Source organism: Phyllostomus hastatus, unplaced genomic scaffold, assembly GCF_019186645.2.
Source record: "Phyllostomus hastatus isolate PE091 unplaced genomic scaffold, TTU_PhHast_1.1 phas_scaffold_21, whole genome shotgun sequence".
NCBI lineage: Eukaryota > Metazoa > Chordata > Mammalia > Chiroptera > Phyllostomidae > Phyllostomus > Phyllostomus hastatus.
Window position 1 is genome coordinate 45607949 of NW_025334017.1, and position 140245 is coordinate 45748193.

At 55.7% G+C, this 140245-nt stretch overlaps 1 protein-coding gene across 5 annotated transcripts; it reads left to right on the forward strand.

Annotated features, from left to right (window-relative positions):
* The first annotated feature begins 14223 nt into the window (after positions 1–14223).
* Positions 14224–100145, forward strand: KHDRBS3 (KH RNA binding domain containing, signal transduction associated 3). 5 transcript variants are annotated; one of them, XR_006788178.1, is made up of 11 exons: positions 14224–14689; positions 44144–44262; positions 55644–55760; positions 61362–61508; positions 63045–63184; positions 73516–73711; positions 87405–87487; positions 93475–93536; positions 95324–95469; positions 96918–96975; positions 99992–100145. XR_006788178.1 is itself a non-coding variant. In XM_045861294.1 (9 exons), the coding sequence occupies exons 1-9, from the start codon at positions 14602–14604 to the stop codon at positions 95413–95415; spliced, it is 1044 nt and encodes a 347-aa protein (XP_045717250.1). In that variant the 5' UTR covers positions 14224–14601; the 3' UTR covers positions 95416–95871. The 5 variants fall into 5 exon arrangements, 2 of the variants coding, with proteins under 2 accessions (XP_045717250.1, XP_045717251.1); XR_006788180.1 differs by lacking the exon at positions 14224–14689 and adding an exon at positions 19838–19956; XR_006788179.1 differs by lacking the exon at positions 93475–93536.
* The last annotated feature ends 40100 nt before the right edge of the window (positions 100146–140245 follow it).

Sequence of the window (140245 nt, forward strand, 5' to 3'; positions counted from 1 at the left end):
ATTAATTGCAGATTGCAGAGAACGTATTCTGGGACAAGACTTTGTTCTATCGACGCTGCCATCTAATGAAATATAGATTATTGTAGACTTCAGAAAACGTCTTCTGCATACAGATTCTGGTCACGCCGCCATCGGAACACGCACGGAGGTATCTGGCCAGATCTCTCCTTCCCCCAGGTCTCACCCCCCCCACGGCTCTTCAATCAATTGGTTTGTGTCTGTACATGTCAACCCGTAGCTCCGTTTCAGAGTTAAATTATGTTATGTAAGAAGAGCGCATTGTTCAGGCGTCATGAGGAAACATTTTTTAAAAAGGCAAGTGGGGATGGAAATAATTCCCCCGATGGGATGGTTATAATTGGTTTTCATCAATGATTCATCCCGGAATCCGAAACAGAGAAATATTCAAAGGGTGTCTGTTAGACGGTGTCATTAGATACGGTCGCGGACTGTTAGAGGTAGAAAGACCTTAGACAGAACCTGGCTTCGTCTGTGTTTGTGAAGGTGAACTGACTGAGCAAGAGAGACCCTGGCCGGTCACAGGCTGCGCTCGTGGGGGAAGCGTGGGCTTCGGGAAGAGGAGGCCTGAGCCCTCCTGGTCTCTGTCCCAGCCTTCCACCAGGGTCTTAACCCCTGGGACCCAACCTCCCGGCTGTGACGTGTGACTCAGGACAAAGTGACCCACCTCCCCCCAGCCCGTCACTCTCCTGAGCACCGGCCTTGGGCGGGTCACTCTCCCTTCTTGCTTCAGAGCACACTTTGCCACCTGTGATCTCTCTGTTGGTGCGGGAGTGTGTTTGGTTAACACACGTCCTCCCCGGGAGGAGCAGCGTGCAGCTCCATGAGGACACAGCCGCCTCCCCCGCGGCTCCCCAGGGTCCGGCATGCGGCACTCAGTGACAGGTTGTGTGGAGAGGTGGACGCGCCACAGAACATGTTCTGGTCACACTCGGAGCTGGAGGTAGGGACCAGAGTCCGGGTTTCTGGAACGCAGGAATAAACGAACATTCAGGAATAAAAATAAAATAGCACGCAGAAGATTTTTGGGCTCACATAGATTTTATTTTATTGGAATGGATATGGACTTTTTTTTTTTACAAATTGGCTTTTCCGACTTGATATGTAAGGAGCTATTAAGTACGTTAACACTCTTTTTCACACCCTCAGCTGCTAAAACCTGGAGCCCTGACGCTTCTCCTGAGCGGAGGGGAAGAGCGTCCCGTGTGGGCAGCCCTCCCTCCCGCCACCTGCAGACACTTCTCTGGGTCATCACGGCAGGCATGGCTTTCTACGTGCTGAAACTGGTTCTCCAGCCAGTTCCCTTTTCTCCTTTTTATTTTTATTTTTTGTATGGGAAAGCACCACATCTCGGACACGTCAGCCCAGTGGAGACGTGCTGGGTGTGCCCTGTATGCAGCTGGCTTCCGTAGCATGCAGTAAGATATATATATATATTTTTATTAAAGATTTTATTTATTTGTTTTTAGAGAGGGAAGGGAGGGAGAAAGGAAGAGAGAGAGAAACATCAATGTGCAGTTGCTGGGGGCCATGGCCTGCAACCCAGGCATGTGCCCTGGCTGGGAATCGAACCTGCGATGCTTTGGTTTACAGCCTGCACTCAATCCACTGAGCTAGGCCAGCCAGGGCTGTAAGATATATTTTTAACCGATCACACGGTAAGACTTCCCACAAACTCACGGCAACATCGGCAGCCAGTCACTTGTTTATCTGTCCAGCTAACATTCCCTGAGCACCCCTGACCTCTGGCCGCCCAGAGCACCCAGCGCCTCGGGGAGCTGGGTGCGTGAGGAGCCGGCTCCGAGCCCTGGGGAGGCCCCGTGCCTGCGGCCGGGCGGAAGCACCTTACTCAGGAAGGGCCCGCCCCCTGAACGGAGCCTCTGGGGCGCATGTGAGGGGCCCAGGAGGGAGGAGGGGAGGGGGGCAGGACCCCAGATTCTGGAGCGCAAACGTGAAACAGACCAGTGGTCCCACCGTCCTCGGGGCACCAGGGACAAGTGCTTAGAGGGTTTCAGTGTAGTAAGATGAACGCCTTGACAGGGGAGGTTCAGAGAGCGGCGTGGGCTCTGAGATGTCATGGCCACGGGCAGACCGGAGCACAGGTGGTCAGTCACGTGGCCCACGGGAGGCTGACACGGGGCCGGGCGAGGCCCGGCAGCAGCCCGAGTGGGGGGCACCCTCCGGTGCACCAGCAGGCCGACGCCTCCAGTGGCTCAGGAATCGGATGGCCTCTGGCCTCGGGTTCCTTATCTGCGAAATTGGGATGATGCTAACTTGTCGGTTGACCCTGCACAAAAACCTAATTTCAACGGCCCCCCTGCAACCCAGGCCCACGAGGCTGGCCAACACGCTGGCCTCTTCCAACCTCCTCCGCTTTCTTCCCGGAAGCGGGCCCTGGTTCCTAGTTCGGAAGGAGCGCTCTTGGACCCGGAGAGGACTCGGCCGGGCCGCCCAGCTGGGACGGCAGCGCGGCCCACCTGTGCCCATCCCGGGGCCGAGTCTCTCTCCTCGGTGCCCCTCGCTCCCGTCCAGAGACGTCGGGACTGGGGTCTTGCGAGTCCGCAGACCTGTGGCAGGCGGAAGAGGGGCTGACCGAAGGAAGAACGGACGAGGAGGAACGGAAAGACAGAGAGAAGGAAACAGGGAAGACAGGAGGGGAGGGGGGGAGGCGCAGAGTCAGCCCCTGAAAGGTGGCTCAGTCACAGGCGAGCGCGATCTAGGTCTCAGTGTGGCCGAGGTCCTGGTTCTTCCAGATCGGTTTGGATCCCTGTGGCCTGGAGCAATCCAGGACCTTCCTGAAAGAGGTGAACGCAAATCCAGAGCAGGGTGTGGCAGACAAACAGTGGGGGGCGGGGGGCGGTTCCCGAGGACACAGGAATCCCCCGCCCCCGCCCCGAGGAAGTCCGAGGGGCCAGGGCCTGCAGATCAGGCCTGAGGCGCCTGGGTCACCCACTCCGGATGCAGCTGGACCGGCTGCCTCTCCCTGCAAAACAAGGGCAAAGGAGAGACTCCTCTTTGCTGATACATTGTGAAGACGGGAGAGAAAACTCACACAAAAGGCCTGGGGTAGAAGGGGCGTTCCACCCACGGTAGCTACCCACTGCGATGATTCTGGACTCGTCCGAGCGGCGCAGTGGGAAGGAGCAGGGGTTGGGGTTCGGCTAGTGCGGCTTCGGAGCCTGACTTCCTGATGGGTCCCCTGGAGGCAGGCGTGGGTTGTGGAGGATGCCCAGCACCGGGGAGCAGAGGCCACCCAGCCAGCATTTGCTACATGCCTACTCTGTGCGAGTCTCTCTGCGCGCGGCCTTCCGTGAGTTCTGGTGCTTAAAATCTACCACCCCATAAATACAGTATCTTCGTGACTCTTAGCTTCGTTCTCTTCATGACTGACCCTGTGATTTTCGCGTTGCAGATGAGGAGACCGAGCAGCCACTCGGGAGGTGACACAGCCTGTCCGAGGGCACCCTGAGTGGCAGAGGAGGCACCAGGCACCCCCACCCCCACCCCCACCCCCACCCCCACCCCCACCCCCACCCCCACCCCCACCCCCACCCCGCGCTGGTCCTGCTACGTCCCAGACCCGCCTCTCGGCCTGCAGCGCCCCGCCCCTCGGCCTGCAGTGCTCCGCCCCTGAGCCTGCAGTGCTCCGCCCCTGGGCCTGCAGTGCCCTGCCCCTCGGCCTGCAGCGCCCCGCCCCTCGGCCTGCAGCGCCCCGCCCCTGGGCCTGCAGCGCTCCGCCCCTGGGCCTGCAGTCTCCCGCCCCTCGGCCTGCAGCGCCCCGCCCCTGGGCCTGCAGCGCTCTGCCCCTGGGCCTGCAGCGCCCCGCCTCTCAGTCTGCAGCTCTCCGGAGAGGCCTTCCCTGATCTCGCCAGCAGGGACGTCCCCTGGGCCCTTGGTCATCGCTGCACCAGCCCTCCTCCCTTCAGATAACCGGCCACAGCCTCCAGCCCCACATTGCTCTGTTTGCGTGAAAATGACACAAAGCCCTCACTCAACTGAAGACATTTTATCCGGCACTATTCTGAGCACTTTTCTGGCGTTATCGCATCATATCTCTCGTCGGTCTTACAAAGTCAGCACTTAGCAATTGAAACACGCTGCTTTGTTTCATTAACAATGCTGCTGTGAGGGTGACATTGCTGCTTTCATTTTACAGATAATGGAGCTGGGACGCAGGAAGGTCAAGTTGCTTAGTCAAGACCGTAGAGCTGGTCCGTGGCCCGTCTGTCTCCGCCTCTGGGCTGCAGGCTCCGTGTGGGCAGGGACCCCGATCCTAGGCCCCAAACAGCAACTGACACGGTTCTGTGCTCACTAAACACCGAGGGAGACGGGCACCGAGTCGTGGGCTGGGAGGGGCTGGGAGGAGGCGTTTCCCTGGTGCTCAGAGCGGCGGCCAGGTGTGCGTCCACGCGGAGCAACCGGTGAATACCCCAGGCACTGCTTCCGGGCTCCAGTCTGAGGAGCAGTGAGTGTGCATGTGTGTACGTGTGTGTGTGAGTGTGCGTGTGAGTGTGAGAGCATGTATGTATGTGTGTGTGAACATGCACGTATGTGTGTGAGTGGGTGTGTGAATGTGCAGGGCAGGGGGCTTCATCCTCCTTCACCACCTTGAAGTTCCGGTGGAAGGGCCAGAACTTGAACGTAAACCACCTCTTCTGCCCCCGAGGAGAGGAGAGGAGCCGGCCATGGCGGAGCTGCGGGGCTCTGAGCACACAGAGGAGGCCGGAGGCGCGAGCAAATGCGTTAGTGGTGACAGTCATGTCACACTCTGATGCCCCGAGCCAAGGGGCCAGGGTCGGTTACGGAGCGCCCGCCCGATGAACTCGAGGCGCATTGCCCCAGACCCAGAGGTCAGCGTGCCTGCAGTGAGGAGAGGCCGGCAGTCCCTGCTGGCTGAATGAAGCATCGTTGACCTTCCCTGGAACCGATGACAATGGGAACCACGGACAAGTTTCCAGCGAGGAGGAAGTTGGCAGACGTGCGTGATTGGAGGTCAGCCTGGGTGCAGGGCAGGTCATGGACGAGAGGGAGGCCCAAGGCCCAGAGGCCAGCGAGAGGACAGTGGGGAAGACAGGGCGGAAGGGAGTCGGGGACTTGACATCGTCAGGAGGGTGACCCCCAGGCACCCTGTGGGGCTGAAGGAGAGGCAGTGGCACCCCGGGCTGTGGGTGACGGAGAGGCATCTGCTTGGACTCAGAGGAAATTGTCCCTGTGTCATTACTACATAGCTTCTTCAGCGGGGGTGACAGTACTTCTTCGGAGCCTGATATCCTATTCCTCCCTACATGCCAGGAAATCTCCAAAACAAGCCATCAACAAAAGAAGCAATTTCTGTGGATTTATTTTTCTTTATCCACTTCGCACAGTTTGTTTGGTTTAATGGAAGCTTAATTTTATTTCAAGGGGGGCATGAACTTACTACAACAATCACTACTTACTAGGCCCTACAGGGCAGATATAAAATATTAGTTCGTGCATCTTAGTATTTCTGAAAGATGGGCATTTACAGTTGAGCAAACCGAGGCTTAGAAAAATTAAGTCAGTGGTCTTGACTCTTCGGAAGTGGAAAGACCTTTTAATGCCAAACAGATAAGAAGAGTTAAGTCACCAGCCAGAGGCTATCGCATGTCGTGGAGTTGGAAACCTGGGTTCCGGTGTCTTCCCACTGTCGGACGCGAGCCCTTCTTCCACCCAAAGTGCAACAACAGAGTCTTCCTGTGGTCAGCACGGGCGAGAAGCATCGCTGTGTGTTACCTAGGAAAAGACAAAACAAAACCCACACCCTGCTATACCCTTGGTTCTAATTCACTCACATTTCATTAACTAATGTTGTCCATGATATTCCGTCTCCCAAACTAGTTATCTCCCAGACTTCCTCATTGTTTGTAGACTTTCAAAGACAAAAGCAAGAAAGAAACCACTTTCGTTTACCACATAACTGCTCTGTGCCTGAAGGAATATATTTGACACACAAATTGCTGTGCCCATTTCACAGGTGAGAAAATGGAAGTCGGAGAAAGGTGCAAGGACGTGACCAAATCGTGCAAACCAGTGACGGAAGGAGTCAGGGTTTCATTTCCAGCCTGCTGGTTAATTCTCTTCTTGGCGATCAGGAAGGATTGGTGGGGTTTTGTTTCATCCAGAAGGTAAAAAAAAAAAAAAAAGAAAGAAATCATTCCCAGGCTAGAGGATGGGAAGCAGGGGCTCAGTGACTTGGGTCCATGAATGAACCTCTTGCTTTGCTGACATAAGCATTTTTCTTTTTCGTGGACAAACACAGTTTTGATTTGCTCTCAGCTCCTGGCGGGAGAACAGTGTCTCCGAATCAACTGGGCAACACTTGTTTACGGGACTGAGATTCCTCTCTTTAGGCACGAAGCCTATTCAAAGCACCCCGTTCTCAACACTTTCAAATATTAACTCATTGCATCCTCACAGCAACTCAGGGATGTAGGTGCTACTATAATCCCACTTTACAAACGAGGAAACAGAGGCACAGAGCTGCTAAGTGATTAGCTCAAGGTCACACGGCTAGAGAAGCTGGCCCCGTAGGTGATGACCTTAACCCCTACACTAGGCAGCCCGATGCTTGGTCTAAGCCCAGGGATTTCTTGGGCAAAAGCATGGGTGGCTTTCTCGCTGATTTTCCTTTTCCCGAGGACAGAGAGCCACCACTCATGAGTCCTGTCCTAGATTTTGTTTGAAACACTGGCTTCTGTTGTCACTACCCTAACCAGTGGAAGAGAGATTTCCCTGCAGCCGCATTGGAGGGAGCTGTCCATCCCGCTGGTGCTGGCCTCCCCTTGGGCTCCCTGGGCTGGAGGGGTGAGAGGCGGGATCTCGGGCTGTGCGTGCTGGTGTTGCGCACACACTGTGCATCTGGGTGCTCTTACTGGGGTGTCGCTAAGTGTCCCACGTGACTCTACTCACGTTCTATGTGACAGCTCACTTAATTCTCACAACTAGCCTATGGAGCAGGGACAACTTTCCTTCGTTGTGTGGATGAGACACCTGAGACACGAAAAGGTCCAGTGCCCTGTCCGAGGACACAGCTCTGCTGGGATCTCTCCAGCACACCCTATCTCCAGAACCTCGACCACTGTGGCTGCAGCCCCCCAGAGGAGCACAGGCCTGGGGGACTCGTGGCATTTCACCTGGTGACAACGCAGGTCACAGCTAGGCCCAGCCACTGGGCTAGCATGGGTGAGGAGCCATTTTTAATATTTTTTAAAACTTTTTTAAAAAATTTGATTCAGAATTACTGATTTAGGTCTCTCTCTCTCTTTTAAAGATTTATTTATTTATTTTTAGAGAGGGAAGGGAGGGAGAAAGAGAGAGAGAGAAACATTAATGTGTGGTTGCTGGGGGCTATAGCCTGACTGGGAATCGAACCTGCAATGCTTTGGTTTGCAGCCTGTGCTCAATCCACTGAGCTACGCCAGCCAGGGCTTTAAAACTTTTAACTAATGATTTAAATGTAGAAATGAAAGTGGTGTAAGACATTTTCCCATCAAACACAACTGTGTAGTTTTAAAGTTTCGGCAGGACCCCGTCTGACTTTAACCATTGGCGTGTGCTTCAGGTGCAAAACACACATTGGGTTTCAAAGACTCAGTGTGACAAGAACAGGAATGTCAACTAGCTCGTTAATATTTTAAATTATCGGTCACATGTCGAAACACTATTCTGGGTATATAGGGCTAAACGAACCATCTGGTTAAAGGGGACGTCACCTGTCTCTTTTAAAACCACACTTGCGGCTCAGGCTGCGCCCTTCCGCGCCCACAGAGCGCCGGGCCCGCACTGAGCACGGCACCCCCGTTTGTCTCACGGGGCCGTCCCGGGCCTGCCCGTGGGGCTGCCTTCGTTCCCCGGGAGCGGGGAGAGGAGCCGGAAGAGGCGGCTTTGCCCAGACCAGCCCGCAGACGAGAGGCAGCCCCACGGCTGTGCCTGGCTCCTCGGCGGGCGCCCACAGGCTCACGGTAACATCACGCAGAACCGCGCACCGCCCGCTGGGGTTCGTGCACCTCAGTGGCTTCAGCGCTGCCAACCCGCCACCAGCGCGTGTGACTCCGGAGACCTGGGAGAACGCATGCGCAGGGTGCGTGCGATCTGGCAGAGGAAGCTGGGACTCCCCGAGGGCCAGCTGCCGTGGGGGCTGGGTCCAGCCAAGCAAGGTCACCTGGGCAGACCTGGCGCCCTAGCCCCGCCCCCGGCAACAGCAGGCACGGAATTATGAGGTGTTAGGTGTCGTGCTGGTACAAATCCAGAGGGGTCGTGCTGAGGGTCAGAGTGTGGGCAGACTGGTGTCGCGTTATACAGAACCGGAAGAATGTAGAACAGAGGCTCTTAGCGAGACCACAGAGTGGTCACCCACAAAAGCCCACTTGTGTCTGGAGAAGACATGTCTCATCATGAGACTCAAGGCACACGGGTGTGCACACAAGTTCAGTGTTACGTCCGATCTTCCCCCACAGCCGCTTTTGCTAGGGTCACCTCTTCCTTGTCTGGCTCCGTGAAACACAAGCTGTCATTCTTACGGGTGACCTGGGTGTGTTTACTCTGGCAGCGGACTCTGAAAATGTCATCGCCCCCCCCGGGCAGCTGTTTGGATGCCAAGGGGAACTTGACACTTGCAGAAATGTTTTGTTTGTGACCATTATGCCAAACCCAGCCCTGGGCGGTTTCATTGTCAAGTACGCCCTGAAGTGGACGGAATGGTGTCCGTGGGTCCACGCAGACACACAGGAGTGGTGGGGGAGGCGGTGAGGAGACGGACGCAGATCTCCACACAACTGTGGCCGTGACACGCTGTATCCCAGCAGCGCCGTTCAAACCTCAGCCTCCTGCGAAGCACCTGGGGTTGCGACAACCTGACGCACAGTTGGAGCACAGCCTGTGCTTTGATGGCCCGGCTCTGCAGAGGACCGGGGGCGGTGGGGGGCGGGGCTGCCCCTGCACACAGAGGAACAATAACACCCGTCTCCAGGGTGGTTGGTTACACCCAGGAACTCAGAGCACTTCTCAGGGTTTTCTCGGCAAATCGTTATTGTTCTCATCAGCCCTCGATCAAAGAGGGAGGGAGCGACTGCTGTTAGCTACCCTTTGACAGGCTCGGAAATAGAGACAGAGAAAGACTGAGGTTTTGAAAGGATTACCACGTCAGGCGGTGATGGGCCCAGCTGCGAGGTTGGGGGGGTTGAGGAGGGGGCACCCCGGCCCCTCTCCTCCCTGGATCGGCCCTGAGCGTGTCTGTTCTCATTTCCCATCGCTACTTTCTTGAGTGTTTGTTTTTGGAACAGGAAAAGGCGGAGCACAGAGAAACATTCCTCCTTTACGCTTTCTGTATTCTCTCGTGCGCTCTTCCTGTCCTGTGCCTCCTTCCTTTCTCTTTTCCTCCCTCCATCCCGTTTTTCCTTCCCTGTTCCCTTTTCCCTCACTTTCTGCCTTCTTCACTTTCTTTTTCCTGAGGTCAGACTTCACAATCCTCTTTCCTGGAATGAGTTAAAGTCCTATTTGAGATTCCCTTCTGGGGGAGACCAGGTCCCACCCAAGGGTTTAGCAACCTGGCTCAACAAGAGATTTTGGGGGCCTGCGCTTCCACACTTGGCCACGAGGGGGTGCGTGCGCAATATCTGTGGTTTCAGTAGCTGCTAGCACCAGGAGGGCTCCCTCCCTTCCAGGTGAAGGCAGCTAGAGGGCCTGGAGTTCCCATCCCAGGCCTGGCGAGAGGAGGGAACAGACCTGGAGGGAGCATGGGTACAGAGGCCCGCCAGGCGTCTCCGGTTGTGTGAGTGCCTGGGCTGAGAGGTCTGCTCTCATCCACGCTCAGACATGGGCGGAGAGACAGTGTGTGTGCTTGTGTGTGCCATTGCCCGGCTGTTACCTCCGGGTTACTTGAATGTCCCCTCTCAAAACCAGTGACTTCTGAGCTAGCTGAGCTCTGTGGTCCCTGCCGGCTGTGGGTCGCTGCAGGCAGGGGGCCTGGGGAGGTGGGCGCCGTAAAACAGAACAGAGCAGCTAATACACCCGTGGGTCCTCGGCGAGGTCCCAGCTTTGGGGACTTGCTGCGTGTCCTCCTCCCTGTGTTAAGTCTTTTCCATCACACTCGAAGCTTGACAGCACATGTCCTGCACTGACAGACATGGGGGCGGGGCCGGGATCGGCGTGAACACCCTTGGGGCCCGCCTCCCTGACACGGGATGACTGATTCCCAGGTGAGGCAGGCCCACCTTTGGGTGCTTGTCTTCCACGGCAAACGCATTTGTCTCTGGGAGCCGGGAAGCAGCGCTGTTCGCTGACTGCCTTTCGGGAGAAGCGGACTTGAATGCGGGCTGCCCAGTGCTTGTTGGGAGCCGCCCGCCTGACCAGCACGGGGGCTGTGGGGGTGAGCGGGCTCCGAGGCCATCGTGGGGACAGAGGGGTCCACGGATGCCCAGAACCCGATGGGTTAATGTGGAAAAAAATGCACAAACAGTGGGAGAGGCGGCGGCGCGGTAGACACTTTAAATGCAGCCCCTTAGTGCCCAGGATGGGCTCAGCGCTTCAGCTGAACCTGGGCCCCGGGAGGGAGCAAGAGTTGTCCGCTCCCCATTCTCAGAGACCTCGGGGAGCTGCCGGAGATCACACAGCCAGTCTGCAGGACGGCAGGGCCAATAGGGAGCTCCCTGGCCTCCAAGCACTTGCATTTGGACTTCGCCCCCTGGGGCACTGCAGTCTGGGGTCACTGGGACGGGCTCACCTTTCTTTTGTGGGGGATGGGACTCACTTTCTAAACAAAAGGAAGAGGAAGGTGGTGGTGGAAGCAGCAACCTGGTACAAATGTGACCACTGCCTCAGGGCCCCCTGCCCCACTCGTGTGTGTCCCCGGATGGATGACACTGGGTCTGACACACTGCGGTCAGTGTTCCCAAGTCCTGCTGCGCCCAAGGGTGGTGGTTCTGACAGTGTCGTGGCTGCACTCCGCTGGGCCCGGAGGGACTGGCTGCGGGGATGCTGCGGCCCCCGAGAGGGCCGGTGGCCTGGGCGGGGCTGGCTTGGGGAGCACTCTCTGTCCCAGGGCTGAGCGTTGAACCCCTGGGCTGTGGGCCTGAGCAGCAAAGGCAGCCCGCTTCTTCCTGCAGCTTGGGGCCTCCAGGGCAGGCGCCAACCACGCAGAGGGAGTCGGCGACCACAGTGACCCTGGGTTGAGGTGGCTTCAAGTCTGCTTTGTTGCCCTAGGACGCCCTGCCCCTGGTTGGTCTGTGCTCGGGGGGTACTGGTAGGGCCCAGAGAGCACTGGAAGTCAGGAGCCTGGAGTGGGCCGCCTACTTGCGGCTGCTCGCAGGAACACGCCAGCCTTTCCCCAACCCGATTTTCTCATTTTCCAAGGGCCCCGGGGGGTTAGGGACCTCAGGGTGGCCGCCTGGTGATGCCAGCCAGCCGAGTCTGCAGTGAGGCTGTGCAGGAGCCCCCCTGCCCAGGGGCCCTGGGTCAGCCAGGTGGGTGGGTGGGGACGATTTCCTGAGCGTCTCACAGAGAAGTCCACCTCCGTCCTCCCAGAGGGCCCCACACAGGCACTCTCGGTGCCCAGCACCTGCCCTCCTGGAATGCTCTGAGAGAAGGAGGGTCAAAGCGGAAGATTCAGTGCCCTTGATGTTGGCGTCCTGGTGGAGAGCCCTCCCCCGCAGCTGCTGGCAGGGCGTCTCTGCCAACTGCTCAGATGTGGGAGGAGGGAGGGAGCCAGGCAGGAGTGTCACAGACTGCTACCTGGGGGCGGGGGCAGGGCGGGGGAGGAGGGACCAGGGGCCGTGGGTCCCTAGGCGTGGGCCCCCCCGAGCTGACAGCTGTGGGACTGCGGCAGAGCATCAGACTGCTCCGAGCCTCGGTCTCCTCTTTGGTAAGTGGTGACAAATAGTGTCTTCCCCGCAGGGTATGGAGGGGACTTGAACACCGAATGCAGAGCAGCTGGCATTGGGCCTGGTACTTAGTAAATACTTAATAAAAAACAGCGATTTCTCAAGGTTCAGGCTGCCTCTGGGACAGAAGGTCCGAGTGGAAAGGAGAGTAAAAGACCAGGTGGTGAGGGGGCAGCTGGCCCTCCGGTCCCTGTGCTCCCCTCCCGGGGCTCGTCCTTGTCCCAGACATTGTCCTTCTCCCTTCTTCCCTTTGCAAGTGGCTGTCGGGACTCCAGCCTTAGAATGCAAGTCCCATGATCGAGGAATGTAAGCCAGAGGCACGTGCATGCCATTCTGAGATTACAGGAGGAAACGCTTCCCCAGGGGTCCTTGCGACTGTCCTGCAGGACTGCTGGCATGCCCAGGGTTTGCCGGTGTGTCTTGGAAGCTGAGACAGGTTAGTTAGCTGTGGTCACATGCGGGCCAGGGAGGAGCTGGGACTCTAGCCCTCCATGTGGCTGTCCTGCAGCCCCACTGGTCTGCGCCCCGGGTCAAGAACAGAGCTGTCTTGTTCTCGGCCCTTCACTCAGTCTGCTGGGCAGTGCAGACTGCCCAGGAGTGAGGGTGCCTCGGGGTGGGAGCTACAGCTGAGGGCAAGGAGAGGGTTCTGGGGACCTGGGGAAGAAAAACAACAAAGACCATGAAGCATGTCCTCCGTGCTGGAGGCTGACTGGGGGGGTCTCATTGTGAGTTGACATGTTTGGTCTCCACGGCTCTCTGATGAGACAGGTTCTGTGATCATCTCCCCTCTGCAGCTGAGGGAGGGGAGGTGCGGGAGGCCACGCCCCCGAGACACACAGCTGGTGGAGCCCTGGAGCCATCCCTCCCCATCCAGGCCGCCCGGTCCTGGGGGCCACACGTTCAACTTGCCCGTTGAACTGCCTCCTGCCAGTTTAGACTAAAGGGAGCCATGGAGAAAGCTCTTACTAAGGGGACTCTGCAATGACACCTTCGGGTGGGAGCCAGGCAGCCTAGGGGTGGCGCGGGGGATGGGGTGTTTAAGAGTGGGGACAGTTGGGCAATGGGGGCCGGGACTCAGAACAGCTTAGACCTCCTTGATGTGCACTCTCAGCCTCTGTAGTCTCTATTCGCATGCTGAGCACAGGGCGTGGTTGCCTGGGGGACTGGGAGGAAGATTCAGCCCAAGCAGCTACCCCCCAGAACAAAACAGAGCCCAGCGCACGAGATGTCTACGGTCTGATGAAAACGGAATCACAGCCCTCTGTGAGGGTTGACCAGCCCTGAGGGAAACATGGAACAGTGACAAGCTTTGCAGGGGGGAGGCGAGGCGCGGCGGTCTCGGAAGGCACGCAGAGAAGGTGGTATGGAGGCCGGGACAAGAGTTGGTCCTCGGGTTTGGCAGGGTGAGGCAGGACAGGCTGAAGTCCTTGGCGCTCTGGACTCCTTGTTACTCCACAAGCCTGAGAAATAAGAAAACGGCCCGAAGGAGGATTTGCTGGGGAGGGGGCGGAGCGGGACAAAGGTCATCAGCACTGCTGTGCATCCAGGGGACTCTACCCGCCCAGGGTACATGGCTCCCTCCTCCACATCCAGGCACCCGCTGGCTTATGGACAAAGAGAATGACAACCCGGTCGGAGGCAACTGGGGATGACAAAGACGCCCTGAAGGGCACAGGCTTTTATGTAATCGACTTCCTCGGCACCTAGGGTCTGGGGGCTGGCGCTCAGAGGGCGGGGCCGAGGAAGGACGGCGCGCCCACGTTATTTCTGCAAATAGGGGACAGCAAAGCAAAATAAGGTAGACGAGTCCTGGGAGCCTTAAGGAGTAGGGAGACTTGCCCGGTGGCCTTCCCCCAGTGCGCGCTGGGGAGACCCCAAACCCTGTTCCCTGTCCTCACTCCCAGCCCGCCCCTCACGGGGGAGTCCGGGTGAACGCGCTCCCTTCGGGATTGCTCGCTGGGTGACCTTGGACTGGCCGCTTGCCCTCTCTGGGCCTCCGCTGACCGGTGTCTGAGTGTGGCAGTGCTGTAATAGCAGCGCGGGGCGCCCCCAGGGCTGGAGGAGAGCGCCGGGGCAGGAGGAAGGCGCCCAAGACGCCCCCTTCCTGCCGATCGGCAGCGCAGCCGAACCGGCCCCACCCGGCGGCGGCGGCAGCGAAGCGGTGGGGCGCGGAGCCCGGGGCGCGGGGCGGGGGCGCAGCGCGCAGGCGCGGCGTGCGGAGCCGGCGGGGCGGGGCGGGGCCGGCGGGGGGCGGGACGGGGCGCTCCGCGCGGCGGCTCAGAGAGCGCGGGCGGCGCGCGGCGTGCGGGTCGCGGCTGAGTGGGGCGCTGGCGGTGGCGGCTGGCGGGGCTCGCCCAAGACTGCCTGGAGCTCGCAGGGCGCGCCGCCCGCCCCAGGGCCCGCTGATCTCGCCGGCCCGCGCCCGCTCCACCTGTGCCTGGTGCGGGAGCGCGGAGCCGCGTGCAGGAGGAGCGGCCGTCAGCGCGGGGCACTAGGCGGGCGGACACCCCCGGGGACTGGGGGCTGCGCGACCGGTACCCGCCCCGAGCCGCCGCCGCCTGGCTGACTCCCCGGCTTGGCTCGGCCGCGGCGTCCGGCCCGGGTTCCGCGGCGCGGTCGGGGTTTGCGGGGCCGTTGCTGCCCGCCCGCCTCGAGTCTGCGTCCCGGGCCCGGGCGGCCGGCGAGCATGGAGGAGAAGTACCTGCCTGAGCTCATGGCGGAGAAGGACTCCCTGGACCCCTCCTTCACCCACGCTCTGCGGCTGGTGAACCAAGGTGAGGGCGCGCGCCGCCGGCCCTTTGATGTCGACCGCGGCCCTTGGGGGCAGAGGAGTGGCGTCCCGGGGGGACTTGGGGACAAGGGAGGGTCGGGACCGAGTAGGGGGGCTGGAGGGGTTGGCTGGAAACGGACCTCTCAATGACTGGGGGTGCCCAGGTAGCAGTCTGGGGGCATTTGGGTGGGGATCTGGGAGAATAGGGGACACCTGAGGAAAGCCCGGGATGTGAATTTGGGAGACTTAGGAAGGAAGGAAGGAAAAGGCTGGGCGTTCGGGTGAGACTTGAAGGCAGTTCTTGGGGACTCGGAGGATACCCAAGGGAAACTTCTGGGCGGGGGACAGAGGACATCTGGGGGCTTTGCTGGGGCGGTGGTTGCATTATGTCTTTGGAAGACGAGAGGGAAGGGGCTCGGGGAACTCTCGCTGTTTGGCTTGGGCGAGGACCTGGGGAACCAGCTGGAGGGAAATGGAAGGGTTTGAGGGGACCAGATGCAGAAGAGGTGGAGGGAACAGGTGCTCCGATTGTTGGCGAAGTTTGACGACCGGGGAGGAGGTTTGGGGGCAGACCCCGAGCATTTCAGAGAAGGACCCACTGGTCCGAGCGGCAGAGCCCCGTTTCCTCTCCCATCCTTTCGTTCCTCCCGGGTCTAGGCTGTGGCAGCCCTGGGGTGGGGGGTGCGGGTCGTCTGCCCTCCCTGGGGGTGAGCGAGTCATGACAAGCCCAGCTTGAGGCTGGCTCCGGGAGGGGGCAGGAGGGGGGAAGAGGCCGGCACAAGAGCCCCTCTCTCCGCTCTCCTGTCCTCATTTTGGGAAGAGCTGGGTAGGGGACCCTCCTTGGTGGCTGGCTCGAAACACTGGCCAAGGAGTCTTAGCTGCCGGTGCCATCTTAGCACCGCTCTAGCTCACTCAGGGTGCCAGCAGCCCCGGGAAGTACAGGACCCAGGTGCAGGGGCTGCACAGAGGCGAGCCCACCCAGGACAGCAGTCCCTGGCTCATTCCGCCAGCAGCCGGAGGTCTCTTCTGGGATGGAAGGTGAATGAAGTCTTCCTTCCCGGGAGCAGTTCTGCGCTCCTCGTGTGTCTGGAGTAGGCGTTTCAGATGAGAGGGGTTTGGCGGGGGGGTGGGTGGGTGGGGGGCACTGCTCTGCTTTTCCTCCCGGGGAGGGCGGGCGCCTGGTCCGGTCCGATCTGTCACCCTTAGCGTGGCTCACTCTGCAGTGACAGTCTGTAGTTCGGGAGGTGAACCTGGTTGGCCGGTCCCAGCGCTGGCTCTGGCTCTTTCCATGTGGGCAGTGAAAGATGAGCGGACGTGTCCAGTTCGTTCGTAGGCATCTGCGTTTTGAAACAGTGACCTCCGGCGTTTGCCTCCTGCAGCCGGCTCTTCCGCGGGGAGTGCGTGCTGACTGCCGGTGGCGGTGGGGAGAGACCGCCTGTCTCCGAGAACACAAGCACATTTGAACTGGGGAGCAGGAGTCGGTTTACAGAGCCCTCCCTTGTCACTGTGCTCGTGGGCTTATTTCGAATTCTTTAATCAGGTGGGCTTGTGAGAAAGCAGTGGGCATGCCTTCCTAAACGAGGGGCAAGAGTCTGAGTTCGAAGCCCGTGCCCTGCGCAGCAGCTCCCCAGTGCGGTCAGCACGCCTGGCTCTTTGTGGTCTCCGTGCCGTTTGTTGCCTGCCGGGCTGTCATTTCTGTGAAAGAAATTTCTTTGCACGGCGTGGGAGGTCAGTGGCGTCAGAAGTGTTCCGGACCGTGGGATCAAGTGAGGTTTTCCGGCTACAGAGGCTGGAGCGAAGGGACGTCGTACTCAGTTAAGGAGGCAGTTTCACTGAGAGTTTAATGAGTTATTTTAGAAGTCAGGATTATTTTTCTGTGCCCTGCTGCCATAGGACTTTGCCATAGGACTGCCGATACCTTCAAAGTTCTTTGGGTTTCTTTGTTTTTACTGGGGCTCACGGCTTCCGGTTCCTTGAAACAGGCACCGGACAATGTTGACATTTAGTGAGGTTTTTAAAGGCACGTTAAACCTGATCGCCTTAATTTTCCATTAAAAATGTAATTCTTGTCAGAAGTACAGTCTCACACTGAACAGTTACGTGAAGGAAGCAAAGAGCTACTCATATGCTCTTATTACCGTTAATTTAGATTACTTCAGACTAAAAGGTTTTTCCCTTAAATCATAGGCTGATATCCAGAATGCAAAACCCTGTCATTTAAAATATTAATTATGCTGTTATGTGACTGCAGAATTACAAGTGCATTTCTAAAGATGTCTTAAGTCTGAATTGGAATGGTTATTAGCAAGCTTTGATTTCGAATCTGATCATCATCTTGTTATTGGCTACAGGGGAGCATTTGTATTCTTTTGTAGCTGTATTTTTGACTGGTTTCCTCTAAAGGGAACTGTTTTTTTCAGAGGTCATTCTGGATCTCGGTCCTGGAATCGGTATTCCGGCACTGGCGTGTACCGTGATGAGGGGTCGGTCGGCAATGCAAATCTTTTACCTGGGTGCCGAGTGGCATCCGTAGACATATTTCACGGCCAGCGTCTCCGAAGGCTAATGCCCCCTCAGGTTTGCGCCTCAAGTTTCCGGGGCGGTGTGAGGCCCCTGCTGTCTGGTTCAGTTCCCACACCTGCCCCCCCCGGGGGCGGGGGCGGGGGTGGGGGTGGGGGCTGACATCGATATCTCCGTTTTCCAGGGGAGGGAGCGGAGGGCTCCGCTCCAGGCGCTTGCAGGCAGCTGAGGTGGCTCTACGCGGAGCCCAGACCTTCTCTCTCTACGGTCATCGTTTTGCCACCTCTGTCTCCCCCGAAAGACGGAACCGAGTCCTTGCACCTGCTCATTTAAACTCCCGCAGACGCTGATATAATGAACACGCTTGCTTCCATTTGACCTCTGTGGATTTTCCAAAAAGTCCTCCTTTCTGTACTCGGTCGGGTGGCTCTTCTCGGAAGGAGCAGGCAGGCGCTCGCGGCAGACTGGTCCTGCAGGTCCCGGGGCCTGGCCGAGAGGCACCGTGGAATCCAGCCCTGCCGTGGCCAGCAGTCAGCACTGTGGGACAACGGAACAGTTTCTAAATGAGGTGTTGTCACTTTTGAAAAATTAAGGCTGTGTTGACATCGATCAACTTTTCTAGCGGAATTACTTCTTTCTTAACAATCTTTAAGTAAACACTTGAGCAGCTGGGAGGACTCGGAGATACAGGCCCCTGAGAACAAGAGGTCGGCTTCTACACTTTTTCCAGCTTTCTGTTTTCTGATAGGCCTTGGGGACGGACTTTTATTTTTATTTTCTCAGGATAACTGGCTCTCCATCCCTCTACCCTCCCCCCCCAAATAGTGAATACTTTTTTTTTTAAACCAGAAGTAATGGGTAATGCTTACTCGATGTGAAATCAAATCAAAGAAAATAGGCTTCGCTCTTCTCTCTGCGCCCCTCCCCCCACCCCTCCCCCCACACACAGGTGCCCCTGCGTTGAATCGACATTGCAGCTTCTTGCCAAGGAGGTTAATTGGAGATGAAAGCCCTACTCCGTATTTTATATTATATTTGCTGGTAGGGGATGTGCTGACTCCAACTAAAAACCTTCTTCAGAAACGTCTTACGCATTACAATTTAATCCAGCTCTTGGTCTGGCTTTGGACGGTTTTCAATACAAGCCAAGTAACCATTAAATAAGATTACATAACCCTGTATTTTTAATTACCGGGTATCATGTATGGATTGGTGGCTGGGCCATGGCCAAGTTCGCTTTAGTGGGCCGTGACAAGGGGACGTGCACAAAGGAGCCGGGATGGGGCGGCCTCCCTGTGTCCAGATCGACAGAGTTCTCTTTGTCAGTGTTTTACAGTAAACGTTCCGATGGCATCGATTTCTCTAATATTAGGACTCGGCGTCACTCAGGATACATGTGAGGGGCAGCCTTGCATAAGGGGGGGGGCATCCCTCTCCCCCGCGTGCATCTCTGTGTCACAAAGCCCCGGGGCTCAAGTTTAATTTTCGCGAACCCCTTTCTTTAGGAGACACGTGTGATTTGCCCGACTGCCGGGACGTGTGTGGAGCCGGGCTGAGGATGGAAGCGGCAGAGTGCCGTTCCTGCAGGTGGGGCGCCGTCAGCCCGCGGAGGAGGACGTGGTTCTTCCGTGTTGGGAAGGCTCCCCATGTGTAGAGAAGCCATTTCTGAATGTTCCTTAGGGTGTCCCAGTTCGCAGTGACCCGGGGGTGGTGAGTGGCCGTGCCTCAGTGCCTGGACTTCCATACCCAGTGTCGTGGGACCCCGCCCCGCTGGGTCGCGGAGGCGGCGGGGGGAGAGATGCTGTGCGGCTCTGCAGACACTCGTGCGCCCACCCGGGGGCGTTAGCTCCAGAGCAGGTTTTACGTTCGTTCGTAGGCGCCCTAGACTGTCCCGAGGAATGTCTTACTAGTCACTCAGCTATCTTCTTGTGTTACATGTAGCGACTGGAGGGCTTGGATCTCACCGAGTCTGCCGAGGGACATTTCCGAGCCAGGTCTCGGAGTGTGTGCGTTCCTACGGTAACTGCCCGGATGTGTCGAGGTTATTCACCCGGTTTTTCCAGGTGTGGACGCGGAGATGCCAAAAGCGAAAGTGACTTCCCTGAGGTGCCGTTCTTAGAAGAGGATGCACGAGGCATCCGCGGTCTGGGTGAAGGGTCCAGCCTTGTCCTCCAGCACGTTGCTCTTTCCTTGCACCACGCTGACCTTGGAGGCTCAAGGGCACACTGCGTGGGGCAGTTAGTTCACGACAGACGGAGAGGAAAACCCGGGCCTCTCACGAGCTGCGTGCTTTTTGCTCTGTTGCCTGTGCCGGAATGGAAAGATAAGTCATATAGCACCGTTTTCATACTCGGCTGTGCAAATCCCACCCTCAAGTCCTCGGATGGGTTGCATTGCTCATTTTCTGGTCCCCCTAGTGGTCCTACTCCTCACTGTGCTCCTGGGGTCTCTGGACTTCCCCTGGAGGGCATGGGCTCCTCCTGGCCTTACGTCACTGCCTCTTCAGCCCCTCCCATCAGTCCTGCTCCAGGCCCCGCCCCCTTCAGGCAGTTGTTCACGCCCACCTTTCTTTCCGCACCGGGTTTCAATGATCTTAAACGAAGGAGAATTAGCATAGTTGGCGGTCAGCAGTCACGAAAGAGCGTTGCTCAGTGGCAAGTTGGAGCACCTGAGCTGGGCGGAGGGAGAACGTCTCTGATGCGTCCCGAACACACAGGAAAGCAGGTCTTCTGTGGATGCAGCGCTCTCCAGGTGGGGAACCGCCCACACCTGAGAAGGGCGGCCTGGAAGTTAGGGCTCCTTCCTGGGAGGCAGTGAGAGGAGGTGGGCGGGGCTGCTTTGAATCCCATGATTGTTTACTTTAAGTCTCTCTCCAGGCACTTGTTTTGCTGGTGCACTGTAATGCAATTAGCTCTCCTTCCTCAAAGCCATAGCTATAATGGCATTTCTCACCACAGACCAAAACCAGAAATTGGGAGGCCCTTGTCACGGGCCAAATGAGCCTTCTTGCCTGCAGGAGCAGCTCCATCTGGGGTGCCATGCAGACCCCCCGACTCGGGAGCAGCTGAGAGAGCGGATCTGATGCCGGCACAGCTTGGGTGTCACAGGCACAGTTTGGGTGTCACATGGCCCCTGGGCCTGTTGCTGCCTTCCTCCCGAGGGACGAGGGGCGCTGGTAGGGTTTACATTTTTTTACCAGGGGAACAGAAGCTGAGCATTCCTAAGCATCATCAGGGACAATGATTGTAACAGAAGCTGCCAAATCCAGGGCCCCTTCTGGGCCAGGTGCTTCCTGTGCCTTATCTCCCGTCCCCACGTGACCTGCAAGGGGGGGGCGGGGGGGGCGGGGGGTGTGAGTTTCATCCCTGTTTTTTCCAGCGCCGCGTCTGGGGCTCAGGAACTTCAAGGGACTCGCCTAGTCAAGGTGCACAGCTTAATCAGGCTGCAATTTTAGCCCGAGTCTGCCGTGTTTCGGTAAGGTAGGCTAAGAAGAGACAGAACTTGACATTGCTGTCTGTTTTTGAGTATACGTTTCACTATAGTGGAAGCCAGTTAGGAATTTCCACTGGGGAGGATGAATGTTTAAAAGAGGTCTCTGAAAACGTGTTTTACCGGAAGGCAGGCTTGCTGTTTCCCGTGCTCTCCAGCAGTACATGTCAGTCTCCAGGAAGCATTCGAGGGAGGGGGTTTTAGTTACGTGTACGTCCATGGTCAAGGAGGAAGTGGGAATTCCTGCTGTACAGACAGTTAGTGAGCGCTAACAGTCTGTCCCTCTTGAAGGAACCTCTTGGGGGCGCGGGGCTCCTGGCATTTTGATGCTCTGCTCGTCACAGAAACGACGGGGAATATGATGGTATCAGGGATTTAAAGTCCGTTTGTGGCATGCTTAGAAAGTCTCCGTCTTCTAAAAATAAGCTCAGGAAAAAAAAGTGTGTCAAGAACTTACAGGAACACGCTCCCACAGACAGTGCTGCTGGCTTTCCGAGGGGGGCTGTTGGAATGTGCTGACCTTGCAGTCACTGGCATTAGCCAGTTGGACATTCGTTCGTCAGAAGCTTCTTCTGGGTTAGATGCTTTGTGTACATGATTCCATTCAATTCCTGGGCAGTTTTAAAAGAGTAAATCCCTTCGCCTTGTCTTGCAGATGAGAAAACTGAGGGCAGGGAGGTCAAATAATTTATCCGAGGTCTGGCAGCTGCTAAGCTGTGACCCAAGGTTCAGATTCGCGTCGGCCCACCTCCAGGGCTCACCCGGGAGGCGTGGGTGGAGGCAGAACGCTCGCCGAGGCTGGATTCTCACGCCTGAATGCTCTGTCGCGGTCTCGGTTGGGTGACCTGTGAGCAGGGCGGACTGATGCCACTCAGAGGGGTACAGACGGTGGCGTGTCAAAGCGGGGCAGGGACTTGGTGACCAGTGGCAGCACCGGAGGCCTGGTGGTTGGCGTTTTCATGGGAAGCAGCCTCCTCAGCCAGGGGAGAGCTGGTGCAGGAGGGGCTGTGGGAGTATGGGCAGTGACAGCTGGTACTCTGGGCAGGTAACCCTGCCCCATTGGTAACCCTGGGCAGGTTCGTTTGTGGGCATCTCGGTTTCCCTGTCTGTATCCGGGGACCTCACGCCTCCCTTGTAGGGTTGTTTCCGACATGTACAGAGTTTCACACCCGACGGGTGCTTAAGAAACAGTTAACAGCACGATTCACGGATCGGCCTGAGTCCCTTTGCAGACACAACGTCTGCAATAATAATTTAATATGTAAAGCATCTGGTTTCATCCCTTATGGTAATTGTGTGTTAGTAGGATGACTTTGGTTTTCCAGTCCTGGAACTGTGGACGGAGAAGCCCATTCTTTGGGAAGCTTCTCTCGTTAGTAACCTGCACAGAGTCAGCGGCAGCTCCGATGGGTTTTTATGAAGCCGTTCCGGTGCGCAGCCCCTGGTGCTTAAATTAGCAAGCGGAGCTTCCGAACCCGGGTTCCTGGCTGCATATCTCATACATGCCTGGACACTCAGCAGCGTCTCTCCGCAAGCTCAGGGTGCCTTCCTCTGCATCCTCTGCATCTTCTGCATCCTCTGCATCCTCTGCATCTTCTGCATCCTCTGCATTGGTGAGCTGCACATTTCCATAGTTTCTCACCAGTCAGCCCCTTGCTCTTTACAGGACTTAGAAAGGTGTTCTGGCATGTTATGGTTGCTCTTCCTTGGCGTGATAAAGAGCACGAGCATGCAGGAGCACCCTTTTTGATCTCTCTTGTTGCTAAAATTGTACGTTTGGGGTCACTGCTGGTTCAGGCTCCCATGGAGAAATTAGAATGGAGAGGAGCGGGAGCAGTTTTCATCTGCGTCATTTTTCCTTATTCATGTGTTTGTTTACGCCACTTGCATGCTGCTCTTCATCCACTAGATGGCGCTCCGCATAGCCAGGTGCCCTCTCGGTCCGCCCTGGTCGCTGCTCCATCAATCCGCAAGTTTGCTTGGCTTTTGATGTTCACATTTTGATATTAATCTTTCCTACTTGTGATATAGTAAGAGGCCTGCTGTGTAAGGAGCACTTGCGGAGAATCAGGACTTGCCTTCCTTCCTTCGAGCCTGCGAGGGTGTCTTGCTGTTCTCCTCCTGCAGAGGGGCAGCTGGAGGTTGGAGGGAGGGGTCACCGTGCAGCCACGCCTCAGCCCGCGGTGCCCTGAGGAAGAAGTACTCCGGGGGCACTGGACTGAAAAACCTTTCCCACGGGGAGCGTCGGGATGGCGCGACTCCCGTGTGCTGCTGTTGTGCTCTGTGTATCTCCTTGGGGAAGATCACAGCGCCTCCCGACAGTTACTTGCCTGGGAGTAGGAAAGTCAGATGCCCTGCTTTGTGCAAGGGGGCAGATTAAAATGCCAGCAGCTGGCGTGGAAATGCCTGCCTCCTCCTGCTGTTTCCTGACTCCTCGTGTGGGCTCAGGGACGTGGTTGGCCCCAGGCACGAAGCCTGGGAGAAGTTTCGGACAAAGCCACGGTTCTGTTTGTAGTTTCAGAGCCCACAGCACTCCAGAACTTTTGCCGAGGTTTCTTCCATTTCACCTGGTCAGTGTCCGTGGAGCATCTACACTGCCCAGCTGCGCAGCGCACGGGGTCTGGTGGCCCCGCCCCTGGGCGGGGCAGGGAGCCTGCCTCCTGGGCTGTGGCTGGGCTGCCTGATGACGGTGATTTATGCTTGTATCGTCATACTCTGCATTTTTAATGTCTGCACGATTTACAGTTGCTTACTTCTGTACATTGTTAACATACAGAATACACTCGTGTGTAACAGGAGATTTTATTGCACGTTTACATTTGTCTTCCCACGTGTTATCTTTAGGTCTGAATTTCCTACGTCAGTGCAGGGGGTCGCTGCTGGTAACACTTTTCAGGGCTGCCTCCGCCTCTTGTTTACAGCGTGGGTGTCCTCAGCAAATGTAAGCAGGAGAAAAATGCTCAGGAAAAACCCCTCTCACCTTTTGTGTACCTACTACGTGCATGCCCCAGTAACCTAAAAATGATGCTGAGGTACGATTGACCGCTCCTTGAGCAGGGGTGCTAAGGACACAGTTGTAAGTCAGTCAGACTTGCGTTCCCATCTCAGCTCGGCTCCTTGGGTGCGGGGACCCCTCTCAGCCTCGGTTTCTGTGTCTGCACAGTGGCCCGTTGGTGGCCATGCTAAGTTTGATCACTTCGCTAGCGGGGACGCCTGCCTCCACTATGAAGTGACTCATCGCTAGTGCGTCCGTGGGGAGATACCGTGAGACCGTGTACACGCTCTGCTCCTCACTCCGCTCTCCCGTGCCACTTTTAGCTCCTGTTAATGATTCTTGCCAAAGTTAATTATTACTGCCATGGCTGTAAAATAGGGGTTTTCTGAGGCAGCCATTCCGTCGACACTTGTGGGTCGACATTCTGCCCCGAGGGAACATTTTCGTTTTTTCTTTCCTGTCTCTGTGTGAGTTCGGGGACGCGTCTGTAATGCAGCTGCTTGTGACCCTTTCCACGGTCACTGCGTGAGTTGACGCTGAGCTGGTGCCAGGTGTGGCCGTCGGGAGCCCTTTACCCGGCCACCCCGGGCCCAGGTGTTGGGGGTGCAGACCCACGGGAAGGCCCCCCGCTGGGGAAGAACGTGGGGGCCTGGGCACACACAGGCAGCAGTCTGCACCCCTCGCTTGCAGTGTGTTAAGACGGACGTGACACTCCCTGTCCCCCAGACTCGCGGGAAGAGGCGGGAGCCTGCATGTGACCGGACTCCGGGATGCTGAGACCGGGGCCTTCACTCCCCGCTGGCTGCTCTGTGCCCAGAACGGTGCCCGGCACACAGTCAGCACTCAGCGCTTGTTGAATGAATAAGCGAAAGCACCTCTGTCCGTCTGTCTGAACGTAAGGTGAGAGCAGGGCTCGAGGGGAAGGCTGGGGCTGGACAGGCAGAGCCTGCAGGCGGCCGAGGTGTGTGGATGGACATTGAGGTGCTGGGGCACCGCCGGGGGGCTCAGGGCGGGTGCGTGGCCCGGCCGGCTGTGTGTTTTAGGAAGATCTTTGGGGTGCCGAATGCGGCAGGGAGAAGAGTCTCTGAATTGTGCAGTTCAGAGGTGCGTGTGGCATTCATTACCAGATGTCTGCTCTCGCTGAAAGTGCGTTGCCTTGTGCGGGAAGCCGTGGTCAGGCACGAGACTGCCCCGGGGAGAGTGGGCAGAACTGGGAGGGGAAGGAGCCCTGGCGGCCACACCAGCCCAGGAGGCCTGGAGAGAGCACAGGGACCCTGGCTGTGTCCTTTTCTTAACTCAGGCCACTGACTTCCTTGGGGGTCTGGGTTTCCTCCGCTGTGAATTACACTTCAGATGTTTACTTTAAAAGCTTTTTAGAAAAGGATGTGTTTCTCTTCAATGGAAATCTTCAAATTTGCCACTGCCCGTGATGATGAAGCAACGCGGGGTCTCCGGGGACTCCGGGAGCCTGAGCTGCCGGCCTTGGAGGTGAGCCCTTGTGGGGCAAGAGCGCGGGAAGGTGGCGCGAGCACTGATCACCGCCGGGCTGTCTGCAGAGCAATTGCTCCTGATGGCAGCTCTTCTTCATCGGCGACCGCACGTCGTCCAAATTGACTTTGAGTGGGTTCGTACTCTCCCAGTGGGCTTTAAATTTAAGTGATGTGCTTTGTGGTTTCGGTCCTCACCGTCAAGCAGAAGCTGAAATTGCTGCTTTCTTCGAGAATGCTTCTGGTTAGCACCGCACCACCGGCAGGCCGTGGTCGGTCCAGACGCCGTCCGGGACGTGAATCTTGCTGCCTGACAGGGGCCTTCCCACACCCCAGGGGGTCCTGAGGGTACGGGTGGGTACGGAGACGGCATTCCAGGCAGGGGTGCCTTCTGATTATGGAAGAGCTGTGGCCACAGACCTTCAACCCGTGAGCTGCGACGGAGTACTTTTCCCACCTCCTCCCATTTGGGGGCTGGGGAGGAGCACCCCATGGGAGACGCTGGGAAAGGGGTGCTCCCCGGATCCTCGATAAGAAACGCTGCCTTCGGTGCCCGTTGTAGACTTCTGACCTCCAGGATGACTGAGTTACACAGTCCTGTCGTCGTTTTGTTGAGGCCATTAGGACTGCGGTGAGTAGTTCCAGTGGCGACAGAAAATGAATGCAGTGTCCTCAAATAATGATGGGCTGCTTGCCAGTGATAGTTGGCGAGGACAGGACCCTTTTAAAGGAAGGATACAGCAACTAGGGAGAAGCTCAGGAAGGGACTAGAAGACCTGAACCACAGGATGAGCCGGAGACACGTAGCAGACATCTGTAGAACCCATTTTTAAACAAGATTTTATTTATTTTCAGAGAGAAGGGAAGGGAGCGAGAGAGAGGGAGAGAAAATCCATGTGGGAGAGATACATCAATGGGTTGCTTCTTGCATGCCCCCAATAGGGTATCTGGCCTGCGACCCAGGCCTGTGCCCGGACCGGGAATCAAGCTGGCAGCCTTTCGGCTCACAGGCCGGCACTTAGTCCCCCGAGCCACACCAGCCAGGGCATCTACTGGACACATTTTCCTAGCAGCAGCAGGTGTGCTTTCCTCAAGTGTGCAGGGAACGCTGTCCGTGGAAGATCACGTGCTACTCCGGGTAACAGTCTCAGTAAACTTGAACGTGTTGGAGTCATGCCGAGGGTGCTCTCTGACCGCAGTGAGATTAGCATTCAGTAAAAAAAAAGAAATTTGGGGAATTCACAAATGTGTGAAAATTGACAGACTTCTAAATAACCAATGAGCCAAACGAGAAGAAATCACAAGGGGAAGTAGAAAATATTTTGAGAAGAATGAAGATGAAGACACACTAAAACTTATGGGATACAGCTAATGTAGTACTCAGAGGCAGAATTATAGCTATAAACGCCTGTCTTAAAAATGAACATAAATCTCAAACCAGTTACCTAATCTTCAATCGTAAGACACTGGGTGAAAAAGAACAAATCTAAAACAAGCAGGACGAAGCAAATTATGCAGATTAGAATGCAAATTAATGAAAAAAATTTAAAAACCCCAGAAAATCAAGCTAAAGTTGGTTCTTGGAAAAGATCAACAAAGTTGATACAACTTTTGCTCCATTGACCCCAGGAAGAGCGAGAAGGCTCACGTGACTGTAAGGTCAGGAGCGGAAGAGCAGACACCCCTGCTGACTTGAGGAAAACGAGGAGCAGTGTGAGGAGGGACTCCGGACTGCCGTGTGCCCGCAAGCCAGACGGCTGGGCGGAAACGGGCGGATTCCTAGAAGGACGCTCGCCGCCAAAACCGACCCTGGCGGAGATAGGAGACCCGGGTGCCGTGGTGAAGGGGTTGAATCGGTACGTGAAAACCTGCTCATGGAGGAAAACCCAGGCAGGTCCCGGTGGCTTCACTGGTGAATCCACCAAACATTAAAAAAATTGTTACTACTACCTCTTGACAAACTTCCAAAACATTGAAGAGGAGGGAGTAGGTCCCACCTCATTCCTTGAGGCCTGTATTATTACCCGGATTCTCAAATCGGACAGAGACATTGTGAGAAAATTATAGACCGGTCTCTGTTACGGATATAAACACAAAAATTCTCAGCACACACTAGCAAACCGTATCCAGCCATGTGTACAAAGGATTATCCACCAGGATCACATGGGATTCATCCCGGGAATGAAGAAAGTTGGTTTGGCATGCAAAAGTCAATTAATTTCATGCACCATATCAATAGAATGCAAAAAAAAAAAAAGCCACAGTCATCTTAATAGATACAAGCAAAAACATTCAACACGTTCTGACAGCCTTTCGTGATAAAAATACTCAACCCACTAGGGACAGGAGGGAACTCCCCAAACCCGATACAATGTAGTCTGTGTGAAAACCCACAGGTAACATCGCACTTGGGAGAATCAGGGACAAACGAGAATGTCTGTGTCCAGCCCTTCTCGTCAACGTCGACCCGGAGGTTCTAGCCGGGGCAGTGGGGCAAGGAAGGGAAACAAAGGCATCCAGACTGGACAGGAGAAGGCACTTAACCGTGAACTCCACTGGGAGATGACGTGATCCTGTGTACAGAAGGGCGTAAGGAGTCCGCTGAAAATCTGCCGCAACGAATGAACAAGTTCAAGTTCAGGACGTGCCGCTCTCCCTTCGCTTTTGCATTTCCATTTAAAGTAGGCTCTTCTGGTGATGCTGGCGTGTGCCCTTCCCCGGCCTGCGCGATCACGGAGCTGGCCCACGTCTGTTTCGTAGGGCGGTGTGAGTGGCACCTGCCCCCGTGCCTGGTACACAGACGGCATGCCGTGTATACTTGATAAATGAGAGAAGGTCGTGGAAAAAAGAGCCCGTATAAATAAAACACGGGCACTCATGCCTCATAGAGCAACAAGTTGGAGGTCGTCACGGTGACTGGTTTGGGCGGTTTCCTTCGCCATTTAAAATGCGGTGTTTCGGTTTTTCGTTGGCTAGGCTGGTACCATTTCCTGAGGTCGTTGGGGAGCTGGGGACACTGGTTTGCACGCTGTGTAGCCCTCCCTCTTATGTACGTCATCACGTCCGTAGCTGATTCATCACCAGTGGGCGCTTCCCGCGTTGGGAATGAACTGTCCTGGTTTGTCCCACCGGGGTCCTTACTTGCTGTCCATTTCCGCCCATCGGCCAGAATTTGCTCCCTGACCCCTAGCTAGTGTTCTCGGCCGGGGTCTGTGTTTTAAGGGGAAGCAGCGCAAAGGGCACATCTTTCTAAAGAGGGAAATCCAGTCGAGTCATGGCTTTGCTTGCAGTTTTTCTGGGGTGCGTTGTGGCCTCAGGGTAAGGTCTGCATTGCTCAGGATGGTGCTTCCCCACTGCCTCGCTTACCTGTCTCATCACGTCTCTGCCCCTCCCTCTGCGGTGCCCGGGGCCTGCCGTCCGATCCGTGGGGGCCACATGCTCTTTCACTGCTGTGTTTTCTTCTGTTGTTTTTCAATTTTTTAAACAAGATTTCATTTTTTTTTTATTTTTAGAGAGAGAGAAAGGGCAGGAGAAAGAGAGGGAGAGAAATATCAATGTGTGTTTGCCTCTCTTGTGCCTCCTCCTGGGGAGCTAGCCTTTAATCCAGGCATGTGCCCTGACTGGGAATCGAACCAGGACCCTTCAGTTCGCAGGCCTGTGCTCAATCCGCTGAGCCACACCAGCCAGGGCTGTTTTTCGACACACACACACACACACACACACACACACACCCCACACACACCCCCGCAGCCCCCCCCCTTATGTGCTCAGCTCATTTACCACCACCTAGAGGAAACCGGTCTGCTGCCCCCTGTGAACCCTGGACTGGGGACCCCCTCTGTCCTTCCCTGCTCTCTCCCAGCACGCGGCCCACCTCTGCCATGGAGGACTCTGCCACCCTGGGTTGCAGTCTCCGTACGTGAGTCTCCCTTTCCTTCGCAGGGTGAGCTCCTGAAGGTAGGGACCCTGAGTGCCCTGAGCTGGGGTGGGGGCGGGGGGGGCGTTCAGGACATGTGCACTCCACGAGGGCTGCTGCGGGGGCCTCTGGGACTCGCCCCTGCGGTGGCCATTCGGCGGACGGCTCCAGGTCAGTCCATGGCTCCAGGTCAGTCCCCGGAGGTCGGATCCTAGGTCAGAGTTCGCCAGCGTCATAAGGGTTCTCTCTGCCAGTCTGTGTGTGTGAACGCAGGTGCGCACATGGGACACGCCGAGATCCTGCCTGCGAGGGTAATTTGTTTGGGGAGCTGCCAAGTAGAAAGCACTTCCCCGGTGGCCTCTCCGCCTGTCACCTCTCAGGAGTCCTCGGTAATGGGACATAATGCGCTCAAGCTAGAATACTGGAGATGCGGGTTCCGGCTCCCGTTCTGCTCCGCGGGTGCCTTTCAGAGGTAATTGGTTTTCCCTGATGGTGCGTGGGGCCGGCGGAGAGCTTTCTTTGACACTCGCATAATGATCAAAACAGCAGCAGGCAGGGCCTGAATGCATGCTTTTCCCGAACTTGGAGAAGCTCTCAGAAAAGCACTCTCGTCTGGTCTCTTTATGGTGTTGCAGAGTTAAAAAAAAAAGTGTTACACGGCCGTCGAGCATTGATGATATTAATACGTAAGTTCAGAGTGGCCGGTTGGGCCGATGGGCTGGCGGTGGCCGACGCTGTCCACAGGATGGGGAGGGGAGCGGCGAGCGGCGGGGTGTGTGCCGTGACTGGGTCTGAGCCTGTGGCCTGCCATGGGGTCGCAGGGGATGGCTCCACTGCTGCCCAGTAGCAGAGGCGGCGGGAAGGCAGACGGGCGCCTGGTGACCAGCCGGTCCTGGAAGTTCATCCTCAGAGACCACGCCCAGCCGTCTGCACCTTTCTTGGGTCCCACACACGTCTTTGTTCTCTCGTTTGTTCTCCATCTATTTCCTCTTCCTGTTTTTTTTTTTCCTGCGTGTGTGGGGACGGGGGGGCCTGGGAGATGAGGGCTGCTTGAGCTTTTGGTTTCGTGTTTGGACACGTGGCCTGACCGTGGACAGCTAAGGGCCCTGGTGAGCTGTGAGCTGCGGGACACGGGCGGGTTAGCTGACCTTCGCAGCCCTGCCCTCGTCTGCGAAGTGGGTGAGCCCTGTCCTGTGAATGGGGTTACCAGGCAGCGCGTGGGAGGGGTGGTGCGTGGGAGGGGCGGTGTGTGGGAGGGGTGGCCCGGGAAAGACACACTCAGGAGGAGTCGCACTTGGTCGGTACCCGGCGCGGGTGTCTTCCACTCTTTCTCACGGGGCGCCCTTCCCGGTACAGCACGCGGGAGGGAATGCTGAGCGAGGGTGTTGCTCCGCTGGGCCCCATTCCTGGGGGTGACACGTGCATTTTCCTCTCCCGTAGCTCTCCTAGGCACCCAGCCCCTTCCCTCCCTCCCTCTCTCGCTCTCCCTCCGCCTGGAACCCCCCTCCCATTCATTAAAAGGAAAGGTCAAAACGGATGCGTTTCCTCTATTGAAATGCTGTATTTACTAATTAAACCCTCTTTGCACCGGAGCCACGTTTGAAAGTTGCTGATGGAATTTATGTGATGGGCTCTTTTCCCGCGTGAAACCCGTGGCGCTGTGGCCAGACCCGGGTGGAAACCTCTTTTTCTCAAAGCGGCGATTACTCCCAGTGCGTTCTCGCAGGGCCGCGGCCCCAGAGCGGAGGGATCTCGGGCGTAAACCCTTCCGCCTGCCGTTCGCGCATTCGCTGTGGTTTGCAGCCGCCCGTGCTGGCCCCTGGTTGCTGTCAGACCTCGGCTCAGGGCCATGTGGGCACGGGGGCCAGGGTTTGGGGGCCTGGGGGTGTTGCTGTGGAGGGGGGCATTTCCTGTACTCCAGGGTTTGGAACTGAAGAGCATAAAAGTGCCATGTGTGACTCTCATTCATACTCTGAATTCACGTGACTTTGGGCTTCTCTTTTCTTTCTCCTTTTTTAAGGATTTTATATGTATTTTAGAGAGGGGAAGGGAGGGAGGAAGAGAGGGAGAGAAACATCAGTGTGTGATTGCCTTTCATGTGCCCCTTTGTTGGGGACCTGGCCTGCAACCCATGTCCTGACTGGGAATCGAACCGGTGACCCTTTGGTTCACAGGCTGGTGCTCAATACACTGAGCCACACCAGCCAGGGCCGACCTCTCTTTTCTCAGGGCTCCTTGCTCTGAAGGCAGCCTGTTCAGCGCCCGGTCCTACCACCCCAGGGTCCCACCTCTGCCGCTCACCTCTGTCTCCTGCTGAGCTGAGCTCCCTTCGCCCCCCGACCCTGGAGCCGCGCAGTCCAGCCAGGACCCGCTCGTCCTGGCTCCCCGTGCAGGCTGCAAGGGCCCTGCTTCTCGGCCAGTGCGGGACATTCCTGCACACGCGTAGGGCACAAGCGCACATTTGCCGTTCGTTCTGGTGCAAGGTGACTTCGAGTGTGCAGTGTTTGGAAGACAGTGTCGGATAGTGATTTAAGACGGAGGTCTCTGGGGTTGGATGGCTGAGCCTCAGCTCCATCTGGTCACCCCTGCTTGCTGGCCGTGTGCCCTGGGCAGCTCACTTAACCCCTCGCCACCTGCATTTCCTCCGTTGGGGCAAAACGTTGAATTCAGGAAAGACGCTACCTCAGAGGGTCATTGTGAAGACGAAATATGCTGCCCCATGTAATGCGCTCATTAGCTGGTGGAGAGTTGCACTCAGTTAACGGTAGCTGCCATTGTTAGTTGTGTCAGCATCATCGTTTCACCGTTTGGGTGCGTCAGGTGCTGTGCTGGCTCCTTCGCCTGCTGGCACGGAGTCCGTCTGTCACCGGACTCGGTGTCTCCTGCTGGAGCACGGACTGCGTGTAAGCAGCGTGCCGTGTCCCAGCACCCGCAGCAGGGACTGGCAGGTGGGAGGCTCTCGGGGAAAGGTGCTGGACGAACGAGTGCAGAAAGCACCCTGGGAGCCCTGAGGTGCCTTGACAGCGAGTCAGCCCGCGTGGGACGAAAACTGCAGGGATGGGATTCCCACGTCGGGCCTTGAGGGATGAGTAAGAGTTCGCCAGCTGTCTGCTGGGCTGGGCCGGGCATTTCAGCCACATGGAAGTGTGGGCGTGTGAGACCGAGGGGAACGGGTCACACCTTCTGTCACATGGGTAATCCGACGGCTCGTTTGCATGAAGATGAAAGGAGTTGCTTTCTGTTTGGTTATTTACTTTGTTGTCAATACCGTGGTCTCATCTAAGCTCTTGCTTTCCTTAAGAAATTAATTAATTTAGGTTTTCACATGGGAGTTCATCTTTTGGGGTGAAATTAGTTTCTGGATATCAGCTATCCCTCAATAATAAAGTCAAGCACAAATTCAACTAAATGTTCATGGTGAACATGGTGGTGGTGATGGCGATGATGGTTAAGATATTGATGGTGATGGTGGTGATGGTGATGGTGGTGATGGTGATGGTGGTAATGATGGTGATGGTGGTGGTGGTGGTGGTGATGATGATGATGGTGATGGTGATGGTGATGATAATGACGGTGATGATGATGAAGATGGCGTTTGCAAATCACTTTCGGTGATTTTACCAAAGCTTTTCACATTCCTTCACTCGAGACTCCTACTAGCACTATGAGGTCTGCAGGTTTGATTGGCATTCCTGGTTTCTTTTTTTCCTCATTCCTCAGACCCTCAGAATAAGTGGATTACAAAGACACACCAGGCAAGGATCCTTTTGCTACTACCAGTGGCCTTGGCCCTGAGTCCTGCCGGGTGTCTTTGTCGCTGACCTGTGCCGAGCAGTCAGGCTGCCCTGGACCCCGGGCCCGGAGGGGCGAGAGTGACCCCTGGACAGTCTGTCCCGTGCACCTCACTCTGGTCCCCACGCAGCTTTCCGAGGTGTTGGGCTCCATCCAGAGGCACCCCCGGGCCCGTCGCCAGCGTGTGGACCACACAGTTTGAGGAGCAGACAAAAGGAGAGGTCAGTGCGACAGTGGTCGGCGAGCCCAGGTCCTCGCCCGGCCCGTGAGTTACACAGGCCTTTATTGTCCTCTCTGCGGGCGCCATCCCTCCGCGGAGCGGAAGCTCAGCGAGGGCGGACTCTTTCCTGTTCCTCGCTGCCGGTACCGAACAGTCACCGCGGGCTTGGCGTGCAGAAAACGCTCGGTGGACTTTCCGGATGAGTGGGCGTTAAATGGGCGGTGGCCTTGTTTTGTCTACAGGAAGTCCCTTTGGCCCTCCATCCTCAGCTGAGCTCCGGTGTCGGGGTGACGGGGAGGGTGGGGAAGTTTAGGTTCCCCCCAAAAGGAGAGCTTTGCGGTGGGCAGGGTGGATGTTTGCTAAAGGAGGTGAAATACTTGCCTGGGGTGATGGGGTGTTGGGAGCACGTTCAAACCCTGGTCTCTGCAGTGCCCTCAAATGACTTGCTCAGTTCCATGGGAAAGTAATAGTTGTTTACGTGTAACCTCTACTTATTTAGATTTGTTTCGTGTTTTGTCTCCCGCACGTTTTCAATATGTGAACACAATTTGAATAATACCAAGCACATTGACCTGTGTAGCCAAACCCGTTCTTATGTGGGGTGTACTCATTATATGAGTAAGTGAGTGTGCTTGGTTGTGACAGAAGCTGATTTGCAGAAACGCCGCTGCCCGATCTCATCGGACGTGTAGCCCCGCACACACGTCTGGTTTTCAGAAGCATCTCTGGTGAAGGAGAGCGACTGGGGTCCTCTCGGTTTTCCCGGGAGAGGACGGTTCCAGCTGATCCGCGTGGATAGCAGGGTTTTTCTCTGCCGTCTGGAGTTTTCACCTTCAACCGTTAGAGCTGTGTGATATTTTTCCTTCTATGTTCTGTTCTTTATGTGTCTCTTTAATTTTTCTCAACGTTTTCAATCGCTTAACTGTTTATGTGCAATGGTTCTGTATATCGATCCCTTTACATCGTCTGTCGGTGGGGGTGAGTACGTTTAACACGGACACTTCAGGTTCGAGGGGGCATATGCTGTGTCTGCTACACATTGCTGAGCCCCCAGCACACGGTGGGCGTCCGATGTCTGTGGCATAAGAGAGTTTATTTAAATGCCTGTTGCATTAGGTCCTGTGCCAGAGCTGGACAGTGGGGGGAGGGGATAAAGATGACACTCTGCTGTCCAGGTGCACACGGGCGTGAAGAAGACAGAAGGATAGTGCTGCCCATCGAGACCCAACCGGGTGTGGCCCAGGTGCCGAGAAGTTCATTTGTGGTGCAGTGGGGGCGCCTGGGCGCACTCGAGGTCGGATTTAGAGCTTCCGTGGGGTCGGAGGGGACCAGGAAGGAAGACAGCAGTGCACGTGACATCGTGGAACCCCAGTGAGCGTGGTGGTGGGTTCTGGAGCGGGGAGGGGCTCTGGGTGCGTGGCTCCTGTCGGGGGGGGGAGAGAGAGAGAGAGAGAGAGAGAGGAGAGAGAGGAGAGAGAGGAGAGAATCGGCGTGAGTGTCTGTGCTGGTCGTACGTACAGTGGGACCCGGACAAAACCCTCAACGTCGTCAGGAGGGTCTTCCTAACGCTTTAACGTGGGGCTTGAAGGCTTGTTCCGGCATCGCTGGACCTTGTCCCCCAGAAAGATACATGCGTGTGTTTATGTGTGACCTGTAGATACATTTCTGTGAAAATACAGTTTCCCGTAAAGTCGTGCATTTATGTAACTTGCTAATACTGATTATGATGTTGCTAAGGGGGGATGATTACCGTGTTGATCTGAAAAACTGAACGAAGCGGGAAGTGAAGTTTTTGGATCTTTTCACTGTTATGCCACATTGTGCCAGCTCATCAGCTTTATTAGCTGCACAGGAGGGCTTGTGGGCGGGGCCACGTGCCTCTCAGTGATTGAGCTGGGACGGTACCCTCCTGACGGTGACTCACTCTGCAGCCGGTGGAGGTGGGCGTGGGGAGACCGACTCCAGGTTCGCCCGATAGCGAAACTCTCAGAAGAAAACGGTTGCGTCGTGCCTCGTCTGTACAACTTACTGTTAGGGTCCGGCATCTCGGGCACAGGCGGCACACACAAGGCCCTCGGCCGCATCCGGCCCTCCGCCTTGTCTTATCCTGCCCGCACCTTGTTTCTGCCCGGTGCCCCTAGTTAAGGAGTAGCATAGTTTTCGGACTATAAGGCGCACTTTTGCCCCCCACCCCGGCACATTTGGGAGGACTAATGGTGGTTCATGCTGCTGTTGAGTTCTGTTTACATTTACATTGGTCAAATGTTATGTTATTTATGTGATTAAATATTTTACCATGTTTTTTGCTTCCAAACTTTTTTTTGCTATTTTCCTCTAAAACCTACGTGCGTCTTATGGTCTGAAAAATAAGGTAGTTTACCTTTCTACAGTCCTAAAATTACATTCGGCCCTTTGAAGGCAACCAACCTCGAGGCTGATGTGGGCCCCCGTGACGATGAGTCTGCCGCCCCTGATCCCAGAGATTAGGAGAACGAAGGGCAGCAGGTGTCAGGTCCCCCCCACCAGGCCTCCTTGTCCAAACTCGTGCCGAGGTCGGCCGTAGAGGAGGCTGATGGGGGAGCGAGACAAGGATGTGGGCCCCCCCCCCGCTGGGCACAACGACCTCCTAGCTGGGCGGGAGGCAGGCTGCCCCCCCGGGCCCCACGGAGGCCCTGAGTGCCATGGGCTGAGTCCCACAGGTCAGGGTCACACACGTGGCAAGAGGAGGGGGCGAGGTCGTTGCTGTAGACTCGGTCCCCTTCACAGCCGATGCTTAAACAAACGTTTTCCAAGTGGATATCGTGGAGTGGTTTGGCCCAGCGAGTCTTCGGTTCAAACCCCCACAATGCTGATTCTCAGCCGTGCCCGAGATGCGTTACTTAGCGACCGTGCGTGTGCTCCGTTGTTCTGACGACTGAGGACCGCGTGGGAAGCCCAGCGGGGGGCCCGTGGATGGCGGCGGCCGGGCCAGGGAATGGACGCAGCTGTTGCGATGATAATTAACGGTCTAAAGTCATTATCGCATCGTAGCTAGTAACATACTTAGAAGGCTTCTCTCTCCCTTTGGTAATTCTGTCCACCCTTTCCTCCAGTCCTTGGCAGTCTGTCTCCGTTGCTAGACTGTGAGCCCCAAGAAGCCAGGGCCTGTGGGGTGTTCCCCACTGTACCCCTGTGGTGCCGGACCGGCAGCAGCATCGGCCTGTGCGGGACTGGGGGGCGCTCTGAACATGTGCCGGGACCACCCTGTTCCTCGGCCTGTTCCGTCTTCGCCTTTCTGAGCTCTGGGCCGCCCTCCGCCCTGTCTCCCAGGCTTCGTGCTGCCTGTCCCGGAGGCTGCGGCCGGAGCCCTCCGCATCGCTGCCCCCAGTAACAGCGCTTACCTCTGGGGTGTTCCAGCCTCTGGGGTGTCCAACCTCTGGGGTCACGGTGCTCCTGTGGCCCCTGTGTGTTCAGGCCAGGCCTTTCCTGACTGTGCAGCTTCCTGGTTGCGTGACCTTGGGCAAAGTGAGGTTGGCAGAAGTTTGCTGTTAGGATTAAGTCTTCTTGACCACTCCAGACATTAGTGTCACGGATGCAGAAGCGTTTCGGTGTCTCGTAGGCAAAAGCGCTCCTTGCCTCTTCAGGCGGCACCGTGCACTTTTCCCCTCGGTTGCCCGTGTTCCTGGCAGAACTGACCAGGGGCCTGTCGTCCACAGAGCTTCGTTCCTGCTGTTACACACGTGTGCGTGCGCGTGCGCACACACACACACACGGGGCCCTTCTGATAGCCACACCCCTTCCTTCCGCCTCAGCTCAGGTGCACGTACCTGAAGTTCCCCTTGAGCCTCGGACCTGGGAGTCTTTACTGCCTCCTTTAAAGGCCACAGTCCTCCGTCTGTGCTTTGCTTAAGGAGCTTGAAGCTTATGCTTTGCAGTGTGTGCAGCCGTGGTGGTCTCGCCTGAGGTGTGTGTCCTGGATCACCCAGCGGTAGACCCACCTCTGAGCCAGCGCAGGCCGCCTGGCCCCAGCCCACGGGTGCTCCTCTGCCCCGTCTGGCCCCTGCTCAGGCGGGCTGCGCCGGGATGCCGCAGGCCCTCGGCCAGTGGCCTCTGCATGAGAAGATAAATGTTTAGTTGTGTTGGCACCTCTGCCTGCTGGTCACCTGCCTCTTCCCTTTCCGTTTTTGGCTACGTTCTCGGTCTGTGCTGGTGTAGCATCTAGCCACCGGAAGGTTTCCAGTTTAATTAATTAAAACGAAATAAAACTAAAAATTCAATTCTCCAGTCACACACAGAAGCCGTGTTCCGAGTGCTGGGCAGCCACGTGGGGTGGGGGGAGACTGTCTGGGCCCCACTGGTGTCCGAGTCCGTCATCACAGAGAGTCCCGCGGGCCGGGCCCGGTGGCCGGGTTTGATGGCGGTGCGGGCAACCCTGTGCACACGGCATAGCCATGGGGCGTTCTCCCAGGGCAGGAGTGACAAGGGGACCGTGTCACGGGGACATGCGTTCATACTCTCACAAGACGACGCTCCCCCACTTGCATGGTGCTTCCCCCTCCCGTCGCCCCGGCAGCAGCGTGGTCTGCGGACACCCAGCACGTGCCCGGGTCTGCGAGCTGTGCAGGAAGCCTGCCCGCCCCGGGCGGACCACCGTCGCTGCCCTCTGGGGAGGGCCGACGTGTGTCCTCTGCAGCGCTGCGCCCGGGTCGCTGGCTGGGCCCCCCAGGGCAGAGGGCAGGCCTGGCCTGGCAGCCCCCGCACCGCTGCACTGGGGGAGGTTCCCGCAGTGACCAAGGGTCCTGCCGCTGCCTGGGCTGTGTAGGCGGCAGCTGCCGACGGGACCTGCCTCGGGGCCCTTACCGCAGCCCCCCTGGTGTTGAAGGTGCTCCTTCCGGTTGGGAATGGTGTTGACTACAAGGCCTTAGGTGGTTCCACCTTACCTAAGGGAGGTAATAGGTGATCCCATCTTACAGGTAACAAAATGGAGTCTCAGGGAGGATAAGCAGAAAGCCATCAGCAAGGAGTGACTTAGGGCACCCTGGTGTGCAGGGCTCTCCCGGCCTCACCCACCGGCTCCTTCCCGCAGTGGCACCGCCACAGCCAGTGGTCGCACAGGAGCATCAGGCAGTTACGGCGGCTCTGCCGTGACCTTGGTCTTTACTTCTCATTATGCTAATGCTGAAAGTGTTCTCTCAGCTTTTAGGAACCGTCCCTTTTGCATGGGCTTCTGCCCTCATGCACATGCGGGCAGCGGAGGGTGCCGCAGGTTGGGACGCGTTCTGTGGGGTGTCCCAGGGGGCACTGAAGCGTGTCATTACTGCTCAGGTGTCCGTGTGCCTCACTGACCCTCAGGGGACCGAGCGCCCTCTGCCTTGCTTTTCCCCCCGTGTTGTATGATAAGTAAGCGCTGATCTGCAACTTGAACCCACGTTCTAACTAGCTTCTTTTCCTTCCGATCTCATTAAATGAAGTTCTTTCCGTAGCATCCTTAATGGATGCTCTCTTACCGCAGGTGTGGGAACGGCAGGCAGCAGCGCCTCCTGCAGGCGGTGGGTGAATTTGCGGGCCCGGGAGTGCCATGAGCAAAAACGGGGGCCAAATAACCGAGTCCGCATTCACTTAAGGCTCTTTCTGAATTCTCCCCTCAGCAGTTTCATTGTCCCTTCCCTTTGTGCTCCCTGGGTTGCCTTCGCTTGTCCCCGAGCTCGAGATCCGGGGGCCTTAAAGGACGCGCCCGGTCGTCGCCTCCGCACGTGGTGCCTGTAACCCCCCTCTCCTCGGCGGAGGCGTCATTAACAACGTGATGTGCGCCTCCGCCGCTGTCTGGTGCGCGCGCAGCGGAGTTTGTAAACTTAATTAGTTCTCGGAGTAGCGACGGTTTGGGAGGTGATAAACGCTTTCCCTCCGAACAATGTGCGTGCAGCGGTTCTATGTTTACTCCGTGCCGCTCAAGTTAGCATGCTCAGAGGCGCGCTCCTCCAGGCAAAGTTCACCTGCCCCCCCGCCCGTTCCCGGACTGGGTTGTCTCCCCGGACGGACGTCAGGACGGCAGCGCCGGCAGCGCGGCAGCCGCCTGCAGAGGCATCGTGGCCCCGCTGCACGGAGAGCGTCTCTGCTGATGCTGTCACAGAGGTGCGCTTCCTCCAGACCCTGAGGGCGGTCGGTTGGCCGGGCACCCAGGGTGCCGTGGGCCGTCCACAAGCATCCCGGCCCCTCAGGGCCTCCGTGCAGCCCCACCCCCCACCCCCCAGCTCTCCAGGACGCGGTGGGTCTCGGCAGGGCAGACCACACTCTCCGCAGGTGAAGGTGTGATGGGAAGTGGGGCGCCTCCCCGAGAGAGCTTGTCCGGCATCTTCTTGAGGGCCCTGTCACCATTACTGAGTGAGTCACTGCGCTAACCAAGTGTAATTGCTTGGGTTTCCAAGCAACACTGAACTAGAAGCGAATTAGAAGTGGCTTGGTCCCGGCTGGCGTGGCTCAGGGGGTTGGGCGTCATCCCGCAAACCAAGAGGTTGCCAGTTCAGTTCCCGGTCAGGGCCCGCGTGTGGGGTGTGGGGTGTGTTCCCAGCTGGGGCGTGTGTGCAAGGCTGCCGATCGATGTTTCTCTTCCTCTCTTTCTCCTCCCTTCCCCTCTCTCTGAAATTAAAAAAAAGAGAGAGAGACAAGTGGCTTGAAGCCATTAGACCAGTGACTCCCAGCCCCAAGAGTCAGGGATGGGTTACACCTGTGTCCTCCCGCCCTGTTCCTGGTCGGGACTGTCGAAGGCCTTCCTGAGGCCCAGCATGGCACCTGGCACAGTGTCCTTAAGACGTGTGACCTGGGGGCTCCCAGGTCCTCGGCGCTACCTCTGAGAGTTTGTCAAGGTTGGGCATCCCTCAGGTGCTGGCCCGGTAAACAGAAATCGCCCAGGTATTTTAACAGAGGGTTTAATGTGGAAGACTTTGTTGAACAGGTGCTGGATGACTGAAAAAGATTTGGGGGAATGCTGAAATAGTCACAGAAATAGTGATGTGCACCCCCACAAGCTGGCACCCTCAGAGCTGGAGGAACAAAGACAGGGTCTGGGGGGAGGAGCTCCAGGGAGCTGGGACCCAGGCCTGGACAGTGAGGTCACCCCAGGCACTCTGGCCTCTGGGGACAGGGTCCTGGCCTGCGGAGGAGGGGCGTACATGTGGTTTTAGGAGCGTGGAGGGATCTTAGTCACTGCCAGAATTTGGGGACTCGGTGTCGGCACACTGCCGGCGCTGGGAGCGAAACAGGAGGGACAGGTCCCTCATTCTCCCGCGCTGCCAGAGGGGGGGCCTGCTGGGGAACCTCTGGCCAGGGGGAAGCCACTGGCAGAGTCCCCGCTGGGGCACCTGCAGGGGCACCTGCAGAGCCCAGAGCTGGGGCGTGGCTGCTGGCACCAGGGTCTGTTAGGGAGCGGAGAGAGAGGAGACTCCCCTCTCGGGTGGTGCAAAGGTCGGGTGTTCTTGCTGACCAGAGGGGCTCCCTGTGCTTTTCCACGAGGGACACCCCCCCCTCGCTCAGTGGGTTGCTTCTGAACATGCGTCGTGTCCGTGGTGCAGCATGGGGTCTCCGGCCCACGATGCCAAGGGACACAGCTTCACGCGCACACGGGCTCCCTGTGATGTTTCTGCATGGAGGTCCGGCCCGTGCTGGACTCGGCTCCCAGATGGACGCAGGCAGCTGTCCTTACGGGAGCCGGTCCCCCCGTCCCCCCATCGTCGCTGCGGTGTGCGCGGCGGCCCCTTTCCCCACAGCCCCCACCTCGTAGTTCTTGCCGGCCAGGGCGGAGCTCTCTCTGATGCGACACACGACAGCGTCTGTGCAGGAGTTTCCTTTTCTCCGGAACTATCTATCCTTTAGCATCAGCACGTGCAGCTGTTCCAGTGGGGCTTCTTGGTGCTTTTCAGCCCCACCCCCCCGTCATTGCCTCCCTCCCGGCACCTTTCCAGACAGCGTTCCCCAGCCGTCCGCCCATGCCGTCTCATGGAATAGCCGTCTTCCGGGCGTGCGCTGTCTCTGTTTGTGCTGTGGCTCTTCGCGGGGCCGGCAACCGCTGTTGCCGTGACAATGGGCAGGTGTCTGAAGCTGGTCCACGGGAGCGCGTCTGGATTCTGGGCCACGGAGCGAGCCTCTGTGTCCTCACCTTCGCTGGCTCCTCCTCCCTAGAACCGATCAACACCTTCCTCCACTTCCCGGGGTGGAGGGGAGAACCGAAGACAGCCAGACACCAGCCGGTGCCATCTGAGGGTTTATCCTCTCCTTTTGTCTCGCTTGCCTGGGTGGTGCGGCTCTGCAAGGTAACGGGGATCTGGGTACTCGGCCTGAACACAGATCCGTCCGCTGTCGGTAGGTGCGACAGGTGGGACCCACGAGGGTGCACGATGGCTGACCGTGGTCGAAGACTCTGTGGTGGAAGGACAGAGAGTGAGCCAGTGCTGCCCACCGGCCTCAGTGCGGCTCCTTTCCTGGGAGCTCCCTGGGGGACTCCGGTCTGGGCCCGGAGGGCGCATGCCTGAGCTGACCAGTCCCTCGGAGCAGAGCCCCCGAGGGTGGGCCGCTGCGCTGGGAAGAGAGGTGTGCAGGCCGCCTGGGGCTGGCGCTGGCCGGCCCGGAGTGGACGCGGGAAGCCGTCCTCACTTTCGGGAGTGGCTTGCCTCTGCCGGGGGGTGTTTCCTGTCCCCGGAAGCTGCGGCCCCCAAAGCGTAGGTGAGTCGTTTCCCATCAGCGTCTTCGCTTCCTGCAGGGACTAGATCTCAGTGACGCAACGCGGGTCTGGTCGGGACCATGTGTGTTCTCAAACAGTGTTTTGTGCCCGTTGGGCAGTTTTCGGGCAGGGTCGACCGCCAAGGGAGGGGGAACTGGGGTGTTGTCAGGCGTCTTGCTCGTTCCCTGAGATTGTTGAGCAGCGCTGGCTTGGCTGAGCCCCTCTCCCTGCGCGTCCCGTGGGGTCGTGTCGGCGGGCCCAGTACACGGCGTCAGAGGAGCGGTGTTCTTCGGGGTCGTCTCTGCAGCCCCGGGTCACGCTACGTATTGTCTGAATTCCTTTTTATAACGGCGACCCTGTGGGTCATTGTCAGATGACAAATACAATTCCACGTCTAAAGGATCATTCCCCTCCAGTCACTCTGACTCTTCGCTACAGAAAGTGGGGATGACTATGGTAATGGAACTGACCTAAACATGAAACGTGGCCATAGTGTAACCGGAAAAGACACCGGCGTTCGGGCTGCCTGTCACTACCAAATCCAATAAGCAGTGACAGCGATTGAATCTTTTATGGGTGCTTTATACAGATGGCTGGTGATCCGAGAAGATGGCGGGTTCGTACCCTAACAAACCATCTTCCCCTTTCTTTCCTGGCCAGATCTTTTATAAGGGGGTTGGGGGAGGGCAAACGGGTGGGCGAAAGCCTTGAGATTCCAAGGGGGAGGGGTAGTCGCCTGGTACCGATGTCTTCAGGCGGTAATCTCCAGCCAGCACCCCAGAAGGTCAGCTGCTTCTTCTCAGGCGCCAGATGGGCTTTATCTGTAGTTTCTGACACAAAGAGCTTAACATACACATTACTTGCTAGATTTATGGCTATTTACCTTAAGCTAAAATTTTCCAAGTTGTGAGTCCCCTATCAAGAGCACGAGCGTGTCCTGCTTTGAGTCCACGCCGAGTGGTCTGCCGCAGCCACCGCCGCCGGGTCTGTGCCCCCGCACCTCTGACCAGTGAGTGGGGCGTCTGCACCGGCGGCCCCTCGGGAGCAGGGCGCTCGTGCGCCGTGGCGGTTACTGAGCATCATGAGCGCGGTCACATTTCTCTCAGGGAGCGTGATCGCGCCGGCGGGATAAATGAGAGAGACGTCGGATCTTCACACAGAGGAAATGGGTTTTATAATGAGTGCGGTCCGGACAGAACTAATCTCTCTCTTGGATCATTACTCCACCTAATCGCAAAACTTTTTTTAATTCAGATCCTTGCAGGGTTCTAATTGGTAACCTCCGGAGCCTGATAATTGTGTAAGATAGCTGGTCTTGCGCTGTGTGCTTAACGACGTTTGCAATTAGAAGTGAGAAATGGGGTTTAACCCTTCGGCAGATTTAACTAAAAATTACATTTTTCTTCAAACTTTAATAGTTACTCTCGTCCCTACTCCCAGTAGTTACCGATGAAAAGTCCTTCTTACCTCGAATTAACCTGATGCACCGTTTTCTTCGGTCTGTGGGTGTGCCGGAGCCTCATCAGACAGACGTGTTGAGTGGCATTAAGCGTAACCCTGAGTCCTTCCCAGTCTCCCAGGGACTGGTCTGCTTGGGAGCGCCCAACCTCCCAGCCTGTCCCTTTTTCTCTGACCCCGGGGTCCGCCTCCCTGCCTGTCCCTTTTGGGTGACGGCGGCAGAAGCTGACACAGGCTGTGCAAGCCGTGTCAGTGAGCATTTCAGAGCCTTCCTTACGGCCGGAGAATTCCCCAGTATTCCCGTGGGGACTGGCGAACCTGTGGGGGCCCGGGTCCCCGTCGTCTGCTGTCCCCACTGCCGTGCAGGTCAGCTGGCCGGGACTCGGTCTGCGTCGCGGTGCACTGGTGAGCAAAGACCTGCTCCCGCAGTGGGCCTTGTCACTTGCGAGGAGGGAAGGTTTGGTGGGGGAGGGCGAGAAAGAATCAACTCTTGGTGGGGTGAGCCCTGGGGAGCCCTGCGGGATGACGAGTAGGGGTGCCGGCACTCTGTGGCCCTGGAGCTCGAATGCTCTCCGGCTCTTCCCTGCTGCTTTTCTCGAGGATTCCAGAAGGCCCCCGGGAGCTCACTCTGGTGTTTGGTTTTGTGTGTTAGCTCCCATTAGCACGGGCAGTGGAGGTCGGGCTTGGGAGAGCCCTGGTGTCTGCACGTTTCCCACTGTACCCGTGAAGGACTGTGGACAGAGCGGGAAGTGTGTCCTTACGGCAAACAACCGTAGCGAGCGGACCGTCCACACCTCTGAGGCCGTGCCACCGTAGAGCTCACGAGAGCCCCAGCCTCCGGAGTTCCCACTCATACGTCCACTTCATGGTTATCTTTTTTCCTCCACAGAAATAGAAAAGTTTCAAAAAGGAGAAGGCAAGGACGAAGAAAAGTACATTGATGTGGTGATTAATAAGAACATGAAGCTGGGACAGAAAGTGTTAATTCCTGTAAAACAGTTCCCCAAGGTAAGCCAGTGAGGCCCGCCGCGCCGCACTGCGCGGAGGCCCAGGGAGCAGCTGTTGCGTTCGGTACTTTCTCGAGGTGTTGTCCCTTCGCGCAGCTCGCCGCCCCAGCATGCACCAACCTTTAAAGTTAGTTCAAAACGTATTTTCGTGATTCTGTCTTTACTGTTCATCCCCAGTGTGAGGTCTGGGGCCCCAAAATCAGGCTTATGAAGCATACTGGCATTGTGACTTTGGACAATTTATTTAACTTCTTTCTACGTTTGTGTCTCTCTTTGTAAGATGAGGTTGGATTAGGAATTCAATGAGATTGTTTATGTTAAATGCTCAGCACAGGGCTCAGCACAGAAATGTTCCAAATTTTATTGTAATTGTTCTAAAAGAAGTTCTGTTTTTCACGTATTGCAAGTGTGATTTCATGCTGTTGAGCACAATTACAATACATGCTTTAAAGTATCTTAATTCTAAAATCTTGGCTGTTTTAGATTTGGCCTGAATTGATAGTCTTTTCGCCTTGTTTTTCCTTTTTCTTTCTTTTGAGAGTCCGTGCATGCGATTCACACACACAGTTGTACTGCTAAGGAGTTCATTTTTTCAGATTGCTGACTAACAATCCATTACCTGAATATACCACCGTTTAGCCATTTGTCTGGACAGTTTCGGGGTGGGATTATTATAAACTACATTGCTGTGGACATTTTCATTACGGATCATTTTGTGACCACATGTTTTCATTACTTTTGAGTAAGTAATAGGAATTTAAATGCCGTGCATGTAGTTTCACAAGAAATTGTCAGACTCTTCCCCCGTAGGGGTCGATACCTTGTGACATTTCCGGGGACAGTGCATGCGAGTTGTGGTTGCTCCATGTCTTTCTTCATCAACGTTTGTTGTTACCGTTATCAATTTCTAATTTTAGACATTCTGCTAATGTATAGTGGTATTTCTTTGTGTTAATTTGCATTTTCCTGATGATTAATGATTTTGTGGGTTTTTTTAAAGAATTTATTTATTTTTAGAGGGGAAGGGAAGGAGAAAGAGAGGAAGAGAAACATTAGTATGTGGTTGCCTCTCCAGCACCCCCTACTGGGGACCTGGCCTGCAGCCCAGGCATGTGCCCTGACTGGGAATCGAACCAGTGACCCTTTGGTTCACAGGCCCGCACTCAGTCCACTGAGCCACACCAGCCAGCAGGGCTGTGGGGTTTTTTTTCTTTTTTTAACTGTATCTATTGGCTGTTCATTTATCTACTATTATGAAGTGTCTTTTGAGATTTTTTTTTTTCTGTTTCTACATGGGATGTTATGTCTTTCCATCATTCAATTGTAAGAGCTTTTCTATATGTCCTGGGCCCATTTTGTTAGATATATGTTTTGTGCCTGTTTGGATCACTCCGTGGCTGGCCTACTATTTTCTTAATGGAGTCTCGTGATAAGCAGAAGTTTTTAACTTTGAGGATGCCTGATGTATCCAATTTTTCACTTAAGATTATTACCTTTTACCAGTTGAGAAATCTTTGCCGAACTCCAGGGGATTTCCAAGTTCTTTATTAAATGTAGAGTCTCCAGTGTTTCCTCTGAAAGCTTTATCACCGTAGCTCCTACTTTTAGGTCTGCGATGCACCTGAAATTATTTTTTGTGTGTGGGGTGAGACAGAGGGTCAGAGTGCATTCTTCCTTCGTCCTGATGTTCAGTTTCCCAGGGCCGCTTGTTGAAAGACGTGCCCTCCCCCTGACCGTGCGCCTTTGATGAGAGCTAGGCGACTGCCGAAGGGAGGGACCGTGCCTGTGCTTCTTCTCTGGTTTCTGCGATCTGACTGCGGTGCCTGCCCGCGCTGCTGCCCTGCCGTCTTCAGTAGTGTGTTATGGGGAGGCATCGGGCTAGGCATGTGGTCCCTCCCACCGCGCCCTTCCTTCTCCGGATTTCGTGGATTGCAGTCCTTTGCCATTCCATGTAGATGAAATAATTATTTCATTAATTTTGCCAAAACACTTTGCAGGGATGGTGATCGCAGTTGACTGTATCTGTTACTCAAGTCGGGGAAATTTGACTTCTTAACAATACCGAGTCTTTTCTTCCTTGACTATGGTATGTCTTCCCATATGTATTCCATATCGTGTGTATTTAGATTTTTAGTTCCTATCAGCAGCATTTTATACTTTTCAGGATAAAGGTCTTGTCTTTTGTTAAACTTATTCCTAAATATTTTATGTGTTTGGCATTTGTAAGATGAATATTTGAAATTCTTGCCCAGTATTTTGCTACTGATATAAACGTTCATATATTGACCTTGTATTCTGTTACCTTGCTAATAAATTCACTTGTTAGTTCTAGTAAACTGTTTTACAGTTCTTTAGGACATGCTATGTACATAATTAGATCGTCTGTATAAACAGTTTACTTCTTTCCCAATGTGTGTGTTTTATAGTTATTTAGCTTGCTTTATTGAATTGGTTGGTGTCTCTAGAATAATGTTTGAATACAGGTGGGAAAGATGAGTCATCCTTCCCTCGTTTCCAACTGACGTGGGGGCATTCAATGTTTACCATTGAGAACGTAACATCTGTACAGCTGTAGGTGTGTTTGTTTTGTTTTGTTTTGTTGGTAGATGCCCTTTTTTAGGTAGAGGAAGGTCTCTTCTGTCTCAGTTTTGCTCAGCGGTTTGACCCTGACTGGGTAGTGAGTTTCACTGGATGCCCTTCTGCATCTGTTGAAATGAACGCAGGATGCTGCTCCTTTACGCTGTTAACATAGTGAGTTTTTTTGATTTGTCTAAATGAAACGGATGTTTCACTCCTGGGTGAAACCTTACCAGGTAATGACATTGCCCTTTTCTATGTTGTTGGATTCAGACACGCCTGTGTTCACAGGTGCTGCTGGCCTGTCATTTTTTTCTGTATGGGGTCTTCATCAGGTTTGGGCATTAGTGTTATATGTGGTTTCAGAAAGTAAGGGGAGAGAGTATTTACCTTTTTCTCAGAGAATGCGTGTCAGTTTGGTGCCGTGTCTTCCTCAGTGTTTGGTAGAAGTCGCCAGTGAAACTCCCTGGGCCTGGGGTCCGATGACGAGCCCAGTGTCTTCGATCGACGTGTCACTAGTCGGATTTTCTTGTTCATCTTTGGGAATTTGTTGGTGTATTTTTCAAGGGATTTGTCCATGTCATTATAAAACTTTAACGATTTTCCTTCAAATGCTTCTTTTGAGCCTTTTCTCTCCACCTTTGAGACTTCAGTTATTCGTACAGGGTCTGTCCAGAAGGTATCCAGCCATGGAGTATGAAAAATGGGGACATTCACTGAAGAAGGTACAAGATACAAGAAACACCGTACACAGGACAATGACGCCTCAGTCCCCTTCCTATTAGGCACTGTGGGACCTCACACAGTTCTCCCGGTCTCCATCAGCTGCCCCATCATATTTTCTTGACACTTATCAGCAGTCTGAAAGCTCTTTCTTTCAAAGGTGATTTTAGTTTTGGGAAAAGCCAGAAGTTGCAGGGCACCAAATCTGGGCTGTAGGGGGCCTAAGTCACTTGGGTGATCTGATGTTTCACAAAAAAAACTCCACATAAGACATGATGTGTGAGCAGGTGCATTGTTGTGATGAAGCTGCCAATCACCAGCTGCCCACAGCTGCGGCCTTCTGAATCATCCGAATAGTTTCTGGGGAGGAATGTTCAAGCATAACACAGAATCTGATGCAGATTCATTGCTCTACTCACTCAGTCGTTTTGAATGCGATGGCCACACAGTGCACGTGCTCACTCAGCAGCATCGACCGCCCCGCTGACGAGTACAGTGAAGTCGTCATTGTTCACACATGTGCGTTCCAGGCCACTGTCCTGGGCTGCCAGGCTACATCCATGTCATGCAAACCATTCTCATCGTCTCCTTAGATTAACAATGGCTGGACTTGTTGTGGACAGACCTTGTATGCTTGACCTTTTGATATTCTCAAAACGGTTTTGGTGGCTACAGTCACTTCTGTGACTGGTTTTCTCTTCCCCTTTGTTCTTCAGACTGGGTGATTGGTGCTGCTGTGTCTCCAGGTCATTGTTCTTTCTTACCGTTATTTTCTCTTCAGCCCATCCTACAACATTTTTATGTCAAGTATTTTAACAGTCTGTTTCAGAATATTTGATTCATGTATAAGTATGTCTATTTTAAAAAATACTTTTTCTTTGCTAGGATTTTTCTGATTTTTTAATTCACGGCGGGTGTTATTTTATGCCACTGAGCACAGCTAAAATAGATGCTTGCAGTCTCGGTCTAATTCTGAAGTCTTCCTCACCTTAGATTTGACCTGAATGGATACTCTTTTGTCCCGATAGTGAGTCACCCGGCGGCCCAGCCCTTCCTGCGGTGGGCACTTCATCCGGGCTGGGTTCCGGACCCTGGGGCGTCACGTTGTGGGCACTCCAGACTGCGCCGTCCTCCTGTGAGGAGCGTTGGTACTCTGGGGATCAGACCCCGGGTTGGTCTCTTGGGTAGAAGCGGTCCCAGTTCAGTTCTTTTCTTAGTGTGGCTTTCGCGTTTACTTTTGGCTGCACAGTTTGGGGTCAGCCGGAGCCTGCGGCAGATCCGATTTTACCCACAAACCTTGGTCTCCCCAGCTCCGACTCCGTCTCTTCCAGCACTCCGCTCCCAGGGGTCTGCACCGGGGTTTGTCTTCAGCTCCGCCGCTCAGGCTGGAAACCCCAAGGTCAGCGGGTTTGCGGAGTCCAGTCCCTCCTTCCAGGGCCTCCCTGTTTCTGATGGTTCGGGCTCAGATCGTGTGTTTGCACATTTGGTTCAGCGTCGGAGAGTTCCTTATCTGCGGGCGGCCAGCCTGCGGGAGCTTAGCCGCACTTACGGAGCGGAGGGTGTGCGTTTTCAGGGAACCGGGAACGATGTGGGGAACCTTCCAGGGAGCCGTCAGTACACGTGGCCTGGCTCGTGGAGACCTGTGAAAGGGCAGCTCCCGGTGTGCCCACTGTCCTCTGCAGGCTCGGCGGGCAGTGGACGGACAGGCGGACGGGCACTGCCCGCCTTCACACCGTGTGCGAGCTCGCAGGTGATTAGTCCGCAGTTAGTACTCTGTTGTGTGTGAGCATGTGAAATAAAGCGTATGGACTAAAACGTCAAATACCGTTTTGCAGCGTCAGCTTTGACGAGAGTGGGGGGAGACAAATGATAATGCCCGGGTCTCACAGAGCAGCGTCCTTGCAAGTGTTCAGGCAGTCCGGAGCAGGCCGCGTAGGTGCCCGTTGCTCTCAGAATGCCGGAAGGGGGTATTTCTGCCCCGAGTAGTTGAGCACGCAGGTTCCGAGCCAGCCCGCGTAAAAGGCCGGTGCGGCACTTCCGCGGGCTCTGCGGAAAAGCTCACAGGCCGGTGCCAGGTAAAGGACCCAGGGACGGAGCTGGGAGGGGGCGCAGCGGCTGGCCTGCGGGGGGGCGGCCCTGGCGGAGTCCTGCTGGGCGCGGAGTTGGTGCTGACTGCGCGCTCTCGGCTCCTGGGGCCGCAGAGCAGTGCCCTGTGGGGAACCCCATCCAGGCAGGTGGCTTCCAGTTAGCGGGAGGATTTCTCTCCTCGAGGGAGACCCTTCCCGACACTGTGTCTGCCGCACCCCGTGGCACGCGAGTCCCCCGGGGTTCCAACCTAACGCCCGTTCTTGAGCTGCGTGCCCGAGCCTGGGACGTGGGAGACTCGGAGTCAGCCCTGTTGCGTGAGGCTTGTGTGTTCAGACGTTAAACTGGAGACGCGACCCTCCCCAGTCTTCCCGTGGACAAGCCCGGCCCCCGGGGCCGAGCAGTGGCCAGGTGCCGCGGAGTTAACATCCACGTCCCCAGGGGCTGGAGCAGGTGCCTGCGGCATCGTGGACGCCTGCGGTTCAGGCGCACTCACCTCTCCCTGCCCCGGCCCCTCCCCCGTGGCTGCGCCCCGGCCCCTCTGCCCACGCACTGCCCACTGTTGAGGGTTTTCCAGGAGTCCGGCCTCATGTAGCAGAGTGACGGCGATCCAGGCACGTTTTCTCACGAGGACGTCCAGTTGTGCGGGGCCGGCAGACGCCAGTGGACGCTTACTGTGCGAGAAGTGCCACTCCGGGGGCTCCGGGAAGACAGGCAGGGGCCACGGGGCTCTGCCAGAGGCCCCCTGCAGGGCTGTCTGGAAGGGGCAGGCTGGCCGGGGCGGGGCCGCACCCCAGACAGGGCACGATGGTCACAGTCTGTGTAGGGCAGAGGCCCCCTGAGAAATTCCAAGCCATTTCCTTTGGCCAAACAGGTTCATTTTAGTACGACGTACAGCTTGTTACAGGATTTGTATGTAAAGCACTAGGGGTGCAGAGTGCGGGGCGGGGGGGTGTTGGCCGGTGGTGGGGCTGTGCGGGGTGTCAGGGGGAGTGTCACATGCGCTGTGGTAGAGGATGGGGCAGGTGGCTTCTCCGGGTGCTTCACGTCAGGGTGTGGTTTCAGGAGAGGGGAGGCCAAGGGCGGACGCACGCCGGGGGCAGCAGCGCTGGTGCGCCGCCCCAGCCTGAGCTGGGGTGCGAAGGGAAGTGAGTTAGAGCTCTGTGTCGTCGTTACACACGCACGCTCTGGCTGCACACACGCACTGTGGGAACAACACGTGTGTCCTGCCGTGTTAAATCAGAACATCCACGGCGTAGACAGACAGTTCAGAAAAACGGGAGTGACAGCAGCTACTTTCTGCGGGGCGGGGTTCTGTGAGTTGTCCCACATCACAAGCTCCTGTGCTTTAACGTTTTAACCGGAACGTGGTACCACGTGTCTCATTTGGAGGAAAAGATTTCCCTTTGGGGGGACATAGGCCCTGCAGACAGTTCATGTAGGAGGCACTTTTGTGCCGTGGTTGTGTTTTTTAAGAGTTGCTTGTACCGAGTTAAAGCCTATAGGTTTAAGTTAGATTGATTACGTTTCTTAATTTGGCCGTTGTTTCCATCCCTAAGCATTCTAACTCGTGCGTACTGTTTATTCACTTCATGGTGATGGACGTGGGTTGTTACTTGGAGTGTTCTGTGGGCTTTTTCAATTTCACGTATTTGCCGGCTCACACAAGCTCTCGGGTTGAGGGTCTTTGAGAGAGGAGCGCTCGGAAAAGGTGTCCCTGCCTGGAATTTGAATCAGAGCGCAGGGAGACGTTCCCCTCCAAAGCCGGCCGGCTTCTCCCCTCGCAGCGCGTTGCAGCCTGAAAGCCCGCGGACTTCCTGCTGGGTCACAGCCTGTTCCGTAGAAGTCGCCGTGGGTTTAAACATTTCCTCGAGTGGTAACTATGTGACGGTCCTGTCAGCATGTAACTTTGCCGTGATTCCTAATTGACCTCCAGAGGCTTGTCCTGTTTTCCGCAGAGGAGTTATGTGCAGATAATTTGTGTTTTTGGTGTTCGATTGGTGGTTGATGTATTTAGTAGATTACAGTATGCTGGTGTCCTGTGTGTTTTTTTTAATATATATATAGCAAGGGCATTTCTTTTTTTTTTAATTTTTTTATTTTTAAAGATTTTATTTTATTTATTTTTAGAGAGGGAAAGGGAAGGGAGGGAGAAAGAGAGAGAGAGAGAGAGAGAAACATCAATGTGCGGTTGCTGGGGGTTATGGCCCTGCAACCCAGGCATGTGCCCTGACTGGGAATCGAACCTGGGACACTTTGGTTCGCAGCCCATGCTCAATCCACTGAGCTACACCGGCCAGGGCTCTGTGTTAGTTTTTTATGTAAGTGCCATTACTGAAGTTAGTATGACCAGCCAGTAAGGATGTTGATATGAAAAACAATCACTTAAAGCTACCTGGGTTTCTAATTAAAGTCACTGTGGGTGCCCCTCCTGGTACCCGTGAACTCGGGGACCCCGTGACGAAGTAGGAGGGCCACTCAGGGTGACAGGACCTTAGGAGACCGTTATGGCCCCAGGCCACGGTTCCCAGCAGGGACCCCCCTGTGCCCCTCCTCTCCTGTCACTTAGGATGGGACCTGGAGGGCAGTGAGGTGACAGGTGGGGAGGACAGGAACACACCTTTGGAAGCCTCCTTTGTTCTGTCCTCAGAGGCCTCCTCTGGGCTCTCGGGGTCCTGGGGCCCCATCCCGGGGCTGTGACAGGCACTGAAGTCGGCGTGTGCAAATGTGACCGCGTGCGAAAGTGCCGTGGGGTGTTTCACATCTTCTGCAGTGCCTTTCCCTTCTTTCTCACATGCACGGTGTTGGCCCACCAGGTAGCACTTGTTGAACTCAGATTTATTAAGTAGGCTCCAAAAGCAGACAGACCAGTGCGGAGGGGTTCCTGAAAGAATTGACTCCTGTTGTCTTGGGCGGTTGTTATTATTATTACTGCTTCTGTTTTATTTATATGTCCTGTGGCCGCAAAGCAGTAAATTTGGAAACACGGTGTGCGATGAATATTGTTACATATGTATCTTGGATGACTTCGCTGCTTCCTGTCTGAGGGGTCATGGAAGATGGATCTCTTAACTGTGTCGCTAAGCCCAGAGGTAGAGACGTTTTTAGTGCCTTGTCACATATTACCGGCTTAGCTCCCTTGCAGTGTCACCGGGCTGATGGTTTCGGCTTCTCTGGGCCCCGTGAGGACCACCAAGGTGGATCCACAGAAGGCTGTCCTGATGTCAGGCAGGGAAGTGTGGACGACACTTAACGCCCCTCTCCTGGGACTCCCAGCCCGCTGGCCTGACGCCCACGGACCCCCCTGTGAGCTTCTGTCCAAACAAGTAATTGACACGTAATCAACATAAAACAAGGGTCTCATCGGCCCTGAGAAGCATCGTGACCGAGGGGGGAGGGACCCCCTACCTGAGACCTGCCTGGCCCTGCCTGCTGGAGGACGCCACTTGGAAGGCCCTGGACAGCTGGGTTTTGACGTGTCCCCGGTGGATTCGTGCCTCTTTGCCGTGGCAGCCCCCTCCCGTGCCTTTATTTGCATGAGTGGCAGACAGCACGTGCGGCCCAGTGCCCGCGCTGGAAACCAGTGCGTCAACGTTGTTTACTAGCTGCTCCTCCGTGTGCCCCCTCCCCTCCATCCTTCGGACACTGGGACTTACACATTTTGTTATTTCTGTGCCCACATTATCATCTGTCTCCCTCTCTCTGCACTCCATGGCCTCCCTCCCCCAGTCTGCCGGAGTAGCCTCATTGGGGGCTGTCTCCCGCCTCCTGTTCCGGGTCCTCCCTTCTGTCCCCCACCCCGCAGCTGGGCGGCTGCAGTCCGGGCTTTTCTGGGTTAACCGTTTCAAACTCACTTATACAGGGGCTGCATTGCTTGTCTTTTCTTTTCTTTTTTTCCTTCCCTTTCCTTCCCTTTCCTTCCCTCCCTCCCTCCCTTCTCTCTCTCTCTCTCTCTTTTTTTTTGCCATCCACCCCTCCCCACCCCGCAAGAGGATAACCCAGCCTTGGGCAGACAGAGATCGCACGTACGGGAGGTGGATTATTTCACATTGCTGACCGAGTGTGCCTCTGTGTGTATTTCTTTCCCCCGTCTCACCCGCTGGAGAAGTTATGCTACACCTCACTGCCCTTTGGAGTTGTGACTTTCTCCGTAAATTGGGCTGCTCACCATTTAAACGGAGACACTGTGTTACATTCCAGTCGATGGAGCAATACCAAGTAATCCCCTACCGCTACCAGGAATACTTAGAGCTTTGTGATTGGAAACTTAATAAATTTAAATAATAGATTTTTAAAAAAATCTATAGTCTAATATGTTGCAATAATTTCTGCAGCAGAGAAAATCAATAAAAACGGGGTTGACGAGTGCCGTTTGGTTTGGGGTAAAATGCACTCTCATTCCACGAGTGCTTATGGAGAAGCCCTTACGCAGGAGAAGTGATGACTCGGAACCGGGGCCCTGATCACTCCCCCGGGGTTCGCGCTCCGGCTGGAGGGGCGGCCAACTTCACCGAGCCATGCCGGGCAGGAATGGGACTAGCACGAGAGGGGCGGAGGGGCTCCGTGCCCAGGTAAGGGTGTGAGCGGGAGTCTTTGCTGGAGAAGGAATCGCAGGTGGAATTACATTTAGTCCTTGCCAGCCAGCCCAGGCTGTGAGTAAGCAGAGATAGGGCGGGGGCGGGGGAGTAGTCACTGGGCTAGAATGACTTAATTAGGGGGAAGGGGAGCCCGTGGCGTTCAAGAGCGAGTTAAAGCTTGGGGCTGCGCAGTCCCCGGAGTTCTAACCCCGGGTCGGGTCGGGTGGGGCCGTGCGGACGGGATGCAGCCTTTGTGCCTGTGGGCTGCGGGCCGAGGCTTTAGAGTGCGGGGCGGGGCGGGGGGTGGGGCCATGAGAGCAAGAAGGGCCCGCAGTGGACGTGGGGGAGTGATTTTCAGCAGGTGTGAGATTGGTCCCAGGGTTGGATTTTGTCTATGAAATCGTAAACTGCATTTCAAGAAAAAGAAAGAACATAAAAGGAACATGAAGCCGTGTGTGTGTGACAATCAGGGAAGACGCTGTGAGAACACTTGTGGGCGTGTGCACCGCAGTGAGCAGGAGGGACCGTGCCAGGGAAGGGACTGGATGTGTGTTTGTGTGATTCAGGGAATGCATGTGCACACACTTGCGCACACACACACAACACAAATTCAGTCCACTCGTAAGGAATCAGTGGGCACTGAGTCCACCATTATAGGGGTCTATATACTACAGAATGCCCTCCTATTACAACATAACTAGATCTTACATAAATCTCAACAAACATACTTTAAAGTAATTTTTTTAAGATTTTATTTATTTATTTTTAGAGAGGGAAGAGAGGGAGAAAGAGAGAGAGAGAGAGAAACATCAATGTGCAGTTGCTGGGGGCCGTGGCCTGCAACCCAGGCATGTACCCTGACTGGGAATCGAACCTGCGATGCTGTGGTTTGCAGCCCACACTCAATCCACTGAGCTACGCCAGCCAGGGCTGGTAAAGCGTTTGTGAGCCACTGGGTGTGGAAGAGCGTCGAGAGCAGTGCACCCACTGGGTGACCAGCCATGGCCAAGTGCTGGCCGGGAAGAAGGGCCAGACACTCTCCAGGGACCGTCGGGGACCTTGCATGGCACCTGGCAGCCGCTTTCCTCCCCTGTACGCCAGCCCTGGCGCTTGCTGTTCACGCAGATACTGGACGCATGCGGACGTGGTCGAGGGAGGAAACTGCATTTTCCATGTGCGAACTGCAGCCAGCGTGGGAGCGATGGGCGTAGGGACGTGTGTCTTTCCTGTTTTAGACGTTGCACAGCCGTGAGCCCTGTTGCATGTGGTCTGCGGGAACTGTGCGGTTCGGGGAGCAGGGAGCGGACGGTTAGTCACTGACCCATGATGCGTTGCGTTCTCCCGTGGTTCCTGGTGTTCAAGAGTAGGACATGTGTTTCCACTGCGAATGTTACAGGTTTGACTGGTTTGTCTTTCCTAGTTCAACTTCGTGGGCAAACTGTTGGGTCCCCGTGGCAACTCCCTGAAGCGTCTTCAAGAGGAAACCTTGACAAAAATGTCCATCCTTGGAAAAGGCTCCATGAGAGACAAGGCAAAGGTAATATTCATCGGAGACGGCGGCTACCGTCTTAGCCATCGTATAATGTGCTTTGAGATCACCCATTTTGTTAATGCATGTTGCATAGAAGCCAGCTAGCGTCTCAAAGGAAGGTACAGGAAAATGTTATATAAGGTGATATACTTATTTATAATACTGGGTAGCAAACTGAGTCACACTGGCCAATTCAGAACATGTCATATCTTAAACTTGCACATAACTTTTATATTCTTTTGTGAAATAGTACTGTAGTACCTACGATTTTGATTCTAGAAGCCTTGCGTTACCTTGCAGAAAGTGCAGTGCTACAGACATCACAACGAGGAGAAGCAAGAGTTATCTGTAGCCTCAGCATCTCTGGGTTTTAGAGTAGCTCTTCAGGTCTTTTCTACAAAGTGTACACTTTTATTTGCTCTTTTCCCCTTCGTTTGGTATCCTGTGTGTTTTACCAAGTTTGAATTGATTTTAAAAGTTTTAATAATTGCTTACATGTAGTTATTTTACTTGGATGTATTCACATTCACTGCCTCTTTGTTTAAAGAATTCCAAGGTTAATTTACTTTTAATTGAATTTATTGGGGTGGCGTTGGTTAATACAATTATGTGGGTTTCGGGGTACGGTCCCATAACGCATCATCTGTGTGTTGTGTTGTGTGTTCACGACCCGAGTCAGGTCTCCTTCCGTCACTGTTTATCCCGCTCTGCCCTCTCCTGCCTCCCCAGCCCCCTTCCCCTCTGGTAACCAGCACACTGTTTCTGTGCTAATGAGGTTTTTCTGTTTTGCTTAATCCCTTCACCTTTTCACCCAACCTCCCAACCCCCTCCCCTCTGACAACTGTCGGTCTGTTCTCTGTGTCTATGAGTCTGTTTCTGTTCTGTGTGTTAGTTTATTTTATTCATTGGATTCCACATACAAGTGAAATCATAGGGTATTTGTCTTTCCCTGACTGGCTTATTTCACTTAGCGTAATATTCTCCAGGTTAATCCATGCTGTCACGAAAGGTAAGATTTCCTTCCTTTTTTAATGGCTGAGCAGTATTCCATCGTGTAAATGTACCGCAGCTGTTTTCCCCCCTCGGCTGCTGGTGGGCACTTGGGCTGCTTCCAGATCTTGGTGATCGTAAGTGATGCTGCAGTGAACACAGGGGTGCGTGTATCCTTTGCAATCTGTGTTCCGGGTCCCTCCAGATGAATTCCCGGAAGTGGAATCGCTGGGTGCTAAGGCACTTCCGTTTTTACATTTTTGAGGGAACTCGACACTGTTTGCACAGCGGCTGCCCCAGGCTGCACTCCCACCAGCAGTGCAAGAGAGTCCCCCTAAGGTCTCCACGTCCTTGCTGGCACTTGTTCGCTGATTTATTGGTGACGGCCATGCTGACAGGTGTGCGGTGACATCTCGTTGTGATGGGCCCCCCTTCTTAATACGCTAAAATGACTATTGTTTTCATTGCTCAGTTTCTCAAAGGTACCGATGTTGAAAGAAATGTTCACATCTCATAATGTGTCGTCACTCCCGTTGTTCTCTGTTGTCACTTGGCTGATCTGTCATCGTTTCAGGGTTTATTTTACCGAGAACCAGATCTGTGTTTAGTGGTGACTTACGGTGACATGCTGAGGAAGGGCGTGTCAGACCAGCAGGTTATTTAAGCAGCAAAACCCTGCCTCCTCACGGGAAAGTCCATCTAAAATAGCGGCTTTCACGTGAAGACCGCCACCAGTGGTTTATTGAACAGCCACCGTGACTCAGGCCACATGTGACACTTCACATGTGTTCCATGTTATCCCTGGGGAAATCGTGGGCGATGAACATGATTTTGTTTTTAAATTTTACATGTATGAGGACGGAAAGCCGGGGAGTCTGAGGATATCATCTGGTTAATCAGGGAGGTCCATTCTGTCATTTGATCAAAACCTGGTTATGCACGTGACTCACAGGGGCTGCCATTTAACAATAGAGATCCCCAGGCCCCCAGCCCATTTAGGGTGGGGCCCTAACGTGAATTTTCAGTAGGTGTTTGAAATAATTCCAACCCACAGCCAGGCCAGTTTAACTGCCTAGCAAGCATTGCTGTCTAGAGTGATGTGACTGGTTCCCTGACCCATCTGACCTGGTTGGAGGAGAAAATGAAACTTATGTCGGCCAGTGGGTCGGAAATTACCTGTGTCTTGGAGGAAAGCACCCCACCCTTGCTGATATGTTAATGAGGTCTGTTAATAAGGCCGCCTGGTAATGAGGTGCCTGATAAGGCCAGCAGAGCCCATCGACACTGTGCTGCTGAGTTTGCCGGTATTGGAGTTTCTTGGTGACAGAGTGACATTTGGTGGCATTCCGTGGAGTGATCTGGGCGCAGGGCGCTCCTCCCAGAGGGTATTCCAGCTAGAAGGGGCCGGGAGACGCGTCTTTCCCTGGACTGTGTGCCCACGTGATAGCCGGTGCCCGGCGTCCGTGTAGTGAGCGGGAACGTCATCGGCCTGCCCACGGTCGGGGCTTTGGGTGGTCCCTCCACAGCCTGTCGTCACTTCGGGGGCTGGTGGCAGTCCCCTGCTGTTGGCCTACCGGGCACTCAGCAGTGGCCGTGGCCAGCCCTCCTTTGGAGTGCAGCCTGTCGTGTGTCAATGCGTGACCTCTCCCACTGTCCCCAGGAGCACTTTCCTGAGGAGCCCCTGGAGTCGCCCAGCGGTGGCTGGGGCATGAGGTGCTTCGGCGTCTGCTAGAGCTGGCCCCCCCAACCTCCTGCTCACTGAGTGCCAGCTCGCACTGCACGGGCCTCTCTGCTCTCCCACCCTCAGGCTCTCCCCCAGCCCACGTCTCACCCCCTCGTTAACGCCTCCGTGTCCGTGCCCTTGACGGCGTCACTCAGCGAGTCCGTGTGGACGTCCTGCAGGCGGCGGGGCATCTGCCTCCCCTCCAGACCGCCGGAAGCTGAGGACAGAGCGTGCGTTGTGGGTTGGCAGTCTGCTGCCCCCACAAGCCCCGCTCCAGGCGGTGGCCGTCAGTGGGCACTTCTGGTGCCCGGCCCGCAGTGCCCTCTGCCATCGGAGCCTCACCGCCAGAGCCCGGACACGGGTTTCCCGTGACCCTTTTCACCAGCTCGCTTTCGGTCTGCAGGCGTCCTCGGTTGACGCTGTGTCTGTCTCAAAAGAGATCCCTTTCCCTCCTGTTGAAATCTTCCTCTTTCAGATTTCCAGGAGAAGATGAACCTCGTGCATCTCCTCTGTTTGCGACGCTGATGGAGGTGCGGGAGTCGTCACCCACATGCACGGGTGGTTCCGAGGGGAATCGCCGCGGTGACGCCGTGGGGCCTCCCTCCGTGCGGAGCCTCACACCCGGTGTCGTGCCCGCATCATCGGCATCGTAGAATAATAGAATAATTAATACTGTAGCTGCGTAATAGGAATTATCATTATTATAAGGATAATTATTCCTGGATTTACTGTTTATTCCGTGTCAGACCAAAATCTAAAGACTTTCTGTCTTCAGACACAAAACCCCTCTATCACTCCCGTTCCTGTGCTACTGCGCGCTCCCAATCACTGATGTGACGACTCCTCTATTGCCACAGCCGCCCCGTGGGCGGCAGTGGGTGCTGTGCTGTCCCCGCCACCTGAAGCCAGCCCTCGTAGATGGGATAAAGTGACCCCCCTGCCCACAGTTAAGCGGTGTGTGTCGGATGTGGGATTCAAATGTGGGGTTTGAATGCAGATCTTTGGCGTCTGGTCCTTCCCCAAACGCTGCGTGGTCTCCCCTCATGAGCCCCGACCGAGTCCGGGAATGACGGCCCGCTCTGTGGACCTGGGAGACCCTGGGGAGACGGCGAGAAGCTCCCCCATTCCAGCCCGAGTCTGCGATGGAGAGGAACGTGCTGGACTGTGGACCGACACGCGTCATCGCGTTAGGGTGGCTACTTTGGCACGCATTCGAGGGTCAGAAGGGCTCGTTCCGGTGGTGGTTCGTGCTCTCTAAGACGACGCGGTGCATGGTCTCCAGGCTTTGAGGCTTCAGCTGTAAAAGGCCGAGGGCCAGACCAAACGATTAAAAAGGTCCCGATTAGAACAACGGACAGTCTGTGGTTGGCGGGAAAGAGTAGTGCCCTTTGTACTCGAGACAAGCGGCGAGGAAACAGCACAGGGCATTAATGGTAGCTTACATTTGCTCTCTCTTACTTCAGATGTTTTCCTTGTGTTCTGTGGGTTTCTGCCCCTCTTCCCCTGACTGTGCCGGCAGCCAGCCCAGGCTGGGTGCCTGCCGCGTGTCCGGTGAGGTGCTGGGCCGCACAGCCCTGTCCCCTTTGTGGGGCAGTCACTGGAAGCCGACCCCTTGGCCTTCTCGTGGCCCTCCAGTGATACACATGTGTTAGCACCAAGCTGCTTTCGCACATTAAGTGCTGGATTACATGTAAACGGTCTAGCTCACACACCTAGTGACCAGCGTCCCTGCCATTCGGGGGTATCTGACTCTGAGTCCCAGGCCCTACTCCTGTTGGCCCTTCTCCTTTGCAAGAATCCAGACCAGTCCCGTAATGAAAGGTGGGGTCCGGAGTGTGTGTGCTTGCGAGGCCTGGGGACTGGCGGCGGGACTGCGGGCGGTGGTGTCAGGGACCGGGGGTTCTCCCTCTGCCGGGACAGGCTTTTTGGGGAGGTTGGGAGGGCTTCAGATGTAGGTTCCCAGCAGTGTTTCTGTGTGTCTGATTTTCATGTTGGAGACAGACGTCTGGAAAACTCAGATTCTGCAGTTGCCACTCGAATGAAGGCTAGTTAGCAGAAGATAATGGAGCGAAATGACTAGTCCCTTAATTATCTGTGTTTTTCCTCTCCGAGTTTCCCCCTGAATTTCATTGTGAACCACAAACAAATTAGAAAAGGTTTGATCATAATTACGTACAATCATGTAATAAAGCCTGTCATGTACCTTATTCCGTCTTCTACCCCCAGACAGAGCCTAGTGCCCGGCATGTGGAAGTGCTCTGTGAACCATGTGTACAGAAGCCAGTGGACGTAGGTGTGAATGAGTAATCGGCCATTCACTCATAAAAACTTGCTGAGCGTCTGCTTTATGCCAAGCACTTTCCTCGATAGGGGGAGTGTAGTACTAAGCGAGACCCTAACCCCAACCTTCACCCCAAGCCCAGCTGTACCCCGAAACCTTTGGCGGGAGAAATTAGGAAACAGGCAAGTCACCAGCGAGGCCCCTTTGACGCCTCAGATACTGGTGAATGCTTGGTAACGGCGCACGGCACAGCACACAGGGTCCCCAGGCAGAAGTGAGCTGCGTTGCTGGGCCGTTGGAGAACCACACAGGGAGTCCGGCCGCCCCTGGAGGGGGACTCGAGGGTGCGAGGGAGCCGAGCACGGGGCAGAGAGAGGGCAGGTGGCTGGAGACAGCAGTGGAGCCTGCAGCAGGCGGCCTCCGAGTTTCCAGAAAGGCCTGTGAGTGGCAGGGCCAGATGTGTATTCTAGACTTTCTTCCTTAGGTGGCGCTTGCTCTTGAGTGGCTCCTTGCGACAGCCCCGTGCCGAACACGCTCTGGGCGGTTTTCCTTGTTTCCCTCCTTCCTCCTCCTGACGACGACCCCCCGTTCTGCACGCCCTGTCTCCCTTCAGGAAGAAGAGCTGAGGAAGAGTGGGGAGGCCAAGTACTTCCACCTCCACGACGACCTGCACGTGCTCATCGAGGTCTTCGCCCCGCCGGCCGAGGCCTACGCCCGCATGGGGCACGCGCTGGAAGAGATCAAGAAGTTCCTCATTCCCGTGAGTGGCCTGCACGCCCTGCTTCTACTTGAACCCTTGGGGACCCTGATCGGTCCCCGGTGTTGGCAGAGCACTTGACCTCGGAAGAGCCCCTCGCTGGTCACGGCCACGGCAGGCAGCCCTCACGCCGTCCCGTGAATCACTTGGTGGTGTTCCTTCTTTACAGATGAGACCACAGACTTCTGAGGTTAATTCATATCACTAAGGTCACGTGACCGAGAGGGTGGAAGAGCGGTCACTTGTCCGTGTTGTGGGAGCCCGAGTCTTACCCCTTTCTGGGACGCCAGAATGACCCCCCCGATGCCCTTGGCTGTGAGGCAGACTCGGAGTTCTGCGCCCCCCCCCCCCCGCCCCCACGACTGTTTGCGTGGGGCCTCGGCGGACTTCCCCCCTGTGGGGCTGACTTGACCCCCATACAACTTCATGTCACCCGCCCCCCCGACCCCTCACACTTTCAACAGGGCGGAGAGTTAGCATTGAGGTAGCACGTTTTATGCAGAATGTGCTTTACAGACACCTCATTCATCCTTACGCATGTGCAGTGAGACGGTAGGAACACTGATACGTTTGCTGTAGAGAGGTGGAAACACCAGTGGATTCCAGTGACTCTTCTGAGGTCAGGACACTCCAAATAAGTTAGGGGAAGAGTCTGTATTTACAGTAAAACCGAGACCCCGAATCCCCGCCCATCCCGCCGATCGGGGCGACGGGGCCCCCTGGGCCGTGTTATCCCGCCCGGCCTCCCTGTGGGTGTTTCTGGCTGCTGTCTCCACCTCGCGTTCCATCCAGGTTCGTGGTTGGTTTTTCTTTTCTTTTTTTTTTTTTCCCCATACTCCACAACAGCTTCTACTACCCACTTCACGTCAGTGTCACCTTCTGCTTTTGAAAAGTAACGAAGAGACCGGGTGTTTTTAAAATACATCCATGAAACAGGTTTCGTGGTTTCCATTCTGAGCGGTCCAGGGAACCGTCTCTTCTGAGTCTTCTGTTCAAACGCAGGCTGCGTGCACTTCCCCTGTCGTCACATCAGCACCCCTGCTCCCCCCAGCTCCACATGCGGAAGAGCACGTTTGCAGGTGTACGGCGATGCGGTCAATTCTGGGGATGCTGACTTTTGCCACTGGTGCACTAGGCACGTGGAAACGCACCGGAAATGTGCCGGGACGTGGCTCGCCCCCGTCTGTTTTCTGGTGCTCGTGCCCCACGGACACTCCGTGAGGGCTGGGTGGGTGGTAAACAGCAACGCCGATACGTGTCACGTGGCATTTTAATTTCGTTACAGTGCCTGGGGGAAAGAGTTACGGCTCATTGTAGAACATTTTAGTTTGGGGGGAAAGACCATGTTTTTTTTGTGTTTTCCTTTTTACAATGTATTGATATGTTTTCATTTTGACGAACTCACATCTTGCTTTACGAATTCACCTGTTTTCCTACCCGCCCCCCCCCCGCCCATTCTCTATTACAAAATTGCTTTCTGTTCCAAATGCTTCGGCGTTTCTCACGGGGCGGACGCGCCTGCTTCTGTCTCCCGCGCAGGACTACAACGACGAAATCCGGCAAGCCCAGCTCCAGGAACTGACGTATCTGAACGGGGGCTCGGAGAACGCCGACGCCCCGGCCGCCCGGGGGAAGTCCGCCCTGCGCACCAGGGGGGTGCCGACCCCCACGATGAGCAGGTGGGCACCATGCGGCGACCAGCCTTGGCTGTGGCTAGAACAAGGTGGCGTGCCGACAGTGTTAACCTGTCCTTTGCTGGGAGGCCGCTCCACCAGGGGGCCAGGGCTTCCTTGCATCCCATCTTCGTCCTTCCTGACCCTAATCCGCCCCCCTCTCTCCCAGTGCCCATCCCGGCTGAAGGGCCTTCTTCAGTTAGGTCAGGTGTGCTCTCTCCCGGCCAACGACCTTCCGTGGCTCCCCTCGCCGCTGCAAGAGAGCCCGCACTCCCTGGCGCGCCCTCCCGTCGCCTGGCACTGCCCTCCCCGTCTGTCTTTGCCCCTCACCCCGTCTGCACTCGGGACACTCTGGGCCAGAGCCTCTCTGTTCCTCGAGTGGCCAAGTTGTTTCCTTCCTCGTCCTCTGCACCCAGTCCCTTCTTGGAACACCGGCTCTCCGGGTGTCCGGCTGCTCCTCCTGGCACTGCACTCCCCACACACAGGCGCTCCACCGACCCAACGGCTGTCGCCTGGGCCAGAACCGGTCACGGCACCCCGCCAGCCCCCGCTGCTCATGGCCTTTATCGCGTGGAATTTGCCTTTCTCATTTCCTCACTTCTCATTGGTGATCCCTCGGCAAAAACCCGTGAGCACAGCACAACAGCAAATCCTCGAGGCTCTTTCTGATCAAGCGTTGCCCATTTGCGGTGTTTTGAGTTAACGTACTTCTCGCCCGTCACGTGGCTGAATTAGCTTGGCGGGAATGGCCACCGGGGTGTCCCCACTCTGGAATCTCACGGCGGAACCGGGTATTCCTGGGTCGTCATGCACGCCCCCCCCCCCACAGCCGTCACTGCGGGGTGGCTTTGTGGTGAAAGACGTGAACTGTCTACACTTACACCCTGCAGGGGCAGTGACAGGTGTTTCAGCGAGACCTTTTATTTCGGTTTGGAATGCAAGAACCAGACGGGGACTTGCTCCACTGAGGAGACGGGGAGGTTTCTCGGCTTCGCACGGTCTGTCCCGCACCTCCAGGCCGCACCGCCGTGACGCCACCCCTCTGGCCCCCTGCGGCAGAGCCCTGCAGAGAGGGGACCAGGGGCGCAGCAGGGACGTGGGCTGCGGACCTCCCCACGGGGCGCACGTCTGCTGGGTTTCACGCTTTCCTCGGCGGGTCCTTTCCCCCGAGATCGGCCTGCCGCTCTCTGGTCTGGGCTGGACAGTCTGGGGTCTTCCGGGAGGATGCCCCCTCCGCCCCTCACGTCAAACGGCCGGCTCGCTCCGTGTCCCTCGTCCCCTGGCCTTGGCTCAGGGCCCTCTGGCCCCTCCTCCCGAGCAGCCGGCAGTCTCGTCTCCACGAGTTTGGTGGCAGGACGGGGGCGGGGGGAGTGGGGGAGAGCGAGCGAAGCCGACGGGGTCCCCCCCTCTGAGCAGTGGATGCGAGCCCACCGGGGCCGGGGGCCAAGTGTGGGGTCCGTTTTCACTCAGGCGGCGGGCTGAGCGGTGCGCCACCCAGGCCCCTTTACCAGCTTTCATAAACTGGGGGGGGGGGGCGTGTTCGGTTCCTGTTCTTTAAAATATTTTCTCTGCCCCTTTCCCTCTTCTCTTTCTTGGCTGTCAGGCCCACACGTTAGAAGTGACTGTGCACCCCACACGGGGTGCCAGGGAACGGGGGAAGGGGCACGCTCATGGGGCTGCCGTGGGACGGTGTGAAACTTCACGGGGCCGTGACAATAGTCGGCGTCTCTGAGACACTGCGAGAGCTGTCACGACGTGTGTGGGGGGGTCGTGCGCAATGTCAGCGTGGGGTTGTTCCCTACTGATGACAATGACGTCACCTCTGTGGGCGCTGCCCCTCCGAGTCTGCGGCGGGGACATAACCAGCTGCAGGTGCTTTGCCTGTCGGTTGCGTCTGCAACTCTGGGTCTCGTGAGAGACTGTCACCCTCGCTGCCTCATCCACGTGGATTGGCACGTGGTCCCGATTCGCTTGGAGACCGGTTGGGAAGGGTGGCGGAGATGCAGAGATCATTCCAGTGACCGGAAACGATGGGTTTCCCCTTGCTGTGAACCGAGTACGAGAAACGGTGTCGTAAATGCCCCACACAGCTGTGTTTGCAGGTCCTTGTTTTGTTAACAAAAGGGCGACACATGGCTGATGCTAATGTATTTCTTCTGCGAGACAGAATGTCACGTCAGCGCTTTGCTGGGGTGTGACTTAAATTGTTTGGCTCGCGCCTGGACCGACTTCTCAGGACCACCCACCACCTGACGCATTGGAACAGCCCCCCCTGCCCCCCCCTTCCTGCCGATTCTGCGTGGATGGCATGTGCCTGTCACACACCCGGGGGTGGGCCTGTGGCACATGTGCCCCGAGTCCCAGGCAGGGTCCCCGAGGGCTTTCCTGCAGACACGGTTCCCTGCTTTCCCAGCCAGCAGGCGCCCCGAATTTCTCCGGCTGAACGTCCCCTTCCGTTCTCAGAGCCCAGTTACTCTGTGCCCAGGGGCTCGGCTGGGTGGTAGGGAACACGTTCAGCGTTGAGAAGGAGACAAAAGGTCTCCTTGAGACAAAAGGAGAAAAACAGGTTGTTTCTTTTAAAATCACCTTAATAGGCTTTAGGGGGACAGTGACTGAGGCCAATAACATCGCACGTGGTGTGAGCGCTTCTGGCAAGAACTGGTCACTTAAATGCCGGCCAGGCAGGACAGAGGAGCGGCTAGACGCCGCTGGTCTCTGCTCGGCCAGGCGCATGCACATCAAGTGCAGCACGAGGCTGGACAGCCGCCTGAGCCCCCCACCGTGGGCATCCGTGCCGATGCCAGTGTGCCTGCTGCCATTTTCCTAGGTCGCGTGCGACAGGACCCGCTGGCGCTGCGGGTGGAAGGAAGCACCGAGCTTACTCCTGCCCAGAGGGAACCTCCCCACCATGCCCCAGCTTCTTAGAAGCTTTGGTGTGTCCGTTTCCTCTTTGGAAACCCACCAGGCGGTGTTTCTGGAGCTCTGTCTGTAGTGGGGACCGCGTTTACAGAGATGCAGAAGCCCTTGTCCTGACGTCAGGGCGTCTGACGAGAAGGTCGGAGAGGCAGGTGATTACGAGCAGACGGTAGAAACGGGGAGGAGGGGCACGGAAACCGGTGACGCGGCCGCGGGAGCCAGGGTGCGGATAACCCGGAGCGGGGAGGGTGGGTGTGCGCGCACTCGGGGCACAGGTGAGGAGGGAGGACAGGACGGTGCCCGAGGGCAGTCGTCGGAGGCAGGGGGGCAGAGGCTTCAAAGCAGGAACGGTGGGGACCGTCCGTGACTTGAGATTGGGGGGTGACGCTGTGGGAGGACCAGAGGTTTGGGAGTCACCCTGGCTCATATGCGCTCTGTGGCCTCGGGGGTCTCCCCGCTCCAAGCCGGAGAACCTCTTCTAGTAAATGGAAATAGAAAATCGGGTACACGCTAGTCCAAGTCCTACTTAGTTTTTATTTACTGATTTTAGGGACAGACAGACAGGCAGACATCAGTGTGTCGTTCCACTTATTCAATGTATTCGCTGGTTGCTTCGTCAAGAGCCCCCACCGAGGGTCGAACCTGCGAACCTTGGTGTGTCAGGATGTCGCTCTAACCAGCTGAGCTGCCTGGCCAGGATCTCCTAATGCTTTAGATGTCCTGTTCAAGTTCAAACTGGCCTGATCGCTTTTCGGATTACTCAGAATGGCCCCACACCCAAAGGTGAACTTTTAGCACTGATCCAGGGACCACGGCTCACTGTAGGGCCAATGACACGTGTCTCTGAAACTCCTTGGTTGCCAGTTTCGTTGTCACGGGGGACGAAGACTGGTGCTGTGGAGTCCCAGAGGCAGGCAGTGAGAAATGATGCAGATACTGCTTGCTACTTGTGTGTCTGCATAAAGAAGGAAAGGAAAAACGTGAAACAACTAGAACCGGAAGACAATGACGGGCTTCAAAGGAACAGACGAGCTCTTGACTTTTGGGGACACAGCCCTGGACGGAGAGGGGAGAGCGGTCCGTTTCTCGAGCTTTCTAAGAGGTTGCACTTTCTCCCACGCCGCCTTGCGTTGTCCTGCGTGACTGCTCAGCGTTGCGGGCCTCGTCGGAGGACAGGCAGACTGCCTTGCGTCTCTTCTATACCCTGCACAGTAGGGACAGTTGCTCAGGCGTTTCCTTAAAGAACTTACATGGAAGATTGGACGGCTCACGGAATGAAGAAATGAGATAACCAGCAGGTTTCGTGACGGCTCTAGGACCTCTGCCTGTAAACCGCCAGCAGGGCCCTGGACAGCTTGCTGAGGAGAGAACCTCCGTCTCCCCCAAAGACCCCCAGCACCCCCGACCTACGCAGCGGGACCGTGCCCAGAGACGAGGTCCCAGGTGAGGAGGGCACACACGAACGTGTGGGCAGCCCGCCCGAGAGCCCCCCTGAACTCCCAGGGTGCTGGGGCGGGAGGTGCCGGAGCCCCCGTCCAGAGGTCTCCGTCTTCACCAGCTCTGACAGTTCCTCCTGCGCCTTTGAGGGATGACCGTAACTCCAGGCTGCGCCCGCCTTCTCCCTCCGTCTAGGCCTCTTTCGCCGGGCAGCGTCTGGCAGGAAGGAAGTCTCGGAATGATTAAGCTTGAACTCGCAGAAAAACACTGGCCGAGAGGAAGAAAAGCTGTCGAGGGCGTGAGGGATTCTGTCAGGAAAATGAACGACCCCTCAGGTGGTTACTGCGTGGGGCGTGGGCCTCAGGTTGGTCCCCGGAAGGTCTTTCTCACTGTGACACCGGTGACGTCAGGCTAAGAGGCTGATACTGCGTCCTGCAGGTCCCCCTCGGTCAGCGGTCAGCGGTGGGCCTCCCCTTCCTGGGGCCTGGGGTCAGCTTCAGTCCCACGGTCTCCGGTTGGTAACGCCGGTGCTACCTGGGGCATCCTGGGCTGCTGCCCCCCCATTAGGGCTGCTGCCCCCCCCATTAGGGCTGCCTGTGCAGCTTCTTGTGCATCTCCCAGCATTTAGGGACAGAGGCCAAACAAGGCAGTCAGTGTCTGCTGTCTCTCTACCAGACTGTGTCACGGTCGCTAAACGCATAAGACGTGTACGAGTGTGCGGTCGCTGCACGTCGGGAGTGGGGGCCTGAGGGAGCCTCCCCATCGCTCCCCCCTCCTCCAGCAAGCGGGAGAAGGGAGGTGTCGGTCTGAGCCCACCTGGACATCCACCTGAGGATTCCTGGTTGCCGGCGCCTGTTCTGGGTGAGGTGTGTCACACACACACTGTGCGGGAACCTCACAGCCGTGCCGCGGGAGCTGGCTGTTACGAGCCCCACTCACAGACGGGGAGACTGAGGCTAAGTGGCAGGTGACAGAATTAGGTTTGAGTGTGTGGCAACCCAAAGCATGTGCGTTTGTTTTCATCACATCTTAAACCTGGTATTAGCTTACAGACTAAATAATGAGCTTCTGGTTCATCATCACATACTGTGTTCAGTCATTCACAGTCCTGTTTGCTCAAAAATAGCTGTTCACTTCAAAAGTCTTTTGGGGCCTTTTCTTGTAAAGATTTTATCTGTCTATTTTTAGAGGGGGGCAAAGGGGGACGAAAGGAAGACAAACATCCACGTGCAAGAGGAACGTTGATCAGCTGCCTCTCGCACGCCCTCACCGGGACCGGGCCCACAACCCGGGCGTGTGCCCCGACTGGGGATCGACTGGGCAACCTTCTGGTTCACAGGCCGGCGCTCAGTCCATGGAGCCACACCATCCCGGGCTCCAGGCCGTTTTTATATTCGAGCCCCAAAGCCCGAAACCACCGGCACTCCGCTGAAAAACAGAAACAGAAGGAACCGTCAGGATCCCATCCATTTCTCTGCTTATGAAACTCTCGGCTGGGTTGCGTGGTCTGTGTGCTCTCCCATGTCCTACTTCGGAGCTGCCCTGTGCCTGCGTCTCTCAGTTCGAGGAAACCCTTCCAGTGAAAAACGGTTCCCATCGATACCGTCGTAAACCCCATCTCGTGGGCGCTGCTGCGTCTGTTCTCAGTCCATTCTCAGCCCCGCTGTCCAGCCTGACCCTGAACCTCGCGCTCTGACGGGTCTTCACATCCGCACGCCACTCTGCACTGTGCCCTCCGCTGGCCGAAGTGTGCTCTGAGGCCGTGCCGACCGGGTCGCTGGACCCTTCCCCGCAGGTGTACACGTACAACGAAGCTTCCACGTCTGTCTTCCATAGAAGAGGACCTGGAGCTGTGTGCATCAGATGGCCCGTCCGTAGCTCCGCAGCAGACGCCTCCCTGTGACTCCATACCCCCAGGGCCCGTGGTCTGACCGTGTCAGTGACGATGGGGACAGACTGGGGACGTCTTAGACATATACGTTTATGTCTTTCAGTCTGATGAAAGACATGAATTCGTACGTTCAAAGGCGTGTGGAATGTTTTGTGGCCCACACGGCACCGTGGATGGCAAAGATAGGGTGTCGGATAAGGAAGCGGGAGCCTCCGTCCGAATATACACAGATCAGCAGAAGTGTCTCTGGTGGGCTAGATGCCCGGTAGGTGGAAACTACTTACTTCCTCTCACCAGAGATACGACGATGAATAAAACACTCCAGAAATTACGGTGTCTTTCAGTACATACAGTTCAGAGCGATGCTGTTTGCATGCATTGTTGATGTGCGTCGGGGAGAAAAGGTGTCAAACGCTTTGCAGGTCCCATGTCCTTTCTGCTTCGCAATAACTGTGACGTGGGTCCACACCCCATGGCATTGCATGCCCGAGGAAATTGGCCTGGAGAGGTCGGACTCTCGGCTGGTCTGAGTGTTAGGTGGAAGGCGGAAGTTCGCCGGTGGGAGCAGCCAGGAATCGAACTCAGATCTGAATCCAGTGGCCTTGGTCCCACCACTGCCGTCTCCTGTGCTCAAGTTCACGGCCAGGAATGAAAAGAAAGGCTTTAACTTACAATACTCGTGAAGGGGATACAGCAAGTTATCTGAAGGTGAAAGTCTTACTAGATTTCACATCTTTCTGATCTTGGCAGTTTGAGAAGCACCAGTCAGGCTTTTTCTAAGATGTCCCTCCTCTGGGCTTTCTCTAATATTTTTCTCATGATTAGCCTGGGCTTCTGGGTTTGGGGAACTCCGTATGTCATTTTCATCATGTGATGTCAAGGGCACATACTGTCCACTTGGTTTAGCCACTGTTGATGTTGCCGTGGTAACCTGGGGTGAGTAGTTGTCAGGTATCTCGGCTGTCCTGTCACTCTCCCCTCCCCCCCAGGGTGGAATGTCCACATAAACTATTTGGAAGGTTTTCCCCTCTCCCCCACTTGCTGATTCAACCCTTTATTTATATCAGGATGGAGTCACGGACATCTATTTTGTACATTGCATTCAAGTCCAATACTACTTTATTTTTCTTGCTCGAATTGTCTCAGCTTTGACCTTTGGGAATTCCTTCTGTTGGCTACTCTGCTCCTTTCCCATGCCACCATCATTTTTTAACTTTTTTTCCTTTTTGAGTACCTCCTTACTTTTTGGTACTCCAAGTTGCTCCATTATCATCGTATGTACTTCCTGCTCCGGTCCTGGCATCAGCCACTTCTCCAAGGAGCCCCAGCTCCTTTCACTGGGGAACAGCGTTTAAACCCAGATTCGGGTGCCAGTTCTGCTTGTTACCGCTGGCGTGTGCTTGCACACACCCTGGGCCCCTCCACTGGCAGGGCTGGGAAATGTGTGCACACGCACTAACACGTGTGTGCACCACAGAGCCGCGCGTGTTTCTGTGCTGTGCTGCCTGCCCGTAGGGACTAATCACGAGTTCTCGCTGACGTCTCTGATTTTAACCCTTTCTGTACTGACGATCCTGTAGCCTCTTCCCCTCGCTGATCGAAAACCTCCCCTCCAGCATGGGAAACGTGGCCCCCACTGTCCCCCAGCCCTGCCCCCTGTTGGTTCTTCGGCAGCGGGTCTGGGTGTAGTGCAGTCAGAGAGGTGAACCCGTGTGCGCAGCCACGCCCCCCAGGCACCAGCCGCGTCGGCCGGCACAGGGCTCAGGCGCTGTCCCTTCTGCCTGTAGCCTTACAGACGCCCCTCATTCCCCAGCTCCTTTGGTGAGGTGGTTTTATATATTTTCACTCTCATTATAATCGTTTGTCATATCAACATTCTGTCCCAGGACACCTCAGTCTCCTCAATGACCGTATTTTTTGGACTATAAGGCGCCCATTTCCCCCTCCAAATTTGGGAGGAATGATGTTTGTTAATGCTGCTGTTGGGTTCTGTTTACATTTACATGGGTGAAATATTATGTTATTTATGTTATGAAATGTTTTAGCACATTTTTTGCTTCAAATTCTTTTTCCCTATTTTCCTCCTCTAAAACCTAGGTGCATCTTATGGTCCGAAAAATATGGTATGTATTTTTGGTAGGCATACGTTGGAGTTCACGCTTCATGCTGTGCAGTCCTGTGGGTCTCGGCGGGCGCTCTGTGTCACGTAGCCAGCCACCAGGCACTGTCACCGGGGTGGCCCATCACCCCGAAGTGTTCCCACTGCCTCCTTGTTGGACTTGCCTCCTCCCAAGAACCTTTGCCCACTACTCACTCTCATTCTCCGCATCTGTCTTCTTTCTTCTGTATGACCTGCAGTTGGAATTACACAGTGGGTAGCCTTCTCAGACCAACTTCCTTTACTTAGAAACCTGAATTTCAGTTCATTCCTAACTTTTCATTAACTGTTGGCTCATTTCACTTTATTGCTGAATACTATTTCACTGTGTGGATGCACCCGCTTGCTTGTCCATTCACCTGCTGAAGGGCGACTTGGCTGTTTTAGCTCCTGTGATAAAACTGCTACAAAATTCACATGCAGGTTGTGTGGGGAGGTAGGTTTTCAGATCGGTTGGTTACATGCCTGGGAATGCAGTCACCGTATTGTGTGACCAGGTGGTGTTTATAGCGCTGTAGCTTCAAAAGTGGCTTTACAATTTTGCACGCATACCAACAGTGGAGAAGAGTACCCTTCTCGCCACATTCTCGCTATCGATGGGTACATTCAGTTACTTTGATTTTAGCCGTTCTAAGAGGTATGTGGTTTAATTTGCAATTCCCCGATGACAGATGATGTTGAGCACCTTTTCCTCTGGTCATTGGCTAATCCGTTTGTCGTCTTCAGTGAGCTGTCTGCTCAAGTGTTTTGCCCACTTTCGATTGGGTTCTTTGTCTTCTTCTTGCGGAGTTTTAAAAGCTCCTGTATTTTGGATGCAAGTCCTTTAACAGACACGTGTTTTGCAAATACTCTCTCCCCCTCTGGGGTGTGTCTCTTCATCTGTCGCAGCGCCCTTCTCAGACCAGAAGTCTTCGGTTTCAGTAAAGGCCACCTGACTCATTTTTATGTCACGGGCCACGCTTTTCGAAAGGTATCTAGCGCTCATCATCAGATCAAGGTCACGCTGATTTCCCTTATGTTTTCCCCACAAGTTTGATACGGCACACGGCGGTCTGAAGCCACGCTGAGTTAGTTTATGTGGGAGATGGAGCGTGTGTGTCTGGGTTGCCCCCCCGCCACCTCTCTCTCTCTCTCTCTCACACGCAGACACCCATTTGTTCCCGCTCCTTGTGTTGAAGAGACTTTCCTGTCTCCATCTTTGCTCCTTTGCCAGCGACCCCCGGGCTGCCCTTCTGTGGGTCAGGGTCTGGGCTCTGCCCTTCCTTCCACTGATCTGGGCATCTGATCCTTCCGCCAGTCCTCGTGGGCTTGACGCCTGCAGCTTTAAAGCAAGTCTCGCAGCCGGATCCTGTGAGTCCTCCCTCCCAGCGTTGTGTCCTCTGTGTTTACCTTCCCGCGCGTACTTTAGGTTTGCCCGTCTACAGCACAGCGTGCCGGGACTTGGCCTGGGATTGCGTGGAATCTAGAGCTCAAATTGGGAAGGATTGGCAACTCAACAATATTGCCTCGTGAAACCACGAGCCTGTGATACCCCTCCTTGAACTTCTTTCATCGGAGTTTTGTACTTTTCCACGTAGTCTCTGCACACATTTTCTTTGATTTGTACCCAAGCATTTCACTTCCTCTGCTGCATCAGTAACTGCGGTTGCGTGTGCAGTTTGAAGAGGCTCTCTCGATTTCCTGGGGCGGTTTTGGGGTCCCCGTAAAACCGAGAGCTGCTCTGCTGCCCCCGAGTTTGCTGTGGCCGGAAGAGCTGCCGGCGCGACGTGGCATCTTCTGGGGGACGCCCGCTTCCTCCCCCACTTCAGCTTTCGCTCTTCCGCCGAAACGTGGGCTGGGGGTGGGCCTGAGCAGCGAGTGAATAATGCCTGCGAGCAGCAGAATGTCCGAGAAGGCGGTGAGTAACCAATGCCCTCTTGTCCCTCTCGCTTGCAGGGGAAGGGGTGTGGTCGCAGCCCGGCCAGTCGGGGCAGGGGGGCCACGAGGGACGCCAGCCTCCCGGGGGGTCCTGGCCACCCGGGGGCCAGTGAGCCGGGGAAGAGGACTTCTTACGCCCAGAGCAAGAGGAGTCCCCCCAACCGGGTACCGACCTCCGCCGCCGCCCCCGACGCAGGAGACCTACGGAGACTATGTAAGTGGCGGTGTCAGGCGTCAGCTTTGATATCTGAGGGACCCAGTCCGTGTAGACCGTTGATGGTGCAACCAAGTGTCCTCTCTCGCTTGCTCTCACTGTTCAATACTGCACCTTAGTTTGTTCGGCAGTATGCATGGAGAGCCAATAAGTACTTGGTACTAGAGGTACAATGCCTGAAAAAGAAACAACCTCTCTCACTTATTAGCTGAATTTGGGTGGTGGGTTGGGGGTTCAAGACGGAGATCAAGAAGACATGTTAGCAGGATCCTACAGGATTCCAGTGTAACATTCTTTCCTATTCCACTCCAGGTCGCCTTTTACTATTCAGTCTTTTAAAAAGTAATTGCCTTCCTGTAGCAGGCTGTTTGTGCCCTGAAGTGTTTTTTTCCTCTTAGGCTTTGCTGCTGAATCTGGATTCTTGGCGGAAAATCTTTTCAGTGAGGGAAACAGAAGTTCACGGTTTTTAAGTGAATGCAAATCAGTTTTGCATTTACCGTTCAATAATTCTTTGATGTGGTTCGTAGACGTACTTAACACGAGAGGAAGAAAATGGAACCCTGAAAACTGGGTGGGGGGTAGGGGCGAGGCGTTCATTCATGAGACTGAGCCCCCCTCGGATTCCCCCTGTGCCTCCTGGTTCACGTGCAGGAGGACGCCCGTGGGGCATGGATGTCCCGTGTCAGTCACCGGTGTTAGAGAGTGTGCAGCCGTCGTCGGGCACGGGGAGCAGGGGCGGGGTCAAGTGCAAGACCCGCAGCAGGTTTTCATGTTCTGCTTTTTATTTTTTTTTCCACTGAGTTTATTTGGGCGACATCGGTTAATGAAATTATATAGGCTTCGGGCGTCCATTCCTGTAACACATGGTCTGTGGGCTGTGTTGTAGTCACCCCACGTCAGTCTCCGTCCACCACCCTTTGTCTCTGCTTCGCCCTGTTCCACCTCCCCCCACCCCTGTCCCCCTCTCGGGTCACCACACTGTTTGCTGTGTCTGTGAGTTGTTTTCTTAATCCCCCCTTGTTCGCCCAGGCCCCTACTGCCCCTCCCCTGTGACAGCTGACAGCTCTCAGTCTGTTCTCTCTGTGAGTCTGTTTCTGTTTCGTTTGTCAGTTTATTTTGTTCATTAGATCCCACTCATGTGCTCTTTGTCCTTCCCTGACTGGCTGACCTCACTGAGCGGAATACTCTCCAGGTCCATTTATGCTGTCGCAAAGCGTGAGATTTCCTTTTGTACAGCCGAGTAGTACTCCGTTGTGGAGCTGTTTCGTGGCTGTTGCGTGCACTCCTTTGTCAGCGGGCACTTGGTGATTGTACGCAGTGCTGCAGTGCACACGGGCGTGAAGGGGGAGGTGGGCGGGAATGCAGCCGTGGCAGGGGACTCGAACACCCCACTGACACCAGTGGATCCATCTTCCAGACAGAAAAATCGGCACAGAAATGGTGGCCTTAAACAACACGCTAGATTAGGTGGGTTTAATTCATACCAGAGCGTTTCACCCCAGGGCAGCAGAGTATACTTCCTTTTTGCACGTGGAGCGTTTTCTAGCACGGATCACACGTTAGGACACAAAACAGTTCGCAGTAAATTTAAGAAGACTGAAACCACACCCCACACCTTCTTGGATCATCGTGCTCTGAAACCAGAAGCCAGTCACAGGAGAAAAATGAAAAACCGCAAAGTCAAGGAGGCTGAAGAACACGTCACTAAATGAACGGGTTAACAACAAGATCGAGGAGGAAATCAAGAGAGACCTGGAAACAAACGAAAATGAGGACCCAAGATCTGTGGGACACGGGGACAGCAGCCCCAAGGGGGAAAGGCGCGGCATCACAGGCGCGCGCCTCAAGAAACAAGGAAAACCACGAATAAACAATCTAACTTGACACTTAAAGGAACTTGCAAAAGAAGAACAAACAAAGCCCAAGTGGGCAGAAGGAAGGAGCTAATAAAGATCAGAGCAGAAATAAATGAAGTAGAATCTAAGAAAGTCATACAAAAGGTCAGTGAAACCAAGAGCTGGTTCTTTGACAAGATAAACAAGATTGACCTTTAACCAGACTCATCAAGAAAAGAATAGGACCCAAATAAATACAATCAAACTCGAAAGGGGAGAACAAGCAACTGCCACCAAAGAAGCACAGGGGACGGTAAGGAAATACTGTGAACAGGTATTTGCCAGCAAACTGGACAACATGTGCGAAATGGACACATTCCTAGGATTCCTAGTTTTTCCTGGAAAATTCCATGTTGTTTCACAAAACCGAATCAATAAGAATCAGAATCTGAATAGACAGATGACACCTATGACATTGAAACTCACTAATGTTCCGGAAACTCACTCATTTCTCACCATCGCCCTAACACCACGCTTCTGGTAAGAAGCTCATTCCATCAAGTAGGAGTCTCGATATCACAAAGTCACAGCGCAAGAGAAACATGTTAATGCGAAGAAACAAGCTACCAGGGAGTGAGCGTGAGTCTTTTGAGTTCTGAAACAAAAGTTTTGAAAGATGTCTTCAAAATGAGATTCTTTTAAAAATGCAGGGTTACCATTCAAGATGTATGAACCAGAATGATCCAAGAAATTCTCGTCATACTGGTTTCCCACTCACTCGGCGGTGACCGCGCCAGCCGGTGCACACCCCGGGGGCTCACGGTGTGGTGTGACCACTCTGAGCTTCGAGGCTGGGCCCGTGCCTTGACCGCCTGCGAACACGGGCACGGCAGAGCCTTCTGGGTGAGGCCACGCAGCTCCTCAGACTGTGACGGCGCTGCCAGCCGCAGCAGGTCCTCAGTGGCTTCTTGTTCAAGGGCATTTGCGTATCACACTGACGAGAAGACAAGGGGTTACTTCCTGTCGGGGACCGCCGCCTGCCTGGAGGTCGCACGCTATATCCACGTCTGTGAGGGTTTTCTCTGGGCTCGCCGACACCCCCCGCGTCCCAGAGATGTGCACGGGAGGCGGACGGTGTCCAGGTGCTCCCCGTTCGAGTGAGTGTGTGTGTGTGAGTGCTTGTGAGTGTGTGTGTGTGAGTGACGCACCCTGAGGCGGGAGGGCGTCCTGTCGGGGGCGTGGATTTTGTTTCAAGATTCGGCGAAGTCCTGCTCCTTCTCATGCTTTTGAGAACTCACATGAGGTTCTTTTTTTTAATGTAATTTGTTGTTCAAGTACAGTTTTCTGCCTTTTCCCCCCTTCCCAGCCCCCTCCCCCTTGTTTTTGTCCATGATGTGTCCTTTACATTTGTTCCTGCAAACCCTTCCCCCCTCCCCCTGAAATTCCCTCCCCTCTCCCCTCTGGTCACTGTCCGCCTGTTCTCTATTTCAGTGTCTCTGGTTATATTCTGCTGGTTTGTTTGTTTTGTTGATTAGGTTCCTGTTACAGGTGAGATCACAGCCAGGCGGCGAAAGACAGATACATGTGATCGCACATGAGGTTCTAACGACAGGACGGGCGGTGTGGGGGGGACTTCATGCAGACGGGGGCACGTCCTCACGGCGAGACCTCCCAGGGCAGGGATGATGGGCGTCATGTTTGTTGACACTTCACTGATCTCTAAACCGCTTCAGGTGGCCCGTTTTCCACGGGGAGAAATTAAGACAGAGTGCAGACCACGAAGAGGTTATTTACGCAAACGCACGGCACGTGCGCACCGAGACGCCGAGGGATGATGCCTTTTTACTCCAGAGGAGAAGAGGAAGGCTCCCTCGTTTCCTACAGCCCCTTCACCGGCTGCAGGGCCGGGGGGGGGGGGGTCACCCGCAAAGTACTCGAAATGCCCGTCAGCAGCCTCACCAGCCAGTCTTTCTGAGTGCTGGAAAGATTGACCTATTTTATCAGTGTAGAACTTGAGGGAATGATTTCAGATTTTAAACGTATGAATATGGAGGGGGTTTTTTTTCTTCCTTAAACAAAACAGCCGTGAGAACAGGCACGCCCGAGTGGGGAGAGTAGAGAGCCCTGGAATCGGTGAGCTGACCCCGCCAGGTGGACAGTGGCCAGTGGCGAGGGCTGTGCGGGGCCGGCCGAGACCGGCGTGCCACAGCCACAGGGGACGGAGCCCGTGGCAGGGAGGGCCACCGGGGAGCCAGGGACATCGTCCTCTGTCGGAACGGATTTCCTGCAAGGACCCGCCGTCTTGGTTTGGTCGCTTTCCTTGAGCATTGGGTCAGCACGCACAGAACTCAGTCCTCGCCTGTTTGCCGATCAGTGTCCAGCAGGGACGCAGCCGTCACCCTCCCTGTGACTCCTTCCCTGACCCCCACCCCCCCGCCCCAGGTAGTTCGGTGGTCGTTCCCTGTGTTCTGACTCTGTGCAGACCGGCGTAAGTAGGGTACGTACCTTAGAGCGTGCGAGCGCTCCTTGATTCGGCGTCTGGTCTCCCGTTACCTTTCAGTTACTGATGGGGGGCCACGCCTTTTTACCCGTGGTGTACATCAGGCGGGCGTATGTACCCCCTTCTCCCCATCCTTTTGGGATTTCTGGGTAATTTTCTTCTCTTTAACTTTCAACTTACTGATTTCCCTTCTGTCGTTTGCGGGATTTCTGGGTTCGCTTCTTTGTTATTTTATTTCCCTGTGTTGTTGTATTTTTGAACAACCTTGTCAAATCCAAACAAATCTAATTCTCTCTCAGAGGAACTGAGAGAGGAGAAGGCATTCTGTGAATAATCGGCGAAGGGGTGTTTTTAAAAACCGGGTTTGGATGGGGTAGAACCGCAGCTGGTCTCGGCCAGCTGTGTCTTTATCTGAGAACCACGGTACTTAATGCTGGCACTTGTTGGCCGTGGAAATGCAGACATCCCATTTACATGGTTTTAGGAATTTGTCACATTCTACAGAAGACAAATGCCCGGGGAGCACTGATGACGCTGTGGCCTGAATCAGCACTCGGAGAGTGCCAGAGGGACTGGATCTTTGAATAAAAAGAAACGGCCTTTCATGGGCTAGAACTGCTCCAGACAGCCAGCTTTCGTTTTTTGCCTGATCCTCCCGCAACCGTTGGGAACAGAACCTGGGGCGTGGATGCCGGTTCCCATTTGGCACATTTTAAAGTAGAGGTTAGGCGATGTCCCCAAAGCCCAGAGCTGTACGAGGCAGCGCCGGATTTGAACACAGGCCTCCGACTCCAAAGACGGGCGGGAAGAAGTGGGGTGTGTCTAGAATCCACGTAATACGTGTTTCTCACAACCACGTACGCAACTGGGGATGTGATTTGACTGTTGAATTAGCAGTGTTGTATTTCTATGATTGTGGGAAACACGCCATTTAGAATTGTTAGTAATATTGTGATCGTCTGTCTTTAATTATAAAAGAGCTTGTTTGTGTGGCCGGTTCATGGTCAGTGGTGATCCTCGAAGCCCAACAAAAATCAGTTTCCGAAAGCCTGTGTTTAGCTCATCTGTCTTATAAAACTGAAACCAGCCATTAGAAAGCTAGGCTTCAACAAGCTTTGAACGCTGTGTTATATATGAAAACTTTTCACATTCTGCAGTGCCCAGACAGCACCCTAGTTAGACTGCGGGTCTCATGTAGGGTAATTGTGTCTTTTAAAAGGACCTGAACCTGAAACATTGCTTTTAAAATTTGCTGTCTTTTCTAAGTTCTTCTGTCTGTTTAAAATGGATTTTCCCAGCTTCAGTGTTGTGCTTGGTTTTACTTGCGACGGAAATAGAATTCAGTGTCATGCTGCTTCCTTTACCCCGGGAAATCTCTTCTTTCCAAAGCACGCATGCTTCGCCGTCCGGCTGCGTGTCGGCCGGGGTGTGCAGGCCCGGGGTGGCAGGCGGGAGCCTCTGCCTGTGTTCGCACACACGCCCCCTGCCGAGTCCTCCGTGTACCGGGCGCCCGGTCGCCCTGCCGGGCACACCCCATGTAGGTATCTTCTGAGTCGGAGACAAAGACTCCGAGAGAGGTGTAGCTGGATGAATGAGCAAGCCTTTTCGAATGAGGCAAGGATGTATATTAATCTACCTTTATTTCTTGTCCATGGTCACTATTTTTAATAATGTTGCTCCTACTTTCAGAAATAGAATACCGTCTTTTAAGGGGACATTGCTTGCTGAGGGCAGGGAGCATGAGAATGACAGGCGGCGTGTGGCCAGAGGATTCGGGGGAGGGCCCATCAAATGTACAGCATTTTAATAAATACGGCACTTTATTCTACAATAGCTCCTTGATTTGCGTTCATCTCAAAGAAGCTATTGCTCTGTTTCCTGCTTCTTGGTTTTTACCTAGCTCTTTTCCTCCTTCCTTCGTTCCTTCATCCATCAGACGTGACTGCATGCCTCCGGTGTGTGCCAGACATCGTGGGTGCAGGGGAGCGAATGGGGCCTGGTCCTGACCCTTCCCGGCCGGGCGGACCAGGGGGAGGGAAAGCAGGCCAGGAAATTGTGGCGGGCACTGCGTGTGCAAGTCATCAGTGATCACAGAAGCACCAGGCGTGATGTTGGAGGGACATCACCTGGCACGTGCAGAGCAGTGAGGGCAGAGATTGAGAAGCTTCTTCAGGGCCCTTAACACGTGGTGACGTGTGCAAGGCACTGTCTCTGGGCGGGCTGCAAAGGGCAGGACTCTGGGTGGTCCTTGAGGAAGGCGTTGTTTCTCCTTTGGGAACCAGAGAGACCAGTGGAGACATATCTGCAAGCAGGGAGCCAGCAAGCTCACACCGGCGCTGGGGCGGAAGTTCTGCAGGAAGGCTTGGAGCAGGAATCTGCGGAGGCGGGGGGGGTGGGGTGGGGAGTGGAGTTGGAAGGTCACACAAGTGCAGCGGAGAACTCCCGAGGGACTGGCGTGGGGGCCACGGGAATGGAGAGCCCGGCGTGGCTGTGAGGGAGGTTTGGGAGATAAACGGTACAGCGTACTGGCCGGGTGGGATGGTGGCTGCTGGTGGGGCGGGAGGCGTGGACTGTAGACGGAAGGTTCCTTCACCTCTCCCTAGGGGGCACGCCTCTGCCCTGCCCCCGTTCACAGGGGAGGGCCCTGCGGTACCAGTGCACGGAGGGGGCCGATGTCCTTGCAGAGCCTTGTGGTAACACAGGGGGCGCTGTGGAGCTCCTGGCAGAGGAAGCTCGGTAGGTGGCTGAACCCATGGGGTGTGCTGCTGAGGGGAGGAACCCTCACTGGGAGGAGTGGCTGTGCGAGCGTGCAGACCGGGGAGGCGAACTGCCCAGCAGAGAGGATGCAGGCAAATGGGGCAGGCAAGCTTCTGCCCTGGAGGCCTTCCATCCAGCCACCTGGTGCGCGGTGCCTGCGTGTCACAAGGAGGCGCTGCCCAGACTCTGTGTGACAAGGGAAGTGGAACGTGGCCGGCGTGGCGGAAAATGAGGCTGACACTTGCAGGCTGGGGCCAGGTCACAAAGGGGAGTGTCTTCCTGGACATGGGAGAGATTCCCCAAAGATTTCAAGTGTAAAGGGAAACGGATCACCACGTCAGCACCACGGACAGCGACGGAGCTCCGCACCCCAGGCCCTGGCATGCGTGGGCGGGGCTGCCACCGAGCTCCGCTGTGGGATTGAACCTACGGGCAGTGCTGGGTTGAGGATTCCACTTAGTGCCACAAATCCCTCCTTCAGTATTGTTAGAATTTCTACTCCAGCCACAGAACCATCTAAAGAGGAAGTTCAGAATGCCCAGTTGCATACATAAGAACAGCAAGGCACCCGCGGCTGGGAACATGGGGAGAGTGGAGCATCTGCAACCAGAGAGGGGGCCCCGATGCTCAGGCCCCCAGTGCACAGACAGACGCCTGAGAGGCTGGGGCTCCTGCCGCCTCAGCCCTTTGTTGTCACCACCTGCCCAGTCCCTGACCGGTCACCCCCACCCCTGCCAGGGTCCTCAGCCACCGACCGCGTCTCCTGCCCTGCAGAAATACAGCGGATGATCCACACGAGTTTCCTCCAAAAAACTCAAACGTTCATTTGCCGCCACACTCAGCTTCTCCTCCTCTTCCCCTTTCCACAACTGTGTGTGGGCTTCCCTGTGTTTTCAAGTGTTGCCCACGGGACGAACAACACTCGTGGTGGGCAGGGGCGCTCCGTCCCCGGTCAGGTCAGCTGTGACGTCGTCGTGAAAGAAATCTTGTGTTTACTCTTTTAAAACCCTTCATGTGAAAATATGGAAGTCCGTAGTTCGGTGACCTACCCAATTCGAAAGTTCAGGTAAGTCGTCCTGACTGTAATATCTGATGACATCACTAAGGGTTGAAATAGCACAGCACTTGACCTTTTCGTTATTTGGGGAAGTTCCGGTCAGTTCTAACTTTGAGCCTCTGAATAAGCATAGGAACAGGATCCCGCACTTGGCGAAGCCATGCTCTTTTCAAGCTACTAGCCCATTGCTGACAAAGGTGTCATTTTGCCGAAACTGCCTGGTGCCAGGACCGCGTGGCATGCCTGGCCCTCCGGGGCCACCCCTGCTGTCCCCAGACGCTGTCACTACAGCCCAAAGGGGCCGTGCCACTCGGAGTCCAAACCCACACTGCTCGCCTTGGTTGTTCCAGGTCCGGCCACGGGTTTCTCCGTCTCATCGCCGCCCCCTCCTGTTTGCGCCCTGCTGTGCACCCACAGGAGCCGTTGCGTCCCTGCGTGGACAGGGGGTCCCGTGGGTCCGTACTCCTCTGTTCTGCAGCTGCCGCTCACTCTGCCTAGTTTTTATTTCTGATGAGCTTACGCAGCACTCTGCTTTTCTCCGCTCATGAACCTGAGGTCTGTCATCGAGGCTGCTGGGAAATTCCCTTCTCCTTTCCCATCCCCATCGGTCACTCCTGTTTCCCCCAGATACTCCCCTTTGCCACGGCATCGGGTGTGTTCACTCTGCTTCTGCAGTAGCTTGTGGTCGCTCCCACTTTGCCACCTCAGCGTCCTCCCTGGGCTGTGACACTTTCTTCCCGTCCCCCAAGTCTGACAGGGGACCATGCACAGAGCAGGTGCTCGGTGAAGCATGTTTTTTTTTTAATTTAGTGATTACTCCTTTCATTAGGAACAGCAGCTTCTTTCAGTTTATTAATTTGCCAGAATCATTAGTGACATCTGCACTGTGCTACTTATTTTATAACTGAAATCATTTCAGGGTTTTTTGGCTGTGTATTATTTGTGACTTGTCGGCCAGCTTTTCGTGACCTTGCATTGGTCATTGGTAGGTCACAGCCACATTAGTAACCACCGTACTACCCATGTATAATGTGCATCCTCATTTTTCCCTCAAAAATGTGGGCAAAAAAGTACACATTTTATACAGCAAAATATGGTGATTTCTCATCCCATCAAGGTACAGACCATGATTCACATTTTACAGGTCAAGGACCAGATTCCAGTAAGTGACTGAGCCCGCCCGAAATCATCGATAGTAAATCACAGAACCCATTTACCTCCACATCCTTCCTCTTTCCCCACGTGGCCACGTTTCTCTATTTCAGGAGGTCCAGTGGTAATCATTAAATTCATTAGCATTGGTAATGCCTATGTTCTGAGGGGTTTCAATGTTAGTTCTAGGCTCAGTTAAATATCAGTTAGGTATTAATAAGTCCAAAGTCACGAAGTAGGTTACTGTCCCCAGGAACGTGGAAGTCAGGTGTAGGTCAGGTTCCACCTGGCACAGATGTAAATGCTGTTGAGTGACAGTCCAGTTTGATCTTACAGAGCGCTTATGTCTCTGGACTCTGACTTCTATAATACTTTTAAAGTAACCAGAGTGTGCTTGTTATCACACCTGTAGAGCATTCTCAGTTTGACGTCTGTTCCTAGTAGAACTGGAAGAATGTCTTTGCCGTTGTGGGTGTCTTTAAACTGTCGAGTCGTAAGAGTTCTTTATTGTGAGCACCAGACCATGATCAGATACGGGACTTACAAGTATTTTCTCCTATCGTTTAGCTTTCTTGCGGGTGTCCTGTGATGCATAAGTTTTAAATTTACATGAAGTTCATTTAATCTGTATTTCCTTAGGTGGTTTGTGCTTTTTCTGGCATATCTAAGAAACAAATGGCTAATCCAACATCACAAAGATTTGCACCTGTGTTTTCTTCTTAGCGTTTAATGATTTTAGTGGTATGTGTGTGCACATGATGCACTTTGTATTATTTTTGCATGATGTGACGCAACAGTCCAAGTTCATTCTCTTATGTGCATATCCATTTATTATACACCAGCTACTAAAATGGTTATTCCACTTACCATCGGATTGCCTTACTACATGTTAGGCATTTTGCTGGATTATATTTGTATGAATATGTATAATTTTTCATTCCTTCCAGATACTTACACAAACATAAGGGCTTATTTCTATTCTCTCAGTTCTGTTTTGTGGATCTGTTTTGATCACTTAGCAATGTAGTAAATTTTGAGTTGGGAAGATACATATGGTCTGTGCTGGGGAATTTTCCACGTGTCGTTGAGGATGCCCCACGTGAAATTGAAAAGATTCTGTATTCTTCCTCTGACCGGGTAGCATGTTCTGTGCATGTCTCTTAGTGGTAATTTCAGACAGTATTATTGTTCAGACCTTCTGTTTCTTTTCCGATTTCTTTTTATTTCTTTGTCACTGAAGGTGTGGCAGTGAAATCCTCAACGACTGTTGTGGAACTGCCTTTCCCCTTCCGTTCTCTCAGCGTCTGTCCCGCGCAGGCTGAGTGGGTGGTATACGTGTTTGTGTCGAATATGCATGCATCCATCTCCGCAAGTATCAGGTCTTCTTGACAGGCCAACTCTTGTATCCCTGTGAATAGCTGCGCTCCTGCCTCTGGTACCAAGTTCTATCTCCAGGCCGGTTGGCTCTGTCTGGTCCTCGGGGAGTCGCAGCACCTCTGTCCTGGGCGGCGTTCCCCTGGCGGGTTTCCCTCCCCCTGCTTTCTCTCCGTGCGGTTCCGCCTTTGAGTCTGGAGTGCGTCTGTTGTCGCCGGCGTGTGCTAGGACTGTGTTTCATGAACAAGACGCCAGCTTCTGCCTTTAAAATGGTGTTTTTAATCCACTTATATTTAGTGTGATTACTGATAAGGTAGGATTCACAGCTGTCATTTTGCTGTGTTTTCTATATGTCTTCTGTCTTTTTTCTTCCTTGCTACCTCCTTTTCTGTTAAATAGATATTTTTAGTACATCACTTTCATTCTGTTGTCATTTTTTTAGTTTTTAAAATATACTTTACTTCCTTAGTCCATCCTGCTGATGGCAATTTACACGTTAGCTTATATTAGCCTTTTTCAGATTTGTCCCAACTTAATTTCAACAGTACACGAGAGTTTTGCTTCTTTGTGTGTGGGCCCATTGTCACCCCCACCTTTGTGGTGTTACCTTCAAAACAAATGTTAGCCTTATGCACTGGTGCTTATCCATACGGATTTATAATTATTTCTTTCTGCAGTTGTCTTTTAAATAAAACAGAAGGAAAAATTACAACAGAAATAACATTTCTCCTATCTTTGATATTTCCTAAGGAGCTCCCTGTACCGATGTTGTTTTCAGCGTGGATTCAAGTTGCTGTCCACCTGTCACTCACCTGAAGACCTCGTCTTCGTAGTTCTTGTTCAGCGTATCTTCTGTGTCTGTGTTCTCTCTGTGTTTGTTTAGCTGGAAATACCTTAGCTTTTCCATTTTTTTTTTGAAGGATAGTTTTGCTGGATATAGAATTCTTCGTTGACAGTCTTTGTATTTTTGTGCTTGGCAGTTACAATCTCATTGTCTTCCGGCCCCAGAGCTTCTCTTGAGAAGTCAGCTTCGGACCTTCTTGTGGATCTGTCGCATGTGAAAAGTGGCTTCTCTCTCGCCAGCTTTTCTTTCTTTTCAGTATTTTGAAGATAATGTGTCCAGGTGAAGGCCTTTGTGAGTTTATCTTACTTGGATTGGACGAGTTTCTTGGACGTGTAGAATAAAGATTTTTTTAAAAATCAAATCTGGGATGTCTTAAGCCGTTATTTCTTCAGATAATCTTTCTACTCCTTTCTCTCTCCACCTTCTGGGTAGCTCCTTGCACATGTGTCCCTGTTTGACAGTGGCCTACAGGCCCCCGAGACACTGTGTATTCTCTTCCATCTTCCCCTCTCCCTCAGGCTGGATGAGCCCCGTGGACCTGTCTTCAGGTTCACTAGTCCATTCCTCCGTCTAGTCACGTCTGCTGTCGAACTTCTATGGTGAATCTTCAGTGTCTGCTGTTACACTTTTCAATCCAAGAATGTCTTTGAATTTTCAAAAATTATACGCTCTCTTTATATCAGTATTTTCTGTTTGGTGAGGCATGGTTCTCACACTTGTTTTTAGCTCTTTAGACACGGGTTTTCCTTTAGTTCCTCGAATACACAGGGTCCAGCACAAATAAGGCCCCAGTGTTTATTACAGAATCTTCTATTACACAATCACAAGCATGTAATTCTGTGACATAGTATCACACTCGAGCACACCATCTGGTGTTTTAGGTGACGTGTTCAAATTAAAAACTGTAAATTATTACACCCATATTATCACCCTACCAACTGCACTCAGGCAGGCGTTACTTCTGCCGGACCCGGTATTTCAAACAACTGATTTAAAGTCTTGCCTCGTTAGTCTAATGACTCAGCTTCCTCAGGGACCATTGTTACTGTTTGTGTATTTCCTTGTGAATGGATTATACTTTCATTTCTCTTTGCGCGTCCCGTCTTGTTTAAAACTGGACATTTAGTATAATATGTCAGCTGGAAACCAGATTCTCCTACTCCAACAGGATTTCTTTGTTGCTTTTATTTTGGTCTAGTGACCATTTCAAACAAGTATTATAACGTCTGTATGTGTCATGGGTTGTCACAGAAGTGTCTCCCCCGTGTTGCCTTAGTGGTCAGCTAATGACCGGACAGAGATTCTGCCGAATGCTTGGAAACTAAGTCCCTGGTCTTTGCCAAGAGCACATGGGTGCCGGTGGGAGCATGTCTTCACTGCTCAGCCAGTCAGCTTATAACTGACTCTGCCTTAGCCTTGTCTCTCTCGTTCGGGGCCTCAAGGGCGGCTTGGGGGGAGAGCTCGGGGTCTAGTCGGTCTCCCCGGCAAGCACCCGTCACCGTGCTCGCACACCGTCCTTTGGGCTCCTGGGACTGTGCCAGAGCCCAGATTGACATCTCATTCCCCTGCTTTTTTCTTGTTAGCCCGTTGTTTGCTCTAGTTTCTCTCCACCTCGGGCAGCAGAAATTTTACATAATTGCCTCTGATCATTATCTTCAAATATGCCCAGAGAAAAGGGAGTTTTCGTGGGATGAGCTCCCAGTCATATCAAATAGAGGCATCCCTGTTTGATATAGTTTTGATGTAGCTCTGCCCCCTGCAGTGGCCTCAGAACACTGGTTCCCATAGTGACTGTGGCCGCTGGAGTTCAAGGTGCCCGCAGAGCCTGCAGTGAGGGGTGGGACCAGGCCGAGGGAAAACATCCCAAGACCAAGATCGGGCTATTTAAAAAATAATAATAATAATAATGCTCCCTAGGTCTCTGCAAACCTGTGGTTACTTTCCAGACTTGTGAAAATCTTGGTTCTGTTTTTGCCACTTTCTCTTTGCTTTTGGAGATTCTTACCCAATCATCTTTCATTGATGTCACTGTTGCGGTTTTTTTTTTTCACTGTACTCAGATGCACAGTCCAGTGCCAGCTGAATCAGTTCTGCTCTCCTCACCGAGAGCAGGATGCCTCCTTCTTTCCAGACGCTTCTCTGAACGTGTCTGTGCTTGTCCTGTTCCGCTGCAGGACTACGATGACGGGTACGGCACCACCTACGACGACCAGAGCTACGACTCCTACGACAACAGCTACAGCACCCCGGCCCAGAGGTAAGAGCCCGTCTGCGTGACGGGACCCTAGAACCACCCGTGTGCCCTTCCTTCCACGCCTGCGCCCTTGGGAGATGGGATGCTGCTGACCAGCCTGGGGGGCGCCATTCTGATGGGCCTGCCTCACTTTGCGTTTGCTCTAGTGGGAGAAACGCTTCCCGCCCTCCCCAGCCAGCGTGGGTTCCTCCCCCGCAGTCCCCGTAGGGCTCAAGTGGCGAGGCCTGGGAAACACAGGTCGACGGTCCGGTCACTCTCAGGGCGTGGCGGCCCGTGTGCCCTGAGGAGGAGCGTGTCTGCGGAGTCCGGTCATGCACATCCTGAGGCCCCAGCTCGCCTCGGCGGTGCGTGCGCACCCCGCGTGGTCCGTGCCGGGGGACGGAAGCGCCGAACGTTTGGTGTCGGAGCGAGGACGTTTCCGTGTCGTAGCAGACATGCGTCTGTCTTCCAACGACTTCAGATCCCCATTACTATCGAGTTGGTTTGCATTCGTTCTCTATGGCAGTTTTTACTCAGAAATGAACGTCATCGGAGTCAAAACAGCTGTACAGTCACCTCCTCCGATGGTACATGCTGGTGCTCGGTGACGTCTGGAATCAGTGTCTGTTCCATTCGGAATGTTTCCCTAAATGCCTAGAAACCTCTCGCCTCGTAGTTAATATTCCCAGTGGAGAAAGGGTAGACAGACACAAAACACAGTGCTGGCTTTACGACGCGTTTACACTGCGGACTGCGTGGCTCGGACAGTCTGAGCCAGAGTGTCGCCCCATCAGACTCCAAGCTCCTCAGTCCGCCCTCAGGACGCCGCCGATCCTGCGTGTTGATGCTGCCGGACGCGTGGCATGAAGAGCTGGGTTTTTCTAGTTTTACAGGAGATCCTTCCGGCAAATCCCATTCCCCGCCACCCTCTCAACGCGCTGGCAGACGTGGTCGTCACGTGGTCGGTGACAGACACGTAGCAGCACATAGCACCGGTGTTCTCACACTCGGGTCTGTCACGTGCATGTCACGTGTGAGCAGTCCTCTCGAGTCAATAGTTGGAAGTACGTTCCCCGTTCTCGTTCTCTGGGCCACTCTGGCTGCAGGATTCTTCCCGTGGTCTCCTTGTAGATGACGGAGCTGTGGTGCAAGTGTCCTTTGGTCTGAGCAGAAGCTCCGGCTGCCCTGTCCACCACAGCGGCCACCAGCGTGTGGCCTTGGTGGCCGGTCCAAGCCGGGGTGCGCTGCAAGTGCGAACCACGCACCCCATCCCAAAGAACGTCAAATCCGTATCTTACTCCGATGAATTCCATGTTCCTTTTTCCTTTTTTCCCTCCACGTGGTCACTGGAAAACTGTACATTGCAGGTTTCTCTCGGGAGCCCAGAGGTAAAGCTCCGGGCTGTGTCGCCGGCACCCCACACGGGGCAGAGTCTGTGGTTGGGGCCCTCGGGGGCCAGCCGGTCAGCTCCCCAGCTGCAGAAAGCGACCTGGGGAGTGCCCCCTCCTCCTCGTGCTTTGAAGTGTCCCTTCGGATGTTCTGTGTGTGACGTGGGGCACGCCGACGCCCCGGGATACGCGTTACCCACACGCCGTCACAGCTGCTGGCTCAGGGACGGCTTTCCTGGGGGCACAGGGGTCATTAGACGTGCTGTAGTGGTCACGCATCCGACAGACCTGGGCTCCCATCCTGACTTTAACTATCGCTGAGCCTGTGACTTCCGGCAGGTTCTCTCCCCCGTCAGCCTCGCCTGGGTGGGCGCCGCAGAGGCACCCTGGAGGCTGGAGGCGTCAGAGGAGCCCCCAGTCCCTGAGCAGTGGGTGGAGGGAGATGGGCCGTCCGTGAGGCCTGCTCAGCGAGAGAACTCAGTGAGGCGACTTACGGGAGGGGTCCGTGCCCGGACCCCCGGTTCCTGCCCTCCCTCTGCAGCTGCAGATGGACTGAGCAGCCCTCTCTCCGGGGCGTGGTCAGCAGAAGCAGGTACCAGTCCACCTGAAGGACTGTGCGGGCAAAGGATCCACAGTGGGGCTGGGCAGCGGTACCCAGTGAGGGGTTCTCCCCACGCGGGTGGTCGGCGTCCGTACTGTTATTCTGGGGTTGGAAGCTGAGCTGCGGTGGTCCAGTGGAGGCAGGTGCAACAGGACAGCAGGTGGCGGGCTGGCCCTGGGTGGGGCACCCACTGTGGGCGGGGCTCCTTGCAGGGCTGACTGCTGAGCTTCGTGAGGGCCGTGGCTTCAGGGGAGTTCTGCTGCAAACACAACAGTTTCTCTCAGGAGGCTTTACGGATTAGGAACGGCCCCCACCCCCGCTTTCAAATATCTTGCATTAAAATGAGAGCACAAATGGGAGTCCCTGCAGAGTGCCAGAGAGTTCCGCAGAGCTCAGCTGCATCTCCTTGTTGGCTTCTGTACGATCCCGACAGCGCTGATGATATTGTTGTGTAGAACAACGCGTTGTTTATCTGACTTCACACATTTAATGAGTAACAAGCTGTCCACGGGCACCCTGCAGAGAAATATGGCTGATTCTTTGCAGACTGGAATAGTTCCAACGTGCATGGGCTCAAAATAGTTACCGATGGCTTCCTGTGGACGCGCAGCCCCCGACCAGCTCTCCTGAATAAGAAAGAGCAGGTGATAAACGACCCCCGACCTCAGGGACCTGCCCCTCCCTGTACGGGACCGGAGCCTTCACAGACGCTATGGTTTTTTGCTCCAGGAAACCCTTGGGAAACGGATTCATTTCATTCTAAACTAAGGGATTCATTTTCACCTGCTGCCTTGCTCATAATCCTAATAATGACAGTTTGCAGCATGGTGACCGCAGCTTATATGATACTGTATCGAATGCTGGAAATTGGCTGCAGAGGGTGGGTGTCAGGGGCCCCTGTTTGTTGCACAGAAGAGGTGGCTGTGAGAAGGCACGCTAGTGAGCGTGGCCACAGCAATCACTCCACTCCATCCACGTTTCAGGTCACTGTGCGCACACCTTGCACGCAGTTTTTGTTTACAAAAATCACAGTAGTTCGGTCTGTGTTTCTGAAGAGCTGTAAACTCTCCAAAGAAACATCCGGTTCCTTCAGGGACATAAAGAAAGGGGAACAAGAGGGATTCGAACCAGTGCTGATAACCCTCCGGGCGCACGGAGGTGGCCGAGGGAGTGTGTGGCGCAAACACCAGTGTCTGGACGGACGGCTTTAACCCTGACTCGCTGACTGCCCACGGCCCCGTGTGGTTTGACGGCCCTTCAGGAACGTCTTTCATTCTGTCCTCCGAAACCACTGTGATTTTCGAGGAAACACTTAAGAGTGACTGCGGGAGAGAAGTGAGAAATAATAGCTGCCAATTCTGGAGGACCCGTTAAGCCGGGCGCTCAGCTGTCTGTGTCCTTTGAGTGTGCGCGCTCTCGTGTTTTCACGGCGGGCGCGCACGCCCAGTCCCTCAAGCACGGCGGTTGAGGACCGGGCTGTTCAGCCGCTTTCTCCCGAAGGCACAGCTACGGCGAGCCAGACCGCGGCCTCCGTCTGACTCTGCAAACCACGATCCAGCTGAGAAAATGTTTTCGGAATGCAGAGCCATCAACTTGTGTCTGTGGCAGAACAGCACCCAAGCCCCTTTGTCCCGATAGGCAGCGTGGCCGAAGCTGTCGGAGCTGCGGGGGTGGGCACCTGGGTGCGTCCTCAACGCTGACGCCACAGAAAGCAGCGGGACAGAGACCCCTGTTGCCCCAGCCCCCTGCTCTGCTTCCCCGCGCGTCTGCTGGCCGCTGTCCCGGATACACCCAGCACCGTCTCCTCGAGAGCTGCCCTGTCGCGGTCTGGAAGAAGTTGGGGGGTTTCCCTTTGGAAACAACCTGCTGTTTAACTTAAGTTGTGACCGTTTAAGCGGCGGTAACACTACCATTTGGAAGACATTGCCAAGGTGCATCAGGGTTGGCACTTTCAGGCGTTACCAGGTGATGAGGACTGGCCGGAGTGAAGAGTGTTTAGCCATGCCTTGTAAAGTGTTTGCCAAGCATGCCTCCCCCCGCTGGGTCCTTCGGGGTCTCAGCTCCTTGCGGCCCAGCCGCTGCGAAGGAGCCCGTCTGTCCGTGCACAGTGAGCCAGTTCTCAGCCAGCACATGCTGCAACCCCACCCCCCCACTTGTGCTGTGCGTGCAGACAGGGCCGAGAGCAGAGACGCCACCCCAGGCACAGTACAGACCTGCAGCTAGACCCTCTAACGCTTGGCCAGGGCCCTGCAGTAAAGGATAAAAAGGAAGGAGGCGGCAGCGACAAAGCGAAGCTGCAGCCGAACAGGGAGAAAGGGAGGAACAGGCCCAGGCCGAAGCGTAACGTGTAAGCGTCGCTGTTCACACGCACCCTCGTGGCCGCGACAGCTATGTTCTGTCGCATTCCAACATGCAGTTTTGATGCTTTGCACGAAGAATTCTCGTTCAGATCACTTGGGATATCTCGTGATGATAGATGTAGTTGATACATTTTTTTAGAATCTTTTGCCAGAAAAGTAAGTTACAAAAACGCATCTGTTCCCTTGTGTTCCTTCATAAGGAATCTCAGTTCTGAATGTTAGTGTTTCTGGGAAGTTGATTTACTGGTGAAATTAACAGCCGCAGTAGGAAGACTGGAGCTCAAGTCCAAAGACAGGTCTCCCATTGGACCTGGCTCCGTGCTTTATGGCGGGCCCCGGAGCAAGCCGGCGGCGCACCTTCTGAAACCTGGCACTTAGTTAATAAAGTGCAAGGACAGAATAGCGCTTACCTCCCTGAAAATCACACGGAGTTAGGAAATTGCGGAGGGCTGTGCAGACAGAAGGACGCTCTTTGTCCCTGTTGTGTGTCTGTGCAAACGTGAATCACCGACGATGGGGTCCTCACTCACACTGAGCAGAGGCGGGTTGTGCAACATCCCAGCGAGCGCTCGGGAAGACGGTGCTGGAAAGAACCTCCGCTTTAATGATGCTGGTAACAGCCGTCCTTGACCAAGAGCCTGGTAATGTAACACAGTATCTCATTTAAACCTCACTGCAAGCTGACAGAAGATATGCGTTTAAAACTACCTTACAGGAAATCGAGTGAACTTCGCCTGAGCTCACGCATGATAAATGGGGGAGCCTGGATTCTGAGAACTTTTGCTTGACCCCAGAGCCTGGCTCTTAGCTCTCAGTTCTCTACTGTCTGCCAACCCGACTCCAGTGAGATGGGCGACCCGTACGACCATGTAAGGCAGTACCCGTAGCCCCGCAGGGGCCGCAATGCGCGTGAAGCCGGCCCCCTCTGACGCACGTGGTTCAGAGCGTGTGTGCCTGTAATGTCCACCCAGGCCCCCGAGGGGGCGCTGCAGCACCCGTCCCAGAAGGTTCTCGGGCGTTTGCTTTTGTCCCCCCGAGTTACATGGCCCTTTGAGAAAGTGCCCAGACCGATTTTCAGTGTTGCAGAACTGCCGTGGTTGGTAGTTAGGTCGCAGTGAAAGTCATGCAGTATGCGGAGTGGCTGGGCCTCTCTCCTGACCCGTGGCGGTCTGGCCGCGGGGACTCGGGGACGCGCTCTGTCTTGGAGTCCCTGCTTTCTAATCACTTCAACACGGCACGCTGTTGTCGTCCTTTTCGCCTGGCTCGTCTCTTAGCTGTCACTTAGACCCTTCTTCTCTCAGGAGGCGTCCCCTGTCCCCGGAGCTGGTTCAGGACCCGCCTCTGAGCCCTTCCGAGGGACCCTGCCTCGTAGAACTGTGGGCTCCGTCGCCCTGCGTGTGCGTGTCTGACGTGCACACCACACACGTTTCATCTTACTGTGTATTAAAGTTGGGGGGGGGAGTGCCTCGATCGTCCCAAAGTCTCAGGCCTCGGTGTCAGAGCTCTGCCACGCGGTGCGAATCCTTGTCAGCTCCTGGCCCTGCCCTGCGCGGGTTGTCTTGGAGTTTCAGGACGCGTCGTCGAATGGGACCTAAACTCGCGGCCGAGCCGTTCGCCCTGTGTTCTCACCCTCTTCCTGTGTGTGTTTTGTCTCGTTTGCAGCAGCGGTGCCGATTACTATGATTATGGGCACGGGCTCAGTGACGAGACGTACGATTCCTACGGTGAGTGAGGGAGGGAGTGGCCGGTGGCCCACTTGGGGGTGGGGGGGTGGGGGCGTGCTCCCAGAAGCACCTTGGAGGGCCCCACGGAGGGGATTCCACGGGGACACGCAGACCGTAGTGTTGCAGCGTCTCCTCGGTTTACCTGTGCCTCTCTGGCCCTCTCCAGAAGCTCCTCTCAAGTTTGAAGAGGGCCAAGGACTTGCGGGAGATTGCAGGGAGTCAGATTCTGAGCTGCGGTGCTCCGTTTGGGGTGACGGCCGCGTGCTGATGTCGCTCCATTTCAGAGGAGCCTGCCGGGCCGGGCCCTGGAGAGCAGGGTCTTTTCGAGGTGTCTGCCCCTGGACGGCAAAGGGAAAGGAGACCGTGGAGACCGCGGTGCTCGAGCGACTCCTCCTCCCCCATCTTTACACTTGAGCTCAGCCCCAGCCTCAGACCCTCTCCACAGCGCCCCAGTGGGCGTCACCCCGTGAAGGGGGTCAACCAGCCCCGAGCGGGGGCGGAGACGGGGAGCTCTCGTGGGCTCCCGGGGAGACAGCCCAGCCCCGCCGAGTTCAGGGGCACCCACGGCCCAAGCTCCCGTGTGCGGAGGGAGGACGGACAGGTGTAGTTAAAAGAACTGGCGGCAACCACACATGGGCGGGGGGAAGCTCCTTTGCTGCGGGGCGAGGGGGTCAGAGAACACGGAGTTTTCATCCGTTGCGACGTGGCGCTGAGGAGCACCCAGGCCCCGAGTGAGGGAGTCAGGGTGCTGGGTAATGGAGGTCACGCCTCTCCTCTGAGCATCGCTGAGAAACCATTTGCAGGTGTTCCCTTTGAAGTGCGTTTCGTTGTGTCGCCGGCCCCAAGCCGTGATGATTGCGCCTTGGATTTTTTTTTTTTTTCCCAGCATTCAAAGCAAACACTTAAGAGGCACGCGTTGGCTTGTTGAATGTCCTGCTCCTAAATGGATGCAAGTTAGCGCGAGGGAATGGCGTTGATTGCATGTTTGTGTCAAAGAAGGGGTCATTTGAAGCACTTTTCCTTCGCAGCCTTTTAAAATTGGTCTCCGTGGACACGTGTTGTGCAGCTGCCGTGAGTGGCAGCCGGGGTGTCAGCTGGTGGTATCGGAGCCCCAGGGACCCTTGGGTGGTCCAGAGGCTGAGCCGGCATGTAGCCGCAGGAAACAAGGATGGTGGAAGGCCCTGGGTTTTTCGAACGCTGTCCAGTGTGGGTTTAGTGTCAGGAGCGAAACGCGGCATCTGTCACCACATAGTCGTGAAGTGTTGCTGAGGGTTCGGTTCCCGCCCCGCACGGCGCTCGGTCCTCCCGGCGATGGCCCCTCGGGGAGCAGTGCGGCGGCCCTCTGCCCTGTCCGACCCCACCGCCTGGCTCTCCGCTGCCCCCTGCCTTCCCAGACCTCTGTCCGCGTTTTCGCTGGCAGAAGCAGTCCACGCGGCCCTTGTCCTGTTCCTCCGTGCCTTTGCGTCTAGCAAACGGCAGTTCAGGCTGCTGCTGGGGGTGTGAGCCTGCGCCGAACAAACGAACGGCCAAAGGAAAGCTCCCGCTGGAGGGTTGGCCGTGGGAGAGACAGACGTCATTTGTCCTCCCACGCTGCTGCTAGGTTTCCCTGACGAGAGGAGCATTTTCCACTGTGTGTGTAGGTTTTTTTTTTACGGGAACTCCCTCGGGTTTTTCTCAGTTTGTCAACGTGTGATGCCTACGGTCGGTCCGGGGCTCAGGTGGGCTCTGCGGAAAGGCACCAGGGGCCCGTGGCCGGGACCTAACTGTGACCGTCTCCCCGACTGCAGGGCAAGAGGAGTGGACCAACTCACGACACAAGGCGCCTTCCTCGAGGACGGCGAAGGGCGTCTACCGGGACCAGCCGTACGGCCGATACTGATTGTTCTCCCTGGTGTTGTGACATAGCCTCCACCCGCCCCGTAGACTGTTCAAAGTAATTTTTTCTATGAACCCTCCCTTTTTAAATAAATCAGAATGCTTAAAACCCGAACGGATGGAACTTAGAACGACTTTTTTTGTGTGGAAACGGCCACCTGGGCAGAAAGAAAAAGAAAAAAAAAAAAGGACATGTAAAACTTTGTTATTTCCAGTCTGTATATGAAAAGCTAGGTCATGAAAAGGAAAAAAAAATAACTTTGATTAACTAGTGTTAAACAAAAAAAAATAGGTTGACTAAATATGTTAATCCATCTTTAACATAAGCCTCACCTTTCATTTTAAAGATTTCCATAGAGTTTAGTTCTTTTATCTTGGTCATATGCCAGTTTTTTTTTTTTCTCTTGCCAACATGCGTAAAAAGGGAAGCCAATTTACAAGTGCAGATACTGTGGTATTCTTTTGTAACTCAAGTCTTGAAATGTTCTGTAGTGTTAAGCAAAGTTTCCTCTTGCTTGATACTAAATAAACTTTTGAAAGAACTCTCTCGTGTGTGTGAGCTAACAGTTTCATTTTTTCTCCTACCTAAAAAGGCCTTCATAAATAGCTGTAAAAAGGGTCACACTAAACGCCGAGCAGCTGACTTTAAAAGTGGCATAAAAGTAGACGTGCCGTCACCTACACACCGCAGACCTAAACGCTGTTTAAAGAGTCCAAATGGTGTCACAACACCAAATCTTGTTTAAAAACTGGTTCTAAAAACAACTACTGATTTTTTTCTGGGAAAGAGATGTGATCAGCTTTCATCTTGTCGAGCGTTTTTTCACTAGTGCAACTTTGGAATTTTTATGAGAGTTTTGGTGCCTTAATGAACACCCCGCCCCCTGCTGGAAGCAGTGAGCACAAAGCTTTTAAAGACATTCTGACTAAAGTGAGGTCGCTCTCGCCAAGGCTGTGAGGACGAGTAACCCTTAAACGGTCTTCATTTCCAAAGGTAAATAAATCCAGTAAGATTGTAATCGCACTTAATTTATCTTAATACAACTACTAAAGCCAGGGAGGTGACAAATGCAAGCGAGTGTCATTGTCCGTGCTAGAAAGGCTTTAAGACCACCTAAATTCTCATTTTAAAAAGTTTAATTGGTTTTAGTCATCTAAAAAGCCTTAGTTTAGCCAGTTTAATTGGGGCCAATTACTCCCTGTTAAACAAATGTAAAACCTCATAACTAGTTGTTTGTAATACGTTATTTGGTTAGTCGTTGAGGGCACTTCTTAAAACAGACAAATATTTAATAAAGTTATCATTTAATCATTTGATTTAAGTTTTTTTTTAAATGGTAGCTTAAATGTTTCATTTTTTAAATGGTAGCTTAAATGTTTAATTTTTTAAATGGTAGCTTAAATGTTTAACTTTTTTAAATGGTAGCTTAAATGTTTTATTTTTTTTTTTTTAATTTCTGGAGAGCTTCCCTTCTCTTGGAGTGAAAAGGTCTTTTCTTTTGCTAGGAAACGTCTCCCGTCTCGTCCCGTCGGAGGAAGGGGTGGAGGCCCGGAGCAAACACAGGTAAGCGCCTTCCGCTCCCGCGACTTTGCCGTGTCATCATGGGCGATGAGGACCGGGCCGTGCTTACCTGACTTCGCCTGGAAAACGGCCCGTGCGGGTCCCCCGTACCAGCTCCCAGCGGTTATGGCAGATGAGCTCCTCCAGCTGGGGAAGAGGCTTCTGGAATGGAAACGAGGCAGCCCAGGTTCAGCTGTGCTTACGGGCACTGGAGCCGCGCCCCCCTGTCGGCTGGATCTCTTTCTTCCGCGAAAATACAGCAGCTCCTGCCCTGCCCCGGCTCGCCCCCACCCCTCCCTGCAGAGCGTCCGCGTATTCAGGTTCTGTAGCTGACAGTCTCACTGCCCACAGGGAAGCGCCACTTCCTGGGGCGACTGTGAGGAATGTACACAAGTTGCTATTTCTATGCAAATCGTGTCTACTGTGCTGACCTGTGGCTTCCAGGGATAGAAAGGGGACATGCCGTCACCAGTTTAATGTGTAAAACATCCACTTCGTGCTTGATTCTGGCTCCTCCTCGGAGGGAGGTTGTGGAACATTTTAAGAGCTGAGTTCCAGCCTCCTGACCTCACCTGACGGCGGCGGGCTCCGAACGGGATTCCGGCCTCAGGAACCTCCGTGGTCTCGTGCGCAGAATATGATGTGTCCCCCTGTGGCCTCACTGGCTTTCAGGATGATGCTCGGCCTCCAGGGCCTGCAGGGAGAGCCCGGTTTGCTGTGGGTCAGCCTGCCCTCCACCGTTCTGTCCTCACTGCGGGGGGTGCCCCGCTCTGCGCCCCCTCGCTGCCCAGTGCCCCAGCTCCGCCTTCCTGTCTGTGCTGCTTCCGCCCGACCGCTGGAGACCCAAGCTCTGTCCTGTGTCCAACAGGTAGCACAGTCACTAGGTACAGAACACAACCAAAAGGGCGCCATGAGAAGCTGGTCTCAGTTCCCGGCCCCGTCCCCTCGGCCCCTGGAGGCAGCTGCTCCAGCTGGTTCTGTGTGAGCTTTTCCAGGGGTGTCTGTGCCTCGGCAGACCACAGGCTAACGTTTAATAGTTTTATCCTCATTCCTACTTTTACTTACAGAACAATTTCACGACCCCCCCCCCCCCATGTTTCACCTTATGGCTCCTTGCCTACATTCACTGTAAATCGCCTTTGTGCTGGCTGAACTACACTCACGTGAATGCACTGCAAGGTCACCCGCTATCGACGGACGTGACACAGAGTTTGCCCCCCAGACCTCACGCTCACTAAAGACCGTGCTAGAAACCAGCAGGACTTCCGTGTCTGCCATGCACACGTGTGTAGAAATGCATGCAGAATAAATTTGCGAGGTAGATTTATCGAGTGCTTGCACTTTAAATAGGTTAAGACTCGGCTGTCCCTGTGGAGGTAGTGAGACGTGTTACCGTCCTCTCCCGAAGGGAGCCTGGGCCCTGAATGCCGTGTGGGAGCGCTCGTTACTCTCTGGGACGGACAGCCCCGACGGCCCCAGAGCAAACGTGCCCGCACAGAGTGGGGTGACGCGGTCTCTCGCGCAGCGCGGAGTGGGCTGGGCCCCTGTGCTCGAGAATGAGGCACGTGAGTGTGTCAGGCCCAGCGAGGGCATCTGGGTGCTCGCTGCGTCCCAAGGGGACCGTGACCCTTCCTCAGGCTCACCTGGGTCCGCTCGCCCTCCTGGAACCTGTTGTCATGAGCAGATGGCTTCTGAGGGCCGGCCCGTCCAGGGGAAGGCTGGGTGCTAGACTCGGTGGACGCGCTGCATGGGGGAGATGAATGCCGATGAAACATTTTGGGCGAAACCAGGCCCCAGCAGGCGCTTCCCCCTGTGTCCCTGCCTGCAGTTCCCCTCCCCCTCCCGGCCATGCGGGGCCTCAGCTCTCCGGTCCCCACCCCCCCCGCCGTCTCTGCGGCAGGAGCCCTTGCCCTCCCTGTGCGAGAACGCTGGCCCACCACCCCGTCTGGCAAACGCCTGGGTCCCACCCGGCGGCTGACGTCGCATGGGGTGTCCTCCACCCACCCCAAGGTGTGAGGACACGCCCCCGGTGTGAGGCAGAGGTCCGTGACTGCGTCATCACACCATTCAAGAAATTCTCATTGATCAACAAATACCCTCCTTAATAGATAGACTCAGTCAGGTGTGTGTCTTTTACAACACTCACCTGTACAACAGAGCTTGCGTCCCACCGGCCCCAGCACACCCCTGCCCTGCACAGGCGACCGGAGGCCAGCTCCCTGGCCGTGAGCTGCCGGCAGGCTCGGGAAGGGCGGGTGGCGGCCATGGGGCTCCCAGAGGGGGGGCACACGGATGGGGTTTCCAGGCGAGGTCGAAATCCTGCAGCGGGAGGAAGGCGAGCATCAGGTGCAGGTGGGGCGTGGCGTTGACGGGCCGGAAGCGGCATCGTCACGGGTCTGGGGGCACGTCAGCAGTTGCTGGGACGCAGGGAGCCGGGGGCGGGAGAGGCAGGAAGCGGCCAGGTCCCACTGAACCGAGTTGCTCTGGGTCGCACTTGGTGGCGTCGACAGGTCCCCCGGTCCAAGCATGTGTGACAGAGCCGCGAGCAGGGAGCCTCGTGGTGGCCACGGCTCTGCTGTGACGGGCTTCTCCCTCCTGATGGCCACTCAGGGTGCGAAGCCACAGGCCTGCTGCACGTAGCTCATCGATGTTAGCACTCTCTCTGGAAGTCGGGCTCTTCCGGTGCCGAGAGCGCAGGGGCTGGGCCGGTGTGTGACCTCTGGAACGCCTTTCCTGTCCCCGTGGGAGAAGTTCCTGCAAAACTTCTGCAGCCAGGCCCCTAAGGGTCCTTAGGGGCACCGTTCTGATGGCCGTCATACTCTTCAACCGTCTCTGCCCTGCTAATCACAGACGTGTCCTTGATTTCTACTCTTCTCTCCAGCACTGTTTTATAGAACTGTCCTTATTTCTGTTAAGCCGCTTCTTGCCCGATTCCTCTGCCTACATCCCGCCATTCCCCCCAGAGCTCAATATTAGTTTCTTGATGTGAACGAACATATTCCATTTTCCTCTCTTGCAGGACCCTCTCTCCCACCGTGGACTGCTTAAGCTTAGTCAGCTCACCAGCGTGCCTAGTCGGTAAAATGAACTCACTCGGGAAATCATCTTAATTTTGTTTTTGCACAATGTTACGTTCTGTGAAAATGTTATATAAAACGGTATGCTTTTTTTAGTCTGGAAAGCAAAATGAAATAAAATCAATCTTAATCTGTTGTCTCCTAATAAAAAAAAAATCAATGATTTGTGGATTACTAACTAAGAGCTGCCCGTCTGAATCTCTTCTCCTTGAACACAAAGCTAGAAAAACTGAGTCTGGCGAGGAAGGCACCGCCCCAAACCTCGGCCAAGTGAGGGCCTCGCGCGGGTCTCTTCGGGAAGTCAAGTTGCCGCACGTTCCCCGGAGTTGACAGTGACGTGTCCGTCTGGCTGGCGGACCGACGGCTTTGGAAGCGTAATGCCGAGAGTACCGGCAGCCTGCACAGGCTCCGGAGGTGGGGCCAGAGACAGAGCTGGGCCCACGCCTGTCCGGCACCCTCACAGAACACGCAGGCTACTGTCCCTGGGGACACTCAGCATTCTGCTCATTCTCTTCCGACCCCTTACTGGGGCATGGTGATTTTAGCGCGCTCTGCCCCAGGGCAGAGCGGTGTGGGGGGTGGGGGGCGTGTTTTACTCCTTCTGCCAGGCCACAGGCGGCACATACAAGGCCCGAGGGCTGAGTCCCGCCCTCCACCTCGCTTTATCCGGCCCGGCGCCTTGTTTCTGCCTGGTGGCAGCACCAAGCTCCTTGCCCCTGGTTAAGGAGAAGTCACATCTATACAGTCCTAGAGTTACATTCAGCCCTCTGCAGGCCACCTCGAGGCTGCCGTGGCCCCCGGTGAAAACGAGTTGGACAGCCCTGTGCTAGGAGCTCACACACCGCGTTTCCTAGCCTTGGGGTCTCAGAAACAGTCGTGTGCATTGTTCAACTGCCACATTCCTCCCTCAGAAACACAGCTGTTGGAGGCGCCCCCTCGACAGCGCACGCGGCGGAGCGAGGTGCGAACCGCAGGACAACGTCCAGACGCGCCCCTCCTCGCCCTCCACGATGCGTCACCAAACGAACTTGCTTTCCTCCCGTGTGCGGGTCCGGTGGTGCCTTCCCGTGCGTCCGGCACCCACGCCTCCGCCGCAGACGTGCAGGTCGGACACACAGCACACCGTACGGGGGACGTGTCACAGCAGTGTGCGCCCGGAACCCGTCTCATGTTATTCACCAACAGTAAAGTCAATAAAAAGTTTAAAGGAAATGTTGAAGTTCAAAAGCCAACAAAACAAAAAAAGAAGTGCAGGTTGGGAGGTCGGTCCTGGAGAGAGTGGGAGGCCTTGCTCCGAGCAGGTGGGGGCAGGGGCGGGAACCGGGCAGCCGGGGTGGGGGGGGTGGGGGGGTCAGCGGGGGGTCAGCGGGAGGTCGGCTCAGTGCGCCCTCCTCTTGGGAGCTGCTTGGAAACTGACAGGACATCTAGAACAAACTCCAGACTGTCATCCAGGGACAAGAACTTGAGCGCCCCCTTTTCCTGCAGCCTGTTCACCCCCCGGGGTCATAAACCCACAAACGAAATCCCACCGATTCCACCCTGCGCCTCATCCTCGTCAATACGTCCCCTGCCCCCGCTCCCACTCTTACCACCTGAGACAGGCCTGTGTCACTGAGCCCGTGACACTCACTGAGACTCGGGTGCTGAGCCCCGTCCTACCTACTGCGGGCAGCACGGGACAAAGCAGTCCCGTGGGCACTGTCCCCTGGACACCCCCTGCCCCTGCAATGGTGTCACTGGCCTGCAGGACAGACTCTCAGGGGACTGTCTTCCAGGCTGGGCCCCGGCCAGACCCTCAGCCAGTGTTCAGCATGTCTGCACGACCACCTCGGTTTGGGGGAAAGAGAGAGGAGGGAGTTGCTGAACACAGGGCAGTGGACGGGAGTCTTTAGACTTAAAATGAGACTTTCCTTCCCTCCGGCCAGCAGGCTCCGCCTGACAGCCTGGCTTGTTAGCAGCAGCAGGGCGGGCCGAAGTGACCGGTTTGCCTTTCATTACAAAGACCTGGACGACTCCCGTGGCTGTAAAAGTAACAGCTGACAGCTTTCCCAGTGTAAACTTGACTGGATTAGACCCCAAAGCCAGCTTCTTAAAGAGACAGCTTCGTGAAGTTGGTCGCTACGCTGCCAAAGCTTCCCTAATTTCTGGTAACCTCAGGTCCCATCCTCTGGGGTGACCCGAGTCTGCGAGGTGACCCAGGCCTGCGCCTTTGCAGCGATCGGTCAGAAGCGCTGATAAATGCTGCTGTTGTGCAGAAGCTAGCAGCGCCTGGGGCGTGTTCCCGCGCAGCGTGGCTTCTGGATTTCATCCTCTGCTGACCCATCCCCGGGGCCCGGTTCCGTGCCCACCTACTGCCCTTAGCACCTAAGCGTCCAGGTCGGCTCATCCCACGCAGCCTGCCCCCAATGGCTGTCCCCTCGCTCTGCCCTTGCCTCCCCGTGCCCTGCCTCCAAACTGGCCCTGACCTTGGCTCATGGAGATGAGAGCACAGCTGACTGGACCGGACGCCTCAGTGTGTCAGTTACCAGGTGCTGAGGAGCAGACGACCCCGGACCCAGCAGTTTGAAACAGGCATTACGACGTCACACGTTTCCTGGCGGGAGGATCTGGGACGCTCTCTGGCTCCGAGTGTCTCATGGGGGTGTGAACCATTGGCTGGGGCTGCCGTCCTCTCGGCTCCACTGGGCTGGAGGGTCCAGATCCACTCTCGCGGCCGTCCACAGAGGTCTCCGTGGGCTGCTGGAGTCCTCACGGCCTGGCCGCTGGCCGCCCCTAGAGCAAGTGGCGCAAGAGGGAGAGTCCACGGGCGAACACACACGCAACACAAAGCCACGGACTCCATCAACCCTTATTCCAGAAACAATGTCCCTCCCTCCACTGTGGCTGGTCAAACATGCCACCGAGGTGCACTGTGGGAGGGGCCCACTGCTGCTCCAGGAGTGGTCCCCTCCCTCTTGTCACACAAGGCTTGACAAGCAGGAGGTGGGGATCTCGTGGGCCACCTTGGAGGCTGGGCCCCGGCACGTGTGGGGGTGTAGTCCCAAGCCAAGAGGCTCATCGCAGAGAGGTCCCTGCTGGGCCCGGAACCCCGAAGGGGCGGCAGTGAGAACGGAGAGTCGGAGACCCACGTGCGGCACCGACCAGCCCCTGCCAGACCATCCCAGGGGAGGCCCGGTTTGCAGTGCCCCCACACAGTGGGGTGTTTCTAGAACACAGTGGGCCCTCAGGGCCAGGTGGTGATTACTGGGCAGACAGGGAAGAGGCTGGGACGAGGGGGGACATGAAGGGAGGAGTCAGGACTGGGGTCCCTGCTGTGCCAGGCACCCACACAGTCCACACGGCACCCTGCAGATGGCCACCTCCCCGGGCTGTCCCCACGGGAAGGGCAGGGCCACCGCTGCGGAGGGTAGCAGCTTGTGTACTGTGCCAGGTGGCGGGGTCACCTGGGGCAGCTCTCCTGGGGCCCGGTTCCCCAGGAGAGGGGCAGGAAGATGTGCCCCTTCAAGAGGCCGGGCCCGTGGCCCGTGTCTCTGGAGATGACGCCTGTCAGGGACACGGTGTGAGTGTCATGCTGGGTGCAGTGGACAAGCTCCTGGGACAGGCCCGCCACCCCCCCTCTCGGCTCCACCCCCTCCTGGCTTTGTGGTCTGGGGACAGTCCCGTGACCCACGGGGCCTCAGTTTCCTCGTCAGCAAACCGGAAGGACGGCGCCAGCCCAGCGGACTGTGTTCAAACAGTCACAGGGAATCCGGGGCACGGCTGGCCCAGGTCCCTGCAGGAGCAGGCTCTGGGGCTGAGCCGGACCGAGGGGGAATTAGGCACTGGCTGCCCTCCCCTGTGGAGCCCCCTCTCCTCCCCCGGGAACAAGGACAGGTCTGGGGGTGGGGGTGGGGCTGGAGCTCGGAGAAGCAGAGAGGGGGAAAAAGAGGAAAACAGATGCCTCCCAGCTCCCTGGGCCAGAGCAGACACTTGTCAGCTCAGTAATGACTTTCTATTTTTAGACGGCTGTGCTCTCTGTTTGTGACCTGCTTTGTAAACAGATGCTTTACAGAAGAGATCGGCCATCCTGGGGCGGGGGGGCGGCGCTGCGGGCACCAGGGCCCAGCCTCCCTCTGTCTCCAAGAGGAAAACTCGGCCTTGAGCACAGAGCGAGGAGGAAATGAGTTCATGGGGGGCAGTCTCGGAGCCCCCTTTTCTGGTGCTGTTTCCAGGGCTTTTAGGACACAGCAGGAGTTTGCTCAGTGTCATTAAAGTTGCGAGCAGCCAAGAAGGTAGGAAAAGGGTCGGCAGGCGTCGGCCAGTGTGGCGTGATGAAAGGAGGGTCAGCCCACAGCCAGGAGGAAGGGAAGCAAGTTCATCCATGCTGGCCGGTGCTGTGCTGGGCACTGGGACAGTGGCCTCCACCCTGGTGACTCTGAGAGCTGGGGTCACGTCCCCCTGACCCCTGAGGGACCTGACCCTCCAACCTGCTGACTTGCGGGAGACACAGGCAGGCAGGTGGCGCATCTGGGATCGCCGGCCTCTCGGTCTGGCTCCCCTCCGAGGTCCCCTCCTGCTCCGGATGGACCACATGTCCCAGCCACTGGCCACTGTCTCTCAAGAATGACAACCGCCTCTGGGTCAACGAGCTTCAGGAGAAGATGTGCCTCTTCCGCCCTGGAAGGGACCGTCCTTCTTCCAGCTGAAGTCACGGGGTGGGAGTGGTGGGGACAGGGAAGGTGGCAGGTCAGTTCCGTGGGGCCGGCTCCACCCTTCTCCCCACGGACCAGTGGCCCCCATGCCCCTCACCCTGCCCCCCACCTTCTGCACCTTTCGGCAGCAGAGTCACGGAACCTCTCCAGCACGGCTCCCACCGCAAATCTCGCAAACTCAGAGACTGTTGGCGCCCCATCTTCTGTTCCCTGGGCTGCCGGGGGGCACCTCCGTAACCCGTGCCCAGTGAGGGCTGGCATTTGGGGGGTAGAATTGGGTATGAAGATTCAGAGGCGTGTTTTCCCCAGTTTCTCAGAGGCGCCCCAGTGGGGCTGAACCCCAGATGCCCCCAGTGGGGATGCCCATCTGCACCCTCTCGGCCTTTCCCCCTCCCTAAGGTCTCTTCCGCATCCCCTCGCCGTGTTTCCGGGTCACCCCCAAATGAACCAGTGAGTCCTCACGACGTCATCTGTGGGTTCTGTGACTTTAAGCAAGACGGTGCATGAGGCAACCCATTTTAGCGCAGGCGAATCAATGCAGACAGGAACAGAGTCCCTACAGCATCTCACCGACCCTGGAGCAAAACGACGTCGGGTGCAATGACGCATCGGGGGACCTGCGCTACCCGCACCCAAGTCCTTATCTGAGGGTCTGCTTTGGGGGGACACAGGCTGTGGTGGGACAATGCCTCCCACGTGTGCCCACGCCCTGATCTCCAGAACCTGTGACCACGCTGCCCACTGTGGCCACAGAGACTCTGTAGGTATGGCTCAGGCCTGGAGACGGGAGGTCATCCTGCGCTGTCCAGGTGACCCCGCTGCCGTCACAAGGGCCCTCGTCAGAGGGAGGCAAGTGAGTCAAGGTCAGGGAGAGGAGGGGTGAGGACAGAGCAGGGACGTGCTTTGGAGGTGGAGGAGGGGCCGTGAGCCGAGGAGCGTGGCCCCCAGAGGCTGGGAAAGGCCAGAGAGGGGGGTTCTCCCCCGGAGCCTCCGGGGAGGAGCACAGCCCTTCCAGCCCCTCGGCTTCAGCGCAGCGAGACTCAACCGAATGTCCGCCCCACGGAACCTTCTGATAACAAATCTGGGACGGGTTCAGCCCCTAAGTGTGTGGCAGTTTGTTACGGCAGCAATGGGAAACTAAGGCACAACCCTGAGACAGCTTAGGGGGCCCTGGAATGTGATCCAAAAAGGCTCCGGGTTTGGAGGCAGGGGAGGCTGCCTTAACTCCCTGGCTCCGCTGATGAGCTGTGGAGCCGCAGGTGAAGGATGAGGACCAGCTCTCAATTTTCCGATGGATTCCTACGTTACCTAAGAGGGATCTCAGCAGGAAGTGGATGGTAGGAAGAGGCCAGAAAAATTTATTTTTTGTTTCCTTTAAATACCAACAACATTATACATTCTGTGAGGAGGAGGCACACCATCTCCTTGCCTCACAGGAGAAATGTATTGCTCTTATTAGTTACGTAATTGGATTCATAGAAGTTGGTAGATTTTTATTATTTCTATTCACTTATTTTTGTGCTTTGTCTCATTCCCCGCAAGAGGACGGGGGCATGGTTTCTGCAATGCGTGCCTGCCCTACAGCAAGAGAGGAGGAGGAGGGGAGGAAATGTGGGGGAGGGGCAAAGTGGGGAACTGAGACGCAGCCAAAGGAAGGTGAGATTGGAGGCCTACAGTGGGCCCCTGAGCATCCCAGCAGCCAAGGCAAAAAGGGACTGGGGGTAACTGCAAGACTCAAGAGTCCCCCGTTACATCCTTCTGGGAGAACACACAGGAGCACTCCATCAGCCTCAGGACAGGGGCAGGGGCAGAGGGCGGGAAGGTGGGAACCAGGAAGCCTTCCTGGAAGAGGCAACACCTGAGCTTCATCTTGCAGGCTGAGGCGTGTTGGCCATGGAGAGAGTGAAGGACAACCACGAACAAAGGGAAGCAGGAGCAGAGCGTGATGAAGAGAAGTGGGGAGTGGGTGCGGGGGACCCAAGCAGGTCTGCATAGCTGGAGGAGCAGGACATGAGGCCGGGAGGTGGGTGAGGCCCCGTGGAGACCTCCAAGAGCACCTTGCACTCTGCCTTGCTGAGGAGCTAGAACTTGACCTTGTGAAAGGCCACTGGGGATTCAAGTTGGGGAAGTGGCCTCATGAGATCCACACTGTAGAAGTCAGGGGACCGAGGGGCCTCCTGCAGCAGCCCAGAGCCCTGGAACGGTCCTACCTTGTTCTTTCCTGTCCCCACCCCCTGGCTGTGTGATAAATTGTCTAAAGGGCGCGCAGCAAATACACAGCAGCAAGGACCCCCATGACCCCGTGAGGCCAAGGCTCTACCCCGATCCCCTTCTTCCTCAGAGCTCCTGGCTCAGCCTGACCCCCAGACTCCCGGCCCGAGGCTGCTGCTGGAGTGCCGGCCTTTGCCTCCACATCCCACGCTGGCAGCAGGAGGCAGAAGGAAGGACAGAAGGGGGGTCGATCGCAGCTAAGTCAACTCCTCCCCGCACGACCGCTGTGGAGGGCTGACACGGCATCGTGGTTTCTATCTGCTTGGCCAGCACCTAGTGCTCCGATCAGTCCTGGCTGCGAGGGAGACCAGACAAGGCCGCCCCTGAAGGGCGGGAGTAGTCTGCAGGAAATAATAAGGACAGGCAGGAGGGAGAGAAGGGACACTGCGTGACCACCAGCAGCCTCTGCTGTTAAGCAATAGGAGGTGCCGTTTTGAATTCCACTCCGCCGACTTCCGAGCTCCCAGTTGGCTCTGGTCTGGGATGAGCGAGGCCGGGTGAGGGGAAGGACTTCCACCAGCTCCCTGACCACCCAGGAGTTCAGGCCGCTGCCGGAGGCTGCCTCTGGCCAGGGGAGAGATTCCCACAGTCCACGGCCCTTTGCACCTGGCCAGCAGTTACGGTTTTTTTTTTTTTGTTTTTTTTTTTTAAGATTTTATTTATTTTTAGAGCGGGGGGAAGGGAGGGAGAAAGAGAGAAACATCAATATGTGGCTGCCTCTAGAGCACCCCCTACTGGAGACCTGGCCCATAACCCAAGCACGTGCCCTGACTGGGAATGGAGCTAGCGACCCTTAGGTTCGCAGGCTGGTGCTCAGTCCACTGAGCCACGCCAGCCAGCAGTTTTATTCATCTTCCTTCAGATGAAATCTTACCCACGTGAGCACCTGGTGACGTGGAGCTGCGCTGGTCAAGGCCCTGCCCCGGAGCTCACCTGGGCCGCCCTCTAGCGCTCGGCCCAGGTGAACCCGGGTTGTAGGAACACCGGTAGAAATCCACTGGGCCGGCCAGCTCAGAGGCCCCCTCCCACGTGAGGCTTGGGGAACACAGGGTCTCCCTTCTCCAGAGTGACCTCAGGGAGAGGCCTCCCAGCTTTCTGGGAGATTCCATCACGGGGCGCCCTGCTTAGAGTGAGAGAATCAATCTCTCAGGACTCAGCTTTGGACTTGGGAACCCACTACTGCCCAACTGAATGTCCCGGAAGGCTAAGACTTCGGCACCCCTCCCCGTGTCCAGAGTCTGGGTCAAGGCCAGGGACTCAGTGAGCACCATGCTGGGGTCGGGCAACATCGGGGCAGCTCTGCTCCCTGCCGCGAGGAAGTGCCGCAGCCCGGACCGCCCCCTGCCCCGTCCCCACGGCTCCGCTCCAGCTGGAGAGGGCCGGCCCCCCCACACCGCCCCACGTACCTGAAGACAGTGAGCGAGACGGGCGAAAGGGCGAAAGCCTGGCGTGGCCCTCAGTGTCTGCTTGTAAACGGAGGTCTGAGCCCCGGCTGGGCGGCCGCCGCCCTGGCTGTGCCAGTGGGCTGCCTCCGTCTTCACCCGGCTGCCGTTGCCCTCCGCGTCTCCATGGATCGGGGAGCAGGCTCGTGGCGCACAGACCTGGGCATGCTGGGTTCCCAGCTGCCTCTAATCTCTCGATCGGGGAAACTCCCCAGGAGGGCCCGTTTGAAATATCTCAGGTGCACGCATTTCAGCGAGAGCTTGTTACGAGCGGCAGCTGCCACCTTCCCACCGCCCAGCACGTGCCTGCGCACAGTAGGCGTTTCGTGCATACAGAGGGAGGGAGGGCCCTCCAGAGGTGCAGTGGGGCTCGCCTCTCGGGAACTGCTTTTGCCTTGAGTGACAAACGCCCGTGGAGGAAGGAGAACCTGCCGTGGAAAAGACAGTTTTTTGTCCTCTTTACTTGTGTTTATTCATTTATCATGCACATTCTGTCCACCCCTGGAAAGAATTCGAGGAGTCTTAAATTATTAAAACGCATCTAAAAGGAGCCCCCCGCCCCCCTGAAAACCTCCCCAGAATAAAGATCATTTAAAAGCAGCGGAGACATTCTGCGTGCCAGGCACTTGGGCTGCAGCTGCCGCTGCCTCTGAGTTGTTGGTTTGGTGCCCAGGTGCCTGGGAGGCACAGCGGAGGAGGGGACAGGCATTTAGTCCGGGGAACAACTCACAGGGCCACCCCTCTCCCCTGCTGGCCTCACCCTGGTGTCCTTCACTGCAGCCTGCTCTTCACGGGGGACGGGGAGGGTGACAGTGTTGTCCGCTGAGCTGCAGGCGAGAAACGCCCAGTCTGATGGTTCTTGTCCTTGTCACACTGGCTGTGGGAGCACGTGCCCCAGAGGTGGTGTGACTGGTGATAGTTCAGATGCCAACGTTTGTGCTTTTGTTTCCTTTGTTAAACTGAGGCTGGCTCGAAGAGCACCCCTGTAGCCGGGTGTGGGGGCTGGCTGGGGGTGTTCAGTGAGAGTAGGTGTGGCGTGTGCCTGCGGGGGCAGGGGATGTGATCCGTGGGCACAGGCAGCCCCCGAAGGAAAGGTTCTTCCCCCGTCCCTGGGTGCGGGTCCCCGGGGAGCTGTCCAAATGGCTCCAGGGCAAAGGCACAGCTCGATGGGACAGGAGGTGGGGACAGATGTCTCCTGGGCATCTGGGGGAGGGACGAGGAGGACAGGCAGCTGCCCCTGAGAGTGCCCCCCCAAGTGCCGTGGAAATGGCTCTCCCACAAAGGGACTTGAGACCCACCGTGGAAGGGACGACAGGGACCCTTAGGGACAGGGGGATGGGGGGAAGTGTCCTACAGGGAGGGGCAGCCGCAGAGCCTCTGGGGCTGGAGGTCCGGGCTGCTCGCCAGCCAGCAGTCCTGGCTGCCACAGGGGCCAGCGAGGGGCTGTTCCCCACCTTCACCCTTACCCTCAGGAGGGACCATGCTACTCAACCTTCCCTGTAATTGTGCCACCCCCTCCCACTCCTCCCCTAAAACAGCACGGACCAACGGTCTGCCTTGGCTTGCACACCCCTTGTGACGGGGAACTCACTATCTTTGAGGCAGATGAAATTCCCGTCCAGCCCAGGTTCCTCATTCCCAGCCCCTCAGCAGGACCAGGAGGCAAATGCTCAGCATGAGGCCGCCAGCCCTGCCCCAGGAGCCGCTCACTGCAGGCCCAGGCACGTGCTCAGGGCGATAGACAAGCCCAGGGACGAACAGGTGCGCTGGGCCCCTTCTCTCTGTGGCCGCCGCTCCATCCCCAGGTTACGGAGACACATGGGCTGGAGGAGCCGGGCTCAGGCCCCCATTGTCACTGTCCACACCCTTTCAGAAAGCCCCTGTGCACGCTCACAAGCCCGAACCTGGTATCGAGAGGCTTTTTTTCTGATTGGAAAGAACGGGCCAGGCTGCAGGACTGGGACCCAAGCGACCCAGGAGTCTGGAGTCCAGCTCGGTTCAGAAGCTTCCGGGGCGGGGCCTCCGAGGGAGGGATGGCCCTGGCCGGCGGCACTGTGCTGGAAGACAGCGGTTGTTAAGAAGAAAAGAGGGAGAGGCCGATGCAAATCTGCAAAGGCCTGGAAAGACCAGCGGCGAGGAGTGACCTGTGCGTCGTCCCGCCTGTGTGTGTTCCGAAGTCCCCGCTTGGGCCCCCCATCCTGCCCGGCAGGGGCCTCTGGCCTGCACGGAGCAGCTGGTCACTGGGCGGGACGCTGATGCCCCAGGACTCCCCTTCCGTTCGGAGCCCCCTCTGCCTCGCAGGAGCCTGGAAGTGTGCACACGGGCTTGATCCCACAGGTAGGGGCGCGGAAACCTTAACGAGCGGTGAAGGCCACCCCCTCGAGTTAGTGGGGACCCACACCCGAACTCACACTGTCCCATTCTCTCTGCTTCTATTCTGTCCTGTTTGCTGCCCCTCCAAGAGCCCCCACGAGGGTCTCCGGGCTCCCCACCCTGGCAGGCTGGCGGCGGCGGCTGCAGAGCTGTCTTCCGAGGACTTGCCAGTCGCTGGTCCCTGCCAGAAATGTACTGGGAACTGTGGCCACCACGGAGTCCCACCTGCTTATGTCAGCAAAGGTCTCCATGCGTCCTCCTTGCATTGACCAAGGGGGCAGGGGCTGGGCAGGGTGGAACCTGGGGGTCTGTCCAGAAGTGCCGGCGAAGAGGCACATCAGCAAGGAAGCACCAGGGCGCGTTTAGGGGCCGACTGACTTTCCTCTGCTGAGCTTCGGTCTGAGTTTTCAAACCCACTTTTCAATTTCCATCTCAATGCCGGCGGCCCCCTCGCAGGCGCCAGGAACTCAGCGCAGAGGCAGTCGATGTTAAATCAGATTTCTGTTCGTGTGCGCTCTTACTTTTAAAAGTTACAAAGGGTGGGGGGGGAAATCCCAGAAAAACAAAGGAGGAGTGTTGGGGTGAGCCTGGGGCAGAGAGGTTGGCAGAAGAGAGGGAACCCCCAGCTCTGCTTTGTTGTTTGTGTGGGAAAAGGGAGGCACGGGGCTTCGCCGACGTAACTTTCAGGGGCCACCACGTGCGGGTGCTGGCCTTACGGGCTCCAGTGTCCTGGCATCGGCATGGCCACATGGTTTGAACCGACTGTCGGAGGGCGTCTTTGAGAACACGTGATCGCGGGGTGAGCTGGAGCCGGGCGATCAGAAGCTCCTCCCCCTCCCCCATCCTTGGACCGTCCGCTCTGCCCAGCGTCCCCACCGCGGGACCCGTCTCAGGGACGCGGCCTTGGGAGTAAGATGTTGAGGCCATCTGGACGGTGGACGTGAATGAACCCTGTCAGGCCCTCTGCGTGTCTGTACGGACCCTGAGGACTCTGGAGGCTGTGCGCGGCCAGGACAAGCCCGGGAGGGGTGGTCAGCCCCTCTCTCTGTGTGCTCTGGGGTTCCGGCTTCATCCAGAATCTCCGTCTGACTCCCCACCTCCAGACAGCCCTGTGCTTTCCCTCCTACATGGTGTGCTCAGCAGTGTGCAACACCCCGGAGACGGAGCCTCGCTCAGCTCGGGGCCACGACTCGTCATCCTCGGCCCCCTCCACTGCACAGGGCCGGGGCCAGGCGCCGGTGGGGAGGGCAGCTTCCTGTCCGTCTGCGGGGAGGATGACGGAGGCAGACGGGGCATGGGGGCCCCCGGGGAACCCACTTCCCCCCGATGTTGGCTGATGCCAGCCAAGGCTTTGAGACAGCTTGTGTGCTGAGACTTGTCCTCTGGGGAGGCTCCCTTTCAGAACCCAGTTGACCTGATCTAAGAAAGCCCAGGCGATTGGCTGAAGGACGAGAGGAGCCACGTGGAGAAGCCGTGGGGGCACCAGGCCGTGCAGAGGACCGAGGCCCCCCAGCCAGGCTTGCGGAGGAGCTCAGCTGCATGAGCTGCTCGGTCAGCCCAGAAACAGGACCTGCCTTGGGCCTCAGGCTCAGGACCCGGAGTGGGGATCTCTGGGCCCAGCATGGAGCGCAGGCCTGGCCCTGAGCGGGGTCCCTGCATATGCTGAGGACGGGCAACGAGAAACAGGAACCGACCATGTTTCCAGCCTCTGCCGTGGGTTGGTGCGCTCCGCAGCGCAGATCTCTAAAACTACGAGCACTGACCCTCATGTCCTGTCTCCTCCGAGCCTGGGACCCAGCACCGGGGAATGCAGCAACGAGAGGGGCAAGCGGGAGAGGCCTCTCCTGGCCCCTGTTAGCTCACAGCCGCTGGCCTCACGGAAACATGAAGACTCAGCACTCACTCACTCACTGCCTGCCACGTCCGTCCATCCCCCTCGGGCTGAAGTGTCTCACTGCGGACCCGAAGGGCTCAGGCCAGGGCTGCTTCTCCAGCCCTGGGTTCTCCACACACCTCGCCTGCGGTACCTCCATCCCACTCAACGCCCGACTGGACCTGCCTCTGCACAGGGACCCCAGGGAGCGAGATCAGAGGTGGGAGCCCCACTGGGCTCGGCGGCTCTGCAAACTTGAGCTGTGTCCGATTCTCCTTTGGCGTTACTTGCTCCTGCGCCTGGCATACAGAGGGCACTCAATAAATGCTCGTCGTGTGCATGAAAGAAGGCCGACATGGTCCAGGCACTGAGGTGTGAAGGGAGGCAGAAGCGAGTGGGTCGGTACTGATGGAGCAGAGCCAGGATCGGGCGGGCGGCGGGGGCAGGAGGCCAAGGTCAGACCCCAGGGAGCTCAGAGCTCAGGGGAAGGAGCCGTTTCTGGGCCCTGGGTGGATGGAGAGTTCTCGGCGATCTCTCGGCCGGAAAGGGGCGGGCGCAGCCTGTGTTATGGAAGCAGCTCCCCCAAGGACTGGGGACACTGCCACCTTCCTCTGGCGCATGCAAGCGGACATGGGGCTTCTCTCCAGTGGGGCGGTGTTGACGTGCTCACATACACACGCGTGAACGGGGAGCTGCTTCCCACGCTCCACCGTCCCCGGTCGGTCTCCCTCCCTCTGCGTTCCCCGCGCTGCCGCCCTCCTGTCCTCCACGGCAGAGAGCTCCACGCAGCCCTTGTCGGTGGCGCACTGCCCGAGGCAGGCCTATCTGGTGGGTGTTCTTTTACATTTCCTTTGAACCCTAGAGGCGGCTGGCAGGTGTGCCAGGCTGCGGTGAGGACCCGGCTTGGCCAGCCTGGGTTTGGGCTGACGGTGGACCCTTGAGAAACCAAAACCTCGGGGTCAGAGCAAAGGGCTGCCGAGCGGGGCTGTGGGCCGGGCTAGTGCTGAGGGCGGTGCTCACAGTCCCCACGCCCACAAAGCTGCGCGCACCCTTCCGCAGAGACACGGGCACCTTTTCCGTGGCTGCCCCCTGACGTCTAGGGTGCTCGGGCCACCGTCCCACCCGCTCGCAGCCTCCACTGTTCTCTTCACAGGTGGGGAGACAACCTGGGGAGGCCGTCGGGGCGCATCGGGGAGACGCCGTCTCCTCGGCATGTCAGTCACAGCACGGCTGACCTCCTCCCGTGACAACACAGGGTCCGAGACCAGATGGGGAGAGGGCCGGGGTGAGGGCCGGGGCTTCCTTCTGCGTATCTGATCTTCTTATCAGAGAGAGAGGCAGAGTCCCAGAGACTCTCCTTGTGTTTGCTTTTTGCTCTCAGGGCTGCAGTCAGGGCACAGGGCATGGGGTCCGTTCTCCGCAGCCTGGGATCTGGGGGGCAGGAGCACTGGCTGAGAAGGAGGGGCAGAGAGAGGGCTGCCGGTGCGCCACCGGCAGCATACGTCCCAGCCCCGCTGCCCACCCCCGTCTGCCTGTCTCAGGGGCGGGCTCCCCAGGGTCGTGCACTCGCTGGGGAGGTCGGGGAGGCAGGGATGAAGGAGGGGCCTCTCTTGCCTGGGGCACGCCTCCCTCCCACTGGAATAGAATAGCCACCCCGTTGCCTGCCCAGTGCTGCGGAGGGCGTTCTCTGGCATGCAGTAGGTGCTCATGTTTGAGCACCTGTCACATGTTTGTGACGTGAAGGAGACTGGGCCTGAAATGATAGCTACGTGGGGGTAACAATCTTAGCACCCAGCAGAGCCGGGAAAACGCCCTTGGAAACGGACCGTGTTCTGGGGGGGGTTGGCCGTGAGGTCTAATTCTGAGAACCAGAGTGAGGGGGGGAACAGCGGGGGGCTGGGGGCTTCGTCACATCTTCCCCAGGAGCGTAGGGGGTTGTGGGGTGCACGCAGGCCCAGCTGCAGAGAGCGGAGGGGCCTCCCACTTCAGAGGGTGAGGACTGGTGTCGTCTTGGCAACCTGAGGGGCATTTCGGTGATGCCGTGGAAGGCGCACCGGGGCTTCACGTTCGGCTCGGCACCTGCCTGCACGGCCCGGGGCCAGGCCCTCACCCTCTCTGCGTGTGCTGTTCATCAGCAGAAACACGGGGGTTATAATAGCCCGCCTTTCGGGGCCGTTCCAGAATGTACGGGAGGGCGCTATAGAGAGTTCCCAGGGCACGGCGGGTGCTCGGTAAATCACAGAGACAATGATCATAACGGTAATAGATATTATTATTAGCTCGTGTTCTTGGAGAACCACGCTGCCTCTCATAGGTGTTCAATAAATTATTCTGGTGCTTTCAGTTCCCTCTGATTCTCAAAAACGCGGGGGACCTCCTCACGGCGGCCAGAAGTCCCCCTCAGTGCACGCTGCGTTTCAGAGTGTCGGCCACGCCGGGGAAAAGGCACGTCTTTGCTGCCTGTTTTACGATCTCATCATCTGCTACGGTTTCTAGATGGGAAAAATGTGATTGTCAATTAAGAACCTGAAAAAGAGTTTCCTTTATTAAAGGAGCACACACACACACACACACACACACACACACACACACACACACACACACACACACACACACAACATAAGCACCGTATTTCACGCGGAGCCGGAGCTGCGCTGGCTACCGAAATTTACCGCGGCATGTCCCCGCCGCGGCCCGTGCTGCTGGATTAATGCCCCTTCCGCCGGCAGTGAATCGGCTTCTCCCGTATGGCCGCGTTTCCCCCTAGGGACGGGCGGCAGTGGCTGCTGTTTCGTGCTCACCGGGGGGAAAAGCGGGGCGCGCTCCCCACGCTCTCGGGGCCTCCTCTGTGGGTCACATGGAACAGCGTTTTCCTGGGTGGAGGCATTTTAGAAAGCTCAGCCCCGGCACCCCGAAGGTGGGAAACTGGGGTGGGGGCCCCAGGGAAGCACATTGGAGCTCTCCATCGAGTCAGTTCCTCCCCGCGGCCTCTGAGACCACGTGGGATGCATCCTGGAGCCTCCGGGGGGCCCCTCCTTGGCTTCGCCCCTCTGGGGACCCCGACTTCTCCCTTGGGGCCTCACACACTCCTCCTCTGCCTGCCAGTCCTTCTCCCCTTAGCGGCAGCTCCAGGCCTGGCCCAGGGGAGCGCCCTCGGGATGCGGGGCGGCTCCGACTAGGTGCTTGCACGGGTGTAAGTAATCACCGCATCATCAGGCAGCAGGGGGGGACACCCTCCCTCTGTCCTCAGTGCGCCCCTTACCGGGACTCAGAGCTCCGTGGGGCGCAGGCCTGAAATCCCCTGCACTGGCTGGAGAGCGTGAGCGCACCCCGGTGGCGGGGTGGACTCATGACAGCTGAACGAAGGATGGGCCAGCTGTGCAGACGTCAGCCACCAGCCCTATAGCTCGAGTGGAAGGTTCCAGGGCCAGTGGGGGGAGGTGGGTAGGGAGAGGCAGGTGGCAGGGCTGAGACAAACGTGGTGACTTTCAGGGATTCTCGAAGGTGCTGGGCTCCGCCCCTGATGCCCGGGGGACATAGGGTGCTGCTGGGGGAGCAAACCAGAACAGTGCTTGTCCCACCTCACTGTACGGGAAGTCCCCAGGGCGTAGTGTGACCATTCAGACAGCGGCTCGAGGTCCACGTGGGCCCGAGGTTCTGCAGTTCTAACAAGTCCCCAGGTACGGCCCACGCCGCCAGCTCCGGCAGCCCAGGTTCGGAACCATCATCCTGGAAGTTGCTGCGGGATGGCCTGGAGGGTGGGAAGAGGGACCCCAGGGGAGGGTAATCGGGATAGTCCGGGGCCCGAGAGACGAGGCCCAGACTGGGCAGGGTCGTCAGGACAGAGAGAGCGAGGGGCTGAGCGGTAAGGTAGGGAACAGGGTGGGCCGGCAGGACTCGGGGGCCTTCAAGGTAAAAAGGGAACCACTTTTTGTCCATCTAAGTTGCTGGTTCTAAGCTGCACTAAAAAAAAAAGTGTTGAGTGGCATCTACATCACTTACCGGGGCTTGTGATGAGCTTATTTTAAAATGGAAAGAACTAAGACAAGGAGATTTAAAAAATAAACACAGTTGAAAGCGACCCATTTTGTTGAGGACCGTGGTGCAGGAAGTATGCCGCTCTCTCCTGTGGGCGCCGGGGTCCCGGGGTTGACGCCGCCCACTCACGCTGCGCGGGGCGCCGGAGGAGCTCCCGGGCCTGCCGAGAGCCACGTTGTCCTGCTCTGGACCAGCTCCCACGTGGGAGACCAGGGCCTCCCTGACCCCTCTGCTCCGGCCCCCCCCCCCCCTCCCGTGTCTGTGACGTGGCTCAGCTGGCGCGACGTGGCTGTCACAGAGGGAGCCCCGTTCCCTCCACCAGCCTGCAGCTCAGAGGTGCCTGGAGTCTGCGGCCGCCCAGGTCAGCCCCGTGCACTGTCCCTCTTACCACCTGGCCCTGACCGGTGCCGTGTGCGTCCCTCCCTCCCTTCTGGTCTCCCACTCAGACCCTGGTTGTCTGGGGCCACCAGAGGCGTGATGTCCACAGCTCCTGGGGCCAGAGCCGCCCGAGGCGGAGCCTGCGCATCATCTGCCCACATCGGTCCTCCTCTGCTCCCCACCAACACCACGAGGAAACTCTCGGCTCCTTAGAGGGGGTTTGGTCATGTGACCGAGTCCAGCCAATGAGATAGGAGCAGAGGTTGTCCGCCCGGGCTCCTGTCTCTCTCCATTTATCCTCCTGTTACCTGGGATGCGGCTGCCGTGGCTGGAACCCCAGCCGCCGCCGAGTTGCCTGTAGCCCACGAGTGACTCACGACCCCTTCGGCTGCACTGCCTGCTCGTCACTAGCTGCCCACGTGGGTCTCTCACCTTCAGTCTGATAACTTGGCGCTCTCTGGGCATTTTCTCCCGTGAGAACACCCAGTTTCTGTCTGCACGGGCTCCTCGGCCGGGCCTGGGCCTGGGCCTGCGTCGGAAGCTTCGGCACTCTCAGTTGTTCCTGCTCCTCCTCTGCCCCAGGACACCCGGCCCCTCTCCCCACTGCCCCCCGAAGCGGGCCTGCTGTCTCCACGGACAGGAGGGCAGGCCCAAGGTGTGCCGGGCTCTGTGGTCCGGTTCCCCTGTGTTTCGGGTCCCTGAACGACGCAGCGGTGCCCTGGGGTGGAGCGCGCCCCCGGCCTCCCGGGTGAGGCCCCCCCCGCCCGTGGAACCTGAGGGGGCTGCAGGGGAAACAGACAGAGAAACCCCCTCAGGCTTGGCTCCATTGGAAAATAAACCATGCGACTCCTAAGGGGGAAAAAGGCAGAAACTTCACAACCACCTAAAGTGCATGAGCTCAGTTGAACTCAGTGCCCTCCCGGCAGCTGCGGCCGCGGCCTCGTCGGCGACCCCACTGTCCAACCTCAGAGTCCCCTCGCCTCTTTCCAGAGGACCCGGGCACCGGGGGCCCTGCCGGGGGACTGGGCTGTGTCTATCGAGAGCTCCGCGCCTTAATGGCCCCACATTGATCAGAGCTATTGGCCTCTTGGCTTCCAATAACTGCCGTGGCTTCCAACGCGTGCAGATAATGAAGACTTCTCAAAAGGCAACTCATTCCTTGCAGGCGCAGTGCGGGGAACCCACGGCTGGGGGAGCAGGAAAGGAAATCTCCTCCTGGTGGTTGTCTGAGCCCCAGTCATGGAGCCTCAGAAAAGTCATTTCGCCCTCCTGGCGGATTTTACCGAAGCTGCCGCGTGGCCTAGGGGGGTTGTTTCCGTGTCCTGCAAACTCTCGGGGCCAGAGCACAGCACTGGGGAGCGGGGCCCGCCGTGCAGAGTCGCCCTCGCTCGTCGTCCCTCGGTCACTCGCCAGGGCCAGCTCTGGAGCCCTCAGAGGGGCTGCTGTTGTAAGGGCCTTTCTGCCTCCAGTCCCTCCCTCCTCTAATCCATCCTTCCCAAGGCGGCCAGTGTGGCCTTCCTTGGGCCTTTACTTCTCTGCTTGCACGCCTCCATTGTGGCCAGAACGAACTGAAGTCCACATTCTTGCAGGAGACTGGTTCCCGTTCTTCGCCCCCTGCATTCTACAGCGGCACCTCTGCCTGAACCCAAGTGCGTGCAGTGAGTGTACACTCCTGAACCTTGACTTTGGGCTTGGCTGTGCGCCTTTCTTTAGCCAATGGGAGGCTAGCGAATGAGCCTTGAGTGGAAGCTTGGAAGGGGCCTGCACGGAGGGGCTTCCTCTTGAATTGGGCACGCCCTGGGGCGCTGCTGGTCCCAGAGGGTGAGAGACATGTGGCACAGTCTGGGCCCCGATCTGCAGCCGGGGCCCAAGTCCAGTGGAGAGCTGCTGACCCTGCAGAACTGTAGGCTGACCTCTGGCCCATGGAGTGTGGCCGCTGGGTGTGGCTGCTGGGGATGCTCGTTACGCAGCACTGCCAGGGTGGTAGCTGACTGATAATCGTCACCTTGTGTCCCGGGTAGTTACGGGTTTGTTTCCCTGCTAAGGGAAGATATTACAGGCAAGGGCCATACTCTTCCCCAGAGACGGCTCAGGGTCTGCGGGACCACGGAGCTCAGAATTTGTCTGTAGAATGGAAATGATCACGTCAGAAGCAAACAAGGGAAGGGGAGGTCATTTGGAGGACGCTGCATTGTTCATATCTCACGTGTAACAGTGACAACGGGATTTGCTGAGCGCTCCCTGCAGGCCCGGCGGGGCTCTGACACCGTGAAGTCCGCTCCCTCACTCAGCCAGCCCACTCAGCACCCTACTCAGCACCCTACTCAGCACCCTGCAGGCGTGCCGTCCTTGCCACCCAGGCTCGCTTCCTGGGTGAGGGAGCTGAGGCTGGTGAGGTGAGGGGCTTTGCTTGAGCCGAGTGGCCCCCAAGGCAGAGGAAGGTCCTTGCCTTCCAGCTGGAGCTGTGCACCCCCTTTCCCATGTGGAGTGAGGGCGGGCCTGCCCCTCCCCCCCACCCACCCCATGGAAAGTGGCTCACTGATCCCATGGGGCCGTAGCTCATGCGCTGGAACCATGCAGAACCTGGATCGGAACTGGTTTCTCTTTGTTTCCCAAACCAGCCTGAGCTGGGAGTGGGCAAAGCCTTCAGGAGCACACTGGGGGTGTGAGTGGGGGTGCAGCCTGTGGCCCGTGAGCGGGGGGCTGCGTGGGAGCCTGGCACGTGCAGGGACAGGGTGCTGATAGGGATGCTCTATCGGGTGGGCCTGGGCTGGGGGGTCCTGGTGGGCGGTTGGATTTCATTCTGTCGTCTCTGCCCCGAGCTTGTAGGGCTCAGGGGTCACACAGAACCCCCCGTGGTCAGCTCATTTCCCTCTGGAACCCCCTCAGCCGCTCTGCAGAGGCCCAGCTTGGGGCTGGGCTGATTTCCTGGGCTTTCATCCGTCCCTACAGCCTGCGGGGTCTGGCTGTGGGCACGAGCTCGCCTCCCGGGACCCGTCTGGTTCGTGGCCGGGGTCCGGGCCCAGCACGCCCTACCGCAATGGCGCAGGTCCTGAGCACACAGCGCCCAGCCCTGAGCACACTGTCCTGCTAACTCACACGGGCCGCACGGTGACCCCCGAGGCAGGAGCTGTTGTCATCCCCACTCCACAGCGTCACGGAGCTCAGGATCTGCCAAGGCCAAGCAGTGAGTAGGTGTCGGGACCAGGATGTGGCCCCGCGGCCAGTCTGACCACAGAGCCCGGGCTCTGAGTGGCAGGCCATGCTCGTGGGCGACCCCGGGACCCTCTCCCCACTCCTGCTCGCCTCGTCCTCCCTTCCCCTCAGGCACACAGCCACCCCCAGGACGGCTTTCTGCGGAAACACACGCCCTGGCGTCGGGGCGGACACAGCGCCCGCCCCAGTGCGTGGCTGGGTGAGCGGGCCATTGGCGGGCTTCGGCGCTCCCTGACCCCTTGTTCAGGGCACAGCCTCTGCGGTGACCACCTGGAGGCCCTCCGGTGTGGCCCTCCGCACAGGGCTGTTCTCCAAGCTCCCCCAGTGGCTGCTGCTGCTGGCACCTGGTGCTGCCCCGTCCCGTGGGGAGGAGGCGGGGCGGGGGCAGGGAGGACCCCGACCTTCCCCTGCAGTCCCAGCAGCCGTGAGACTGCCACACAGAGCAGACCTGCCTTAGGGGGGGTGGCAGAGGGCGGGGGCAATGAGGAGAGGGGTGTTCGTTGTATGTTGCCGGGACCCCACATTTGCCCTTGGAAAAAGATGACAGTTTCGTCTTGAAGTTTGGAATCCGTGGGAGGAGCCCACATTTTGGAGCCAGAGTTCATCTGACCAGTGCTGCATTCTGAACCCTCCGGAGGGTAAGGAAATTCTGCGGCTTCGTGGGGTGACCCCGGTCCTGGCAAGTCACAGCGTTTCCGGACCCCGTTCATCACCTTCCCCCACAGAACGGGTTCCGTAGCTCTTAGAGAAAGCGGTCGGTAAGTGGGAGCTGCTGTCATGTTACTATTCTTGCTGCTCTCAGGTCTTAATTTTCATGAAAATGACTATAATATGGATGAAGACATGAGGCATCTGCAGAGGGCTTATACTTTGTCAGTGAGGTTTCACGCTCATTTTCCTGTCTGGTACAGTCACAGAGCCGTTACTGTGATCCACGGATTACAGGTTAGAGAATCGACCCGTGTATTTATTCTGCGACTTGGACAGAATAGCACAACCAGGAAAATCGAAAGCGATATTCCAGCTCCCTAATTCTCAGCTTTTCACCCTTGTGCCCGCCCTCCCGAGGTGGCGGCGGCGGCGGCGGCGTTGGGGATGGTGGTGATGATGACGGTGGGCGGTGTGTGTGTGTTTTTGTTCAAAAGGGACCTTTGTTGGAAGGTCTTATTAAGTCCCCTTCTGTCATTGTTCCAGATTTATCGCTTTAATTTCTTTTGGCCTTTTTTTATACACAGGAGCTGCATTTTCCTTTGTTCTACCTCAGTTTCAACCTGCCTGTAGGGCATAAAAATATATTTTTATATTTCACCCTTTGTAGTTGACTTCTCTGCTGACCAAGGTTAAGCAAGAAAATCACTCACTTTGGACTCGAGGGTCAGCGGAACATGAAGTCATTTCTATCTGTAGCGCTCGTGTGTCTGTGGGTAAAGACACACAGACTTGAACCGGGACCACTTGGGACCACGGGCGCCCTGTGGGACAGGCCACGATGTTCAGAGTCATCGCTGTCCACTCGAGACCACGGGCGCCCTGCGGGACGGGCCACGATGTTTGGAGGCGTCTCTGTCTCTGCCCTGACCCACTGCACTGCCACCCACTGTACAGGCTGACCCCCATCTGGAAACAGACCGTTCCCACGCCATCTTTCTCCAGCCGAGATGGTGTAACTAGCGTTAACTTCCAGGTCCCTGTGCTGCTCTTGCCTCCTGTCCTTGCCTGCCCCGCTCTCTCTGTCCGCTTCCTGGGGCCACCGCCCAGACCCGTCGTCCTGTGCCCGCAAGTCGGGCCTTGGGTCTGCCCTCGGGAAGTCCGCACGGAGACAACATCATCCTTGGGCTGTGCTTTTGTATGTGGGGCCAGTTTGTTAGCCGCGTGTTTCCCCCAAGCACCCGCAAGCCCCTTGGGCACTTCTGTGCCCCATGTACCCGTCACTGTGTCTGGAATTCGGCTCCTGGCACACAGCAGATGCTCAATAAGCCCCTACAAACGGAATGAATGGTCACTGCATCATGAGGTCGTGATGCCTCGTGGTGACGCCATCGTCCCACCCGAGAGACGCAGTGGCAGGTGGCGGCAGACCCACTGTTCTTCAGGTCCGTGCGTCCTGATGTCAGGGGCTGGGCCTGGCTCTAGGTCAGCCGTCCCAGGAGTCCACGTCCCAGGAGGAGACCTGGCCTGAGAGTTGGGCCAGCACATGCACCCTGTCCTGGGAGGAGTGGGGTCCCAGAGGAGGGGTCAGCACCGGGGCGGGGGGAGGCGGCAGGAGGGGACCATGTCACAGAGATGGGGCTGGGCAGGGAGTCCTTTCCACTGAGCCCCGGGCTGACTCCAGCCCCCCCGGCTGTTCCCAGCGAACTGCTTGGGGGGCTTTCCCCCTGCACCCGGGACTCACACCTCCTCCTGTCCGTGTCCTTGTCGTGGACGAGCGCCGTCACCGGGGCCCACGTCTTCTTCTCCTGCTGTGGGAACGCAGATGGAATGTGTCCGCTCCAGTTAAACCCATGTTCCGGCCTAGTGGGGGCAGAGCTGCTTCTTAGCCAATAAATCCGATCTTTTGGGCTTCTGCCCCCAGGGCTATACACTGTGTGCTGCCTGGGTCCTGGGTCCGCCGTCGGGATGGAGTGGGTTCGGACTGGCGTCCCTCCCCGCCCCCGCCGGGAGATCGCAGCGCTGAAGTGAGAGACAGCGAGAGACAGCGACGTCTCCGAACATCACGGCCCGTCCTGGCGTGTGTGCCAGATAGCTTTCCCCGGTACATGGCCTGTTCTACGTTCTCTTAGCGCTGTCTGTGGAAGGGCAAAGCTCTTCGTTTTCATGGGTCCGATCTATCAGTCTTTCCTTTACGGTTGGTGCTTTCTATGACGCATTTAAGAAATCTTTGCCTACGCAAAGGTCATGAAGATAACCTACGTCTTCTTCTGGAAACCTCCTTGCTTCACTCTCTACATGTAGATTTATGAACCATGTCCAGTTAATTCTCACGTGCTGTGTGAGGTTCACCTTGACTTCCGAAATAGCCTCTTCCCTGGTCCCCATCCCAGCTTTCTGTCTTGAATTATCCCAACTTTTGCTGCTGGCATGGCGGTGCATTATCAAGCCAGATCATGTGGCCTTTCTGCTTGAAACTATACTGTGTTTCTATGATCATAAAACCTAAAGTCCTTAGGTTGGTGCTGATGCCTTTTTCTAGCTTCATCTCCGGTGAAAGAGTTGGGTGGTATACTCTAGCCACAACAATTCTGACCGTCTGCTCTTACGGAATTAGTCCCCGCTCCAAAAAACAAAACACAACAAAAGGTATATTGAAGTCCTCGTGCCCAGCCCCTCCTCACCTGACCTGCTCCAGGACGAAAGGTAGGCAGTTTGTCACGGCAGTCTTTCTCCTCTCTGCCCGTTTCAGACGTCCAGTATGGAGTGACAAACCATCTGAGAGTCAGCGACCTAAAATGATAATTTATCGCCATTGCTCACGGTTCCACAGGTAGACAGGGCCTCCCCTGGGTGGACCCGCTTGGGCTCGCATGTGGTCGAGGTGGGATGGACGGCAGGACATCGAAGACGGTGTCTTCACCCACGGCTGGAGCCTTGCTTGGGATGGACAGACCTCCTGGGGACCTTGCCTCTCATGCAATTTCTCTTGGGTGGCCCGGCCATCTTCTCCCCATGGCAGGGGGAGGTCCTCAGACTGCTGACGTGGAATCTGGTTTCTCCGAGCAGCAATGTTGCAAGAGACCAAGTTTCTTCTGCCCCAGCCTCGGAAGAAAGGCAGTACCTCTTCCTCCACATTCTGCCCGTCAAAGTGGCAGGACTGGCCTAGATTCGAGCGGCAAGTGCTTTGCGAGCGTGTGACTACGGGGAGGTGCGGCTCCACAGGGCCCACAAGGAGACCGGTTCCGACAGCTCCTTTGCGTATCCACCCTCCTTGGCCATGAACGCATTATCTGTTGTGCTGGAAGGCTCTCATACAAGTCAGGAAAGGACATTCATTACGCCAGTAATTTATTCTGCAGTCAAGTTCTGATTATAAAAAGTGTGCCAGCTCTGATATCTTAACTAGATTAAAAAAAAAAGAAAAAGATGGCCCCAAAGGATGGCCTAAAGCTCCTTCTCTGAATACTGTGGCCTCAGCAATGTAGACATATGTCACAAGGACTGTATATCACCCTGCGCCAATTAAGTACGCCCTATGAGGATGCATCGAGAGTGACAGCCAGCCCACATTTTGAAATACAGACAATAGAATAATTCTTACATTGCACCTGGGAACCTCAGGTGGAGAAGCACCAGAATGAACAGGTGAGTTCATTTTAGTCTCCTGGTAACAATTAGCAATTGCATCATGCTCAAGAGAGCTCACCCAAACAGCCAGGCGATGAAACTAAGATACAGTATACACATTTTATAAAAGAATCGATGGCGTCTCCGAGACATGAACTGGCCTTCTACCCAAAGGGATAACAACGCCACCCCAGATTCTAAATAGTGGGGCAACTCAAGAGGCCTTTTGTCATGTAGTAAAGTTTAAATAATGGCTCAACATTTCCCCCCCAAATTCTTGTCTTTACTAATCCCTTCCTCGGGTCCTGAACTGTTATTTTTACGTATGAGATGTTGTTAGTGGTCGGCCCTGGCTGGCGTAGCTCAGTGGATTGAGCGCGAGCTGCAAACCAAAGCATTGCAGGTTCGATTCCCAGTCAGGGCACATGCCTGGGTTGCAGGCCACGGCCCCCAGCCACCGCATATTGATGTTTCTCTCTCTCTATCTCCCTCCCTTCCCTCTCTAAAAAATAAATAAATAATAAAAAAAGATTTGTTAGTGCTCGTGAAGTTTCCTGGGGCCTGAAGATGATACAACTTTGGGAGCTCTTTTTAAGAAAAAGAACAGAGATTGTGAACAGAAATTAGATAACAAATGAGTAGTTAGGATAAGAGCACAAAGCATATGGGATGAATATCTACAAAATCCAAAATAATCTCACAAAATCCAGGGGGAAAAAGTAGTATTTTTAAACTTCCAGGTAACCGTCTGTAACTTGTTTTCCCTAGGATTTGGGGTCCATAGTCTTGTGGCCTCTTCACAGGACCACCGTTTTGTAATAATTTCTAATGTGACACCAGACAGCTACTTCAGTCCTCCTTCTAGTGTGGTGGGTGAAAGCAGATTTTACTGATAGTTTGGAAAAACCCATTCAGTGTTCTGACCCGTTGTGGGTCACGTCCTGTAAATTTTGAGGATTGTTACCACCTTTGGGAAAACCTCTATCCCATTTCTGCCGTCTGCAAGCTTGCAGCTTCAGGCATTTCGGCTTTTCTTGTGCGGCAACTGAACAGCTAATCACGTCTGAACTACTGACCCTCAATACCCAGCTCCTCAACGGTTTCCTCCTAGAGGGATGCATTTTGAGTTTTGTATGACCTCCACTGATGTCAGCATTTGGGTTCAAATCAGCCAGAAATTCGAGTATCGTCTCAGCATATTCAGATGATCCCCCCCTTCAGATGGATCAAACTATGAAACAACCCTGGAGGGAGCTGGTACGCTATTTCCTGGAGAACCACTCTTCTGATGAATTTCCGCACCCAGTGCGACCTCACCATTGTTTTGTTATAATCTGCTTCTAAATGTTGGGTTAATTTCTTTCTCTTTTTTCTTTTCTCTCCCTCGTATTTCCCTTTTGCTTCCCATAATTTTTAATTGAATTTCCTCCCATCTCCTTAACAATAAATTTAGATGATAAAAGAAGGTGTACTTCATCAGCATCCAGTTCAGGAGCCCGTAATTTATGCTTTGTTTCGTTTGAAACATTCCGAGATGTCTTCTCAATTACCGTTAAAATGATGTGTTGAAGCTTTACCAACTTTTTGAATACATTTCTCTTACGTTTTCTTTGTGCTTGGGTTTCTCTTCTGAGTCTTCAAAACACGTACATAAGAGTCTTTGAAATACCTGTGTGCCCACGTGCGAGGCTCCCGTAGCCTTGTAACGGCCAGGCCACTCGGTCGCCCTTAAAGTCTTGAAAGAAAAATCTTAGTTGGCGTGTGTGTATAAAGTCACCCCTTTGCTACTCAAGCCTGAAAAGAAAACGTTTAACGTAGCCGACCCCCAGCGCTGTCCACACGCTGCACTTCGTGTTTTCTCCCCCAGGGTCAAGGCCACGAGACGCTCCTGGCACGTGCTGCACCCGAGCTCCACGCTTCCCCAGCGTGTGAGGGCCGCGGTTCCCTCGCAAAGCAAGTTTCCACACAACGGACCATGAAGGACATTCAAGGATGCACTACAATCGTCTAAAACTTGTTTCTCTTTGTTGAATAAAGTCCTAGATTGTGGGCAGTTGGCAAAAAGTTAAAAAAAATTCTCAGGCTTTTCTGCTAAAAGAGTAGTGTGCAATATTCATCACATCGATGTCTGTGCCAGCCGATGGGGCGCCTAAAATCGTGGGGCAGCGTTTGGGGGCTGCTTTATTTGGTGCGCCTCTGAATGGGGCGCAGTTTGTGACCACAGCAGCCCCGAGCCATGCGGGACACGTGTACAGGACGTCTCATAGGACACCCAGGGTCTCAGCAGTTTGCCGTTATTTTTGTTTAAATACTTGTTTCAGAAGGTCTTTTCTCTCCCTTTTGTGTTCTGTCTGAATCTTTGTAATATGAGTCTTCATATTACCGTGATCATAACATTGGAAAGAAAGAAGTTGGTTTTGCAGTTGGACCGATGAGAATAAAAACATGGTGGCTCATTGTCATGGCCATCGGGCAGGGCCCAGACCTGTGGGGCTGATGGATCCCGCAAAGTGGAGGCACTGTTGGCCTTGGTGCAGTTCGTGGGGCACCTGTGTGTTACTCCCCCTCCATTTTCATCTTCCTTCTGCTTTTGGTTTCTCTTTGAAAATGTCCTGCTTGTCCCAGTCTTTGACATTTCTGTAACTGTCATTTTGTTTCTGTACTTGTGGCTACCAGGACCCTTTTCTGTGTCTTTAAGGCTTTGGCCATCAGAGTCCTAATTCCTGTTGTGCTGCAGAGAGAGAGGTCCGCCCTCTTAGAGATTCTGCCAGTCTTAGTGTGTTTAATTTCTTTTCTCGACTTCACCAAGAGAACTTCCATGAAATCTGAGTTTTGTTTAGATCGATAATTCTGAAAACATATAGAATTAATCTGAAATGAAGGCATACACAGAATAACTCTAGGGCTTTTAAAAGCTGCTGTTCATTTGTACTGAGCTACTTAGTAGTGTAATCCAGTTATTCTTGCTTCATACCCACGGACTTACTGATGACTTTGTCATTCATTCCTTTGGGCTGTTTCGCTGCGTCACTGACCCGTCTTGTGTCCCGTTCACCTGGAACCTCCACCAGGACAAGATGTGTCAACGATGCTGGATGCAACCCCGCTGTTGGGGTGCGCGCACCCCGCCACTCGCTCAGACTCGCCTGCTGTCAAGTGCCCTGACGCTGGCTCTGCCCTACAGACCCAGGGGCGCCGATCAGTTCTGTCCCGTCCAACTCCCATCACAGACCAAAACTCGTACAGCACGTTTGTAGCTGTGCCCGCTGAGACTGTGTGCGTGCAGCAGCAGGAGAGAACGGTGCTGAGCGGACGTCGGGAGAGCCCGCCTTGGAGTCACACACAGCTGATGACTGGGGGACTTCTCCTCCGTCACGCTGCTGGCTGGGTGCCGCTCAGACCGTGTTTCTCTTGCACAAGCCACACACACCTAGTACCAGGGACATGAGGGCAGATTCCTGTTAGGATCACATGCTGGGTCTTCAAGTTGTCATGCGGGGTGAGCTGGGCACAAGGGGAATGGAGACTTCTGGAAGCTACTGCTGTCCTGGGACAGCTAGAAATAACCATAAATGACAGTGAATCCCATAAATATATCCCAACAAACTCCCACGAAATATATCCCCAACCCAACCTCCTGTTAGCCCAGTGGTGTCTGACCCATGGCACATACAACCTAATTGCTAACATTCTGTGACACAGCAAAAGATATGCTTTTCCAAATCTGACAAAAATATAGGTATAATTTTGATTCATTCACACCAGATGGCTATTGCTGTGTTGGCCATTGTCATTTTTTTATTTGACCATCGAAGGGAAAAGAGGTCAGTGCCCCTGACTAAACAGGCAGGTGCCGCGTGTTTTAAAAATTCTTGCGGCGCACTGGGTGGTCATTGCTGCCCTAGGCAGACCTCCCAGACCCTCACAGCAACTTACTGCAGCAAAGGGATATGAGGGCAAACCCGAGAAGGGGAAGATGTGCGGGGAAGAGCTGGAGGAGCCCAGGCGAGCTCCCCAGCCCTCTCCTGACGCAATCACAGAGGGCTCGGGCAGCCTGCAGCGAGGGGCGGCGACGGTGTGCAGAACGCTACGTAAAATGTGGACAGACAGCTCAGTAGCACACCAGAGAAGCAGGGCCTGCCTTTGTGGCACTTATTCCAGGAATGAAGACTGGTTTGTTTTAAGACAATATGTTTAATTCATCCTCTTGATATATCGAAGGAAAACTTACGGCAGTTTTCAGAGATATCGAAGAGGCAACAGGCAAAATTGCATACCCAGACTCGGCTTTAAAAACCTAATAAAAGGGGAATTCACAGTATTTTCCTAACTTAGTAAATGCTATTTCTTTTTTCCCCCAAAGGCATTTCCAGGGTGCATGGGGGAGCACTAGAGACATTCCCACTAGTGCAGGCAGAAGACAAGGATGCCGTCACGACTGCCATTTCTCCTTGCGCCAGACGTCTCAGCAAGGCAGAGAGATTGTGTGCACGAAATCCCGAGAGAGGCAGGTGACGCCATCCCTGAATACAACATGATTATATACCTGGAAAAGTCAAGGCAATCAAATTAACCAAAAAATGAATACAGATAGTAAAATAATTCAATACGATAGTATGATTCGTAATTAATAACTAGAAATCAATAAGCTGATTGCATACGCACACACGTTACTACGTACAATAAGCTGTTATGCTGCGGCAGGCACGGTGATCAGGGAAAGCCGACGGCCTCGTTTAGTCTGTTCCAGGTGTGGGAGTGCGTTCCCTCTCCGGGTTCCCGGAGACCGTACGTTAGGGAACCGGAGGCTCCTCGGTTCCAGGAGGCCAGGTCGCCCGCAGGTACAGCGACACACGTTCGCTCCCAGCTGCTGCAGCCTGTGCGCGCAGGCCAGGGGCGTGCCGTCCGGAGTCCAGCAGGAAGCCTCCATCTTAGTGGAGGAGAATGGGGACCCGGCCGACAGAGGCCAGCTCAGGGATGGCGCTGATGGCAGGACAAGGCGCCCGGGCTGAAGGCAGTGAGGCCCTCGGGCGAGTAGGGACCAGTGAGGGGGGGAAGAGAGCACCCATGCAGGGGCGGGGGAGAGGTTCCTACAGAAACAGCCCAGTGGTAATCGAGACCGAAAGAGGGTGGATTAGGAACATTTAAGGAGCGCATCTGGCTGGCTGTGGACGGACTGTTCGGCCCACGGCAGGGGTGACACCCAGCCTGTGCCCCATGCTCACCAGCCATCCTTCTAACGGTACTCACAGCATTCTAATTGTTACTGGTGTTTTGGCAGACGGACAAAAAGCAGAGGCCGGTGTTTGTATCCTGATCATTGTAAACACGCTTCACCCGAGTCCCCTCAATAGCTGCCTACCCCCACCCCAACTTAGTGTAGCTTTTGCTGTTCCTCAAAATTCACAATGGACGCCAGATACTGTCCTAATGTTTCACGGGGCGTCTCGAGTTTAAAGTCACCGGTGGAGTGGAAAGATGGGAGGTGAGCATGAAGCGCGCACTCCTGGGTAGACCCTGAGGTGACGGGTCCGGGCAGAAACGTTTGGAATTCGAGAAACTGCCACAGCTCTCTCCCGAGGGTGTTGGTCGGCCTGTGCCTGCCCGGGGTGTCGGGGAAACGCACTGTGTGTTTCTGCACCAGCGTGGGGCAACGTAAGTTATTTTCAGGAACTAGAAGGAGAAACATAAATGGTTGGTGTCTCCTCATGCTTTTTGTGCAAAAACACTTGCACTTTTCCATGGGGTCTCATGGGCACTTGGCCTCTTGCTGATGCGAACTCATTTTTGCCAAACGAGCCATTCCAGTCCGGCGGGACCCAGGCTGCTGTTACTCTCGAAAGAGCCTTGGTGCATCAGAACAATAAAAAGGCAAATTCATTTGGGAGGCAGACTTTCACCAAGTTGGAAAATCATAGCTTTCCCAAGCCCTTCATACCCCGACCCTCCGCTTTCTGACCCGAGTGTCATCAACAATCAACCGCAGGCTGGCGGCGAGGTCTACTGGCCCCAGGCTTGGCCACCCGGCTTCGCGTCCCTTTCGGCTGGGCTTGGTGGTGACATCCACCTCACGCCCCCCCCCCACCGTCTCCGAGTCTCCGAGTTTCCCGACATCCCCGCATTGCACGATGGATGGAGCCAATCGTGTTTTGAAGCGACGGAGTGTTGCCGTGGTATAAAAAGGCTCGGCGTGTCCCAGGCGGGAATATGAAACATCCGGGCCCTGGCCGAGCGGGAAGGCAGAGATGAAGTCCGACGTGGGTGTGAAAACCGGGCGCTAAAGGCCTTTAGGGCGGTAACGGGGGAACGGTCTGTGCTTGCGAGGACCGTCCGTCCACCTTTCCGAGACCACCGCTGCTTCTTGTTTCCTGTGTTTGATCGCTCAGTCTCCCGACAGGGAAGAGGGACAACAAAGGGGACTGAAGGAAAAATTCATTCCATTTCTGCTCCGCCCCACTGCCTGGAGGGTGGTGCCCCTGTGGCTCATTTCCCAATCAGTGAGCCACTGGGCCATCGGGACCCACACCTCCACCGCTCGATGTCACGCAGATGGAGGGGTCTGGCTGCCCAGTCTGAATTTTACCTGCCCCTTGGGATTCACAGGCAGGCTTCGGGGTTGGGGAGGGGAGAACAGACAGTGAAAATCAGGCGGAGCTGGGTGTCCATCCTTCTCCACTGCTGGCTGGCTGTGTGACCTTCCTCAAGTGTCCTAACCTCTCTGAGCCCCATGTCCTCATCTCTATGGGGGAGATAATGACGTCAAGGCCTGTGAGCTCAAATGAGACCCATTAACAAAGCCCCTGCCTGGAATTTGGCCGACAGGGTCCCAGCTCCTGTACATTCCCCTTTATTCACAAAGCCAAGGAGTTCTCAGGACCAGCCACAGGGGCCAGACCTGCTATAAACATCCATGCGCAAGGTTTTGTGTGGACATAAATTTTCCCCTCCTTTGGGTAGATACCAAGGAGCCCAGTTGCTGGGTTGTGAGGTGAGAGCATGTTGAGTTTTGTGCCGAACTGCCTTCCAGCGTGGCTGTGCTGTCTGTGTCCCACCTGCCCGCCGCAGGGAGCGAGCGCTCCCGTTGCCCCACCTCCTCGCCGGCATGTGGTGTTTCCGGTATTTGGGATTCCGCCAACCCAACAGGTTTGCACCGGCATCTCTCCGTGGTTCTGATTTGCGTGTCCCCGATGGCCGTGATGTGGGGCACCTTCCACGTGCTAGCTTCCGTCTGTATCTTTTACGACGAGGTGCCTGGTCACATCTCTTGCCCGTTCTTCAACCTGGCCATTCCCTTTCATCGCTGAGTTTGAAGCGTGGCTCGGATATTCTGGATCATAGCCCTCTGTCTTATGTCTTTGGCGTGTGTTCTCTCTTGGTCTGTGGCTGGTTTTCCCCTCCCCCTGACCACTGATGGGTTCTGACCGCTGCCCCGGCGATAGGACTTTTCTCATGGTGTGAGCTCCGAGTCAGGTCACGTCCTGGGCGGCCCTGGGAGGGGCCTTTCCAGCGTGTCGCTGCTGCGTGACGGGGGCGGGGCTTTCCGAAGCGCTCCGAGCTTGTTTCCACGGCTGGGAGAGTGTGAGGCAGCCGCTCCTGGGTTCCTGCGGAGCCGAGAAGGGAGGATGACAATAGGGCAAGTTAGAACACGACCAAGCTCTCCGTTCCTACCAAGATCCAGCGCTTCTTTTTTTACTTGAATAAATAAATGCTCCTTGGATTATTGTGAGGAATGGCATTCATCTCTAAAATTTTGAAAAATTTGATTTTTTTTTTTTTTGCCGGTGTTTTGTTGCTTTTGTGGGTCAGGTTTCCGGAGACCCTCTCTCTGCTCATCTGAAGGTCTGTCTCTCGAGGTTCCTCTCCCGTGAGATGGTCTAACTGAGCATTCCCGGATCGCGTGTGATGTTAGAAGGTGTTTCACACAACAAAGATGCTGTGCTCGAGAAAGTTGGGGGGGAAATACATAGGCAGATTTTTAAAAATAAATCTCCCGTGTTGTATCTCCTTTCCCAGCTTTGATTTCACACAGCCCGGGCGGGCAGTTCTGAGATTGCTGGGGTCCCGTGTCCCGCCAGTGCAGCCCCGCCCCCACCACCCCTCTGCTTCCTGCCTCACGGCCTCCCCACGGCCCCCAGCCTCCCATGGCCTGTGAGAAGGTGCCCCAGGGTGTGAGAACATTATGGGTGCTGGGTAACCCCGAGCTCCTGCAGCCGGAGGCACAAATCAAGGGTATCCCACCGTTCCCATCGCACTGTCTGTCTTTCCTCCCCTGCCTCCCCATCCCTTCTCTCCCGTGTCTCGTGACCACTTCCAAGCGGTTTGTGCAAAGGCGTGTCCCAGACTTTTCTTGTAGGAAGAGCTGAACGACGCCATCATGGCTGAAGGAGACGCCTGACAGCTCTCCTCCACCGCAGTCCGCTGAGAGTTTCACCCACCGTTTCAGACCATTATTATTTGAGAGCGTGATGGTATGTTTGAGCCATTGAACCTCTTAACATCTATAATCTTGAGGGCGTGTGGCCCGGGGAACGTGAGCAGGCTTTCCGATGTGCTGGTGTGTGACAAACACAGGTATCGGTCAGAACTTCAGACAGCGGCGTGGCTGCCAGTCGACGAGAGCCCAGCATCGCTCTGCACTGGGGACGCCTGGTGCTCCGAGGACGCGAAAGCCAAGCGCGTTAGGGGCTGGGCAGGAGCAGCGTGCTCATGGCTGCTAACACGGCGCACGCCGCGTACTACCCAACCACCCAGAGCGAGCCAAGGCCTCGTGGCTGGTGGGGCTCAGTCTGCTGTAGACGGGATAGATCTCTCCACCAGACAGTCAACCGTTCCTGTTTGATTTGATGAACAATCGTGACGTCTCTTCTACATGCAGAACGACACAGTCTCGATCCAGCTGATTTTGCGTGATGCAATGTTCCGTGTTTGATCACTCAGAATATTCAGTTTGGGGGGGTGTCGGGTTACGTTGCAATGCCCGCTTGCATGCGTGTGTATATGAGGGATGCGGGGACAGCGTGTCTGTGTCCAGCAGTGTAGCGGGGCTCCTGTCCCCCTCCATGTGATTTTGCTGATGCCTCGCACTGCTCAGCAACATGCAACCAGTCCTCCCCGGACTCTTCCAGACCAGGAACAGATGAGGAGCTGTCTTTCCCTTTTGAACCAGGCGTCGTAAGCACGGAGGCCTGGGGCCGGTGACGGCTGCTTTGCCTGCCATGTGGAGGGAGCGCGACTGCAACAAGAAAACAAGGCCAGTGAGCAGAGGGCACCGGAGACGAACCTAAGTGGACAGAAAGATGGAATGCTGCTGTCACTGCTGGAGCCCTTATATATGGCAGTGCCTGCAGGCAGCTTTGTCCCGGACTTGTCGGCAGCAGGAGTCAATAAATTCTTTTTATTGCAACTTGCTAGTTGGTCTTGGAATTCGGTCATACGTGACCAAAATTCTTGCCTCAGAGCAGGTTGTAATCTGAAATGCACGGTGCATATGGCGCTGGATTCGGCCCCCGCCCCCTCCGCCTCCACGGGGGCAGCACCTCTGACACAGCAGATGCTCAGATGTCTGTCGACTCCCTGGTTCTCACTCCGAACGTGGCATTGTTCATGCGGCCCTTTGATACCTCCCGCGTGGCGTTTCAACTCCAGACTTTGTGGAGTGTGGGGATAGAATAAGCAAGCGAGGTTTTGAAGACCTGGGTTTGGGATTCGATGTTGTAGCCCTCTTTCGGCTCCTCCTGCTTTGCTTCTAACCGAGAAGACCGCCTTGAAGTCAGCAGGAAGTTCAGGTTCTTGGCGTGACAGAAGTCCAGCCCCTTAGCCATTCTATTTTTAAGAGACAGGCCTGGTTGATTTTTTTTTTGTAAATAAAAAAAAAATCAATAAGGCTTTGTTTGATATGAAGACTTTGCTTTTCATTTTTTTTCTTTTTATTTTGGGTCCTTTTTTTTTTTTTTGATTAGGAGTGAAAGTCACTCTGTACCAAAGAAAAATGATGTCCACAGATGAAATATGTTTTCACTGATGCCTTTTGATCAGCTCAATGCATACCAAGTGCTCTCAGGGACTCGGGACCCTGCTGGGACTGGGGCAGGCAGGTGGGAACCGGATTTGTGCTTCTCTCGGTATTTTTGTGGACTCTGATTATTTTAAGGTGTCTGTTGGAAGTCAAAGGTTTCATGGTTTACTAAGTTTAGAAGCAGAGCTCACCAGGTAAATGGGCACTCTTGTTGGGAGGGCAGGAACTCATCACCCCGTTCTGGTCCCTGCCAATTATACTCATTTGGTGTCGAATCCTGATGAGTGATTCATCCTGCCGTGTCTTGAAAACCTCAGATAGGCCTCCATGTCTGCAGGGCAAAACCCACATTCCTTAGGTTGCCCTTCCTGGTACAATCCAATTTGGCATCAACAAAAACCTCTCGGCCAGGAATGGAAAGATCCAGGTTCAAGGTGCAGTGAGGCTGCTGCTGTCCTCTTGCTCTGGATGGGTCTCCTTGCTTCCCAGATTCAGAGCCTCCAGAAAGCAATTTTGTTGGGAAGATCAACTCTACATTCTCTCATTTCTTGTTTTTCTTAATAGCGTTGTTTTTCTTTTTTTTTAAGATTTATTTATTTATTTTTAGAGAGGGAAGGGAGGGAGAAAGAGAGAGAGAGAAACCTCAATGTGTGGTTGCTGGGGGCCATGGCCTGCAACCCAGGCATGTGCCCTGACTGGGAATCGAACCTGCGACACTTTGGTTCACAGCCTGCACTCAATCCACAGAGCTACGCCAGCAAGGGCTCGTCTTGTTTTTCTTAATAGATAAATCTATATCTGAAATTTTCACTTATCTCCCACCAATATGTACTGGATGTTACTCTATGCCAGGAAATTACAATGCATTGTCCTTTTGCTCTTCACAAAATTATAAAGAATATTTGCATGTTCGAGGAAAGGAAGCTGAGATTCAAGGCTGCACAGCTGGGACCAGGTAGAACTGTGACAAAGTACAGCTTCAGGTAATATTGGTGTCCACATTTGTTTGCTCAATGTCCCATATTCTGAGTCTTACCCCGTGATACCCCCTGAGGAAACAGTGGCTGAAGGTGTTGCTGGTGGGAATCAGGCTCTGCTCTGGGTTGAGGGAAAAGCATCCCAGGGACCCGTGCACGGCAGACTGTGGTTTGTTCCAGCGGAAATCTGCCCCCGAGTCTCCAGTGTCCCACCTCGCTCATCCTGCCATGGACAGAGTCCAGTTCAGAAAGGCCCGCACGAAAGCCGGTGTCCAGAGTTTCTGCTTCCTATTAAAGCTTGGTCGTTTGGAGCCTACATGGCTGTGTGTTGCTGGGTGAGAAAGTGCACAAGCACAAGAGGAAAGTGTGTTGTCATGTAGGGGGGGAGAGAGAGAAAGAAAGAGAGAGAGAGAGAACTTCTTTGTTCCCGGGATGATAGCTTGGGTTTGGGATGGACCAGGTGCTATTCCAAAAGAATCAATCAACTTTCCAAGGTTTCATGGGCTTATTGACAGGCAAACCCCCTAGTTAGCCTGACAGGTCTCTCTGGTAGAGCACCTCTCCCTGTGCCCCCCAACATCCAGTGCGGGGGGGGGGGGCGGGGGGAGGAGTGTTTGTCCCCTTGGCAGAGCGATGCTGCGGTCCCCTGCAGGATGACGCCGTGGCTTCCTGGCTAAGCAAACAGGCTCCTGCTCCCCAGTTTATTAAGCTCAGTGTCTAATTCTCTTTGCTCCCTTTATTAATAACTAGTTAACTACCTATGGTAACAAATGGTCTCAGTGCCAGGATGGGGTAAAAATCGACTTTAATCTTCATTAAAATGGGCCAGAAAGTGTGTTGTTTTATTTTTTAAAGAGACATAAAAATACGCCAAGACAGTTTGGCCTAGGGGAGGCCACCTCTGCACTCTGCAGGGAGTGCCTGTGTCGTGGCTACAAGTGTCTTCCTAAGAGAGGACGAGGTGGAGCTTGAACCATTTTCTTTCTAACAGGATATTGTTCATCCCACACACGTCACAGATGGGAAAGCTGAGGTCCAGGCAGTGTGACGAGACTGCCCAAGTTCACATGTGAGTTCAGGGAAGATCCGGGAAGCAGCATCACTGAGCTCTCCGGCCCAGCAGTGCGTGCTCCGACACGGCTGCACATGATACGTGCATAAGGAGCTCTTAACACAGCCTGACGTCTGGGCCCCTGCCGGGTTCTGTGATGAAGCTGGTCCATGGCGGGCCTTAGGGATGTCTTTTATGTGTGTGACTACTCACTCCGGGGCCCATTGTCCCTGTCAGGCCTCCTGGGGACTCAATCGCCCACAGATGCAACTGACATTCAAGGTAGGGTTGTTTCAGGCTCCCACGGGAATCCCCACTGTGGGGTCTCCCCAGATTCCCAAAACACCATAGGAACCAGAAGCCGTCCAAGAGTCACTGCAGGTGCAGAGGGAAGAGAGCGGCTTGACAGGTCCAGGCAGAGAAGCCGAGCCCGCCTGCGCAGCAGGGGGCGGTTTGAAGAATGGCACTCACTTCTGACCTTCCTGCCGTGTTCTGGGTAATTTAAAAAGAGAGATTCTTCGTAAATCTCCCCAGCTTCAGGCAAGTGAACTTCTTGTGATGAGAAACTCTAAGGGTTCTGGTGCTCCAAGAATAAACCGAGCTCCTTCCTCCCTTCCTTCCTCCCTTCCTTCCCTCCCTCCAGCCCGTCATCAGTCAGCCGTGGACTGAGTGCCACCACATGCTGGGATGTTGCTCAGATGAAGACGGTAGTTGCTGAGCAGACCGGTGGATGCAGACCGGTGGACGCAGACAGCTGGGAAAGGCGTGGTCCTCACCTCAGGAAGCTCTTACACCTGAGGACACTGGGGACACCGCTGTGGGAACGTCTCACCAGAGGACACAGATGCGGTTTAAGCAGCTTGGGTATGATTTCAAGGCATGTCTCTCTATCAATGTAACCACACAATCATACATGTGTTGTAACATTCACAAAACTAAGAGCCTTCAGTGTTCTTTGCCCTTCCAAATTGCATAAGCTGTGGGCCTTGCAGAGCGCAGACTGCGTCTGTCCCCACACTGTGTCCCCGGCACTCCTTTCCTTCAGCACTTACCGACATGTTGCTCCTGCCGGCGCCCTGCCGGGGGCTCTGACACAGGTAGCAGCAATGCGTGGGCTGGCCCAGGGGCCGGCAGCCTGGGGCTGGTGGAGCCGGAGAGGACAGGCTGGGCATTTTTCTTAGTGTATTCCCCTCTTAGCAGTCCCCACACACAGCGATTTAAGCTCTGAGAAGAAATCTGGACAATTTTGTTAAAATGTGCATTTTCGGATTTACTTAATCCAGATTTAGGAAACAGTTTTTTATCCGCTTTTACTGTAAAACCTGGAGTTGGTGTTCTGTTGAGTGCACTTGGAGGGCCCTGAGGCAGGACTGCTCCTGTCCAGCTCAGCGGTCTGTTCCCGGGCTGGGGAAGAGTTGCGTTTGCATTAATTATGCACCGACTGTTGCTGAGGCTGCGTCTGGGTCAGATTATCAACTTGTTGTTGGGGATTCACGAGTGAACAGAAACAGAGTGGTTCCTACTTTCCAGAAGCTCACAGGAAACATAGATACGTCAAGTATATGCATAATTATCCACTACAATAAGTGGTATAAAATACAGTCATGGAGAACTAGAGACCCTTATACAGAGGGGATAGCATTTTGTCTTCGAAGTCTAGGAAAACATCCTTGAAAGAAAGGCAAAAGAGCAGAGATCTGAGGAATAGATAGAAGATTAGGGGGTGAGGCAGGGAGTGGCGAGAGAACCCGGCCAGCGGGCAGCCACACCCCCCACGGAGGGAGCATGCGCAGTGGAGGAGGCCAAGAGGCGGGTCGGGACGTCTGCCCTCCACCCTGTGCTCCCTCGGGGCGTCTGCTGGCTGTTCTCTCTCTCCAGCCCCAGCAGGGCGGCGTGCGGACTCGGACCCACCTCCATGGGCTGATGGATCCTAACCTCATGCTACTGACCTGACGGCGTTTCAGAACTTCAGAGATGTGTGGTTTCCATGCCAACGGCATTGGGTTTGCCCAGCAAGTACCTACCCTGCGGCCCTTCGGGGGGCCCCAAAGGTGCAGGGCCTGCCCCGTACACCTTCTCTCTCCCTCCAAGGGAGAGAGAGCCTCCTCGTAGTTTACTGCCTGCCTTTCACAGGAAGAGTGCAATGGGTTGCTTTCCCCCGTTTTATTTTTATTTTTTAAATGAAAATATCACACTAAAAAAAAAAGCTGGTCGTGGGAACTGTCACACAGAGGAGATGCCATATGGGGCGGGATGTCGCCGGTGCCAGCCTTGGCGCGCAGAACATCCTCACTGAACACGCGTGGGAGGAGACGCCTCGGGCCCGGAGTTGGAGCTGCCAGCGGTCCAGCCTCTCTCCCTGCAAGCATGCGGGCGCTTTGCTCACTGTGCAAACTTCTGTTTGATTTGGCATCTCCGCACGCCGTGCTCTCCCAGACTGTCTCCCTCCTCAGCTGCAAGCTCTGCATCTATTAAAGGCCGTACGCACCGTCCCAGCCTGGATCCATCTGCAGGAGGTTGCTGCTGCCCCAGGGCTCCGGTGACAAGACCGTGCTCATGGGGACGGAGACGCCTGGAGAGGTGCTCCGCAGCGACAGGTCAGGGCAGGAGCTTGTCTCTGCTGGCCTCCTCAGAAGCAGGCCCCGAGACCAGATTGGAGCGCGGGTGGTTTGCTGAAAGTCTGGTTCCGGGAGACGCTAGCTCCGGAGGAGTGGAGTGAAATGGGGAAGGGGAGGAAGCCAGCAAAACGCATGATGTCATGAAAGCAGCCGCTGTGACCACGGGCGCGCAGTGCTTCCGAGGGGGTCTGGAAGGCAGGGTGGCCCACGCACCACTGGGTTCTCCTGCCTGGGGTGCGAGGCGCTGGGCCGCGTAGGCACGGGCTCTGCTTCTGGCTTTGACGAGAGCCATCTCCAGGAAGGCCCAGGCTCCCTGCGGGCAGGCGGGCCCAGGGGCTCAGACGGGGCCCTCCCTGAGCAGAGGGGGGCTCTGAGAGGATGTGCGGGGATCACGGATCGAGTCTGCCACACAGCCGCTTCCACGCAAGCCCGGACCCGCCGACAGTGCGGGAAACACCGGGGCGCCCTTGGAAGTGGCAGAACCGAGCGGCGTTGAGGCGGCCTGTGCACCTGGGGAGGATGGAGGCGCTTCCTCTAATGAGGCGGCGGCAGCGAGTGAAAGGCACCCCCCACGCTCCGTGCGCACAGCACGGGGATGGCGGGCCGGCGCCTCAGCTCCTTGTCGTTTTCTAGGCGGATGCCACCGCATTGTGTCTTCACGCTAATAAGTATCAGGAGGCTGTCAAAGTTATTTTTCTTTCTTGTATCATGCCGACTTCCTTTGACTCACTCTTGCCACTCACCAGGCCCTCCGTGGGCACATGGGAACATGTGTGGAGGAGGCGTGGGGGCGTGTGTCAGGCGGGAGAGGCCTCGTACAGCTTCATCAGATCACGGAGTGCACAGCTGCCCCCCAAACAGAACGCACCGACGAAACAGGAGGCGTCTCAGCCAAGGTGGAGCTGGAGAGAATGAGTTCTTCCACACTCTGCCTTCTGGGATCAAGGGTGGCCTGTTCTCTTGGGGCTCGCTGCA

What these genes read in the sequence shown, in the direction of transcription:
- KHDRBS3 (XM_045861294.1), top strand. Translation starts at nt 14,602, where the DNA reads ATGGAGGAGAAGTACCTGCCTGAGCTCATGGCGGAGAAGGACTCCCTG. An exon ending in TCTGCGGCTGGTGAACCAAG is followed by an intron (nt 14,690 to 44,143) that starts GTGAGGGCGCGC and finishes TTTCCTCCACAG; the next exon opens with AAATAGAAAAGTTTCAAAAA. An exon ending in CTGTAAAACAGTTCCCCAAG is followed by an intron (nt 44,263 to 55,643) that starts GTAAGCCAGTGA and finishes TGTCTTTCCTAG; the next exon opens with TTCAACTTCGTGGGCAAACT.